The sequence below is a fragment of the Kogia breviceps genome, chromosome 12 (assembly GCF_026419965.1).
Source record: "Kogia breviceps isolate mKogBre1 chromosome 12, mKogBre1 haplotype 1, whole genome shotgun sequence".
In the NCBI taxonomy this organism is placed as follows: domain Eukaryota; kingdom Metazoa; phylum Chordata; class Mammalia; order Artiodactyla; family Physeteridae; genus Kogia; species Kogia breviceps.
In genome coordinates, this window is record NC_081321.1 from 36795543 (window position 1) to 36939721 (window position 144179).

The 144179-nt window shown below is 41.6% G+C and overlaps 2 protein-coding genes and 2 long non-coding RNA genes across 6 annotated transcripts; 2 read left to right on the forward strand and 2 right to left on the reverse strand.

Annotated features, from left to right (window-relative positions):
* Positions 1-2125: 2125 nt before the first annotated feature.
* SLC38A1 (solute carrier family 38 member 1) lies at positions 2126-71337 on the reverse strand. Of its 3 annotated transcripts, XM_067009145.1 has the most exons (18): positions 70665-70990; positions 70335-70586; positions 57929-58043; positions 53358-53563; positions 45221-45296; positions 44820-44935; positions 23071-23144; positions 21302-21394; positions 20914-20995; positions 19844-19926; positions 18401-18459; positions 18163-18279; positions 16837-16916; positions 13642-13742; positions 10687-10805; positions 10024-10165; positions 9824-9921; positions 6817-8045 (listed from the first exon to the last, which is right to left on the reverse strand). In XM_067009145.1, the coding sequence occupies exons 4-18, from the start codon at positions 53477-53479 to the stop codon at positions 7944-7946; spliced, it is 1464 nt and encodes a 487-aa protein (XP_066865246.1). In that variant the 5' UTR covers positions 53480-53563; positions 57929-58043; positions 70335-70586; positions 70665-70990; the 3' UTR covers positions 6817-7943. The 3 variants fall into 3 exon arrangements, with proteins under 3 accessions (XP_058938074.1, XP_066865247.1, XP_066865246.1); XM_059082091.2 differs by having other exon boundaries at positions 2126-8045; positions 70335-71337; XM_067009146.1 differs by lacking the exon at positions 57929-58043 and having other exon boundaries at positions 6767-8045; positions 70335-71184.
* LOC136792263 (uncharacterized) lies at positions 71084-87944 on the forward strand. The gene is made up of 3 exons (XR_010835794.1): positions 71084-71108; positions 76959-77009; positions 87877-87944. It is a non-coding gene; the product is annotated as an uncharacterized lncRNA (long non-coding RNA).
* A 16032-nt stretch (positions 87945-103976) lies between these two features.
* On the reverse strand, positions 103977-118399 carry SLC38A2 (solute carrier family 38 member 2). The gene is made up of 16 exons (XM_059082089.2): positions 117994-118399; positions 116672-116869; positions 116303-116384; positions 116039-116154; positions 113041-113114; positions 112846-112938; positions 112633-112714; positions 111121-111203; positions 110442-110500; positions 110186-110350; positions 109699-109778; positions 109483-109583; positions 108778-108902; positions 108280-108424; positions 108078-108175; positions 103977-106986 (listed from the first exon to the last, which is right to left on the reverse strand). Exons 2-16 carry the CDS (start codon positions 116785-116787, stop codon positions 106888-106890), a joined length of 1518 nt encoding a protein of 505 aa, XP_058938072.1. The 5' UTR covers positions 116788-116869; positions 117994-118399; the 3' UTR covers positions 103977-106887.
* Positions 118400-118517: 118 nt separating this feature from the next.
* On the forward strand, positions 118518-119273 carry LOC136792264 (uncharacterized). The gene is made up of 2 exons (XR_010835795.1): positions 118518-118785; positions 119093-119273. It is a non-coding gene; the product is annotated as an uncharacterized lncRNA (long non-coding RNA).
* Positions 119274-144179: the final 24906 nt, after the last annotated feature.

Genomic DNA, 144179 nt, shown 5'->3' on the forward strand with positions numbered 1-144179 from the left:
GGTGGTGCAGTGGTTAAGAACCTGCCTGCCAATGCAGGGGATACGGGTTCGAGCCCTGGTCCGGGAAGATTCCACATGCTGCGGAGCAACTAAGCCCATGCGCCACAACTACTGAGCCTGCGCTCTACAGCCCACGAGCCACAACTACTGAAGCCCGTGCGCCTAGAGCCCGTGCTCTGCAACAAGAGAAGCCACCGCAATGAGAGCCCGCACACCGCAATGAAGAGTAGCCCCAACTCACCGCAACTAGAGAAAGCCCGCGCGCAGCAACTAAGACCCAATGCAGCCAAAAAATAAAATAAATTTAAAACAAAACAAAAAATAATGAACTAGATAAAATATTTTGATATACTTTGTATGAGTCATATTTCTACATTTGTTTAAAAAAAAAAAAAAAAAAAGACATATTTGGGCTTCCCTGGTGGCGCAGTGGTTGAGAATCCGCCTGCCGATGCAGGGGACACGGGTTCGTGCCCCGGTCCGGGAAGATCCCACATGCCGCGGAGCGGCTGGGCCCGTGAGCCATGGCCGCTGAGCCTGCGCGTCCGGAGCCTGTGCTCCGCAATGGGAGAGGCCACAGTAGTGATAGGCCTGAGTACGGCAAAAAAAAAAAAAAGACATATTTACCTGTGTGTTTTATGTTTTAAAGTCTTTAATACATATGAGTTGTTTTTAGATATAAGGGGCAATACAAGGATATAGCTTTATTATCTTCAAAAGGCTAGTCATTTTTTCACCACTTATTGAGTAACCCATATTTTCCCCATTAATTTGAAAGGCCACTTTTCTCATGTTATTTGTGTTCTCTATTCTGATCTATTTATTTCAGTATAAATCTGCTTTAAGTGTTATTGCTTTACAATACATTTTGATAATTTGGCAGGTTATGATGATGTTGCAGTAACCCTGCCAAAGAACAGAGTGTCCTGCCAATTTGGATTAGTCTAAAATTTAAACTAATGAAAGATAAAACATTGGCATAGCAAAACTTGGCTTTGTTATTTGGGCCTCATCAACCCCTTCCAGACTGGGCTAACCAGACAGAACCGAGTTATAAATCTAGAAGGTAAGCGAGCAGGTTTTCTGAGTTGCAAAGTAATCAGTAAGTCCATAGTTTATTCCATTTTGGAGGGGCTAGAATAACGCATACCCAGACAATTATGTGTAAAACAGGGCAGAAGAGAACAGTATTAGCAGACACTCATGGAACTGTAGTGGAAGAAGTCAGAACCATCAAAACCACAGCAGGACCAGACCTTCTGATTTATAGCAAAACCTGCTCATATCCTCAAGCCTTTTGCACGCATGCACTTTTACAACTGCTTGGCTTGGAAAGTGATAAGGACTCACACCCTTTGTCCCTGGGGGGTTGATTAATTAAGAAACAGAAACAGCAGGCACACAAGGATAAAAGTATCAGCCTTATTGCTAATGAAGTCAGATTGGAGTCCACAGCTTGGACTCCTGGGCCCCAAATTTCCACCATGAGATCCACACGGGCGCCGAGGTGGCCCTGCAGAATGGTATGTCTCCTGGGCAGCCCAGGGAGAGTTGAGAGCAGCCTCACAGCCAGTCATACCATGAAGGCCCAGGTCGTGCATGCACTAACCCTGTCCACAGAGGCATCAGACGATGGCCATCTTGCCATCTTGGTCTGATAAAACTTTCCTAAGATCATGGGGAGGAGACAATGATGGACATGGAAATGAGGCTGCAGGAGCTTTCCCCTCAATAGTTCCTGGAGAAATGGAAGTGTCGATAGGATTTCCTATTTTATGGGTGGTTGCAGTGCGGGTAGAGGGAGACTAGAGTCCCTCCCACAAGATGGCACAGAAATTGACATTCATAAACATGAACCTGAGTTTAAGAAGAAAATATTATGTTCAGCCTACTCTGATTGCGAAGGATGGAAAAGATGTAATGTGCTTCAGATCAGATAGATTTCTATCGGAAGTAATTTTTAAAGTTTGGGCACCTGAATATAATCTTCCATGAACTCTCGGTGTCCCAGAACACTGACAAACGTGGCAGATCTGTCTCCAACAATCCCAAATGGTGTGTAAGTACCTAAATACCTCCCTTTTTAGCACTGCACCCCAGAAGAATGAAGACAAAAATTCATAAATACTTTTATTCCACATTTTTAATGTTTAAAAACTATGTTAACAGAGCAGTTATAGAACAGAACTTCTTACATGTCTTTATTTACACCACATCCTGGGGCAGGGGGGAAGCTATGTGTCTGATCAACCATGAATGGCAAAGTTTTGTGACTTGTGACTCAAATCATCCATCTGCAATTCATTTACAAGGTTTTTACATTAATAAAACAGTGGTATGCTACACGCACTGGACTTAGATGAAGTCTAAAATACACTGCACTCTAGTGAGCGGATGACACACCAACGATCAAGATTCAAGTGTTTTGGGAAAAAATGACTTAACACAGTCTATGTTGGCGTTGACACTGAAAAGAAAAGGCAAACATGCAAGATTTGCAAAAGCTTGATAAAATAATGGGTTTTTTTTTCTTTCTTTCATATTTGTGCTCATAGTTAATATTCAGGTCTTTCCCCCCTTTCAGAGATCCCAAATTTTGGGAAATGCAGCAATTCAATTTTGAAAAAAAAAAAAACCCAAAAAACCGTTCTCCTCCCCAACTTCTGTTTTCATGAATGCTGTGTAGTGGTATCAGTGTTAACGGTGAAACAGCATTATGAAAAAACAACTCATTACTTTGGGTATATCTATTTCTATATGGCAATAATTTGGGTCTAAAATGTTCCTTATTTGTATCTCAGAGGACTAGCTTTGAAATAATTGATCTTAATACCAGTATAAGAAATCAACGAAACTATTTCTCAGACATTTCTCTCTCTAAACAATTAAGTAAGATTTGTAGGTTCCAAGTTTACATTGAGAGAACTATGTTACCTGGGAGAGAATGTAAATTTTTCTAATTCCCAAACAAAACCACTAATATCTATGAAAACATTCTTGATATGCAGATACTATTGACTCCTATTTCAATGTGGATCAACAACTGCAAAAATATACAGCCTCCTACTTATTTACAATATATTTACATACAAATGAAGTATTTCTTACAATAAGCCTCAACTGCATAGATTCTTCCTTTTAAAAGCACAAATTCAAGCCTGTATGCACATGGGCCCAGTTTCACAGTCCTTCCTCCAAGAAAATCCTAAAGAAGATCTGAGCCTTGGGAATTTTACATGTTTTTCAAGAACTTTCCCTTTAAGATTTAGTGGTACTTTTCAGTTGTCAGCCACCCCACCCCCAATTTGTACCTGAAAGCCTTAGATAACTATAAATAATTCACCGTGTGTATTTTAGAGGAAGTGTATTCTGCTGCTAAAAGATTCTCAGATCTGCCATCTCTAAGGAAACATTCATTAACATCGATAAATGATGCAGTCTCAATCGCCTTTATTTTGAAAGGGGCTAGAAGTTTACTGTGAACTGGAACGGAGGAATTACATTCTTAAAGTTTACACCCTTTCTAAGCCTCATGCCACTTACACTGAAAAACAGAGGGGAACTGATTGATGGCTTTTGCACTAAGGCATACAATCATGTATCTGATCATTTCACTGACCTCCGCCCCACTCCCACCCCAACAAAACGTGCTGTCCAGCACTCTGATCCACTGAAACCGAGCTGAGCACTAATCTTTTCGGTGCAGTTTGTAGCCCCTCATCATGCAGTGCAGCACTTTCAGCAGAGAATTCACTTTAAAGGGAGGACAGGATTGATCGCCATACACCGAACCCAAACACTCTGGAGAACTTACTCCTGACATGAATTCAGTATTTCCTCTGAGGTTGCATTTACAAACCGTATATCATTTACTTCCTTTCAAAAAAGAAAAAAAAAACCCCAAACCCCAAACCCCTCGCTTTTATTTCTTCACAGCTGCCATAACTGTAATCTTATGGTGTGTCAGCCCACGCGAGCCCCACTTTCAATGATGCATCTGTACCAGCATTTCCAGTGGGAAAGGGGCTGAGACGAGGCCCCTTCCTCCCCTCCCTCAGTCCTGCTTCTCACTTCTTGTCCCCGTGAGTCCTAGGAACCACCCTCAGAGAATTATGGGCAGGACTAATGAAGAGGAAAAGGAGAGACAAACTGGCTCACCGGCAGGGCTTTTTAAAACACGGTTTGCTGGGCCTCCACCCTGAGAGTTTCCGATTTTACTGGGTCTGGGGTGGGGCCTGAGAATGTGCATTCCAGTGAGTTCCCAGGTGATACTGATGCTTCCGGTCCGGGGAATCCCCACTTTGAGAACCACTGGCTTGAAGGCTTGACTCCAACTCCAGAAAGAAGCCAATTGTGGGGTAACTGTCTGAGGTGTCCTCTGAAATACCGTGACACCTTACCACAGCCCTTTGTCCACCCCAAGCACCACGGCCATGACCCATGGGTGCCCTTCACAACAGGGTCTGCAAATGTACAAAAGGAAAAGTGGATAGAGAGCCTTTTTTACCCCCATTTGATTACTGGGCAGTTAAACCATGGTTTACTGGCACTAAACCCATTAGAAGTGCTGTGTGCTGGCTTCCATGACTGGCATGTGGGAGAAGCTATGCAGTGGCATCCTTTTTGGTAGTGGGAGGGAAGGAGACGAACTCCAGGAGCAAGAGGTCCTACAAATAGAAGCAGGCAGGCCAGGCCTGAGACTCCAGAGAAAAGAAAGGGTGGCGGCAGAGAGCGTCCCTGGCGGTTTACGGCCCACAGGAGGACCCTTCATCCTTCGTAACCCTCTTCCTACCACGAGGTCTCTGGTGGCCCTGAACTTGGTCCCCCTCCTTTGCCGGAGACCTAGCTTCGGGCCACTCTGGGCAGCTCTAATTGGTGGTGTGTGACTGGAGTGGGTAATCCAGACTCCACTAACAACGAGTGAGGGATTCTTGGCAACTCTGAACAAATACCCCCTAGAAACAATATTATATTTAGTGCGTAAGTTCTTCAGCAATCTTGTTATATTATCCTATTTCAGCTAAACTATGGGCTAAGATCATTGTCTCTAGCTGGTCTGGGGGTGCCTAACCATGATGTATAACCTGGTTTCTAAAGGAAAATGCATTCATGCTTAACAAGACTAGACTTCTTTCCCGTATATACTTTGCAACCCCACTTCCAGTAAGTAACATGAAGGAAGCTAGGGATTTACAGTGTGCTGTGTAACTAGAGAACAGTTCATAATCCAAAGTATGAAGCTGGCACTGTTCACTAATGCTGAGGTTCTATCTACCAAAGGAAAACGTGCTGCTCCCAAAGGCTAAGGTATAATATTCGTTCGTCTACTCATTTAGCAGAAAAACTTCTACAGCACTTGACTGTGTTATTTAAATTCTACCTAACATCTGTGGTACATGTATTTTTGGCTACCGGTTCACTGTTCTGAATAAGAAGAATAAGAGCAGTACACTTTACAGCTAATCCCACACAAATGACGTAATTAGTCAGTGATATTTGACAAATTACAGTAGGGTCTATTATAGTCAGTCAACAATAAACTTAGATAAACATTACAAAGGAGATTTAAAAAACCTGTAGTATCACAGACATTCACAACAATGTGCCTCCTCTAAATAAGTATATTTTAAATAATAATAAAAATTCCTCGTCCTGACACATAAAATCCAGAGATCCAAAAATACCACTACGCATCCCAGGAGCTAATGATCATCTTCTAAATGGACTCTGTGGGCATAAAATGAATTGTTTATAAATTAATGAAGAAAATAGAAAGCAGCATAATATAGCTTGAAGGCTAAATTTGTAGTTTTTTTAATGGAGGGTCATCCACTATCTGGCTATTTCATTATTTGGTGCCCTGGACAGCTCAAAGGGCCAGCCAACTTGCTTTGTGGAGTTTCTCCCCTGCTCATCTAACGTGGAAGACACTGCTGAGGACAGAGATGGCTGTGGATTTCACTAGGTTAGGAATTCATATATAGGTAGGTACTCATATGGAAACACCTGAACTCTGACCTAATGTGCATGTAATTCTGGAGCATTATGGTAAAAGCTATGATGATCCCACTAAGAAATGCAGGCAATAACTTCTCCTTTTCCCGCAAGAGGATCACGAGAAAGTGCTCTGATGCCTGAGCCCTCTATGGGACATTAGTCTGTAAAGGGAAGGGGACATTTCCATGTTACTCCCGGTAAGTGTGGAGAGGCCTCTGGGGGTCTCAGTGGGGGGTGGGGGGGGGACAGAGCCCAGAGCTAAGTGCCTGGAAACTCTGCCAAGAGTGTGGTTAGAGGCCACTTATCTCTGGATAAGAATCTGTGCTTGGTGAACTTACGTGTCTTCGGAATTCAACCAGGATGCAGATAAAACACAAGCCCTGTTTCAGGTGACCAACTCACAGGGTACACACACTTCTCACTGTGTGATACGGACAATCCAATCATAGGTGATGGCCCAGCTCAGGCGGAAGGCGGTGCTGGGTTTCTATACTGTCTCCCATGCCTTTCCAAGCTACTTTGTCCCAAACTCTCTTTTCAGCCTCTCTGTAGTTTCCTTCACTTGCTTAGGAGAGGGCTGGGCTAAGAGTGTGAGGCAACTCTGTCCTGTGTGGTTCATGTCAGGTGGGCAGTAACGGCCACCCTTGACTAGGGGCGAGAAGAGAGGTAGCACAGACGCCAAAGTCTCCATCTGGGGGAAGGAAGGTACACAGTGATTTCATCACGTGTTCTTCTCAAAGACCACCTCTGAGGGTTCGTTTTCTTTTTTCAAGACTGGATGGATGGTTAATGGAGAAGAAATAGGAATGAGGCTTATTTAAGGTACAAAAATCTTATATTTGTAATAACCTAAATTTATAGATATAAAACAAGTCTTTTAAAGACCCCCCTAAGGTACCAAATATAAAACAGGAATGACTTATCCTGGATCATCCTTGGTTAGATACACATGATTCTCTGTGCAAAAAGCTGGTGGACATGAGTAAAAGCTGCTGCGTCTGTAATTTAAGAAAATGTTTTTCCCCCTTCAACAATACCGACGTAGGGCTGAAGGCTATCTGCATCCGAGGAATACTTCCTTAGGCATTTTGTAGGACTCTCGCTTCTCAATTTGTTCCAAAGGTATCATGAGTGTTCCCCAATAGAAGTTGACTCAGATTAGAGTAACTCTGACAGAAATTGTCAAGGGGGAAACAAAACGTCATTTGCTAGATTACCCAGATGTGTAGATTAGTATGTTTACCAAGATAAGAATCATTCCCATCCCCTTCCCAGCTGAGAACAGTCTCCAGAGAATATCTCTGCACAGAGTGGGATGCAGTGCCAGCGAGGCCATGGGCTGCTGAAGCTCGGCTGTCAGGTGATCAGAGCTGCCTCAAATATTGGGCATCCTCTGATCCAGCAAGGGTGCGCGCGTGCCCTGTGACTCTCATATGATTACCCCTATGTGCTATGTTAACCAAAATAGGCAAATTATTTACGAAACCATTTTTTTTTTTCTGTAAAGCAAAATAAATATATACAATTCAAGATTCTTTTCTTTTCTAAAAAGGTACAGAGATTATAAGCTGAACATCAGTAGGAAAATTATGTCAGAATCTGGATGTGTAATAAATAAACATGATGGATGGTCATGTCTTCCAAGTTCTAAGAGACGATGAAACCACAAAAAACCGAGTTAGGAGAGTGAAAAATAACTGACTGTGGAAAGTACTGGAAAATATGATTGCGTGAAATTTGGAACAAAAGAAATCCATAATCCTTAAAATTGATCCCCAATCTTGGAGGGACATGAACCATGATAGAAACGGGTCTCTGTTTTGTTACCGAAGTGTTATTCCATTGTGTATCTTGTAAATTTCTGTTTGCTTCTGTAAACTTGCAAAGGACTGTGAGGAGGGCTTGCTGATGAGTGGTAACTTGACTGTTTCCTTTTCCATCTGGTCTCAGTGGCCTTCATCGCCACTTGATGAGCAGGCCCAGTCGTAGATAACCAAGGGAATGCTGACCAGGGAAAACACCACCCCCAGACCCAAGAAAAGGGCAGCCTGGAGTGACAGAAAGGCAACGGTTATTTTCAGGGAAGCAAACATTTCCCACACATACCTGGGAAAAAACAGATATGCTCTCCCTCTCTTTTTGAGTCCCTCTGCATTTGGAGTTTGTTACAACTATTGCTGAACTGTGAGAATCTTTCTAAAACTCTGTGCATCTGATTCTCCAAGGGTGGGAAACTAAGAAAAACCAGCTATCAGAACCATCCTCTGCATTCTGTTCTTTGATTTCACAGTCACCTCAGAGTGAATCTTTTCTACAGCTGACGGTATCTTCACAGCTTCTTTCAGACTAAGACGACAACCGAAAAAAAGAGTGGGCTTGGGAAACATACAGGTCATTTCATTACTCTTTACCCACCAACCTAGGCTATCGCTGGCAGGCAAACATTTCTGTTTGAAAAAGTGTTTAAAGGATATCAAAAAGCAAAGTAGATTTGATCGAGTGAAAATAGGAAATGGGTGTCCAAAAAGAAGTTATTTCAAGGGCTGATGAAGGCCACAGGGGCAGGTTACTAACTCTAGAATCTGGAGGAACTTGAGATTATAAACTGCTTGGCAATGAGAGCTGAAATTCAGGGAGAAGGATGGAGCATCATAAGAGCCAGGGGGGCTGGACTAGAGTCTGGATGGGGAGACAGAGGTAAGGGAAGGGGAGAAGGTGAAGGGTGGAACCGGGAGGGCTGCACACAGGCTCACCATCACCGGTCTGGTGTAACTCCCACTGGGTCCCCACATGGACTGGATCCCTTGTCTAATGCTATTTGGTAGATCCTCCTAGCAGTTTTAAAACGGGAGCGGGGGTGGGGGGAGAGGCCCAGAGAATTCACGGGCAATGGGTCTCCATCATTGTCAGATTTAATCTGAGTTTACTTTAGTGCTGTGCCAGAGTGACTGCTCCTTCCTCTCTGTCCTCATGAAGTCCCCCACTGGTCAGATCTAGAAGGATTGGGGATTTATGGCTTTAGGAATAATCCTGTTGGGGAAGCAGATGCTCTACCAGCATCAACGCTGCTTCTCCTAAATGCACAGCGATGATCCCACATGCCTATGTCTCTCATCCGGGTCTGTTGACTCAGGTAACGTGTGGATTGGAGTGCTTACACTATCTGGGAGGGCGGCTGAGAAGCCTTCTCCGAAGCCAAACATAATGGTGCTCCAGAAGGTACTCATGTAGCAGCCACTTCACCCCTGCTTCCCTCACTGTCTCCAAGTGCACCACCTTCAAGATGCCCTTGAACTTCACCAGACCTGGAAACAAGAATCCCAATATAGAAAGGTAGTTTCTGAATCCAGGTCTGTTGCTCCAAAGCATTTCTGTCAAATCATAAAAAGACTCTTTACACTAACTCAGCCATTTAAATTAAGGCACTGCAGGTTCCCTGGGCTGTAGCATGGAGTTACAGGACTAGGAATTGTACTGAAGCAGCAGACTGCATAGAATCTTTGAGCCCCTTTCCACTTCAGGTCTTGCTAAAGACAAGGCATTACCCTACAGAGACACAGGATGATAAACGTCTAATCTTTCAGTTGGCCCTGCCCTCGCAGAGCAAGAGCTAAGGCACAATAAGAGCAAAACCTGAAAATATTTTGAGGGAATGGAGAAGATTCTGATATGATATTTTAAATTTGCCACATGGGCAAACACTAGGACTGCTGCCTACTTTTGAGATCACTAAAAGTAGCATTAGTTGGTGGAGATGGACTATTTATTTGATATATTTCAGTGCAAAGCTAATCAGAAAAATGAGAGTGGCTGACGTGAGACATACCCAAATTCGTTGAGTTCCTTTATCTCCATCTTGGCTTGTGATTTTTAAATAAAGAGATGAAGGAAGAATGAAAATAAGCATATTAGCAGACGTAACTCCTGAAAAATAAGAAAAAACAAAGTTTGAGGTTGTTATTGTGAAACTTCAGGTTTCTAAACAGCTATTGTAAATAGAATAAGCAGAAAGTCAGAAAGCCATACCTACGACTCCAAAAATATCCTTCATGGAGGGTATGAAGATCACCAACAAGTTGATAATAACCAGGAGTATGAAGGTCACCAAGACATGACGACACAAGTTAAACTTTGTTTTCTTAGCCAGTTCAAATAAAGAAGAACGAACCTGCAGGAGAAGAAAACAAAGAATTCCGTAATGCCCACAGCATGCTGCCTTTCACATTTCTCAGCAGTGACTGAAAGATTGGTGCACAGGCATTTGGGACATGTTTTGTCACACCTAGTGGGTTTATAGAAAGCTTTAACAGTTGGGGAAGCAGGGGGGCTTGACTTAAGATGGAAAGTCTTTTTCTTTACGAACAGGTAGTTTTCTTTTGCAGGGGGATCATTTCTGTTTTATCTATGACTGAGTGTTCTCTTCTGGTTCTTCTATATTCCCCTGTCATGGATGACTGGGATTCAAACAGTCTATCTACATTTCTCTGTAAAGAAGAGGGACAGATAAATTAGAACGAAGATTCATTCCATCAGAAGGTTACCCTAACTCACTGATCCCACTTTTTTTCCAAAGGGCCTTGGGATCCTTCCTTGATGCAGTTTCAATGATGCAGGAGAGTTCCCTGCAGCAGGCTTGCTCTGCAAGGAGACCTCAGCTTTTCTCAAGTTGCACCGAGGCCTTTTACTCACCGTGAAAAATAACACCGGCACCGTGAGGATGACAGCGACAATGACAGCCAGCCTCACGGTCAGGATGAGGATGTCATCTTTACTCTGATACTTGTGGAGGAGGTCCGAACGCACATTTTCTAAAACGAGGGAAAAGTAAGAGGGTGTTCAAACAAGACAAAATCACATCACGGAATGACGGGTTTTCTGAGCCACCAAGAATTTGTAAACTAAAGGGCAAGGAAAGCAATGTTCTGGGTATCGAAGTGTCTATTCAACAATTAATAAAGCTGAAAAGAAAAATCCCCTGTGTGAGCTGGGTACCACCTGTCCACACGTACCTGTAGCAAAAAGGAATGTACAGTAATCACTAGAAGAAGTTACACCAAGTGGGGAGCTTAATTTACACTACACTAAACCTAAGAGTAAGTTGGGGGTAGAAATACCATATGGTTGAAGCACAAAGCCCTTCTTCATCTAGATTCTCCCCGACTCGGTGCCACTCAACAAACAACACGGAACAGCCTCACTCTCGCTAAGTGGACTGCAGGCCCCCCGGGGCCACTTTCAAACTCTCCTCTTATAACGCAGTGTCCAAGCGGCAGAGGTACCCATGGAAATTCACCATGGTGAAGTTCATCATTCTTCTCTTCCAGGTATGTTTTCCTCATAAAAAAAGTACTTAGCGGGCTTCCCTGGTGGCGCAGTGGTTGAGAATCTGCCTGCTGATGCAGGAGACACAGGTTCGTGCCCCAGTCCGGGAAGATCCCACATGCCGCGGAGCGGCTGGGCCCGTGAGCCATGGCCGCTGAGCCTGCGCGTCCGGAGCCTGTGCTCCGCAACGGGAGAGGCCACAGCAGTGAGAGGCCCGCATACCGCAAAAAAAAAAAAAAGTACTTAGCTTATACACCACTTTGAACTTTTTCTCAACTCTGAACTTCAGAAAGTGTCATTTCAAAGACAACCAAAGCTAGAATGGCAGCCACCGAGAGCAAGAATGCTCACTCGTGTCTTTTTTATATGACTTTTGAGCAGTTAGTGGTGATTTGGGTGTGCTCGTGAGAAGAGGTGAGCTCAAGGTCCTTCTACTCTTCTACTCTGCCATCTTCTTTTTTTTTTTTTTGGTGGTATGCGGGCTTCTCCCTTTGCGGAGCACAGGCTCCGGACGCGCAGGCTCAGCAGCCATGGCTCACGGGCCCAGCCGCTCCGCGGCACGTGGGATCTTCCCGGACTGGGGCACGAACCGGTGTCCCCTGCATCCGCAGGCGGATTCCCAACCACTGCGCCACCAGGGAAGCCCTACTCTGCCATCTTCTTATCTCCAACTCGAAAATGCTCACTCCTTTGACAAAAGATAGTTTCCCTCCCTTCTCTAGGTTCGGGGTGTGGAATTCCAGTTCTAGTCTGGGCCAGAGATTGGTCTCAATTTTAGAAAAAGGGCCCTCGGTTATAATAAAAATCTCCTTAGTTCTAACTTCCTTGTTTCAAAATTCATAACCATCTAAAAATAGCTGAGTTTTTTTCTTTGACCTAAGAGTATGAAAGGGTTTGGTATTCTATTCTATGTGGGGAAAAAAATGGATTTGCCAAGAAAAATCATAGCTTGAACAAGGTTGCAGTGAGACCATTCAACTAACATTAGGCGCTCTCTCTCTCCCACCCTTTACCCACCCTTATCCCTGAAACTCTGCAGGAAACTTAAGAACACCATCTTTTTGCAGAAATTAAATGTGGTATTTATGGACTCATTAGACAATGCTATTCTCCATTGCTTGTGAAAATGTTAATAAGGGAATTCCCTGGCGGTCCAGTGGTTAGGACTTGGTGCTTCCACTACTGAGGGCCTGGGTTCAATCCCTGGTTGGGGAACTAAGATCCCACAAACCATGCCGCGCAGCCAAAAAAAAAAAAGGTAATAATACAACTGTAGAATCAGGGTAGCCTTCCTCTCCAGGATGAACTGATCATCTCTAAATGTGTTTAAATTTTGAGACATTTGTGTTTATGAAAAAATGCCCCCAAGAAATATTATTTATTAGTGAATGTGAAATTTATGTATTTAAATTTAAATTAGGTCCCAAATTATAATGATAATGAAAGATGTTAAATAAAGCTGCAGGATGATTGGAATAGAAGAGGATGAAGAAGTAGTAAAAGAAGGTAAACTATTCATACAGGGTCAATAAAAGTTACAAATGAAACCTTGTTCTTTTTCAGATTTCATTTCTTTTAACTTTCTATGTCACTGCTTCAAATCGTTGCAAGGCTCCACCTGCCGCTGAACAATCAGGTGCTTTATTTTGTTTTTTATTTTTTAGTTTTTTGGTGGTACGCGGGCCTCTCACTGTTGTGGCCTCTCCCGTTGCGGAGCACAGGCTCCGGATGCGCAGGCTCAGCGGCCATGGCTCACGGGCCCAGCCGCTCCGCGGCATGTGGGATCTTCCCGAACCAGGGCACGAACCGGTGTCCCCTGCATCGGCAGGCGGACTCTCAACCACTGCGTCACCAGGGAAGCCCAGGTGCTTTATTTTTAATTAATGCAGAGTGTCATGAGTGTAGCACTCTGCTCTTTCTCACTTTCAAAATCTGTCTCTGGCTCTCTTTTCTATTAATGGAATCTGACCCAGTTCTCACCAGCAATTAGGAAAGCCTTCGCTGGTTATAGTTTTAAACTTTCCTCAGTAAAGGTGGCGTGCTTATAAAATGCAGTGGCGTGCTTATAAAATGCAATTTCTTTTAAGGACAGTATTAAGAGAAAAAATTACAGCATATTGTTTCAGTAATTATTCTATTGTGCAGTCTGCATGAATATGTAAAGGAATCACTGCCATTTGCTTTAAGTAGAAGAAAAGATCAGCAAAGTCAACGGACAGATTTGTTGCCTTTTGGGCTATCATATTAAAAGTTATTTTGATATTGATTTTTACTAATTTACTTACTAATACCTATATTTATGTACTGACAAAAGGTACTTACCATAGAATGTCAAGTAGCCAAAAATGGCAGTCAAGAAATACATAACAAACATGGCGAAAAAGGAGATATTGGAAACCATCTGCATCTTTTTCTGTGATCGACTAAAAATAAAGATAAAGGAATTTGAAAAATTAAAAACCACATTACTGAATGTAAGCACCAGTGTTAACACTGAAGAATGGAACTTAACTTTCTATCAGGTTGTGGCTGACCTGACCAGCTGAAATTACCCCCAGCAAATATGCCAGTTTATAATAACTTCTTTTACACCAAATGGATATTGTGAGAGAGAGAGCCATGTAATGAACAATCCCTTGAATGCTCTTCCCCATTCTTTTGAAAGAATATCAAGTTCTCATCTGAAGAGCAAAGAGTATTTTTTAACATTTGTTTGATACTATCTCTACACTCAGCATGCACAGGAAAAGGCAGAATAAATTCCAAAGCTGTTCTCTCAGCTCCAGAGATCCGGGCAGAGCTACAACTTGACCTCGGTGTTCAGTTGCTAAAGCTGCTATTGAAGTTCCGGTTTTCCCACTGAAGAGCCCCAGGGAAGCCTGTTTGTCTCCAGAGCAATGAGTGCCTAAGGGTTCACAGCTGGGATAATGAAGGGCTCTCTCTTTCTCTCTTCGGTCAAGTTTACTCGGGGAGTTTGCATGAACCTCTAAGTTTCTTTAACTGCCCAAACAATTAATCTACAAGACTTGTACTCAACAGTCGACCACCAACAGTCACAACATTTGATTGTGTCATAAAAGGGAGTATGGAAAATGAGAAAAATTGAGAAGTACCCACGTGAGGAAATTACAAACTAAAAGCTTAACTATTAAATTTAAAAGACGCCAAAGACGTATTTAAACACCCTAAATATAAGGTCATAAAGTAAGCCTGAAGAACACATAGACAGGTAGATGTAAATACTGATATTTCAAAGTTTACTCATATATCAATTAAATATGAAAGAGGAAGAATAATGAGTGAATTCAATGCTAAATAACATCATCTTTATTTTTGTTTCAAAATGGAAACAGATAGCTATATTGTATATCTTTCTGAGTTTAAAACTGTACCATGATGCCTACTTCAAGAAACAAGAAAAATCTCAAATAAATGATCTAACCTGACACCTAGAGGAACTAGAAAAAGAAGAACAAAGTCCAAAGGAAGGAAACAAAGATCAGAGTGGAAATAAAAGAAATAAACTAAAAAGACAATAGAAAAGATCAATGAAACTAAGAGCCGATTCTTTGAAAAGATAAACAAAAATGACAAGCCTTTAGCTAGACTCACTAAGAAAATAAGACAGAAGGCCCTGATAAATAAAATCAGAAACAAAAGAGGATAAATAACAATGGATACCACTGAAATACAAAGGATTACAAGAGAATATTATGAAAGCTATACGCCAACAAATTGGGCAACCCAGAAGAAATGGACAAATGCTTAGATTCATACAACCTTCCAAGGTTTAATCATAAAGAAATAGAAAATCTGAATAGACTGATCACTAGTACAGAGATTGAAACAGTAATCAAAAACCTCCCAAAAAACAAAAGTCTCCAGGACCAGAGGGCTTCACTGGTGAATTCTACCAAACATTCAAAGAAGATTTAATACCTATCCTTCTCAAACTCTTCCAAAATTTTGAAGAGGAGGGAATGCCTCCTAACATTTTATGAGGTCAACATCCCCATGATACCAAAACCAGACAAAGACAACACACAAAAAATTGCTGGCCAATATCTCTGATGAACATAGATGCAAAACATCCTCAACAAAATACTAGCAAACTGAACACAACATTACATCAAAAGGATCATACACTGTGATCGAGTGGAATTTATTCCAGAGATGCAAGGATAGTTCAACATTCACAAATCAATCAATGCGATATACCACATTAACAAAATACCCACTTACAATAAAAACTCAATGAAGTGGGTACAGAAGGAACATACCTCAACATAATAAAGGCCATATATGACAAACCCACAGCTAACATCATTCTCAATGATGAAAAACTGGAAGTTATCCCTCTAAAATGAGGAAGAGGACAAGTATGCCCACTCTCACCACTCTTATTCAACCTAGTATCGAAAGTCCTAGCCAGAGCAATTAGGGAAGAAAACAAAATAAAAGGCATCCAAATTGGAAAACTGTCCCTATTTGCAGGTGACACTATTTTATATATTGAAAACCCTGAAGACACTACCAAAAAACTATTAGAAATAATAAACAAGTACAGTAAAGTTGCAGGGTACAAAATCAACATACAAAAATCTGCCATGTTTCTGTATGCTAACAATGAGCTAGCAGAAAGAGAAATTAAGAAAACAATCCATTTACAGTTGCAACAAAAATAATAAAATATCTAGGAATAAATCTAACCAAGGAGGTAGGTACAGAGAATAGAGTAGTGGTTACCAGAGGGGAAGGGGTTGGGGGAGGACAAAATGGGTAAAGGGGATCAACCGTATGGTAATGGATGGAAACTAAATTTTTGGTGGTGAGCAGGATGTAATGTATATAGAAGGAGAAATACTAGGTTGTACACATGAAACCTATATAAGTTATAAACCAGTTACCTCAAAAAAAGGCACTATGCCATGATGACTATTTTTATGTGGAAAGTCTGATAACAATAGAGAGAACCCATGAGGGAATTTATAAGCAGGGCTTTCGTTTTCTCTAGAACAGCAATCAAAAACAAATCCATATAACCATTGTAATAGTTTGAAATGAACAACAATATTCTTTTTGTCCAGTCTGTGGTCTTAACATTAATTTCTTCCTACCTGATTTACCAGCCTTTCCAAGTAAACCAAAAGGCAAATCAAATGCAGTGTATTTAGTGGTTCACAGATGGGTCTGAAGATTATCATCCACTTGCAAAATAATCATAAGTAACATAAAGCAACACAAATACTTGAACTCTCTTGAGTAATATAGAATTTGAAAAACCAAATTAACAAAAAACAGCCCACAGAGTAAGCCACTTTATACATTTATGGCCAAAATATACTGCAGGTTTGTGATTTTTCTTGGTCAAGAATGGCAGAAAGTAAATGTTGAAGCTGGGTGATGAGTCAGCGGGGGTTCATCATATGAGTCCATTTATTTTAAATACAGTACTTGCCTATTAACGAGGGGCCCTAAAATGATTCAGTTTGCAAAAAAATTAAACAAATCTCTTACTCTTTAAGCTCGCTGTAAATTGGCAGGACAGACGGGTGGCAGACAAATGCAAATGCAATTGTTGGTAAAGCGTACACGGTCTATTTGAAAGAAAAAATATAAATGTTACGGAAAGGCATTTTTACCATAAAAATTGTACAGCTCCAGTATTTCTGAGCTGTCTTTTCATCTGACAGCCCTTCAGAATCCCTGTATTATTTGGTTATAAGGAGAGCTTTGGTATCGAAATAGGAGCAGCTTCTCTAAGAGAGCTTATCTAGCTTGAGACATTAGGCACTTGGCGGAGAGGGGTTCTAGAGCTGGGCTCACCCACAGTGTATTTTACAACCTCCAGGCACTGTGTCACCCCGTATTTATGTGGCGCTAGCCGGTTACGTAGCACTTTCCTACGTTATTTCACTGAATCCCCACAGCAACCCTGAGACAGACCAGTGCTGTTCTCCTGACTCCCTCCAAGACAGGCTAGGCAACATGCCCAGAACTTCCACCTCCATTTTACTGCTCTTTGCACTATATAGAGCACATCAATCAGACTTAAATATGGCATCTAAAAAGAAAGTTACTTTCTAAAAAGAAAATCACTTCACTGCTTTGGCTGTATCCTTGAGAGTTAAAAGACAGCGAGAGAGAGAATGAGCTAAATTAGTTTTCTTAGATAAGGTTTTTTAAAACTCCCAAATTCTATATAGTAACTTCTTATGCAAAAAGAAGTTGGCAGAGAAGGAAGGAAAAGTAACGTTTCTCATGCACTAATTTTGCCCAAGCACTGTACCAGGCACATTCTAACAAAACCCTGTAAGATACAGAATAGAATAGTCATTTTACAAATGGGGTTGACAATTTGCCTGAGGATTCAAATCCAAGCCTGACTGGTTCCATAGTCCATCATTTCCCAATATGTCATATGAACGTTCCTTAAGTGCCAATTTGTGGTGGTGTCTGTATTTCAACTGTACATGCTGGGGAAGTCTGCGGTGTTCCTTTCTGTCACCACAAGATAAGAAGCAGTGGGCTAAGGATGTTAGTTATTAATCTGTTTTTAAAGATCTACAAGGAATAACAGAGCTGAGACAATTATCCAGAAAGAGGTTTTCACAGGAAATACTTAAGGCTGTCCTACGCATAAACTGGGTAAAAGGGAGAATGAAATATACAATTTGTATATTTCTCCAAGGTCCCTAAATGGATTGTGGCAGTCGGAAGCAGTGATACCCTGTTCTTTTGAGAACAAACACATCAAAGACAGTTTAATCAAAAGAAGTCTGAGAAAGACAAATGCCCTTAGTAAAAACGCTCGTTTTGATATTTAAAGGATAAGAAACTTACCTTTGAATTGAAGGTAACATATTTTGGCGTACACATGTCAGCATTTGTTGAATTAGCACTTATTGTTGAATTTAGCTCTGGAACAATGCAGGGAATTTGAAATTTCTTGTATATAACCTAGTATTAAAAAATAAAGGAGAAACAAGCAGACTTTATCAAATAAAGCCAAATAATGCATAATTATTACATAGCATCATACTACGGCAAAACCAAGCCAACCATTTCAATCGGCACTTACCACAATTAGGAAAAAAACCATACAGCTCAAGGAAAATCCACTAGTATAGCCAAGATAGCCTAAAAAAAAAAAGTGTAAAGAATTATTATTATTTCATCCATCACCTTTCAATGCATTATTTCAAGCATAGTTTGGGGTTCCAATAATATTCATACATGCTAATATTAATACAAGATTATTTGATAGTGCTACCTTACTTGGCAAAAAATGATGACTTTAAATTAAAACATTATAGCATTATGTGTTTTGATTCCAGTTCTTCCTGACACACTAGATAGAGAACACAGATTCCCAGAATCCAGGGGATAGGACCTTCCCAAATTTGGCCATAGGTGTCTGTTGCTGTACTCGGATGGATTCCTATGGCCAAATCCCATTTACTCCTTGATCCATTCAATAATTCTTGATTATGTACATCCTGTGTAAACACTGAATATACGCAGAGGAGAGGAAGTGGTTTCTAGGGAGAAACTGAACACCTGAGGATCTCCACCTTGCTCCCCTTGGAATGCCTGGGAGATCTCCAAGCACCATAAACTCCAGAAAGGCAGAGTTAAGTGGTCTCTGGGGGCTGCACTATTCTCACCCCTGGGGGAGAAGAGCCCTTCTCCACTTGCACTGAAAAGAGCTACATGTATATACACAGAAAAGCTGAAACACAGACTCAGAAACCAGATCATTAAGTGGCCGTAAAAAAAAATCTACTTATAGGTCTCACAGAACAGCTACAGAGGCTTGGCATTTTTCATACAAAACAAAAAATTATGGTTAGCAGTCATTTTGGGAAGAACGTTAAATGTCTGCCTTGAATGATCCCAGAATTAAAGGAAAAGCATTTCAGAGGCTTTGGACTGGACAGCAGTCTGGCTGCATTATTCCACACACGAAGTGTCCCTAACATCAGGGACCCTGGTCTCCAAAGACACACACACACAAATGTCAAAACCAAATGGATATGACTTAGGGATTATCTAACACTTTTGACTTTTTGCTTCTCTCCCTTCAATGAAGCAAATAATTGAGACTGGTTAGACTCTGATAATTGAAGAATGATTCATAATCCTTTGGGGTAAAAATATAAGCAACTTTCTGTCTTGATATCAGATGTGAAATTCTGCTCATCTAAATAATCAGAGAATGTAAGACCTAGTATGAGGAGAATTCCATTTTCTGGACTTTGTGCTTTTGGACAGAGCACTGTCTGTTGCTGGTCCCAGGACCTCCCTTCTTCCCTCCACGGCTTAGTAGAGGGATTGCTTAGGAAGTCACATACCAACCAGTGTTTTTATGCCATATTAAAGTCAAGTCTGATTAATAACTTGTAATTTATCACTCATTTAATCTTTACCCTTCAAGTGAAAGCAGAGGGCAAAGTTGTTCGTTTTTATTAGGTTTCTGATTCGTCTGGGTATTGTAGAGATCATGAGAAAAGCAAGCTCTTACCTAAGTTCTTCAAGAGACACAGAGGGAGAATTATGCCAAAGGTAACTACCACCACGAGAAGGCGGCCATCCACGTACCAGGCTCTGAAAGGCATGTAAGCAGTTAGGTCACATGCTCTTAGAAAGTGACTTTTCTTTCCTCACACATAAAATTTCACAATATTTAAACTTTGTTAACTATTATGAATGTTTACCATTAACTTTTATCATTATTCAGGTTTTATCCAACCACACTGACCCAACCACTAGTCACTTAACTATCATCTCTCTCCCCATGCAGCAGAAGAAGAGATATTGCTTCACCCCTCGCTGCCACTGGCTAAGAATGCCGTTCCTCTCAATTATTTACATCAGCTTCAAAGCTGAATGCACACATTACGTTCTGTCAGATTACAACTTCTCTTATCAATTATTTAAAGAGAAAGTTCCTTTCTGTTTTGCTTGGCTTATATCATCGAAAAACAAGTCACCGCAGGTAGCCATTGCTTTCTCCCTAATCCCTTGTATTTGACCTTGAATCCTGATGAAAGAACACTAGGAACTCTGGTTTCTACGATTCTCCCTTGAAAGAAAACAGAGAAACTAAGACTGACAAGAACTGTTAAACAAGAGGTAGTCAAAACACACAGGATGTACTAAACGCAGCTGCAACATTTTCCAAGGTTAGCTCCGTCTTTCATGAGGTTGGCTCACGTCAGTCCTGGTCCCCAAATGCTCTGTCCCTTCTTTAAGGAAGGGACTCCGGGTCTTAATTTTGCTTGTTCCACTTCTGTGTCAAAAATACTCCGTATCTGTTCTATTTCATAGAAACTGGATGTAGATTTCAGGCTCTTGGGAAATTGCAGCACCTAGCGTTTACAGCATGACCGATGAATCTACGTTTTAAATGCTCAGATTCAAATGGCTCTCTGCCTGCTTCCTTCATTTATCTACTCCCAGAAACAACAAACCAAGAAAAACAGCCTAGGGAAAACTTTGTTTCTGCAGTCTTCATAAAACAAAAACATCGGTTAGCCCACATTTCAATTAAAAGCATTTTAGTTATCTCACAAACAGCGGTCTACAACTTACGAAAATGTCTCTTCCTTTCCCATTAGAAACTTTATGGCAGAGGGTAGTTCATTTTTTACTATGAAGAGGTAGCTCAGCATTGCTAGAGGAAAATGAGAACATTTTTAGAAAGAGGATACTGAGGCTCACGTTGCAAGCTGTATAAAAGGTCACCAGCCTCTTGCTAGACTAACCTTCAATAAGACACAAAGACAGCTGTAGACACTGTCCCAGTATCCTTGGTTGTTAAGTGACTACTGTCTCTGCTGGACTTTCCAAGCGCCATTTTAGCAATGAGAATGATACTGCTTGAATTATGTTAAAATTCACGTGGCCACCCAACCACCAGGATTAGAAAGAAATAATAATGTTCACAACCTTAATGTATAGAAAAACACGATCTTTTTACCTCCAGTGTTCTGTAGGGAGGTGGCTCCAAAGATGACAAGTTTCCCTGTGGTGCCAAAGACCTGTTCTCCCAGCTTTTCATAAACCATGCAGCCTGTTTAAAAACCACAATTGAGAACAGAAGAAATGACAGTTCCCTACGTTAAAAATAGCCAAGATTTCATCATTCTATTGACGATTCCCCAAGTTATTGTGTCTTTATCAAAAATCACACAAATAGCCTTCTTGGCTTTGCAAGGGTTAAGGCATTCTCATTACAAAACAACCCCTTGACATTTTTAAATGTCAGACATGACCACCATTTTTTCTTTTCCAGGTTGGCTACAAAAGCACTGCAAATAAACGATGAGGTCATAAGCCTTATTTTTTTTAATGTCTCAAAAGTCTCCCTACTTTACTGGGGGGAGAAGTTCCCACTCTGCTCTTTTTCTCAGGTCTGGTGTGTATCATTAAAATAAAAATTTGCTTTAAAAATAAAAATCCTGATGCTTGGGAAGAAAAGTTCCTTTTGAATGAATTACCTGATTAGGTTAACAAGGAATTATCTTAGTACTATTCCAACAATGCCTCATGGGTCCTAAATATAGTAACAAGCTTAGAAACATGTAATAACCACGACATCAGAATTCTGACCTTTGATAAAATTTAGTTCAGAGATTTGCAACTCACAAATGAGGGAAGCAGATAACTCTGTGAAGAGAATAATTTGGCCACAGCAAAATTCTAAAGTGTTCAACCGGCTCATCTCAAGAAATACTAAAATGTTAACCCATTCATTTAAGAAAATGGGTTTATATTTCTTTGTAACAGCTCAGCTCACGTTTTTCAAAAGGTTCACAGGATGCAATATGGGTCAAACTGTAATTAAACTTTTGTTTTTTCTCTCATAAGACTGGTGTTTAAACTAGGCAATGGTTAGATCTGCAGTTTATTCGAAAATGTTCCAGTTAAATGGAGTCATCTACATACAGTAATAGTCGGCCAACGTGGTTTTAGCTAAAGTAAAAGTCAAAGTATTACAAACATAATCCAGTGTCCCAGGAACAGAAAATAAACACTTCAGGTATTACACTGCCCAGAGAACCTGAAGTCTTTTCACAGCACACTCACTCCCACATTGCATTGGGAATCACATTTTCTCCTTGGAATATTCATGAAAGGGAATGAATGCTCTGTTTACTTTTGAAACCTTGGAGGCTATAATATAAAAACATGGGATCCTTGGTCTGAGTTTATAAAGACCTAAGGAAAAAGCCAAGGCCTTTAAAATAAAGTCATCTTAAACTAGAAAAGCAGGTATAATTGAGGGTTCTCTTTAAATGGTAATGTTTGGCTTCCCTGGTGGCGCAGTGGTTGAGAGTCCGCCTGCTGATGCAGGGGACACGGGTTCGTGCCCTGGTCTGGGAAGATCCCACATGCCCCGTAGTGGCTGGGCCCGTGAGCCATGGCCACTGAGCCTGCACGTCCGGAGCCTGTGCTCCGCAACGGGAGAGGCCACAACGGTGAGAGGCCCGTGTACCGCAAAAAGAAAAAAAAAGAAAAAAAAAAAGGCAATGTTATTTGCTCATTGTTCACAACAAGTTAACTTATATGTTGCTCTATCTACTTCTCTAGGTAAATTCCTCTATAGGTCTTCCAGTGACGACAGGTCAAAGTACTGTTTTTCTTTAATAATCAAGTTGCTGAACAGGGAGAGTATCATTTGTTCACAATATCACCATGAGAATCAATTACTCTGGCTTTACAAAATTAGACCTGCTATCAGCTTACCTGTTTCCTTTGAACAGATCAACAGAAGGTTGATTGAATATATAGACAGCAGTGTTACTGAAGTCAAAAGTACCCTAAAGCAAAGAAAATAAGTCTTGTGATAACTATAAAGAACACAGAGTCTGACCTTACATCGCATTAGGTTGGCCAAAGAGTTCGTTCAGGTTTTGCATAACACGTTCCTGAAAAACCCGAAAAAACTTTTTGGCCAAACCAACAGAAAGGCCAAGGCTGATTTATATGTTATATGGTTAACACTATTCATTGACAGGGTCCAGATACTGTCACCTATTAGTCACACCTTCCTTAACATCCTAAATAAAAACGTTCTACCAAGTAAAGAACTGCTCGTTAGAATGTACTCCAAGAATTCAAAGGCTTTGTAATCCTAAGCATAAACAGAAGTAGCTTTCTGGGATCATTTCAGTTGAGGTGACTTTAAAACAACACTGTGAAAGGAAGCTTTTGTGGTCTATGGTGCACTTGCTGTGACACCCCCATGAGGAGCTGTGAGAAAGGGGGGTGAGGGTGGGAGTGGGGTGAGTGGGGATGTTGAGGGAAAGGCTTGCAGTGACCCTTAGGTCCAGGACCACGTGACTGTAGGAACCTTGCTGTTGTCTCCCATTCCTCGCCTATAACAGAAGGCCAAACGGTGTCTAGGTTCTTTCCACCTAATTACTCTATGGCTATCTTTGAATCTATACATTAGGCCACTGAGATAGTTCACTTTTTTTTGCACCCGGTTCCTCTTAAAATAATAATAAGTTTCCCTCTCTTAACGGATGGGAAAAGTTTGACAATCAAGCGGAATGAAAAGACTTTGTTGAACGACGAACTCATGTTTTTGTTTTAGTACATCTGGCTCATTATCAAACCTTTCTCAAGAAAAAGCACCGTTAGAATGATGTGGGAGATGGCACAGATTATTTCTGAATCATTTGGTTAAAACAGACCTGAGAATTGCAAATAAAGCTTATTTATTTAAAGAACTAAATTCCAGTCCCCCGGATGAGACCACTCACTTCCTGATGTAGGGAAGTATGTCCCAGGAACAATGCATTACTGCAATCGATTCCATGTTTGAGTAATTAAGGCAATTATTTTTCTAGCAAGTACTGCTGAGCGGTGCTTGGCGCCTTGTGCAATTCTCTCCCCGTGGGCCTCTTCCCAGCCCTGCCCCCACTCCGCACACCTGCTGAACCACTGCTCAGATGTCACCTCCTCAGGTACCTTCCCTTGCCCCAGGCAGAAACACTGCTTCTTAGCTTTCTCTTGTCTCACGGCATTTTGTTTCTCCTCTGTTTCAACCATGGGGAAATAAACGGGGGGGAGTACAGACAGCCAAGGGCAGAGCAGACAGACTGCCAGAGACTGGCCAGAAACCATAAAAGAGTGACGGGGCTCGGCAGAGGTAAAACAAACACTGGGAGAAAGAATGGAAAATCTAACACTTCAGGTGAAGGTCCGACTGACCGGCTAATAAAGGGGAATTTGGGTTAAGATATGAATGTAACGAAGTACATTCGGACATATATTGACTCAGATCCCTGAGTAAGAGGGTGAATAAGAGGGTAAGTCCCTTATTACCTATTCTGGTTAAGGGACACGAAAAACTGAGAGCAAGCATTTATTAAGCAATCCAGCAGTTCTGAGATCTGTAATGGAACATGATTTGCTATGCTCTGCCAGAGTGTAAGAGACAGGACACATCTGTGGTATGATTTTTCCTTCATCTTCTAAGATAATAGTTATGTTAAGGAAGCAAGCCTTGAGTTTCACTCAGAGGTCACTCATGTTGATACTGAACCCTAAGTGGCAACTTCCACATGCGCCTGTGACAGGCCACAGGGGATTTCTGTGGCACAGAAGATCGTGGGCTACCAACTGGGGATAGAATGGAAGCAATTTGAGGATTAGCCATGGGCTCTTCTGAAGTGACCCTGTCCTCTGTTGAACTGCCTCTCCTGGGACTGACCTGGGGAGGAGAGGACATATTACCACCGGGCCCCAGGCTAATGAGTAAAGAGTATGACCTTTCGAAATATGTACGTTGTAGGAGGGATAATTACTAAAATCTACCTAATGGGTAACCAAAGGCCCTCAGCCAGGGAGAACTGGGTCCTCAGTAGCAAAAGAAACATTCTACGGAAACATCTGTTCCCCCAGCTAGTAGCCCTGGGACCACATGTTCTTGCACAGAGCAGCTCTGAGCTCTTCTTTTGGGTGGACTTCTCTGTAGATGATGCTCAGCTGGCCTGTGGCCCTTGGCAAAAGAGAAAGGATTTCTTCATAAACGCGTATCACCTCTTTTTCTTTTCCAAGTGGGAGAAAAGTGTTGATCAGGGAAGATTTTAGCAGGGAGCTCACCTATCTTCTTCCCCAAACTTAACAACAGCAGAATGAGATCCTGCCACAGTTATGACAACAAGCCCCTTGCTTTCATGTCTGAGACATCACACTGCAAACCCCGGCCAAACGACCCATAGTAAGTCCGACAGCCAATCCCTGAAGACCCTTTTCTCCATCCCTCCCAACATATAGACCTTCCCTTCCAAGACTGAAAACGAATATAAAGCAAAAACCATTTTCTATCAGGTCACTAAAAGGCAACTTCTGTATGTAAAATTCTATGACTGCTTTAGCCTATAACAGAATCTAGCATTCATGGAATTAAAATTTAGAAAAGTATATCTCCCTATTTAGATTCTTAGAAAGAAGCAATAAAATATCAAACTGGTTATCACAGATCCTAGAATAGTTTAAGAGGATCCAGTCAGAGGTGACATCTAAAAGAAAGAGCAGGGAGAATGACTCATGAGACTAAGGACATATTTGAACATTTCTTCTATTTTGAGCATGACTGTGCCCCTATTTACCCAAGTAAATATTTATACATATAGTTTGGTTTCCTGGAGGAGAAACATAAGCTGGTGTTCCTGTGCTAAGAGGAACAGAAGTGATTCATTTTCTTCATTTCACCTGGGTATCGTGTAGGCTTTCACACAGCTAACCACTGACCACAAGTTTTCTTATGGTTGGGGCAAAAGCTGCTCGCTGAAAAAGGCATGTTTCAATGGGAACGAAACTGCAACAACAGGCAACTGAGTTGTCAAGGTATTAATAGTTCAGACTGATGTTCAGCCTTGAAGAGAAGGGGACCTAGAACATATGACTGAACACGGGCCCTGGGGAAGCAGTGGCGGGAGAGTTAGTCTTGCGAAGAACGTGTTCAGGGATTCTGAGAACCCTCATGTGTCAGCGACACTTTGAAAAACGTGGTGCGGGGACATTCCAGGAGATTTTGTGTCCCCTAAGAGGCTGGTTAGGAAACAGAATTCTAGACTCCTGGACTGGGGAGAGACCTTCAGAGACTAACCCTGCCCAGCTTTTCAGGCAGGATGGGAAACCTCTATGCTCTGTGCCAACACACAGGCAGCCAGGTCTGCAAAGTCTGCTGTCAGGGGACACATATGCAACCCACCCTGCTTCTGGAAAGTGCTGTGCACTGGAACTGAGGCTGAGCTGAAACTTCTGCTGCTATGTTTATCTTGGGTCCTTATTTTACCCCCTGTACCTACTTGAATCTACTTGCAATCTAATCCCTCTTCCACCTAGAGGTCCATCTGGCCAGGCTCATTTTAAGATGGTGCTCTTTTTTTTTTTTTTTTGCGGCACGCGGGCCTCTCCCCGTTGCGGCCTCTCCCATTGCGGAGCACAGGCTCCGGACGCACAGGCTCAGCGGCCATGGCTCATGGGCCCAGCCGCTCCGCGGCACGTGGGATCCTCCCGGACCGGGGCACGAACCCGTGTCCCCTGCATCGGCAGGCGGACTCTCAACCACTGCGCCACCTGGGAAGCCCTGAGATGGAGCTCTTTGACTTGAACTTCTCTAGTACTCTCAGCTGTTCATCCTGTGATGGAGTGTTCAGCTGTTTACAGCTCAGTCGTGGTCCAGTTTGTCACCCATCCTTTTTAACGGCTGTGTGCCAAGAAAAGCACGATGCTCTCACATTAGTTTTGATCCAGACAGTGCAAAGCACAGTCAGATTATTGAATTGGGCATCCTGCTTTTTAAAAAATTTTTATTCTTTTTATTAGTAATGTTGAGCATCTTTTCATGTGCCTCTTGGCCATCTGTATATTTTTTGGCTTTAATTTTTTTATACAGCAGGTTAGTTATTAGTTATTCATTTTCTATTTTATACATATGAGTGTATATATGTCAATCCCAATCTCCCAATTCATTCCACCCCACCCCCCTACCCCTGCTTTCCCCACTTGGTGTCCATATGTTTGTCTCTTCATCTGTGTCTCTATTTCTGCCCTGCAAACTGGTTCATCTGTACCATTTTTCTAGATTCCACATATATGCGTTAAAATACGATATTTATTTTTCTCTTTATGACTTATTTCACTCTGTATGACAGCCTCTATGTCCATTCACGTCTCTACAAATGACCCAGTTTCGTCCCTTTTTATGGCTGAGTAATATTCCATTGTAGATATGTGTCATATCTTCTTTATCCATTTGTCTGTTGATGGGCATTTAGGTTGCTTCCGTGAGCTGGCTACTGTAAATAGTGCTGCAGTGAACATTGGGGTGCATGTGTCTTTCTGAATTATGGTTTTCTCTGGGTATATGCCCAGCAGTCATCCTGCTTCTTTTAAGGCAAACTATTTTGGTTTTCATTTTTATGGAAGCAAGTCACACTTTTTCATTCTTGTTGAGCTTCTGGGGGAACTGCTGTTAGCCCAGTCTTCCTGGTTCCATCCTGTGCACTTCTTTTTTTTTTTTTTTAAGACAAGTATAAGGCTCTGCACTTATTTTCATTACCTTTTATCTTTCCAGTCTTGTGATATTTTTAAAATTGTTCATCCTTTTTCCTTATGTATCAGCCACCTCATCCAGCTTCCTATCCTGAGTCTGCCTTCATCCAAGTCACTGGTTCTTTCTGAACGGAACAAGACCATCTGGAAAATGGCCCACTGTCTGCCCAACTGCTCCAGCCAGACACGTGGAGGTCATCCCTGACTTCTCATCTACTCACTCATCGCTCATCTCTAATTCACTGGCAAGTGTCCTATCATTTCTGCCTCCAAAATATATCCCAAATCCACAGGCTTCTTTTCTTTCCATCTCCACAGCCACTACTCTAATCCAAGCCACTGTGATCTTTAATTTCTGGGCAACTGTGATAACCTGTTTCCCTTTGCTTGACCCCTCTGATCCACCCTCCATCCAGCAGCCAGAGGTATCTTTTTGTTCTATTGCTTTATTATGTTTTTTCACCACTAGACTGTAGCACAGGCCACAATGGTTTAATTCACAGTCATGGCCTGTCCTACTTACCTGTTTCCTTCCAATACCAAACACAGCACACAGCAGACTCTTAGCTAAATATAAGTAATTTACAAAGATTAGAATCTCATTTGTAAGCCACGTGAGACTGCCAAATAGCTTGCTAAAATCAAGGTACCCTCTGCTTAAGCCAGTTTGGTGACCTACCAGGTCACTCTTTCTTTTTTTTTTCCGGAAAAGAATTTATTTTTATTGAAGTTTAAAATGTTATTTAATTTATTTATTTATACAGCAGGCTCCTATTATACTAGTTCATTCTTATCTCAGAAGATGAAGTTAGGTTAGCGCAACTATTTAGGAAAACCTTATTTGCCCCCAGCGAGCAGTATTTTCTGCAGTAATTGCATGTAAATAAGCTATTTAATAATCTGCTCTAGAATAATACTTGGGATATACTTTCTACTACTTTTGAAAGCTGGGATGAAACTTGCCCATTTCCAGTCCTCTGGCAATACTCCATGATTTTTTTTTTAATTCATATGCTTTTTTAAAAAAAATTATTTATTTACTTTTGGCTGTGTTTGGGTCTTCATTGCTGCGCGCGGGCTTCCTCTAGTTGCAGTGAGTGGAAGCCACTCTTCGTTGCAGTGTGCGGGCTTCTCACTGCAGTGGCTTCTCCTATTGTGGAGCATGTGCTCTAGGCGCACGACCTTCAGTAGTTGTGGCTCACGGGCTCTAGAGCGCAGGCTCGGTCGTTGTGGCCCAGGGGCTTACTTGCTCCGCGGCATGTGGGATCTTCCCGGACCAGGGCTCGAAACCGTGTCCCCTGCATTAGCAGGCAGATTGTTAACCACTGTGCCACCAGGGAAGTCCCTCCATGATTTCTTAAATATTCCTAGATATTTTTACTCTATTTGCTGCAAGAAAATTTTGACTCACACATTAAAACAATGAACATCTAAACATCTATCTTAAAAACATTTATCTGTCATTGTTTTGAATCATATTGATAGGACTATGATTCTTGTTCTTCTACAATTTACCCAAAGATTATATGGCTAATGTTATAAAAATTTCATTTTTTAGAGTATTTTATGCTAACGAAATGGAAAGCTGTGACAATAAATGGAACCAACACACTTAAGGCGATTGAAATGTTCTACGCCATGGTTGTGGTGGTGATTCCACAACTCTATGTGGGTATACTCATCAAATCCTATCCTTTAAATTGGGAAATTTTATAAATTATATCTCAAAAAAAAAAAGAAAAGGAAAAAGGAAAAAAACCCAACCTCACAGCACTTTAAGGGAGATGAGACTATCTTTTAACAGCCCAGCTATATAACTAGAAATCATAAGACATCCTTCAACCGAGCGTCAGAGTCCTTGAAAGAGGTGAAGATGAAGCAGCCGTCACCGCTGCGGAGCCAGAAATAGCTCAGATGGGGGTGTTCAAGGCTGCCATGTAGGTGAGGGCTTTCAGCTCTTCCAGGACCCACTCCTCTCAAAAAAGAGAGAACCCTTACCAACCCTCCCAGCATGACTCTTCCTGTCCTCTCCTTTGCCAGAGTTTAAAGCAGCTATTCTCAAATTTCAATGTGTATATACGTATCTCCTTAGGATCTTGTTAAAATGAAGATTCTCGGGCTTCCCTCGTGGCGCAGTGGTTGAGAGTCCGCCTGCCGATGCCGGGGACACGGGTTCGCGCCCCGGTCTGGGAAGATCCCACATGCCGCGGAGCGGCTGGGCCCGTGAGCCATGGCCGCTGAGCCTGCGCGTCCGGAACCTGTGCTCCGCAACGGGAGAGGCCCGCGTACCACACAAAAAAAAAAAGATTCTCTTTCCGTAGGTCTGGGATGGGACCTGAGGTTCTGGATTCCTCCCAAGCTCGCAGGTAGTGTTGGTGCTGCTGGTCCTGGAGTAGGCGGGATGTGAAGCTGCCAGCTCTGGTCCCCTGGCATATCCATCTCAGCGTTTGTTTGTCACAACCTCCGAACCAGCACCCCACTGCCCGCCACGCCGCCTGCAGGTATTCAGCGTGAATACCTGCGACATGGATCCCACCGCTGTCCAGGTGAGACTGCACTGAAGGAAGCATTTACAGCTGAACCATTACCATTCCTGTGAGTCCCTGACCAGCTCTCAGTGTGACAGCGAGTCCTGTCTGCTTCCTTTGGTCGACTTCCTAAGGGTAGTAGAGCACTACTTACCTCACCAGGATATATATTTTTAAAGTATTTTCAACTCCACACTCTTCCCCACACCGCCATGTCTTTCCTTCCAAAAGGGACCCAAGGCTCACCACACTATATAAACTTTCCTCTTCTAAACCTGGTTGAAAGTATAAAAGTTTTTTTTTTTAATAATGTCCAGAGATGCTTGTTTTATTTCTTACCAGCTGATTGCATTTCAGGCTGGTGACATCAAGTAACAGTTTAATTACCAACTAATTTTGTACCTCTGAACTACAAATCAACAATACAACTCAGCAAGGAGCAATGGGGTCAACGTCTAACTGGGAGGGGCTGGGTTTTTCCAAATAAATGGTCTTGGTTGACAGGGTGCTGTGAGTGGAGCCACAAGGGCAAGGCCTGAGATTGTTTGGGAGACCCTGACACCTGGCTGAGATAGGCTGAAATCCTGTGAATCCCTAGGCCAAAGCCTCCATCCCAAATCCTAAGAGCACAGCTATAATCTTTTTGTGGTCAGTTCAGCCCAAACAAGGAGCTGAGCTGGGCCTAGCAAAGTGGATCTGGGGCCTACTTTTAGCTGATCGGTCCTCCACCTGCACTCCCAACCTTAGGGCACAGCTCTTCCTGCAGGTTCTTAGGAAAAAGCTAGGCTTCTGGTAATTTCTTGTCTCTTTTTAGTTCTGCTTTGAGAAGAAAATGGAACATCGGTAACCAAGGGTGAGCACAGGCATCTCAGCAGAGCTCCAGCGGCCCTGGAGCCCACAGCAGGGGTGAGTCAGGTCTACGCTGGTGAGTGGTGCTCCTCTAGGAACACAGGGCCACTGCATCCTCCTGGGAGAAGGTCCAAGGGGAAGAATTCATTATAACATTCCAAGCTAGTAGTAGGAGCTGTTCATCTGAGAAGGCAGAAACTGGGAGAGGGTCAAGATCAAAGAAGAGGGCTTCCCTGGTAGCACAGTGGTTAAGAATCTGCCTGCCGATGCAGGAGGCACGGGTTCGAGCCCTGGTCCGGGAAGATCCCACATGCCGCGGAGCAACTAAGCCCGTGAGCAACAACTACTGAGCCTGCGCTCTAGAGCCTGTGTGCCACAACTACTGAGCCCACGTGCCAAGAGCCGGTGTTCCGAATCAAGAGAAGCCACCGCAATGAGAAGCCTGCGCACCGCAAGGAAGAGTAGCCCGCGCTCACCGCAACTAGAGAAAAGCCCGTGCACGGCAACAAAGACCCAACTCAGCCATAAATAAATAAATAATTTCTTAAAAAAAAAAAGATCAAAGAAGAAAGAGCTAGAAGGGAGGGATGAGCAACTCTTTCTCCTCACATGGGAGGCACTCCATCCAAGTAAGCAATTACTACGTGAATCGTTATTGTAGTTCCTCTTCTTTTTCTCACCAAAAAATTACACAGGTTTCCTTTGAGTTCTGGAGATCCCCTGCCCAAGAACCGACTGACAAGCTGGCGTTTTTCTCTGAGGCCATGACAGACCAAGTCATTTAGGAAAGGCTGGTCTCGGCAGCATCTCTATGCTGAGGCTTCACGTGGCCGCGGCTCCCACCGCGCTCAGCCTGCGCTCACGGGTGTCTCTGAGCCGTAGGGCTCTGCAGATGCGTGCTGGCACCCGAGGCAGGGCCAGAGCACCCATGCTCCGCCACTTGGTGCCCACAAAATCCTTGAATGGAAAAGTATCCTAACGTTCTAATGTTAATCATGCAAGTACCTTTGTTTCTATATTCTTTGATATCCTCAGTGCCTGGGAGAGCGTCCGGCACATAAAATGTACCAATAAGTATCTGATGAATAAGTGAATTATTTGATTAAAAAATATAAAACTTTTACCATCCTCATGGTTAGAGGAGCCCACATAAAAACGACCTTGCTGGAGGCAAAGTGGTCTTTGTTGCTAGTCCTGCTTTTATCTAACATCATCTCCCACCAAACCACAGCCCCTCACTCCTAAACTCACAGACATAGATGCTCATCATCTGCAAGAAAATGTAAAACCCCAGGACAAGGGAATTGGACAAATGGTAGGAAACATTCTGTTTTCTGGCCAATCATCTTTCTCCAGTCCTTCCCTGGGGTGCGGGTCTCTCCCAGGCTCTCGTCTACCTCCTCCCTTTCTTCCACATTTCCAGGCTGTCTCTGCCCTCCTGCGCTTTCCTCCCCACTTTCTCATTCACTTCTTATCTCCACTCACTCTCCTGCTTTTCCATTCCACCCCTATTCTTCCTATGAGAAATATCTCTGTGAAGTGAATAAAGATTTAAAAACACTGCTGAAGAGAGTGCCAGTGGGGGATGAAGGAAGGGCTGGAGAGCTCACGGAGGATGAAGTTGAAGTGTCACCCATCTGTATGATGAGAGAGCTCAGATTCAGGGCTTTTCCGGGCTAGTGTGACAGAGCACCAGTAGAGGAAGGGAATTTCAGGTGTGGGGTAGACCTGAAGGGGTTTAAGTGAAGGACCGTGGCATCTAAGCTGGACAGGGAAGGAAGCACAGAGGTCCTCAACGACATTTAAGGCCAGGCACAGTGGGAGTATCCAAGGGGGAGCCCTTGGAGGGAAGTAGAGGAGGCTGCAGTCAGAAGCAGGGTGTTTGGAGGGTACGTGCAGGGAGGTGGTGCAGCCTTGTTCCTGTGCGGTGCCAGAGGGAGAGGCTTACGTGGAGAGGAAAGGGCACACAGAGAAAGTTTATTTAACAAGAGCTTAGATGGAAGAAGACATGCCTGAAAATTAGGAGAGGGGGACAAGCTGTTCTGAGACTCTAATTCATGGGGAAACTATAAATATTTTGACAAATCCAAAATTATATTTTACATACAAATGTACTCCTAGAGCTTTCATTTACTTCAGTGAGAATTCAGTATAATTAATAAAACACTTTATTGATCACCACTAATAATAAATTTAAGCGTATTCACCATGTTAGGCCCACACTAAGCACTTTTTACAACATTTTACTTATGAGTAGTACTATTACTACCTACCTTACAGATAAGGAAACTGAAGTTCAGAGAGGTTGAGTATTTTGTCCAAGGTCACAAAGTGAGCATCAGAGCCCTCAAACCGTGGTAGTCGGACTCGAGTCCTTACCCACCATGCTCTATTGTCTGCCAAAGTCAAATGTCCACGGAAGAATGCCGGTGTAAAAAGCAAGACCCAAGCAGAAGACAAAAAACTTAGAGTAAAATATATCAAAATGTTAACAGAGCTTGTTTTAACAGTAAGACTTTGGGTGATTTCTTTATACTTTATTTTATGCATTTTCAAAACGGTCTTTAATGATTATCTTACTTTTACAATAGCACTATTAAAATGAAAAATAAAGGAACCTTTCAAGTGAAAAGTATTATTATTCCAAACCCTTTTTGGGGTGTGTGCATTTAAGCCCCAAGCTCATTAATATAGTCCCTATTTCATTTAAGGAGCTCGAGAAATGCTTACAGAAAGGAGCAGAAACGTCTAATTATTCAGACCCAAAGTGGACTTCTTAGTCACTACACCCTAATTAAATTTCAACATTCTGAGGCTCAGATGACCAGCACACTAGGATCTAGTAGCATGTGATTATTTGTAATATTTACAAATTGAACTAGAGAATGAAAGGGATGGTTTTTAAATGCTGGGCAGGGAACAGGTGAGGATCAATTATTTGTACAATTCCATTTCTTTCCGTGTAGGCAAATCGAACTTCTGTGCTGCAACGTTTCTCTTAAACTAGCCTCACTATTGATTAGATATTTTGTTTTGTCTGAGGAAAGGAATATGCATCGCTGATGACCAAACCAAATAATATCTAATATAATTCTAAAGAGAAAGAAGTGTTTAAAAGAGATTTGCGGAGAGAAATAGAATTTATCAGTTTAGTTGATGCTTTGAGACGTTAAGAAAGTTGGGAGGAGGGCTGAGTTTAAATGAGGAAGTTGTACCAGCAAGAAAGAAAGCCAGATGCCACCACCACTTCCTGTTTTTGCCTACAGTCTTTGGTAGAAGGCTGTGGGTTTTGTGGGCACTCCATTTATAACTCTAGACATGGCTTCCTTCCTCTTCTTCCACTCCACAAGGATCACTGGTTTCCCTTCTCCTCAAACCTAGATCCTTACCTTTCAAAATGATGCCCCCTTTATCACACTCTAAAGATGTGACTCCTGAGTGACAAGAATTCCATATAACCATTAGGTAAAGGAACATGCTGTACTTGGTGGGCATTCTGGACTTCCATTCCAGTAGGAATGATGGACTACGGGCTCCATCCACACTTTCAAACTCTGTTTCCATGGTAACAACGCACATTTAAGGAGAAGAGATGGGAGAGTTAAGAGGAATATACCTTCGTTGCCCTCCCTTCCCCCATCCTACCCCCAACTGGTGTCATCCTGGGCAAGTTACTCAGCCTCTGTGAATCTTAGCTTCTTTATCTGTAAAATGGGGATGATAAATAGGGTTGTTATAAAGATTCCATAAAACAGTGTATACTTTATAACTACCTTCTTTCTTTAACCCTTTAAAAAAGTAAAAGCCATACAAACAGAGGCTGCAGGTAGCTTTGGGGCTACAGCTTTGGTTTTGGGGCTACAGTCTGCCAACCGTGAAACAGATGTAGATCATTAATACCATGTGTCTGATGAAAGGTGAAGCGTGTGGCCATAGAACAAAACAAAACTAATTGGCCCACATCAGGGCAGTTTTCTAATCTACTAAACCAACTACCACTCTATGAGTAAGAAAAGTTCAAGCTACTCTTGAAAATCCAAATTTCTGGACTATTTGGATCTACTGTGCAGATACACATCTGTCCTACTGTAACCCAGAAGAGTAAATGTTAAAGGCATTCTACACATCATGGCCGTGGACAGTACTGTTAAAACCTTAGTTTAGTTAAGTTGCCTCTTGCAGACTAAGAAAAACACGGGGCTCCAAAATGGGGGCCACGCTGCTGTCCCTGGGTAGTACCGGGGCACCCGATGCAACACAGCACAGGCAGGACTGAGTGAGCTCAGTGTACACTCTCTCACACATTCGTACACACACACACACACACACACACACACACACACACACACACACCCTCCTACGTCTCTGGGGCCAAGAGAATCGATTTCTTGGAACCCCCTTATCAGACACATATCAGATGACTCATCAACTAAGCCCAACTGCTCAACTTTTTAAAACAGTGGGTGGGACCCATCGCCTACACTTGCCAACTCTGTTTACAAAATAGGCACTCATTTTTAGCACAACACCCCTTCCCCCTTTCCTCTCTGCCCATTTCTGGAAAGTTCTTCATCCAGTGTATTTCAATAGAGTTCAATGACACTGCCGCTGTCCTTTCTACATGTATTTCTAATGTTGGCAAGCCTGAATTGTCATTGCTCCCCTTCCAGTATTATTATTCCCAAACAAGAGACTCTGATGCCAATGATTTTTGCTGCCAGCTGAAGGACAACAATTTTCTCTTCAAATCATTTCTAAGGAACGGAGACTATAACTCAAAGAATTTTGAAAACAAGTAAGTGACTGACGTAAGACGTAAGATGAGTGTGCCTCTACCCAGGGACCTCCTCGGATCATCAGAAGAGCAGCGTTTCCTATGGACTTCCTCTTCATTGCCCTGTTTTGATATCACAAAATCCAATTTGGTCTTTCCTTAGGAGGCAAAGAATTGCCTGTTTAGGAGCCCACAGAGAAGACAACTTAACATTTACCAGGAATGACTTGATAGATATCACACAAACCATCTTTGTTACAGCTAAAAGCAAAATTATCACCTTGGTGGGTGTGATTCAAACTTTTGGGAATATATGGAAAGTAACGGAGCAATGACAGTTCAAGAACATGCAGAGTATTTGCAAAGGTACACTGCAATCTCACTCCAATTTGGTAGAATTGGCTGAAAATGATTTAGAAACTCCAGAGAGCTATGCTGAGGCAGTTATCTGAGACTGCAAACCTCTTGAAAGAACAAGAAGCCTATTTTTGTGACACAATAGTAACGATCAAATAACTATAATATCTGAACAGGACTTAGGGCAATGTGTTGACGGGTCTGTTGTTCTAATTCCATTTCTGCCTAGTCTTATACAGGCTGAATTGTAAAACACCGAATTTAAAAAGAGAAGGCACCTGGTAGTCTGATCTTTGTTTATAGAGTCCTCATTTTATAGATTTATCTTTACCAGCATGGCTATTTACTGATTTGCTTGTAAACACTGTGATTATAGACAATACAATGTTGCATATTTTTGGTGGTAGGATAATGATAAGTGATAATGGTCCACAAAGATAAATACTGAGAAAGAGAGAAGAATTCACCTACAATTGGAACAAACAATCCACCACAAAGTGAAGGTAATTGCTGTAAACTGACAATGACAATTACTGCCCTTTTTGCAAACAGCAATTTAGCAACAAACGCCCTCTTAGCAATGCAGTGCTAACCTCATACAGTATTCCTTAACAGTCTCTAACTATTTTGAATTTTCAAATGAAGGAGGCATTCCCGGGAAAGTAACCAATGGGTGGTGAGTCCCTTCCTAAACTTCTATAATTTTCATTACATCTCCAGAGCCTACTTTAAATCTGAGGGTGAACTAAACCTCAGAGTTGATGTTTTCCCTCTGATAAGTTTGCAAAATTATGAGAGCCATTGTTTTCCCTAAAGCCTTGTAGGACTATGTAAGACTATGCTAATTTTTACATATTCTTTCATTTCAGGAAACTTTATTGAGAATCAGCTATAGGCAAGCACTGTTCTAGATCCTGTCGTGGGGAGAGAGACAAGCAAGACATTAATCCTGCCCTTGTAGGGCTCAGTGTTTGACAGGGAACAAAATATGTACGCCTAAATAATGGAAGTAATACTTGCTATTAGAAAGATAAAGGCTACACCGAAAAGAGAAGGAAGGGAGATCCTTCCTTCCACCTGGGAGGCTCAGAGAAACACTTCTGGAGATGGCATCGGACCTGGATCTTACGGGACCATCAGGATTCAGAAGCACAGGGACGGCATGGGAGGGGGGTGGCAGAAAGGCCGAGGTGATGGGCATGGTGCCGGCGGCCCCTACAGAAGAGGGGGAGGCTGGTGTAGCTGATACAGAGGCAGTCTGCAGGGAGGTGTGGTGAAAATGCAGTTTGGAGCAGGTGGCACTGTACTGATTGCTCATTCTAGCTCTTGTGGTCTAAATAGCGACACCGAATATTTTTTTTCTCAAGTTTTCTGCAGGAAAGAGAAAGAGAAAAATCTTATCGCAGTGGTTTGAAGTTCTCTAAAAAACAGTTTTCTCAACTAGTTTCTTCCCCTAAAGCACATGGTAAAAAGATACTTTAAAGAGTATAAACTTTCCACTCCCACTCCATCCCCAGACCCCGTGTCACCCTCCAGAAGTAGCCACTGTCAACAGTTTTCTTGTTTACCCTCCCGAACAGTCTGTGTAATATATGCACATATTACGCAAGCTACCCCCATCCTCACTTCTACCCAATATTCAGTTTGTTTTTAGTTTTTCAATACCAGTACATATAAGTCTATTTTACTCCTTTAAATAGTAGTCTAATATTCTATTTTATGGAACTACTATGGTTATTTAACCAGTTCCCTCATAACGAACTTGGTGTTATTTGACTTTGCTATTTCTTGGTTTTCAATTCTTAATTACAAAAAGTTTAGTTAAATCCCCGGAAGGGGGCTTCCCTGGTGGCACAGTGGTTAAGAATCCACCTGCCAATGCAGGGGACACGGGTTCGAGCCCTGGTCTGGGAGGATCCTACATGCCATGGAGTAACGAAGCCCATGCGCCACAACTACTGAGCCTGGGCTCTAGAGCCCACGAGCCACAACTACTGAAGCCCGTGCGCCTAGAGCCCGTGCTCCGCAACAAGAGAAGCCACCGCAGTGAGAAGTCCGTGCACCACAACGAAGACCCAATGCGGCCAAAAATAAATAATAAAATAAAATAAATAACTTAAAAAAAAAAAAAAAAAAAGCCCTGGAAGGAATTAAGTTCAAGGGCAGTGGAAAATCTTAAATAGCACATGAGGCAAAGTCAGGCACAGATATGACAAATATGAAGCAGTTCAAAAAGTTTACTGGTTTTACAATATACTTGAGGCATGTATCGTACTTGCTGCAACCAGGAACTTGACCACCCTGATACACAATTTTGTACACTTGGTATTGCTGAACTATTTTTATTACAATAAAGGTGACAGTTCTTGGTGGAACAGTAGTAAAATAGTTCAGGAACACTGACTGATTTTACAAGGTGATTTTAAAGAGCTAAAGGATTAACTTGCAAGTATCCACTGGTAAGAATAAAATTTGTCTCAAGAAGTACATTAATAATATGTTTGGCTTCTGAAGGCATCACTAAAAGACTGTATAGTGTTTTAGATCACTCAGGTTCTAGACTCAAGAAATCCTGGATGGAACATGGAACCCTGGCTCCCCTATTTTCTAAGTTGTTATTAAGCCTCAGTTACTTCATCTGTAAAATGGGGCTAACATTTACTTCATAGTGTTGTTGGTGGGGATTAGATGAGATAACATGGTATATGTAGTTACCGTTCAATAAATGTTAACTATTATTTGGTAACTACCTAATTAATACTTTAACAAACAGTACATAGTGTTACTAGGTACCAGGCACTGCTGGTACTCTCTCCATCTCCATCTCTCTCTCTCTCTCTCTCTGTCTCTCTCTCCGTCTCTCCCTCTCTCTCTCTCTCTCTCTCTCTCACACACACACACACACACACACACACACACACGCTCACTCATTAGTTTCTTATAGCAGCCTTACACGGTTGTACTAACTAATAAATGTCTTCTTGCATGCTACTTTTCAAAGTGTGCTTTTAGATACATTATCTTTTTTATTTTCACTACCACTACCCCAGTGAGAAAGAAAATGGAAGACACCAAAAAAAATGCAGGAATTATAATCAACCAAAATAAAATCTAAACTACTGTTTCATTCAGATTGTAATGTTGTTTCACAATTATCATTTCAAACAGATTGTTTACAAACTCAGTGTTTATGATAAACTATGACATCTCTTTGAGCTCCCAGCAATGTCATGAATTACATTCTCATTTTTCATGGTTTTAAACTTAAGGGTTACATGATTAAAATAATAATAAACAATGATACATACTAAGAAGTTATGGGAAAACATAAAGCATTTATTACTTTATCAGATTCCATACACTGTAATGAACCTCTCATTGACCTAGCACAGTGAGGAGATCACATGCTCTTCAGAGATTGATTCTCTATAAAATGTATGCGTTTAATAGAAATCTTTAGAAAATGTAACTTTCCTATTTGGGGAGATGGTAATGTGAAATAACAAACAAAACAAAAGCCATCATTCTTCTGTGCTAATATTTACTTTAAATTCCTACTTTTGCTATGATGGAGTTATGGGGAAGCTGTGGAGAAACAGGAACAATAGAAGAGGAGGATGCAGTGGAAAGAGATTTCTTCAGCACCCTTTGCCTTTCCCTTGGATCCCACTCAGGAAAACTCAGTTCAATAGGTGCATTTTACCCTTACCTGTGCCTCAGCACATCCCCGAACTGCTTCCTCAGGGAACAGCCCCATTTTACTTCCAACAGAGAACATATACCTTCAGAACAATTGTACACTGAGATTCACCACTAGCATACTTTCAGTTCCTCAGATGCAATTATAAGGCCTCAGGATTTAGGATAACACAAAACCTCACGGCATGCTTATAATAGGGCTGAATTCATTGAATCGAACTGAATCAGACGTGTGTTAGACAGGAATGACAGCCATTATAGTCAGGTCCAAAGAATGAGCCCCAAACTCATCCAGCAAAAAGAAATCACCCCAGCAAGTTTCCAGATGACTCCAATGCAGAGCCCAGCACCCAGCCTCAGTGAGACACAGAGGAGCCTTCCCAGCTGCTTTTCTAAAGAAGCCTGGACAGCCTTGGACTCTTTCTCTGCGTTGGCCAATATGAGTCTGGAACAGGGCCCTGTACCAGATGAATTAGCTTCATCCTGCCAACTGCTTCTTGGCTTGAGCAGTTGTAGGAACAGCTGGTCTTATAACACAGAGTGAGCCCTTGTTCTGAGGTAGGAGAGCTCTGCATTCTGTGAAAAGCTTGTAAGTTTGGGTCTCTATACAACTACCTTCATGAGCTTTAACCTGAAGGTTTGGTGTGTTGTGCTTGCTAGTCATGCATCTTGCAAAGAACCAAACAACCTATGAGAGTTTTACCCAGAGGAAATCTTCCTGCAACTATAAAAATCACCTTTATCCAATTCTTTGTCTCAATCAGAAACTGAAGAGTCATGGGATAAGAGATCACTTATCCCTGAACCAGTATAACTAAAAATCAACCAAATTCCAGGAAAGGTAGGTCGAATACAAGAATTTACTCCTGCTCCCCTGGCCCTAATAATCCAGTAAAGCGATTTCTTAAGGCATAAAACTGCTAGGATAGTAAGAACAGGAGAGAAGAGACAACAGTAACAAAAATTCAGAAGCTGTAAGGTGGACAGAGCTGAATCTTAATTGGCAGTGGAGAAGGCCAAGACCAATCCAATTTACACCACAGAATTCCCAAAAGGCCCTGGTGGCATTACTGGAAGTAGGGAACAATGGACAGGATGAACTAAAATAAAGAGGATCTGTTGAACTTCTTTCAAGAAATAGCTAGATTCCTCAGACCAGGCATCTACTCTGTAAAGCAGGGTGACCGCTCCTCTCCCATCTTGGCAAAAGATACATAAATATACAGAAAATATATTCTCTGAAAAGTCTAAAATGTAAGTCTCCGAGTGAGGGACTCAGCACAACTTGGGAGGGAGGGGTTCTGTAATGAAAACTAGGATTGGGTGGACACATGCGCAGAGATATTCACCCAAGCTCTTTCCCCAACTTGGTCCCCATAAAGATGGCAGCAGTGCCCAGACCCTACAGGCAGGTGACTGGAAGATCTTCTCTGGGTGATCTGAACAGCCAAGAAGAAACTGACATGGCTGGTTCCCCAAGGAAAGGGCTACTGACAGCACCTCTAGTGAAGCTATTTCCAACAAACCCCACTCATGTGTACCAGGCTCCAATTAGCCTTGCTCCAGTCCACCCCCTGCAATTCTTGAATACAGCAGACAGAGAAGGACAACCTGACATCTAAGGAAAGATTCTAAAATGAAAGAGTCCAAAACAAACAGAAAAATCAACTTGCATCACAGGGATACAATCAGCAGAACTCAGATTATGGGAAACACTATAGGACAAATGGTCCAGTTTCTTCAACAAATTAATTGCGCAGAAAAGAACAGAAGAAAATGGGGGAACCTATAGAGTGAAAGAGACTTAAACCACGTAACAACCAATTGTAGTATATGGACCTTATTTGAGTGCTGATTTAAACAATCCAATTGCTTTTTAAAAGTAAGGTAAGCAGAGTAATTTAAATATTGTTTGGGTATTTGATGATATAAGGAACTGTGGTTAATTTTGGGGGTATGGCATATTATGGTTATGTTTTTACAGTCCTTATATATTAGAGAAATACACTGAAATATTTATGGATGAAACGATGTGATGGCTGAGATATGCTTCAAGACAATCTGGGTGAGGGGCTGACTAAACAAGCATGCTCATGAGATGAAGGGAATGCAGGGATCTTTTAGACTCTCTACTTGATGTTTGAAATTTTCCATACCAGAGAAAAAAAACCATCATTAGAATCCTCAGAGAAAACAATGAAATTGTAAAACAGAAACAAAATAATATAAAAAGGGAACGTTCAAAGAAAGTTTAAAAGCCCCTGTAAATAAAAAAATAATAAGAGAAATAAAACATTCAGTAAAGAGTTGGAAAAAAATGATGGCATATTCCAGAGAGTACAGTGTAAAACTTTAGAAATGAAAATAAAGAAAAGAATAAAAAGTTAGAGGGCTAGTCCAGAAGGTCCAAAATCTTGGTAACAGTTCCAGAAAGAGAGAAAAGAGAAAGAGAAGGAAGGAATTCAGCAACACAACAGTGTAAGAAAATGTCCCAGAACTGAAAACCATGAATTTCTAAAAGAAAAGATGTACTAGCTGCCTGACACAATGGATGAAAAAAGGCACACAGCAAGAAGACACAGCATTGTGAAACATCGGGAACGAAGATTTGGCAAGTGTCCAGAAAAGACAAAATAAAAACAAAAGCCGTAGCTACATATAAAAGATGAGGAATCACAAGCATTTGGGACTTCACAACAGAAAAAACTAGAAAGCAGTGAAGCAAGGCCTTCAAAATTCTGAAGGAAAATGATTGCCAACAGAGTTCTATATCCAGCCAAACTACCAATCAATGACGAAGGTAAAATAAAAATATTTTCCAGACATGAAGGCCTCAAAAATTTTATTTCTATTTACCCCTTCTCAACAGCAAAAGCAAGGAAGTAAATCCAGAAAGAGGAAGAAAATGAAATACAGGGACCAAGGGATCTAGCAGAGAAGAGAGGTGGAGGGGATTCACAGGATGGTGACAAAGAGAGATTCCAGAATAAAAGTTTACTCTCCTTGCCTCAGTTCCCTTAAACGGGAACTGAGAACTGACAGTAGTTAGTACCTGCCTCACAGACTTGTCAGGATTCAGCATAAACACTCTGAGCAGTTTCTGGCATAGAGTAAGAGCCACAAGAGTTGTTCTCGTTATCATCATCGAAGAAATGACTCTTTATCCTATGTTAACATATAACTACTTGATATATTACAATAATTAAAAAGAAGAAACCAGTGTAAAACACAGGTCCAAACCAAACATATTTCCAGCTTCGGAATGACTGAAAATGGTCACAGACCATAGGGTTTTGGAGGTTAACAGGGTTCTGAGATTTTTCTAGCGCAATTTCCTTGTTTCAAAGGGTAGGGAATTGAAGCTTAGAGTAGCTAAGTAACTTGCTGGACTACACAACCATTCAGAAGAGGAGTTAAGATTAGCAGTCAGGTGTTTCATGTCAATGCACTGAAAATCACACGTGTAGCTACTCAAACTCCATCTACGGTATCGTCACAGGGTCAGCATGTCACACATACCAAAAAGTATCCCCACAGAAATATTTTATCCAACTCCTGTCATCTTACCCTAAAACCTGCCACTTGGCTCATGATATACATAAACAGAAAGACCACCTAGAAAGATCCAGCCGGGGCAATAAAGCAAGGAGGCTACAGTTGGGTTTACTGGTTAGGTTGGCAAGAGGAAGGTAATGTATTAGATTCACTGTCCTACACAGAGTTGTTTTGATTCTAGGAAGGATACCTCTAGTGGCTTTACACACAAAAGTATGAATATTAATCCCTAGCGCTGTGGACCAATACGGTGCAGCCTGGATGGGCATTTCTGAAGCCTGAGTAGTGGAACGGGTAGCAATGCACTTCCATCACAGTCTTCTAAGTCTTTCTAAAGGAATAAACACAATTTGCAGGATTAGTAGACATTTTGGTCACTGCTTCCAAGGAAACGATGGATCTGGCAATGAGGACTACTGGGCAAGCCCAATGAAGAGCGTGAGTGTCGTCAGGGGTGAAAGCACCCTGATACTGATACTCCTTTGAGGTCTGAGAGAGAAATCAGGCTGGGTGGGAATTTTCCTGGTATAAATTGGATGATCTGTCTTCATCTCATTCCAACTGAAATTGAGCCCTCTGTACATTTGCAGAAAGTCTCAACAGTTTGAGATGAACTTATTTCAAAAGAAAACTGCCCATTTTCTTTTCACTGACTCTCAGGGGGAAAGTACAGAATAATTTCTCATCTTTAAAACACTGAAAACTTCTATGCATCCTGAATATTTCTTACAAACAAATTTGCAGTTACCTTTGGATACAGTACGTGTTGCACAGCTATCCAATACCAAAGCGGTGACTGGATGGATTAAACACCTCAATATTTTCACCATTTATTGATAGCTGAGATTTGAAGTGACAAGTCGAGAGTCCAAAAATACAAAAAGTGCTATTTTCAAATCTTTTATCCTTTTTGCAAGTGCTTCTTTTGGTATGTTTGATTAATAAAAAGATTTTCTCCTTTCACTTTCTTATAAACATGAGGTGCTTCTTGGAAAGTCATTCAAACAATATAAAAGGATGCACTGTAACTTAGCCAAGGTAGTAAAACATACAAAGAGATAAGAACTATTTCGAAATGTTTCCAGTGTCTTCTGTGTATGAACAGAAACATACAGAAAATACAGCTTTTAAATGAAAAGTACGGCAGTGTCAACACTCACAGAAAAAGTAGGATTCCGGTATTTGCCAGGGCGAAGGAGAGTCCCAAAATCCCGCTACCTATAATGGCGTTGCTTAGGTTAAAAACAGACATGCCCACGGAGGCTGTTCCTGGAATCTGAACAGAGACAGTCACACTAAGCAAAAGAGTCCTCAGGACAGATCGTCACACCAAAGCCTTTAGAGAAAGCACTATCAGGAACCAACAGGGAAATGAAATTCAAGGAATCCTTTCTTAGTGGTCTAGATATTTTTTTAAAATGGGTTTCAGGAGAAAATACATAGGCTCCGAGGAATAACCTGGTAAATAGTATGTTTTTGGTACTATGCTGGATGAATTAAAAATCTGTCACAATTTATGTAATTTTAAAAAATAAGCAAACTTTATGCTAAGGACACTTACATACTCATCACATTTCTTTTTTTCCAAATGGCTGTTCGTGAGACTCCTTCTACTTTCACGATCAGAAATAAACTTGCTGTAAAGAGACGTATTATGATTTAATTTCATGATAATGACTTGAAACTTAACATCATGACTAAATGATTTATTACTTACCAAAACATCACGCACAAAAAGTTATCAACCAGTTACTTAAGAGTTTATAGTCCTATTCAACCACTCTCCCTACCTCATTTTTGTTTCGGTTTGGGTTTTTTTTGCCAGTGTTAGTTGTCCACATTCCTGTTTTACCAAATAAACTAAACGTGCTCCAAGGGCAGACACTTTGCCTCATTCCTTTTTAAATCCCTCACTCTACTTGGCACAAAACAATGCGAACAGCAGGTGCTCATCTTGAGAGGCAATGAAAGACAACCGTAAGTCAAAAAGAGCTACAGATTTTGAATCATTTTAATACTAATAAATTAAAACACTATACGCAATGCAAGTTAACTTTGACATAGGTTGTTCTCTAATGGAAAATTAGATGATGTCAAGCATACTATAAAGCTGGCATTTGAAAGAACAGTGGAGGCAGGATTCCTTCTGAGCTCACATTCCTGGAGCACAAAGTTATTACATAGGAATTCCCTCCCCCCCGGGGAAAAAAGGAAAACAACTCTTTTCCCATCACACATTCTTTCAGCACCTGCTTATATGCAAGTCACTAGACCAGGCAATGAGGGAGATATGGGGGTGTGTAATAAGTGATGCAGCAGTAGCCCACAGGAAATTCTGGTGGAGGAAGCAGGGCATATGGTCCATGTTTAGGGGCAGAGCTAGTAGGGCTTAAAGCAAGCATGGGATTCAGAACGTGAGTTCAAATTCTCACTTGCTCTGAGGGCCTGAGTATGCTACCCCAGTTTACTGATCTGTGAAATGGGAACGACACTATTATATCATCTCCTAGTATTACTGGGAGAATTAAATGAGAGCACATGGGAAACATGAGTACAGCTCCAGGCACACAGTAAGAGCAACACATGGGAAAGATGCAGACAGGGTGGGTGGAGTAAAGTATCTACAAATATACAGAAGGAAGAATTGAGAATGCTCTAAGAACCAGCAAATACATTCGGGATTAATATAAGAACTTTAAGTGCTATTGTCAAAGAAAAGTCTATTCATAAGCAAACTGCTACATGTATTAGTTAAGACATGTTAGGGGTGCTTTTTGGCTCTCCTTCTGGAAATTTTATTATCTGGTCTAAGTAAGAAATAATCAGTGTGTTTTCCACTAATAAATATAAAGCCACTTGAATTGGACTATCTTAAAGAGGCATATATCTTTAAACTATACATTATATTTTCATATGCTTTTTTTAATGAGGCTATATTTCACCATAAACCATGTTTTAATGAAAGATATATATCATTAATGTTGGTTTTATGTGTCTACCGTTTTCATCTTTAATCCATATTCTTCGGGTTTGCATTATTTCGCCAGGAGAAACCAAAGGCAGGCAACATTGATACTATGAACTTCCCCTGAGGCCACCACCTGGTATGAGGAGCACAGCCTGCCGTTTATTTCCTTCAGCATCTGCCTTTGCCTAGGACCTGTCCAGTGACTGTCAGAGATGAAAAGGAAGTGAAGAAAACCTTGGTCTCCTGAAACCCAGGAGCTGACATTCCAGCTGAGGAGAGACCAGACCAGCTAACACCAGAATATGAACATCAGGCCATGCAAAATGGAGATGAGATAAGGAAGCCAGAGAAGGAAAAACCATTATTGGGTGGGATTAGCCAGAGGAAACTAAAAGGCCGAGGCCTGAGAAACTGCATTGCAGGGTCTTAGCAAGAGAATGACATAATGAAAGCTGTGTCTTTGGAGACCCATCTGGCAGTTCTCTAGCCTTGGCTCTTCTTTTGCCCTTAACATTTTAAATCTTTCCAAAGAACTGAGGTTTACAGATCTGGCTGGAGAGGGACCGGGAGAGCAGCCTTCCTTTTCACCCAGGTGGCCCAAGGAAATCAGGGTGCTGGACTTTCCAAACTGAAATTGACTCATATTTAGTGTGGCTGTTGAATAAAAGACTGTATACAATCAGGCTAATTTTATCAATCAGCTCAAGTCTACCAAATCATTATCCAGAAGGTCCCCTGTTTGCTTTCCTTGCAGAGAGGCTTGCTTTTCAAAGAGAATCTCCATTATTTTTAAATTAAGGGGAAAGCCCGAACATTTTCAAATAAACTAAACCAAACACCAGTAAACCTCCTATTATGGCAGATCTAAGTTCCTGGCCTGTCAATGCTCCCCGGACTTGTGAGAAGAACCGGATCAAGGCACCTGGATGCAGGGGCATTCAACAGGGTCAAACACTGCAACGGAAGGGGAGGAAGAAGAGGCCCCTGCATGCTTGCCAGCTCTCTGCTGCAGCACTTCTGCAGGATGAGAATAATGCAAGGGACCTGCAGAGCTGTTGTGATGAGTAACCATGAAAAAGCACATTAAAACACATTGTGCTTTGAGTGCTTCCCGATTCTGCCTCTGTCTACTTTCTACAGCAAGACTTAATAGGTTTTCCCAAAAATCTTCACTGGTGCTCCCACTGGAAAAGTTTCAAGTCCAAACTGCTCGCCCTGCAAATTCCAGGTACTGCTGAATCTGATTTTGCTTCACTGTTCAATCTTGGCTCCCCTGCTCTTCCAAATGGTCTTCCCAAGAGGCGGTGAGGATCAAGATAAGACCAGGGCATTCTGGGAATAGAGACTGAAAAACAAGTACCGCTAGGAATCCACTCTCCCCTCAAGAGACACCCCATCCTCCTCTCTGCCAATGCCTTCCTGCCCGTTCACAACCCTCATCCTCCATGAGTCTGCTGATGTTCTGGTTTGAACGCAGTTTTCTGACTCTGACCTATTTACGATTTTTCTGTAGCATAGACTGCGGCACTAAGCTCATCTTGCATCCAGAGTGGTGGTGTCATGTTCTCACTCCCTTAGCTCCTCCTTCTATGTACCTGCCCATGCGTTAGCAACTCAGAGGAACCCTCCATAAACCAAAGGTGCCTCTTCCATTGAGGCACTAGGGAGTAGCTTAGGCTGCAGGGGAAATCTCGCTCAGTAAGAACGGAGTACTCAGAGAAAGCCTCTGTATTCTCTTTACGGTATTTCAACTTTTTCTTCTGTCTTTCGATCTTTGCTCTGTATTTCTGCAAACTTTTTTAAAAAACAAAATAAAACCAACCTTTTCTTTTTGTAATGGAAAAATCCATTTATAATAACCAGGTCAAGCAGCTTATTACAAGCTTCTGTTATCTCACCATTTAAAAAATGCAATTTCATGTTAAAAAGCACTGACCTCTGGCAAAGACCTCTTTACTGACATAAAAATGAGCCATTGGAGAAGGTGCCTTTGACATGCGGTCTTGGGAATGATAAAAGTATTATTAAAAAAGCATTTTCAGTGGGTCGTACTGTACCCATAAAGCAGAATCTGATCAACTCTTAGGTAGCCAATTGTTCTGTGAACAAAACAAAACAAAAATCTACAGTGGCTGTCATGCTGACCTTCAACAGACAAAGCCTTAAAAAGGATGTAGGCATTATACTGAGGTAGTGTGAAGGGAGACAAGCAATATAGAGCAGTTATTTAAAGCCAAAAATAAATCAACAACAACAATCCAGCTAAGATAATCTTCCTATTTTAATCTCTACCAATCAGGTTCTTACTAGATTATAGTGTTTCATTGGAGGATTTATAACACAAAAGAGATGAGTGGTTGAACTTAAATGACCTTTCCTAGCTCTTTCCCTGAAAGTCTAACAGTCTATAAAAAAGGAAAAGAGAAAAGGAGGAAAGAAGCATGGAAAACATGAAAGAATTAAAGAAATAGTAGGCATTTAAAGAGAAGACTGAGAGGTGAGAAAAGCCTTATCTGGTGGATAAACTCTACCCAAAACAGGAGAAAACAGATTTTCGTTGTAGCAGCAGCACTTAAAGCCAGGGAAGAATTTTCTGAAATGAAGACTGAATATGGGAAGAAGTGATGGTATCTTCTTCCCTAAGGTATAGAAAAGACATTAGAAGAAGAGAAGGGGTAACTTTTCAAGGGTCCTCCCAATGATACAAATGTAGTTCATGAACTCTGGAAGACATACAGGGACCAAGGAAAAAAAAGGCTGATGTAAGGTGTAGTGACAAGAGTTCCTCATTAAGAAATATCTTAATGAAAGACTCTCAAATTTTGTTAGAAGCTTCCTGGGTCATAACAACAATAACTATTCATGGAGGTTAGCACAACAGTAGATAAATATTAAAATATGTGAATATTTGCCTGGCTACAGCTAGGATAATCTATTAATATTTCAACGACTTTAAGATAACAACCAACAATCATCCCAAACCTTAAACAGTATTATTAGTCCTTGGGTGGAGAAGAAAGAAGTGCTTGCCAAAGAAAGAGGGTTGCACTTTTACTGTTAGAGACCTTCCTCGTACCAAAAGACTTACTCTTGCCAGACACCGTGTCAAGTGCTTTACATGAGTTTTCTCATCTCTTTTCACAGTAATTGCATGTGGTCAGTACTATTTTTAGCTCCATTTTGGAGAAATTAAGTAACTTGACCAAAGTTACATTATAACTAAACAGTTGAGCCATGATTTGAACCTAAGCGGGCTGATGGTATAGCCTGAGTCCTTAACCTACAAACAGCATTGCATTTAATATTCCCCAACAATCCCAGGAGGTCAGGTATTATTTTTATCCCTGTGTTACAGGGATGGAACTAAGGCTTAAAGTACAAGATCACACAAGACCTATGGATGGAGCCAGGATTCAATATAAGTTGAAATCCAAACCATGCACTTAACTGCTCTCTCTGTCTGTCTCTGTCTCTCTCTTTCATTTAACAAATACTTTGTAATGTCTGCCCTGCTCCAGGCACTATTACCATATCATTACAAGGTACAAGAGATATAAAAGTGATTAAGATGGGTCCTTCTCTCAATCAAGAAGCTCACATCTAGAGGAATGTCTAGAGCTCATTACTCAAAATGTGGTCCATGGACCAGCTGTAAGGGCATCACCTGGAAGCTTGTGAGAAAATAGAATCTCAGGCCCAGTACCAGAGCTACTGAATCAGAATCTGCATGTTAACAAGGTTTCCAGGTGTTTCACATGCACATTAAAATGTCAGCAGTACTGGTCCAGTGGACATTTCAAAAGGCTTTGCTTTGTAAAGCAATTATACTCCAATAAAGATGTTAAAAAAAAAAAGAAAAAAAAGGCTTTGCTGTTCCAGGTATAGGTTTCTATGACTACAACCCACAAATTAGGGCATGAAATAAAACAACTGAACTGGAATAAGAGCAGGTGTCCTAATGCCCAAATGGCTCTACTCTATTTTTAACTAAACTTAATAAAATGATTCTTAAGGTATCCTAGTAGGGAGTTTCCAGGCAAAGCTATCAGTTACACGCCAGCTAATGAGAAGTCAACATTTGTTTTCAACATTTTCTCTAGCTTCCTAAAAAAAGGCACTGTTACCTAGAAGTTCACTGATTTGGGAGTTGTTTCTCCTAGATTCATATGATTGGGTCTACCTTCCTCCCACCAATGTGAAAATGCTAACAGAAGAGTCAGAAGTATTAGGTGTAGCTTTGCAGAAATCACAGGTGAGGGTGGGTTGGGGGGGGTGTCTTTTTAAATTTTTATTTACCTTTTTGGCTTCATGCTGTAATACGTTGTTTTAAATTTTCATTGTTCTAGAGCCAGCAACGAAGCAAAATTCATAAACCATGTCAATGAAAGAGGGGAGATAAAATAAAGCAATAAATGCATCACACCACACTTGCGACAGTGGAACCAAATTCCAAAAAACCAGAGGCTGTACAGCCCACGTCTTAGTCATGGTCTCTGGGGAAGTGAGCTCCCCTGGCAGGCACCCCAAGGGGCGAGACGGGGTGCCTCCTCCTACCACAAGAGGTTATCACCTCCCAAACAATAATTTTTCTTAGTAAAACTTTTAAATATCAAGTTCAGATCCTAAGCTGAATATTATAAAAGACTCTCATTTTAAGGTCCTCAAGGTTTACACTGCTTTGGGAATGAAGCTTTGTTATAAACCTAAAATGTGCTAATTGTGAAATAGCTGGAACCCCATCCACCACCGTTAACTGCAGGTCAGCAGTGACCACAGAACACCCCAGGGGCCCAGAGCAGAAAATAGCACTGGTAGAGTTTAGCAGAGTTTAATTGATAGTAGAGACTATCTTTTTCATTCACGGCTGAGCATTTTAATCAGAGGCAGCAGGACAGAGAGGAAAGACAGGGATTTCAGACAGACCTGTGTGTGCCCTTGAGCAAGTTATCTTATTTCTCTGAGCCTCCATTTCCTTACGGTACACTGAATTTTTAAATTTTCCTTATTTGCAAAAGAATACATTGAATGATGTTATAAGGATAAGTGGTAAAATATGTAATCACACCTGGCACTCAAGAAATGGTAGTTATTCTTAATAATTACACAGAAAAAGTGAAAGAAGCAAACCTGAGTTCAAAAATAAGAAATATCACATGGTGAATGATACTTGGATGGCAATGAGGAAGTATTTGGGTTGGAGACTTAACCTCTGAGAACATGTAAGTAACAGAACACTCCTGAGTGTCTGTAAATGATGGCAGCCAAGTCAATTACACATTGTACCAGAATGCAGAGCAGATTATCAGAAATGATTTCTGTGAAGATGCCTGGTTAGCTGACATAATGTTTTCATCTTCCTCCCAATTTCCTTTTGACCCCGCTCCCGCAAGTGTAGCATGGCTGGTGTTCTAGTAAGTAGTCCCCGTATATTCCACTCTCTCCTCCCAGCCTTTTAGGAGGCCTCAGGTTTCAAACACACCTCACCACTAACTCCCAAGCTGGAGAGCTTCCTGCTAAGGGATCCATATAAGCTGGCTGTAAAATCAGAAGGTCAGAATTCACAGCAACATGGATGGACCTAGAGAGATCATCACACTACGTGAAGTAAGTCAGAAAGAGAAAGATAAATTCCATACAATATCACTTATATGTGGAATCTAAAATATGACACAAATGAACTTATCTACGACACAGAAAGAGACACAGACACAAAGAACAGACTTGTGGTTGCCAGTGGGAAGGGGGTGTGGGAGGGATGGATTGGGAGTTTGGGGTTAGCAGATGCAAACTATTATATATAGAATGGATAAACAACAAGGTCCTACTGTAGAGCACAGGGAACTATATTCAATATCCTGTGATAAACCATAATGGAAAAGAATATATGTATAACTGAATCACTTTGCTGTACACCAGAAAATAACACGACAATGTAAGTCAACTATATTTTAATAAAATATATTTTTAAAAATAATTAAAAAAATAAAATCAGAAGGTCAGAGAATGCCCCAAATCATTAAAAAAAAAAAAAAGATATTTGGTCCTACTCCTGTAACTTAAGAAACACAGGACCCAAGGGTTGGAAGGACTTGCTGAGGTCACAGCTAAGGGTGAGAGCTGCCAGGCCAGCATTCTTCCTACCTGCCCCCTACCTCCCCTCACTCACTGTATCTCTTCTTTTCTTTCTCTTTCATGTACTATTTCTCTGTTTCATGTACTGTTTCATCTACTATTTCTCATAGAGCCATTTGGCTCTGTGTTATTATTACTTAAAATCCATGTTACAAACGATGCTTGTAGTGACGTATTTGTCTTTTTAACATGGGAACATTGGCAAATGTGACTTTGACCATTCCTTGATTCACATGTGGGCAAGGCCAGATGACTGTAGTACACATTCAGATATGGCACGCAGTGAAATTCCAACACTTGGTCTGATTCATAAACACAGAGCTTTTGAAAAGTTAGGGCTGGTTGGGGTCCAATGTATTTATACATTTTTATTAGACTCAATTGAAAGATTTGAAAGGATGAATAAATTACTTTCCTATTTGCTTCATCTGCTATTGCAGACGATGCCCAACAGATGTCACATATGAAATTCAAATTACATCTTCAAATGGAGCATAACTTTAGTAATGAATAATTCAAGAGAATAACTGAAAACCAGAATGATATTTTAGAGACATTTCTTTCATTGGAGAGAAACTGTTCGTGGAAAAATACTCACCTATTTATCTGACCATTTTCTACCTCGGTGAAATCATTGGAATCATTGCTAATGTTATCATCTTCGGGCACTGTCATGTTTTGCAATTCAGTTAATTCGAGTCCACTTTTGAAATGCATCATGTTTAGAAAGTACCTGTCGTCCAAATCCTCCCTTGTTGAGTGTATTTACAAATGGATAGCAGCAAAAATATAAGGTTCACACCCCTAAAATACAACACAAGGATAAATAATTAAACATATGAATATCACCACTGATTACACATAAGCTATTACACACAAATGATTTGCTGATAACATCACTTTTACATTTTGCTATTCAAAGCATTAAAGCAATCTTGGTACATCAAGTTATAGAGGCTGTAAATTTTCTGTCTTTCATAAATCTTCCTCCGTTTTTAACTATAAAATGAGTCATGTCCCATAATCTTTATGCTCACGTTCATAGGAATACCATGTGATCTGTAGGCAAGAGAGATGCCCTTTTATGAAGCAGTGTGTTTAAAAGGAAAGCAAATAGGTTATCTTAATGCGTCAGACCCCAGGGCACACATATAGCTGGGTACAGACTGAACAGACACAAAAGCACCTCTGATTTAGCAATCCCAGTTTAATAAAAATGCAAATCCTCAATCAATGGCAGGATCAACTACCCAACCTGGAGGTCAAGCAGCAAAGGACAAATCTGTGTTTTGAAATTTAGCAAACAGTTTAGCCATCAACTGCAAGAGATTAAATCAGTCTCTTCAATGAAATCACTCCATGTCAGGGAATTAGGGAATTAAAAACTCATACTCAGGGGATTTAGGTTAATCCACCTGAAACTGTATTTCCTCACAGAAATGAAAGACTTGCCGTGTTCACATTGTGTCCCACATGGCTGACTGTGATTTAAATTTCTGAGTGGTCACCAATAATATATAAGGGGGTGAAGAGTTTCAGACACACAGCGTCACAAATCAAAAAGCAGGTGGCAACAGAGGTACAGTACTGTGATTTATTATAAAGAATACATATTTGCTCTTCGTTCCTATGTCTGGCTCACAGCTTCCCAAACCCTTAGGATTTCCTAAGTGTTGACAGTGATAAATGTCTTTTGGTATATTAATGAGGTGACTTTGGGAAAGCACCTACGGATGGGGGCTGGTTGCCAGTGGAGCCAAACATGTGATTAGAGGGTTGGAATTTTCAGTCCCACCCCGTGATTTCCGGGGAGAGGAGACAGGCCAGAGCTTGAATCAATCACTGGTGGCCAATGAGTTCATCAATCATGCCTATGTAATGAAGTCTCCATAGAAAGCAAAAAAAGGAGGAGGTTCAAATAATATCCATACTAGGGACCCAGAAATCCACCACGTTCTGGGCACCAAGCTCCACAAGGACTGAAGCTCCTGTGTTGAGGACCTCGCCCTGTGCATCTCTACCTCTGCCTGTTGATTTGTATCCTCTAATATCTTTTGGAATAAATTGGTAACCTAGTGAGTAAACGGGTTTTCCTGAGTTCTGTGAGCTGTTCTGGCACATTAATGGAACCCAAGGAGGGGGTCATGGAAACCTCTGATTTATGGCCAGTCAGGAGCACAGGCAATAACCTGGGTTTGTGACTGGTGTCTGAAGTGAAGAGCAGCCTTGTGGCATGGAGCCCTTGACCCGTAGAATCTCATTCTATCTACCGGTGGACAGTGTCAGAATTGAGTTGACAATTGTTGGTGTGGGGAAGCCTACACACACACACACACACACACACACACACACACACATTGGAGATGGGTCCAGGAACCCTTTTAAGAGGTGAATGCAACTTCAAAAGCAAGGCCTGTAAAGGTACAGGAGCCTCACTAAGATAATCTCAGTGAGGCGAAGGGGATCATGGAATGAAGCAGAATGTCAGCAAGATTTTTTTCTTTAATCTCCAATGGATGATCCACCTTGGATGATGTTTTGATATTCTGTCTGATCCTGAATTCCATAAGATAATTGTAACCTAGTTAAGAGTCAAAGCTCCAATGTGCCCATCTAAGCATCCTAGTATATCTGAAGAACCATTTTGCTAACTGATAATATTTTCAGGACCCCTAGAAAGTACCTTAGAATGATAACTTCTTTAAAATTTCCTTCCTCTCAACCTAGGGCCAAGATGGGAATAAAGACACAGACCTACTAGAGAATGGACTTGAGGACACAGGGAGGGGTAAGGGTAAGCTAGGACAAAGTGAGAGAGTGGCATGGACATATATACACTACCAGATGTAAAATAGATAGCTAGTGGGAAGCAGCCGCATAGCACAGGGAGATCAGCTCGGTGCTTTGTGACCACCTAGAGGGGTGGGATAGGGAGGGTGGGAGGGAGATGCAAGAGGGAGGAGATATGGGGATATATGTATATGTTTATGTATAGCTGATTCACTTTGTTACAAAGCAGAAACTAACACACGATTGTAAAGCAATTACACTCCAATAAAGATGTTAAAAAAAAAGAATTTCCTTCTTCTCTTCCCCACAGCTAGGCCCCACCTTACTCCTTTCCATTCACACTGTCTCTCCAGTCTAGAATGAATCTTCCTTGGTTCCAGGATCCTTTACAGCTTCCACAAGATAAATACTGTCTAATACCTCAGATTCCAGGAGCCTCACCCTTCCTGCAGGTCAGGGCCTCTCCTGGAAAGCAGGAAGCAAGGATGGGAGATTGGAGCTCCCTGAACTCCTGGTCTAAGGCTAACCTGGCAGCTCAGGGCTGATTCTTCCAGCTAGGGTGGTAGTGCTGGAGCCTGGGGTATGACTAATTGCTTTTAGTGTCTTCACACAGCAGCAGCATTTACAGCCTGTCTTTACTTTGCAAAAGTTGAAGTGCATTAGAAAGGTTAACCCCCCTTGTCACCCCTCGGCCCCCTCTGAAGAAAGCTGCACAAATGGACTGGGCCGGGTAACCCCTAGGAGTCTTGCCACACTGGCTCTTGCCTGTATGACTCCCTCAGAGGCTACTAAAGTGATACCGTAGGGCTGCTAGAAAGTTCACTCAATGGGGACTTCCCTGGTGGTCCAGTGGTAAAGAATATGCCTTACAATGCAGGGGACCGGGGTTCGATCCTTGGTCAGGGAACTAAGATCCCACATGCCACTGGGCAACTAAGCCTGTGCGCTACAACTACTGAGTTCGTGCACCTCAACTAAATGTGTGTCGCAAACTACAGAGCCCACGTGCTCTAGAACCCGCGCCCCACAACTAAAGAGAAAGCCTGCATGCCACAACTAGAGGGAAGCCCGCGCACCACAACGAAGAGTCTCGCATGCCTCAACAAAGATCCCGCGTGCTGCAACTAAGATCTGACACAGCCAAATAAATAAATTAAATAAATAAATAAATCTTTTTAAAAAGGAAAAAAAAAATTCACTCAGTGGATGGCGTTTCCAATCTGGGTTAAGGAGTCCTTTTTTCTCTAAAAACTTGTAGGAAACAGAGCACTAGACAAAAAATTTCTGAGGAGAGGAATAGTTGACTAACAACAGGTCTGGAGTCTACTGTTTGAATGTAAACTTTCATATCAATACCTTTGTGTGAATACAAATATATACTACACACACACACACACACACACACACACACACACACACACGTGCAATGGACAAAAAAGGAAAAGAATAAAAAGAATAGAGTAAGTTCTGGCCACTAAAATTATGTCAGTATTAGGCAAATGCCAGTACTAAGTTAATCACATAGGATACATTTTTGCCTTTGGCTTAAAGAGAAATTTATTTTTTTCACAGTTCCAGAAGTCCAAGATTAAGGTAATGGCAAGTTTTATTTCTTCTGAGGCCTCTCTCCTTGGCTTACAGATAGCTGTTTTCTTGCTCTGTCCTCATATGGTCTTTCGTCTCTCTGTGTGTTCTCTGTATTGTAACCTCCTTTTTTTTTTTTTTTTTTTTAAATTTAGGATAAATTTTTGTTGTTGTGAAATAACCTATCTGAAATCTAACTTATTCTTGAAAATAAAAACTGGAAAAATGGGGAAAATTTAAAAAGTTAGTGACATCTGTCACTAAGGTTGAGGCCACACTTAGGAAATACTATCCATTCAATTTATTATATATTTATTGAGTGCTAGGTGATGAAAGGATTTTAAAAGTCTGAAAAGGATCTGAGGCAGCTTCACAGACAAATCACATTTGAACTGGCTCTTGAAAAAGAAAACAAAAATTTTCTGATTCTAAAGCTAATATATGCCCACTGTAGAATCTTCAGAGTGAACATTGTACAAGAAACCCCACCACCCAAAATGCGCCACTGTTAGAGCTTCATGTGCTTTCTCCGTTCTTTTCTTCTTTTTTTCTTTTCCTTTCTTTCTTCCTCTCTAGCTCTCTGTCCTCTCTCTTTTTTATTTCACATTGGAATTTTAGACTGTTTTAGTCTATTGTTTTTCACGTAATATTACATAGTATGCATTTTGAAGAACAGAAGTGTTTTTTAAAAGTATATTAGTTCCTTATTAATAAATAATACAGGCCTTTGTAGAAAAATTAGAAAATACAAGCTTGCAAATGAAAGAAAGAACAAATAAAAAGAAAAAAGGTCACCTGTTATCTCAGCAAGCAGAGATGGTCACTGTATATATATTGGAGTATAACCTTCAAGGATTTTTCTACGCACATAGATATAGTGCCTGGTACACAGCAGGCACTCGATAAATATCTGTTAAATAAAAAGAATGAGTACAAATTTTTAAAAAATATGTATACATTTACAAAAATGGAAATCATACCATAGAGTTTTTAAAACATATTTTTTCATTTAACAAGATATGGTCTCCTATCTTGAGTTATGTCCATAAACACAGGTCTACACCATTACTGCAAATGCTCCTTAACTGCTTGATTGTGCCATAAATTGACATCCAACCTACTACTGCTAGACAGTCACACTGCCTGGTGGACAGGAGACTGACAGGTGGAGATGGGCCCTGAGCTGAGACTTTTCAATGAAGGAGAACACGGCCAATGACAAAGACACAGGAAGTGCAGGTTGAGTTTAAGAAACAAAAGAATTATAGTTTCACTGAAAGACTGAAGCAATTATCAGACTGTTAATTAAAAGACCAAATGGGGTCATCATGTGAAGATCTTGACGTTAACCCAACCACAATTACTATCTCCCAACATTTATAATAGGTTACAAATGATGGTTTACTCAGCACATAATATTCTGATCCTTTACTGCAATCTTGTGAGGTATTCTTAAGAAGCATTATTATCTTGCCATGCTTATTGGTATGTTTTACTAATAGTACCAATGTAAAATACAGAAACTTCTCTACCCTTCATGGTGATATGCATCAAAGGAGAGGATATATAGAGAAACCTGGTTTGGTCCTACATTGCTTACAACCTACTGAAACAAGCAAGACCTTCCCATATAAAGTGACAGTATATCATAAAACATTTGCATGATAGAGACCAAACTGTACAGCAGAACAAAGAATAAGTCCAGAAAGATTTCAGAGATATACATACATACATATGTACATACAGGAAGGAAGGAGGGAAGGAAAGAAGGAAGTAAAGAAGGAAAGAAGGGGGAGGGAGGGAGGGAGTTGGGTGGGGAGAGGGAGGAAGGAAATTGGAGCCTGGAGAAATCAGGTAAGGTTTTACAAAGAGTTAGGACTTGAACTATGTCTAAAAATAGGTAGGATTTGGACTGGGGTAGGGAAGGCATTCCTTGCACTGGAAACAGCACAGGCAAAGACATGGAGGCCAAATGTGCACAGAACACCCACTCAGATGAATCTAACTACAGCAGAGGGAGCAAGGTACATGTTCTTGAGTAATAAGAGGTTATATTGGTTTAGCAAAAGCTGATTAAAAAATTGTAGAGAGAAAACCAAAACAAAGAATATACTATAACTCAAACATTGTCCAAAATTACTTTGGGGGATAAATAAACAAAAATACAATTTCAATCGCTAAGACACTGTGTGATGGATTGGCCCACTCAATATTTGTTCCCACTTCTTTCTAGTCCAGTTCTGCATCTAGAGGATAGAGAGTTGGAAACTACATTTCCCACATTCCTTTGCAGCTAGGGGTCTAGAGAAGATTTAGATTCCACCAATCAGAGAGCAAAGTGGCGGGGCCCAGGCACCCATTTTGCTGATACAATTCTAGCAGGTGCCACAGACAGCACTGGAGCCAACAACTGTAGCTATGAATTCCTGATCATCAGATTTGGCCTAAGTGACGTGCTCCTGGAGCATATGTTCAAACAATGAGAAACCGGCTTCCTGGCTTCCTGATGGAGGCACAAGAGCTGCCCCTAAAGCCAGCTGAGTGGTGGTGTTCTGGTGATTCTTCCTAGAGACCCAGCCTAAAGCCTGGTCTGCCATCTTTCCTAACAATTTTACAGGCCTTAATTCCCCATATTCAATCGCTTTTGTTTAACATACATAGAAGGATCTCTGTTAATATGCAGCTAAACCCTGACTGATATTCTTAATTTTATTTTTTCCTCCCTCTAAAATTTTTTTTATGAAAATTTTAAACATATATGAAAGTGGACAGAATAGAATAATGAACGTCCATGTAGCAACTTCAACAAGGATCATTTCAGGCCAGTCTTGTTGAAGTTTTACCCCCACCATCACACAGAATTATTTAACAAAAGATCCCAGATATCCTATCATTTGTACCTATTTCAGCAGATATCTCTAAAAGGTCAGATCTATTTTTAAAACAATATCACCGTATCATAATCACACCTAAAATGTAACAAGAATTCCTTTATGACATTAAATATCCAGTCACACACACTTAATTTCAAAATTGTTATGAATCACTATTATTTTTTTAATTCTGAAGAATAAGATCACACCTCTCCCAGCTCAGCTCCTGAAAATCAATTATGACAGCTAGGTCAGTGGTTTTGAGAGTGTGTTAGGCATAAGGCCAATGAAGGTCCTGGTCTTCCTGCCATCTTTTCCCAAAACCAACTGAGCCTATTTACACACTTGAGGTCCTTGGCTCACGGGGCTCTTCACTGTATTTCAAAGGGCCTCAAACAGGCTAAACAGGTTAACTAAAATGTCAAGGTCCTTGCCTTAACTTGATGTGATAATCCTAGATTCTGACTGGTAATGTTATATATCTTTGAGTAAAAAAAGCGGGAAGTGAATTAATATTTTCAAGTTGTAGTCAAAACTCACTAAACCGTATACTTAAGATCCAGATGCTGCATTCCATATCAGTTATACTTAACTAAAATAAAAGCTTAAAATTGATAGTCTTTGAAAACCTGGGGTCCTCGGGAGGTGGGGAACGGCCTTCAGTAGTGAAAGGCTGGGACCCAGTAAGCACTCTCAGAAGAAAAGGTGTTTTCTCTCTTCTTACTCAAAACTCATGACTTATCCAGTGTTCATGTCTCAGCTCTGCTAGGGCTTGGCCTCCCACTTTCTCTCTGCCGGCTTCCCCGACTTCTGTCAATCACGCTCAGCTTCATATCTGGAAAGTAACCTTGAACTATCACCCCTCCCTCCTGTCTTTACTGCCAACAGTCTGAACAACTTGCCCCTGTCCACATCACTCCCCTGAACCCAGGATCCACTGGCAAATCCAGCTTCACCTTTCAGGAGCTGTGTTGACCCTGGGCAAGTAGGTTAACTTCTCTTTACCTCAGTGTCCTCATCTGTAAAATGGAGATAAAGTAGAACCCACCTTACAGCGTCCTTATAAAGATTCCATGATTGGGTCCATGCTCGGCCCGATTCTGGTAAGCGAAGGTGACTGTCACTGCTACTGTTGCTACCTCTTCCTAATCAAGGCAAGTGGCCTTTTCTCAGTCCTCATCCCTTCGCTTCCCTGCACAGGAGGGTCACTGTTTCCTGACCTCCACCAGCTTGCTCCTCACCGCATCTTCCTACACGCTGCTTCCTGCCTCCTTAGCCAACTCCTGTCCTCCTCCCACCCTCAGTGTGGGCAGCCCTTCTCCCTCCACTCTTCCCCCTGCACACTCCAAACTCTTTCCTTTGTAAGTTTCAAGCCTGAGGTGTCGGGCTTCACCCCTCAAGGGCGTCTTTCATATTTCCCCCCCACCCCAGACCTTTTCATTTTACAAAACTAGAAATCCTCTGCCTTTTGAAATAGGATCTTCCTCATAAATACTACTTGCTAATGATCATGTCACTTAACATGGCATGTATTTCTTCCATCTGTAAACTGAGAAGGCTGCGGGGGAGAGGCAATCTCTCAGGTTCCCTCCCGCTCAGAAAAATTTCCACAAATTCTTTTCAGACCCCAGCTGCCCGCTGGACCTCTCTCCACGTGGATGTTTGCCATGACCTCCAACTCCACGTGCCTCACTGAACACATCACCCGACCTCACACATCAGCTTTTCTATTTCTGTTCACGATAACGTTCGTTCCCCTCCTCACTCAGACTTGGAACCCGGATATCTAATCAGTCCCCAGGTCCCATCAACATTCTTTCATACCGTCCCTTCCTTCCTCTCATTCCTTCCGGCTCCCCAGTCCTGGCCTGGCCAGTCGCTTGCCCCACGTGCTGCCTACGGAGCCCTACCCACTTCAGGAAGACGCAGGTTCTTCCTGAAAATCCACGTCTTGCACATTCCTCTTCCCCCCTTGCCAATCATAACTGTTCCTAATAGCGGAATCCCTGGAACCTCAAATTCAAGGCCCAGATTGCTCTTACCTCTCTCTTTAAATTTCTCTCCCACGATGTTCCTTCTCAACCTTCCATTCCTGTGATGGATCTACTGATAAGCAGTTTCCTGCTTTGCTTCCACCATTTGGTCCTAACATATTTCCCACAAACCCCTTTCCCATCAAGCTCATGCTCACGTAAGTACAACATTTCTTTCGAAGCCCATCTTGCTGGCTTGCATGCTTTTTTTTTTTTTTTTTTTAAATTTCAAGCCAAACTTCTCTGTGAGGTCTTCCTCCAATGACCAGCTCGTGATTGATTATTTACCTGTGATGAATTCTTACAGAGCTTTTGTATAGATTACTCATTGGCTTGGAGCAAGAGTTCTTATATATTTTCATGATCTCCTTATGGAGTTATCCAGTTCCCTAATTATTATACATTTTCAACTTCTTGAGGACAGGGACCACAGCCCTCTTAGCTCCCTAGCACACGGTGATAAGTAAATATGTAAACAATAATGGTGATGACTAAATTGAAAAAGCAAGCTATGATCATCTGTCTATAGACAATACAGCAGCAATCCTCACAAGCACAATTTCACAGGGAAACATAACAAAAATGGGAAGTTAAAGGAAGCAACACATACAGCCCCACAGCACAGTTTTCATTAAGTCTGCCACTTAATTTCTTTTACATATGATCCGGGCATGTGAGAATTACGTGAAAGTGCATTTAAAACTGTAAAGTTGGGCTTCCCTGGTAGCGCAGTGTTTGCGAGTCCGCCTGCCGATGCAGGGGACGCGGGTTCGTGCCCCGGTCCGGGAAGATCCCACATGCCGCGGAGCGGCTGGGCCTGTGAGCCATGGCCGCTGAGCCTGCGCGTCCGGAGCCTGTGCTCCGCAACGGGAGAGGCCACAACAGTGAGAGGCCCGCGCAACGCAAAAAACAAAAACAAAAACAAACCTGTTAAGTACGATATGAATGGAAGGTATTTATCATGAACATCCTGGCCACTATGCCTGGAATGTTTGAGAACTCTTGGCATGATTTCTACAAGTTCAGAGAAAGGCTTGTATTAAAGCAGTGGTTCTCAACTGGGGACCATTTTGGCGCCCATTTGACCATGCCTGGAGACATTTTTCGTTGTCACAAGTGAGAGGGTGTCGCAGGCTTCTAGTGGAGACATATGCTGCTAAACACCATACAATGCACAGGGTGGCTGCCCACAACAAAGCCTTATCTGGCCCCAAATGCCAAGAGTGCCGAGGGTGAGAAGCCCCATGATAAAGGAAGCTCACCAGAGGATAAGGACTGACCATTTCTGCCTGGGGCAGAGATGAGCTGCTCACTTCCTTGGACAGACTGCCCCCTGCATCCTATCTTGTTCACAGTATCCCAGCACCTGCTCCTACCACTCTACAATGCTGTTCAGGTTCCCAGATGACCTTTTATTTTCTTAATTTTTATTTTTTTATTTAACTATTTCATTTTATTGGAAAATATTTGACTAGGTAATACATGTACATAGTACAACATTCATAAAGTACAAAAGAGTCTACAGTGAAAAAAGCCTCCTTCACTCCTTATCCCCCAAGAAGTTCCCTCCCATGTTTTCTTCTGTAACTTTTACAGTTTTATTTTTTACATTAAAATCTTTGACTCACCCAGATGATTTTTTAAATGTCTGTTATCAACGTGCCCAGTCTATGATGTTGGGGAGTTAACCTACCCATATTCAGATGTTTTGAAGCTATTCTGATTTCTCAAAGTCAGAAAATATTAATAAACTCTGGAAGTTAATGAAGTTAATCTGTAACTCTGGCTATAGGAGGATGGACTGTGTATTACATTACAAAAACTAAAGTTTAATTTAATTAAAACAATGAGTGTCTTTGAGCAGTGTGAATACCACAAAAGTAAAAATCTTTCTCATCAACTGAAAATTAATGGATTTAAATAATTACATACGGAGTTTAAAAACAGCTTGGCATATTATAGCTTTTGAGAAATTCATTTTCTTTGCACATGTATGTTTTTGCTATAGTAATATCTCTGATCAAGGATTACTATTGAACTAAAAACAATGAACAGGAGTCTATTTTTTTTAAGCCCTAGCTGTTATGACAGCTAACTCCCAACAAAATACTCTAGGAAAAACAGAAATAATGACAATTTGAAAGCATCACAAAGTGCTTTCAAACTGCATGTAAGGAGGTTCATTTATAAATATAAACATTAAAAAATATGCCTTTATTTGAAAAGAGAAAATATAACAAAACACACTATAACTAAATGCCAAATGATGTTACAGTCCTTGAACAAGTTTTTTCTTCTCTTTGGACCTTTGTCTTAGACAGAATCTGAAGTTCAGATTAACTGATGCACTCTCAAAGATCTCTCCCAGTTCTAAAATCCTCTGTATTTATGATTCTGTAGACTGATTCTTAATGAATCACTTTCATTTCAGAGATAAGAAGATGGGCTTGCGGACAAGTCTTTTGAATAGGTGACTTAGACTAGGAGTACTAGTTCTGACTACACATAGGAATCACCTCGGGAGCTTTAGAAAAATAACAGTGATAATCTGCCCCCCTTACATACACCAGTTTCTGATTCAATTGGTCTAGGATGGAATCTCAGCATGGATATTTTAAATGCTCTGTAGGGGATTCTAATGTGCTGCCAACATTAAGATCTACAGATTACATTGGGTTGGCCAAAAAGTTCACTCAGGTTTTTCCGTAAGACGGTGTGGAAAAACCCGAACAAACTTTTTGGCCAACCCAATACTAAGGGTTTAAAAACAAATGCAGCAGGAGCCCAAGTTGGTAAGCTGAATGAGCAGAGCGGATGGGGCACAAGAAACTGGAGAACATGTGTCTCATCTATTTCAGTAAAAGTAAGACAGATCTTTTGATTTCTTTTCAAGAAATGCCAGAAATCCAGGTTTTAAGTGAAATTCTGATACTGTACTTAACTGTTGACAACTAATTCCAAACAGTTTTCAGAGAACATGGAGGTCCCACAAAATATACCCACAGGTTTCATTTGGTTCTAGAGCCACCAGTTTGCAACATAAACAAAACCAGTTCAATAAAGCAAGCCCAGCTTTTCCTCTGTTGCTTTGTACTGCTGCTCTCCCACTCAGAGCCTCCTCCTCCCAGACCTTGGGCCATAACCTCTCCCTTTCCTTTTCCTTTCCATTGTCTCTTTCTTTTCCAATCATCTTCGTCATTCCTAAGAGATGGAAACTGAGACCTACACATTAAATCTTTATTTGGCCCTGGCTGCATCACTGGATGGGCTTCTACGCCTGGGAAAATTCAGGTTATAAATTGTAACCTGAGGCCGTCACTCCAAGATGTCAACAACTGGTGAGCTTTGTCAAGTCAGGGGAAAAGCCAGTCAAGCTCATAATTTCACATGACCAAGACTTTATCAAACAATATATGCAAGTCTTCATTTAATTTCTGCTTTTGTTTTGCTTGCTTTTAAATCTAAACCACTGCGTATGAGAATTATCCCTGGTGTTGTTTTTTTTGTTTCTTTTTAAAATTCCTATGTCTGGGCTCTGCCGCAGGATGACTAAATCTGAATCTCTGGAAATGGAGTCTGGGCACTGGTAGCTTTTAAAAGACTCTAGGTGAGTCTGATGTGAAGCTCACGTTGAGAATCGTTCATTTCTACCCATCTCCTAAAACTGCAGATTAGCAGTGTGTTTAACTCCAGATGACTATCATCTTGAGTTCTTTTAACTTGTTCAGGGATGTTCTCACCTCTGTTCTCATTGTACCTTCACAACTCTGTGAGTTTGGCAGCTTGGACACTATCATTAGCATTGGGCAGATGAGAAAATGATGCATTAAAAATGTTAGCTGAGTTGCCCCAGTGGACCCAGCTAGTTATTGGCAAAGACACACTGTAGCTTCACCTGAGGCAGAGTTCCTTGATTGCAACATGGCTGCTTGCAAAGTTTCCCCAAACCATGGTGCTTCCCTATCACTGAATTCCTTCATGCTTAGTAGTAACCCTAACACACAGGAGGTGAGTAGAAAAACCAATGAATAAAATGCGATCAACTTCCAGAAATAAGTGTAACAATGGTTTTTTTTCCTTATCATACTTAACCCTTTCCTTATTTTATTTATTTTTTATTATTTATTTATTTATTTTTAACATCTTTATTGGAGTATAATTGCTTTACAGCGTTGTGCTAGTTTTTGCTGTATAACAAAATGAATCAGCTATATGCATACATATATCCTCATATCCCTTCTCTCTTGCGTCTCCCTCCCACCCTCCCTATCCCAACCCTCTAGGTGGTCGCAAAGCACCGAACTGATCTCCCTATACCATGCAGCTGCTTCCCACTAGCTATCTGTTTTACATTTGGTAGTGTATATATGTCCATGCCACTCTCTCACTTCATCCCAGCTTACCCTTCCCCCTCCCTGTGTCCTCAAGTCCACTCTCTGTCTGTGTCTTTATTCCTGTCCCGCCCCTAGGTTCATCAGAACCTTTTTTTTTTTTTTAAGATTCCATATATATGTGTTAGCATATGGTATTTAATTTTCTCTTTCTGACTTCACTCTGTATGACAGACTCTAGGTCCATCCGCCTCACTGTTTTTAAAAGACTCGATTTAGGGTAAGTGTTCTAAGGTGTCCTTCTCTGAAATCTATGATGCTATTTGGAATGTGCTTCCTTCCACGAACCTGCACACCACTTTTCATAGATGCACATTCTCCCAGGGACTGAGAACATTCAGGTAGTTTCCATTAAGGTATTATTTTCAGAGTATTTTCAAATGATTAAATATTCATTGAATATTAGAGGTAAGGGGAACTTTCCTGATCAGCTTCCCCCATCTCCTCTGATAGATGAGAAACCTGAAGTCCCTTTTAATTCAATATATATGGACCACTAACACTGTGCCAAGCACTGCACATCCATTGTCCTCATTAAACCTTCTGAATAACTCATCATACCACTACCACCACGTTTAAAAAATGGGGGAAAAAAATGAGGCTCAGAAATGCTAAAACAAAAAAAAAAACAACAAAAAAAAAACACTTGCTCAAGGTCCCCAGGCTGGTAGGTTGAGACCTGGCACTGATTCAAAGTGTATGTCCTTACCCTCCACCTTCCATCACCTGGACTGATGACGGTGCAAAGAGTGAAAGATAAATCTTCACGAAAAGGTGAGGTGGTCAGTGGATACATTTGATGAGGTAGAAAAGTGGCATTTGGGCTAAGCCTTCACAAATATATAGCATTTCAGTAGGCATTCCAGTTTGGAATCAACATCAATAATGAGGCAGAAAAGTGAAAGGAAGGGTATAGGGTGAACCGAGTGAAAGGTGAGGATTGTGGAGGGTCTCGAGTGTCCAGCTAAGGAATTTAGACTTTAATTGTAGGCAACTAGGGCTTCCCTGGTGGCGCAGTGGTTCGGAGTCTGCCTGCTGATGCAGGGGACGTGGGTTCGTGCCCCGGTCCAGGAGGATCCTGCGTGCCGCGGAGCGGCTGGGCCCGTGAGCCATGGCTGCTGGGCCTGTGTGTCCGGAGCCTGTGCTCCGCAGCGGGAGAGGCCGCAGCAATGAAAGGCCTGCGTACTACACACACACACACACACACACACACACACACAAATTGTAGGCAACTGGAACCCACTGAAGGTTTTCAGAAGCAAGATGAGTTTTAAAAATATAGATCACATGGAAGTGTCGCGATTGAATTAGGGGAGCAGAGCTTGGTACAGAGGAGATCAACTAGAAGCCCATCACACCTCCTTTGCCGGCTACTTCACTCTTTCCCACACACTGTGCTTGTATCTGGTCCCCTGAGCGCTGGTTTCTTTGGGGCACCTCCATGTCCATTTCACCGTTCTTGTATCCCAGCCGACCGCTGCAATTGCCCTGTCTAGGTCAGATAACAGAGACCTGAACCCAGGCAGTGGGAATGGAGATGAAAAAACAGATTTGTGGAGCATTTGCAGCACCTGGTAACTGCTCAGAAGCGGAGAGAAGGTAAGAGAGAAGGAGAAGCAGAGTAGAAAAAGACTCTGACGTTTCAACTTAACAGGGGAACAAATAATGAGATACAGAAAGAAAGGGATGGTCAACAGTAGCACAAAGTGCCGAACAAGATGTTTTGGCCAAGGTCTCAATCCAACAGCCATTTATTAAGCAGCTACTCTGTGCTGGGCATTAGGGGAACAATAATGAATTAGACTGGTCTTTGCCCTCAAGTATCACCCAGAGGGAGGAAAAGACAGCCTAGCAACAACCAGGTTCCTGGCCTCTTAGTCTCAGGACAAATGTCCCCTCTCACACAGGCCCTCCTAGAGGGTCATCTATCTCAAGCACCCTCCCCCATCACATGATCCTGTTTTATTTCTTCATTGCTGGAACAAATCTCCAAAATTCATTTATAGGTACATTTACTGTGTTTCCCCCAGGAAAATGGACGCCTCACAGAAGCAGGAACTTTATCTTGCTAGTTGCTAACTGCCACATAAACCCTCAGTAGGAAAAACTCATTGAATATGTTGGAGGGGAAAAAAAAGTGAATAAACGTCATCAAGGTTAAGACCTCGAGCCAAACTAGGTGAGTTTCTCGATGCCTAAGGCGACATACTGAGAACTGAATTAACTCTGAAAAGTAAAGCCATGTTGAGATTGGGGTCCAAACCGAAATCCAGGGGGCCCACCATGGATCAGAGCCCTGACTTGGCTGTTTTGCATAGATTTCAGGTATACCCACCCAGCGAGAGATATTTAACAATGAGGCCAGCCAGCCGCCTGGCTCAGGTTTTATTTCAGTTGTCCTTCTGACGTCAGAAGAAGCACGAGTTGCTGCACAGTTTCTTCTATCAAGGTGACAAATTACAGCCTTGTTGGGCCCAGCAGTCTGCAAACCATAGATTTATTCTCTCCTCCCCCTTATATTAAAATTTTTTAAACCAACGGCAGAGATGTCAGATTCCCTTCCAAATGCAAATAAATCCTGTTTCCTAGCTCTCGGGTCTTTTTTCACTCATGAAATACATCACCAGGGATTCGTATGCGAAAGTATGTGATCCTGGTGGCAGTTAGGTTTTCACCGTAGAACCAGTGCAATAAAAACCGGGTCCGCGCCGCAGAGTGAGACACAAAGGACTCTCAAAATTGTAGCACCACCTTCTTAAGCCGAAGACAGCCTGTGAAAGGCACCCGAAACTCCGTGACGCGCTTACCGCGAAATTCCTTTTGCCGCCATATGCACTTGTACCTTCTCTGACTACAGTTCACCCCAAACCCAGGGACAGGCGATTCCGCAGGGAAGCGGCGCCCAGGCAGCCCTGTAACTGGGAGGTCCCAGTGGGTGCTGAGGAGCCCGATGCTCCGGGAGGCGGATTACGGGGGGGGGGGGGACGCGCACCAGGGCGAAAGAGCACTTTCCTCCGGGCACAGCCGCGGCGAGGTTAAAGGCCTTTTGTGGCAACGTTTAGGGAAGCCAGCGAGATGCAGGGATGGAGGGAGGAGATGGGAGTGCAGGCGAGGACCGTCCGCGCCCGCGCCCCGCGCAATCGGTGGCCTTTTGTTCGCCAGCTCCAGCGGATCCCAGCTCTCAGAGCGGCACTTCTCTCTTTCTCTCCTTCTTCATTTGGGAAAGAACATCTTTGGGGCGGGAAAGGGCAGTGAGTCACTGCCAGCATCCTTTAGCAATCACCCCCCCCCTTCACCCCACGGCCCGCATCCTCCCACTCGTATTCATATTGAGAGCGGGGCAGAGCTCGAGAAGGGCCGGCAAGCGTGCTCCCGTTTGCTCGGGCTCCGCGCCTCCGCTCCCCGGCCCGCGGCCAGTCCCCGAGACCCAGCCGGCCGCACACACAGTCCCGAGGACATCACATGCCCTCCTCGGGGCCCTGCGGACACAGGAAATTCCCCGCAACTGCGAGGCATTCAAACACTCCTCGGGTATGCAGTCGCGCCCTCACCTCGGCTGGGCTCTCCAGACGCTCGTGGTCCCTAACCCCCGTATGATTGAACCAGATCTGGTGCCACAATCTGCCACTAAGAAAACAGACTCCAAAAGTAAGCCAGAACCCATGCAAAAGTGAAATAAGGGGCTCCGGCACCTCCTTACACACCGTCGTGGGTGGTCAGGAGAACCGGGGATCTGGACTTTTCCTAAAAGCAAAATCCGAACGCATCCGGCACAGCCGCGCACTCCTTCCTTTCACGCCGCATGGATGACTTCTGCGTTACCGCCTCCTCTCACATCTAAAACATCCCTTTCCTCCCCGCCACCGCTCCCTCAGCTCTCCCCGGGAACGCGAAATCACCTTACCTCGGGCAATAAAGGAAAAGTGGCAAAAGGAGACGTCAAGGTATCCGCCCTTCTGGGATTTTCCCCCGGCCGTGCGATGTCCTTTGTGTCAAGGTCTGGCTGCCTCAGCGGAGGAAAGGTGGCCTCCTTCAGTGAGGTCTGGGCGGGGAGGCTCAGCGTGGCGTGGCGGATTTCCGAGGAAGGTGAAGGGCGTCGACCTTCAGGCGGAGCGGCGTGGCTGCCCCAGCCCGCGCTCTCCTGTCTCTCCTCCTCCTTTCGGGGCCGATTGCATCAGAATCTCCCCCCACCACCAACCCCCACCCACACGGTGCTCGCCAGCCTCGCACTTACATCCACATGCTCGGCCGCCGAGGGTCTCGAATCGCAGTCATTCTCCTATTGGGGGGCGCGTCGCCCCTGTGCATCCGTGGCTCGTGACGGTTTAGCTGGGAAAGTCAGGCTATTCCTCCGCGTCCAGCGTGCCGTCGCCTCCCCTCCTGCACGCCCGCTCCTTAACCGAAGCTGCGTGTCACTCAGCGGTGCCCGTCACATGGTGCCTCTGCCGGCGGCCGCCAAGGATGCAGCGACCGCGGCCGGCGGATACCGAGCATCCGGGAAGAAGGGAGGAGTGAGGGAGGGGTTGCGGGCGTGCGTGTGCGGGGCGCGCCGGCAGCAGTGACACCGGAGCAGAGGCTGCGCACAGCCTGGACACCTGCCCCACGCCCCCCTGGGGCCTGGCAGCGAGCCCAGAGCCCAGCTGCGGCGGCGGCTGGAGAGCTCTCGGGGATGGAGGAGGTGGGGGCGGCTTGGAGGGCGCGGAAGGATAAGAGGAGGGCTGCGCCCTGCGAAACTGGGGGGGCGCTTTGGGGGTCAGCGCCAGGGCCGGGCCGGGGCGCGGGAGCGAGGGGAGCTGCATTGTGGGAAGGGCGCCGCGTGAGGATGGCCGTGGGAGTGGCTGGTCGGCGCGCAGCCCCGTGAGCCGCTAGCGGCGCGGGAGCCGCGCGTATCGAGGGAGCGGCGTGTCGGCTCCCCCGGGAAGGCGCCGAAATGGCTGGGGTCGGCGGGGAGGAAGCCGAAGCGGCCGGGGCAGCGGGGAACGCGGCACCTCTGGAAACCCTTTGTCCGCAGCTCGCAGTGGGAGGCACCTCCTCTCTTCCGGATTCAGCACCCGCAGACCTCGCCAGCCCTCCCCGAGATCTGTTCTGGGGGGCTCTGTTTGGGAGATTGGGTGGTTTTGCTGAACTGAGGGCGCACTCTGGCCCGGCGGGGAGACCCTACGTGATTCCGCTCCAGGCTTGGCGCGTCGGGGTTCAGGGAGCCCGACGTTCCAAGTCGGGGGCCAGCGGGGAGCGAGGTCGCAGGATGGAGGGGCCTGGGACAGCTGGGCCCGTTTCTCTTTCTTTTGCTCACTCTTTGTTCCAGGCACAGCCCCTTTGAACTGACTGGGCACTTCCTTGGAGGGGAGTGTGTTTCTTTAAAATGGCGACAGGAAATCCCACCTGCGCGTCAGCCAATTAGACTGTCAGCACGGCGCGAATTTGCGAGGTGGGAACTCGAGCCTTTTATTGACGGGAACGGTTCCGTCTCCGTGTTCCATCAAAACAGGAAGGGGAAGGGGAATCATTTTTCAAAAAAATTAATCTACCTGGAGCATTTCAGGCGGGCAGACCGAGTAGCCTCTGTCACCGAGTGGCTATGGCTTTTTAGTCACCGCTGGAAACACGAGAATACAACCAAACTCCTCGTAACTGACTAAAATCCTCGTTCCGTCCAGTGGCAGAAAACGGTCTTCGTTAGTTCAACAATGGCTATCTGAGAATTCTACTCTGAAGGTCAGCTCTTGAATAAACCTGAGAAACTGAAAGGCAGTGCAAACAGACGGGAAGGTAATAGGCAGCCTCGTTCAGACAGACCTGCCATCAAATTCTGCCTCAAACACTGCGCCCCTCGCCTGCTTAACTTTTGTCTTTAGTCATGTTTCCCGATTTGTAAAAAAGAGTGTTAGTAGGACCCATGTCATAGTAATATTCTACAGGTCACCAGAAAGTTGGTTCTTCTCCCCCTTCCTGCCTAGAAGCAGCTAATTTAGGTTGAAATTACTAATTATAAGTAGTGTGCACCTTGCCTGGCAGAGATAATTCTTATGAATAAGGTAGGAAATCTGAACAGGCAAAGTAGGTAGATTGTGAGCATAGCTCCATAAGCCAGTTGAAATGTTTACCTTTTTTATCATCATGTGTATTCACCGGTGTTTGGAGAGCATCTGATCGCAAGCTTATCTTTTGATTACAATTTTAACTTATTTGCTAGTTTCTGTACACCAAAGACTGCAGTTAAGTAGCTTTTAAAAAATTGGATTCAATAGTGATAAGTTGGGCTTCACTCCTTGCCAACTACTGTGCTAAGCACTTTACATATAATATTATTACATGTAATCCTTTCAACTACTCAATTCGGTAATATCCTGTTTGTATAACCAAGAAAGCAGGTTTGAAGAGGCTAAGTTAGCCACGTTCACTTAAGACAGTAAGTGGTGAAAGGGGACATGAGGGAAGAGCATTCAGGCCTGAATTCAAAGTCCACGCTCAGGCTTAACCGTGATGCTACGACCGTTTGCAAGTAGACACTCTTGGGCCATGAGTGTGCAAAGATCTTCACCCCCTCATCTGGATTTTAGTTGACAACCTGGAACTGAAGTGTAGACATCAACATGGAGGCTGAAGTGAAGAAGCTGCTGTAGGGAGGACTGGGGGGAAGGAGAGTGTGGGTGGTGTTCAGGACGAGTGCCTGGTCACCGCAGTGTGGCTTTTCCTCCAAAACTGCTGGTAGGTGAATCTTCCTTTCAGCGGTCCTTTCAGTAGCCCAGCACTTAAACCCAATTGCTGTGGTCTCAAATGGGGGAAAGGGGTGTCGCGATGATGATGACTCTGATATTCACTGTGTGCTTCCCGAGAAACGAGCAACAGGACGACACCTTACAGATGGTCTCTCGTTTAATCCTCACATCATTCCTAAGAGGTTGCAGACCATCCTAACCCCTGATTGAGAGGTTAAGAAATTCATTCCAAGTCCACCCAGCTCTAATTGGCATAGCAAGTCTTACATCCAGAGCTGACGCCAAAGCCAGTTTTCTATGCCTGGCTCTAAAATGTACCCCGATGCTGGAACAGCCGCCTTTGGAGGACCAAGAGGTAGGACAAGTCCCAGGCCCCTCTGCCTTCACATGGGGACCACTTCCCTATTGCCAGAGAGCTCAGGAGTCAGTTTGCTCTGTAATAGGTTTCTGAGCCCAAAGAGCACTGTCATTCGTATCTAATGTTACCGTGGACCTTTGCAATTGAGTAGGTTTCCCCAAAAGATATTCAGGTAGTCAGGACACATTAATGGGTTATACTGTGGACTGCCCTATGGAACTGAGAAAAGAAAACTTCTGTATCTGAAAGGGAGGTGGGAGCAGGAAGCTCTAGTGTGAAAGGAGAACTGAATCACCTCGGGTCACCTGGGAGTTTTCTAGTAGCTCCACAGGCTCTTTCTGGATGGTTCTAGGAAGGAGGGGCAGCTTTGTGAAGAAAGATCAATCACTTCCCAAAGCAAATTCAGCCTGAACTTGAGCCACATCTGCTCTCATCCCAGCTATACCCTGTACTCACCCGGTTGTACCTCTTCTCCATCTGGGTTGCCCAATAGGACAGCTGTGCGCTTACAGAGAAAAGGTGCTTTTCTCCATGGGTTTTCATAGCTGTCCAAATATATCTGGTCTGATACCAGTAGACTTCTTGTGCATGAATTTTGAAATAGGATCAAAACTACCTTCTGAATATGTATAGCTTTTTTCCTTTTTAATTGGTTATAGGACAGTCTGAATTTTGACAATGATGAAAAATAGAAATGTCAGTTGGTATGGTTATTGCAGAATAAGTGTCCTGAGCATTTCCTATTTGTAACAGAAGTAGTACAGCCATCCGAAAAAAACTTTGCCTCATTAGAAACTAAGTTATTTATTTTGAAATCAGTCTTTTATTCCTATTTATAGGGTCTGCCCTAAAACAACAGATGGTCTTTAAAATTATTAGTGTTTCTTTTGACTGAGGCAATCACATTTCTTTGCCTGATTAACCCTTTTTACCAACTTTGATGTTCCTTGGATCTCATCCACAGATGACAATAAGAGTTAGTTAAAGCAGCCACAGCAAAAAGTAAATTTGCAACTAAAAGAGTCCCCGGTTGTCTGGCGTATCCTTCTGCAGATACATGGTGCCATGTTTCCTACCCCCTTGGTAGCACTGTGACAGGGCCTGCTGTCACCTCTTCCAGCATTTCGATGGACATTCTACCTCATCAGATTTGTAACTGGCTCTGGCAGGAGGTCAACAACTCCCACTGATTCTAAACTGAATTTAAATTAAAATCCCAGAGCAGGCTTCTTAAAAAATGTCTATTGTTTCTGATTTCACCCCAGGTCAGCTTTGTAGGGTCACAGTTAGGGAAGCAGGGACTAGGGTTTGTTAGATATTGTGACTGTATGGCAATACAGTTTCATTCATTTAAGCTCAACTAAAGAACCAGGGCCAATGATCAGTCCCAGAAGTTTAATGTCTAATTTACCCGACATGGATGCATTATTATGCAGGTCAACTTGAGTGGATCTCCCTAGCATGTTACCAAGTGAGGTAATGAGACCCATCTAATGATCGAATGACTCTGTGTCTCCAGAGTATGCACCACAATGCTTGGCACATAATAAGTGCACAATAAATGGTATCTGTTACTATTCTGCACACTTTGCAGAAATAAGCACAAGACAATGAATATTCAAAGCCCAAGTTTTTAGGCACAAAGTATTCTCTAATGCTCACTCCATACTGAAACAGCTGTCAAGCCCACACCTCTACTCCCATTCTTCCCACTATGGGACTAAGGAGACAAGGTATTTATTAGAGAATAGTTACTCCTTCAGGTTAACTCCAAACCTTACTGTTAAAGTGAGAAAGCGCAGGTTAGGCTCTACATAAGAATGTATTAGGGGCTTCCCTGGTGGCGCAGTGGTTGAGAGTCCCCCTGCCAATGCAGGGGACACGGATTCGTGTCCCGGTCCGGGAAGATCCCACATGCGGCGGAGTGGCTGGTCCCGTGAGCCATGGCCACTGAGCCTGTGTGTCCGGAGCCTGTGCTCCGCAACGGGAGAGGCCACAACAGTGAGAGGCCCACGTACGGAGAAAAAAAAAAAAAAAGAATGTATTAATTAAAAAGTAGAAGTGTTCCCAAATCGAGTATCACATCTATACTTTTTAATGGTGCCAGTGTAAGTTAGCACAACTTTATGTGAGGTAGCAATTTAGTGATTAAGAATGTGGGCTCTGAAGCCAAGTTTCTGAGTTCTAATTCTGGCCTGACAGCCTACTAGGTCTGTGGCCTTTGGCGAGTTGCTTAACTTCTCTGTGCCTCAGTTTCCTCATCTTTAAAATGGAAATAAACAGTAACACCTACCTTATACAGTTATATGAAATATGTTTGTTAATATGTGTAAACACTTAAAATAAGTCACATCTTAGGTATTTGATAAATAATAATACTAATTACGGGAAAATAATTTGACAATAAATAGGAGGAAGTTAGATCCCATTGGTGTCACTTCTGGGAGTCTGCATCCTAAAAATAATGCACAGAGATGTTCACAAATAGCACAGAAGTTAAGGGCACAACACAGGCTTTGGAACCAGGCAGGTAAAGGTAAAAGGCATGTTTGAAAGTATTCATTCAAAGCAAGGATAACATAAATTCATAAATGACAGATCAAAATTAAATACTCAGATGTTTAGGCTAGGGGAGACCTATAAACCCTCTGTAAACCCTTAGAGATACTTTGGGAAACAGAATACAGGGCTGACTGTTCCTTAGTCCTGACCCGATGTGGTTATTTTTAGTTTCTTATTAGTTTGGGTGTCTGAAGGCAATATAGCTGGAGAAAGGATCTTCATCCAAGAGTGAGAGAAATCAAAGTGATAGCAGGAAAGTGATGAAAGGCATCAAGGGAAGTGGGGCCATAGATGAGAAAATGAGAAAGTGAATGCCAAGATCAGAAGGCAGGAAAATCTGAAACAAGCCACAGATGCATAGCATGAGCTAGTTCAGGCCAGGACGAGGGCAGGGTCATCTCAGGAAGTTGGAGGGGGGCTATTTGATGCTAAAATCTTGCTGGGCAGAAATATGATTTTTGTCTTCTCTGCTGAAAAGATAGCTTTGGGGAGGAAGGGTTGGTTTTTGTCTTTGTTTTTTCTATTCCTTCTGGGAAGCAATAAAAGGGGAAGAACTCTTCATTACTTGAGTAGAGTCACACGCTTTACTGAAATGTTTCTTTTCGAAGTAATTGTTCTTAAAATAGGAAAAACCCAGTTAATTTTCAGCCTGATTGATTTTGAAGGACTATTTATTCTGTTGTATTTTAGACATCCTACGCTATTTCATAATCACAATGGGGTAGTTTTAAGAAGAGATTTATTGATATGTTTAGAGTTAACTATACACACACACACACATATATGTACTTCTAAGATAAAATACTCAAAGTTTTTGATTCAGATGTAACATGTGCAAAACTGAACTCATCCTTTCTTCCCCCAACCCAAACTCTTCTCTCCCCCATAGAACCCATCTTGGGAAACCATACCATCGTGGTCACAACTGCTCAGGAGAAAGGTAGGGGAGTGTCTCCTTCACCCTTCACATCCAATTGATGCATTCTTTGAACAAACATTTACTAAGTGCCAGGCATTCTGCTAGTCTTTCATGGAGCTTGGAAAGACCAACATTCCACAAATGATCTCGCCAGTGAATGTATGATTTATAGATGGAGAGAAGTGCTGTGAGGAAAAGGACTCAGTATGACTCTCTAGGGTAACAGAGGCACATGCACTGGGCTGGGTATCAGAGGATGCTTCCCAGAATACATGGGGCTTCCTTGGATTCTATCCTCTTTATGCTGAGGGTTTTAATAGGGAGGGAGTGATGGACATGATCCAGTGAGCATTTTCAAAGGAATAATCACCAGTCCTATCACTCTACCTTCTAAATACTCCTAGCATTTGTTCTTTTCCTAACTCCTTACAACCATAACTAGTATGAGCCTCTAGTAGCACACTTCTGGGAAAAGGTCTCTTCAAAAGGCATTGATAACATACCTCATCCTTAAAAACATCTTGATTTTACTTCTGCAACATAATATGTACTTGTATATACTTGTCAGTAATATACCTGTATTACTGTCCTGTTTATTATGTACATTAAAAACATTCACAAAACTTAAAATTAAATAGCAGGATTTTACATTTATTTGTAAATATTTTTATTACTAAAATATAGTTTTAATTATTATTAAAATATTAACATTTTAGTGAGATAAGTTTAATTCAATATACTTTATTTTTAAAATCTTAGTTTAACACTGTCATACAGCAATTCACGAGTCTGGTTCCAAATTTGGTTAATTTTGACTCTTGAATTTAATGGCTGTCATAACTGGAAAAGGGACCTCACAGAGATATGGGGACCCAATGGAGGCAGTGTACTGATGGCTGTACTTATCAAATCAAGCTGTTCAGTTCTTAATCCTATCCACTAATTGACAAAGATTTATTTTTTCACTGTTACTCTACAAAGGTACACTTAGATGGAGGTCATCATTCATGGTTATGGAAGTGAGCCATGGGCTCTACTTGATAATTCTGAATTTGTTTTGATGGACTGCTTATCACATTTGATTAGATGGTCATTGCTTTACCTTGCAATGTGGCTGACCAAAGAGCTCTCTTTAGGAGTGAAAGTGTCAGCTCTACGTTTTCTTATTTCCTTATGCTTGTATTTTTATTATTATTATTTTTTTCTGTGGTACGTGGGCCTCTCACTGTTGTGGCCTCTCCCGTTGCGGAGCACAGGCTCCGGACGCACAGGCTCAGCGGCCATGGCTCACGGGCCCAGCCGCTCCGCGGCCTGTGGGATCTTCCCGGACCGGGGCACGAACCTGCGTCCCCTACATCGGCAGGCGGACTCTCAACCACTGCACCACCAGGGAAGGCCCTTTATTATTTTTCATCTGAAGTTTCTTTAGAGGAATCTTTTAAATCTACTTTGTCCACTTTTGGAGGACACGTTAAAGTAGATAAAACAGAAAATATAATTTGTAAATTAACTCAACCAAGCATACAGAAATGCAATACATTGCAATATACTGAAAGGGGACGAATTAACTAAGGCACCACTGTCACCTTCTGTGCTCCTTCCTCAAGATACCTGGGATGCTGCAATTGACAGGGGCCATCTAATGTGTGGGCTGAGGGAGAGCCATCATTGGTCTGTTCATCTACATAGGAGATACAATATTTTCTCTCTGCAGCCCACTTTGTTACCCTGCCTTAGCCTTCCACAAGAGCCTCCTAGCTGGTCTCCCTCCAGCCACTCTTGGCCACATAATCTCTCCACAATAGTTTAGAAGTCACTTGCCTGAGTTGGCAGTTTCTGAAACCCATTGAAATAATTTATTCAGAAACTATCTTCCCCACAGGTCTGCAAGCTTCATAAAGGAAGATGGCATGTTTTTAACTGTTTCCAAGCACTTCAGACATAATAGAAGCTTAAGAAATATTTGTCCAATTAATGAATGTATGAATGAATAAATATAATATCTTTACAGTTAAGTAGCTCTAATTCTTTTCTATTGAATTTAAATCTCAGGTCCTTAAAATGACAAGGAATATTAAAATATATATAAAAAATATTTATCAAATGTACATTTAAATAAGTTTTTAAAGTCTGAGAGCCTATATATACAAATCAAATGAATAGCCATTTTTGGAATCTTGTGATGAATAAATTACCATTTTAAAACATCAAGGGTGGGCTTCCCTGGTGGCGCAGTGGTTGAGAATCCTCCTGCTGATGCAGGGGACACGGGTTTGTGCCCCGGTCCGGGAAGATCCCACATGCTGCAGAGCGGCTGGGCCCATGAGCCATGGCCGCTGAGCCTGCGCTCCGCAATGGGAGAGGCCACAACAGTGAGAGGGCCGCGTACCAGAAAAAAAAAAAAAAAAATCAAGGGTAAGTGTCTATTGAATGACACTTTTAAAAGGAAAAAAGGAACATCATCCTGTGTTTAAAAAGTAATGTATTAACCTATAATGGAAAAGAATCTGAAAAGGAATATATATGTGGGTGTGTGTCTATATATATATATAAAATCCCTGAATCACTTTGCTGTACACCTGAAACATTCTAAATCAACTATACCTAAAGAAGAAATAAAAATTTTAAAAATTACAAAAAACTTTTAAGTAATGTATTTAGTTTAACAGGGTTCTAGTTTATGGGAATGATCTGGAAAATTCAGAGCTCCAACCACCTAAAAATGATCATTCCATAATAGCAAGTGTGGTTTTTACTTCCAGACTTACATGGATAAGTGCCAGCATTCTCTAAGTCACATTTGCTGTATGAAATTAACATTTGTAAATGGAGTCTAATTAAATTTTGTGATTTAAAAAAACAGTTATAAGTTAATTGTCCTGTTGTTCCTCCTTGTTCTTCTTACAACAGTTAGTATTTAGACATCATCCTATAGTTAAGATACAAAGCACTTAGCAATATCAATTTAATAATGAATTCAATAGTTCTTTCTCTAGATTCAATATTGTAACTTTGATCATAAAAGAAATGCACTGATCTTTCCTTTTCAATTTTGAAAAGGAACAGAATGAAAGAAAATTGTCTTATTGCTTGGTATTTGTTCATTCGTTCATTCATTCATTTGTTCAACAAATGTGTTTGAAGTTAGTTCCTTTGGCAGTGTTCTTTATCTGATTTTCTGTTCTCCTTTGGAAACTCACTCCTGCATTTATTTTTCTACTACAGTATTTTCATCCTCTGCTCTACTGACTGTACAGTATTCAAACCTCTCCCATCATTAAAAATAAAGAAAGAGAGGATGGAGGAGAAGTGGGGTGGCAGTGGGCGGAGGGAGGAAATTTCCTTTGATTTTACATTTCTCTCTGGCTATAGCTCTCATCTTTCTTCTATTTAAGGGCCAAGATTCGAACAGTTAACAATATGTTTCCAATTCTTTACCTCAAATTCACTTTTTAAACACACACACACACACACACAATTGTAAAATTTATTCTCACTGTGGAAAAGTTGGAAAATGCAGTCAAATGTAAAGAAGAAAACTCAAATCATTCATAAGCTTACAGACTCTAGATAACCACTATTGACATTTACTTCATTTTGTATACATGCATACAATTATTACAATCAGAATCATGTCCAGTTTTGTATTTTGGTGACATTAAATTTTGATCATTTTACTTCAAAAAACATAAAATTTTAAGACTACAAAGTATTCCATCATACGGTTTCGCAATCATTCTCATTGATTTCAGATTTTTATTTTTTTATATAAGTGTATAAAACTTTTCCCTCATCTCTGATTATTTCCATAGATAAATTTCTAGAAGTGGAATTCCAGGGTTAAAATGTATCTATGTTTTAAAATACTTGCTACAAATTTAAAATCACTTTCTAGAAAGAAAGTATGCATTAAAACATTAATAGTATGTGAAACTGCTCATGGCATTGAATCTTCAGCATTCTTGGGTATTATAATTTTACTCACTTTTATTAATTTATTAAGAGAACAAGAGTTTCTGGGTTTAATTTGCATTTCTTTTCTTACCAGTTTTATTGAACTTTTAAAATGTGCTTATTAGACCTTTTATTTCTTCTCTGAATTGTGTATCATGTGCTTTACTCATTTTCTCCTAATATTTTAGTGTTTTTAAATCCATTTTTTAAGCTTTTTATATTTTAAAAGTCATAATTGTAGCTACAGTTTTTCCTTTGTCTGCCTTTTATTTTTTTTTTATGTTCAGATGTCAAAATTTTTATGTCAATGAACTGTTGAGATGTTTTTTCTTAGACCCACAAATTCATTTCTTATACAGAGAAAAGATAATATACACCAGAACTTGGCTTTAGTTCTTATGACTTAGATATTTTTCCACCCATTTGATTCTTTAATCCATCTAGGGAGAGTTAAGAATCTAAACTGATTTGTTCCAAATCACTAACCAATTATTCCACTACCCGTTGTGAAAATGCCTTCTCTTCTTTCCTCAGTTGTGTTGCCTCTTTTATCAGATGCTATTATTTATTACTGTTTATTATTCCAGATGAATTTAGGATTATTAATAAGTCAATAAAAGAAAACAATTAGACGTTTGTCTCACCTATAATTCAATTTAAACACACACATAAATATATTTACAATGAAAACCTAAAATACCCAAGGATTCTCTTAACACAAAATTTATAGGCTATCTTTCTATATTTTTCAAAGTATAAAATTTTGCTAATATATAAATAAAGATCTGAATACAATGAGAAATATACCACACTCCTGAACAGCCTGAAGATAGCAATTTTTCCTAAATTAATTTATAGAAAAGGAAATTTGCCAACCAAATCTTATTTTTTAAAATAAAAATATGAATTGTCCACCAGAGGGCAGACAGCAGAAGCAAGAAGAACTACAATCCTGCAGCCTGTGGAACAAAAACCACATTCACAAAAATATAGACAAGATGAAAAGGGAGAGGGCTATGTACCAGATGAAGGAACAAGATAAAACCCCAGAAAAACAACTAAATGAAGTGGAGATAGGCAACCTTCCAGAAAAAGAATTCAGAATAATGATAGTGAAGATGATCCAGGACCTCAGAAAAAGAATGGAGGAAAAGATCGAGAAGATGCAAGAAATGTTTAACAAAGACCTAGAAGAATTAAAGAACAAACACCTAGAAGAATTAAAGAACAAAGAAACAGAGGTGAACAATACAATAACTGAAAATACACTAGAAGGAATCAATAGCAGAATAACTGAGGCAGAAGAACGGATAAATGACTTGGAAGACAGAATGGTGGAATTCACTACCATGGAACAGAATGAAGAAAAAAGAATAAAAATAAATGAAGACAGCCTAAGAGACCTCTGGGGCAACATTAAATGCAACAACATTCACATTATAGGGCTCCCAGAAGAAGAGAGAGAGAAAGGATCCGAGAAAATATTTGAAGAGATTATAGTCAAAAAATTCCCTAACATGGGAAGGGAAATAGTGACTCAAGTCCAGGAAGCGCAGAGAGTCTCAGGCAGGATAAACCCAAGGAGAAACACACCAAGACACACAGAAATCAAACTGGCAAAAATTAAAGACAAAGAAAAATTATTGAAAGCAGCAAGGGAAAAAAGACAAATAATATACAAGGGAACTCCCATAAGGTTAACAGCTGATTTCTCAGCAGAAACTCCACAAGCCAGAAGGGAGTGGCATGACATATTTAAAGTGATGAAAGGGAAGAACCTACAACCAAGATTACTCTACCCGGCAAGGATCTCGTTCAGATTCGATGGAGAAATCAAAAGCTTTACAGACAAGCAAAAGCTAAGAGAATTCATCATCACCAAATCAGCTCTACAACAAATGCTAAAGGAACTTCTCTAAGTGGGAAACACAAGAGAAGAAAAGGACCTACAAAAACAAACCCATAACAATAAAGAAAATGGTCATAGGAACATACATATCGATAATTACCTTAAACGTGAATGGATTAAATGCTCCAACCAAAAAACACAGGCTCACTGAATGGATACAAAAACAAGACCCATATATATGCTGTCTACAAGAGACCCACTTCAGACCTAGGGACATATACAGACTGCAAGTGAGGGGATGGAAAAAGATATTCCATGCAAATGGAAATCAAAAGAAAGCTGGAGTAGCAATACTCATATCAGATAAAATCGACTTTAAAATAAAGAATGTTAAAAGAGACAAGGAGGGGCACTACATAATGATCAAGGGATCAATCCAAGGAGAAGATATAACAATTCTAAATATATATGCACCCAACATGGGAGCACCTCAATACATAAGGCAACTGCTAACAGCTATAAAAGAGGAAATCAACAGTAACGCAATAATAGTGGGGGACTTTAACACCTCCCTTACACCAATGGACAGATCATCCAAACAGAAAATTAATAATGAAACACAAGCTTTCAATGACACAATAGACCAGGTAGATTTAATGGATATTTATAGGACATTCCATCCAAAAACAGCAGGTTACACTTTCTTCTCAAGTGCACATGGAACATTCTCCAGGATAGATCACATCTTGGGTCACAAACCAAGCCTCAGTAAATTTAAGAAAATTGAAACCATAGCAAGCATCTTTTCTGGCCACAATGCAATGAGCAAAAACAAAAAACAAAAAAAAAGACTTGCTGGTTACAGAAAGATAAACATCCCAAATGTTCATTCAGAGGGGGCTAGTGAAAGCAATTATGTCTGCACAGTGGAACACTCAGCAGCCTTAAGAAAAAAAAAAAAAAAAAATCCGCCTGCCAATGCAGGGGACATGGGTTCGAGCCCTGGTCCACGATGATCTCACATGCCGTGGAACAACTAAGCTAGTGAGCCACAACTGCTGAAGCCCGTGCGTCTAGAGACCGTGCTCTGCAACAAGAGAAATCACTGCAATGAGAAGCCCACGCACCGCAATGAAGAGTAGCCCCCACTCCCCGAAGCTAGAGAAAGCCCACATGCACCAACGAAGACCCAACGCAGCCAAATAAATATGTAAATAAATAAATAAATTTATTTTAAAAAATATGAATTGTCCTAACCATGCACAGCCAAGACACCATTTTTAGGTAAATTACATTTCTTTGTCATGTAAGCATAAATAAGAACTTTTCATGTACTCGGTTTCTAGCCATCCACAATATATTGGTTGACATTCTTATTCTATAGGTAAACATGGTAGACGCAACTTGTGTTTGTTACATGGAATAAAATAGCATCTTGGTCTAAGTCACCAAGAATGTTTGAAAATCAACCAGTTAGACATCTGTCATAGGTTGGGTTCCCTGGGAAACAGTGTGAGACTGAGGTTAACGAGCATAAGGTTTATTAGGGATGCTCTTGGGATCCACGCTTGAGGAAGGGAAGGAAAGGAAGCAAGATTAGGGAAGAGAGAGGAGTTGGGCTATGACAGAGTCTCAGTGAAAGCCTCAGCCAACCCCACAGGGAGCTCAAGGCTGTGGTGGCCCTTCAGAATTGTCTTGAGTTAGGGTGAGGGCCCAGATATTTTTACCTCCATATTGACCAGTCACGGGATGCAGGCTGCCTTGGGAAAGGAGTGTGACCTCGGGCGAATCAGCTTTCTTTCACGGAGATACTTCCGCAAGAGGGCAGATAAGTGAGGGCTTCTGACAGCAGCAGTCCTAAAGGGGGAGAGGGACAGTGTCCTACGGTGTCCTCTGTAGCATAAACTTAAAGTAGTCCTCATCATTTCCACATCGTGTATCAATTATCAACTTCTATTCAATAAGATTTGTAACAGTAGAAAACAATTCTTGAGAGAATTATTTTTTAAAACACACAGCCTAGTGTACTCCATGTCATAAACAGATAAGAAATAGAAAAGAAGGACTTCTCTGGCGGTCCAGTGGTTAAGACTTCACCTTCCAATGCAGGGGGTGCGGGTTCAATCAATCCCTGGTCAGGGAGCTAAGATCCCACATGCCTCGTGGCCAAAAAACCAAAACATAAAACAGAAGCAATATTGTAACAAATTCAACAAAGACTTAAAAATGGTCCACATCAAAAAAGAAAAAAAATCTTAAAATGAAAAAAAAGAAAGGATTCTAAGGTCCTCTTGTCTGACTCTTGGGCATGAAAAACTATAATGGAAGCGTTTGGATTTTGCTTTCCATTCCCTTTGCTTTTCATTGCCTCCTTTAGTGAAGCAGCAAAGTAAAAAGAAGCCAGGGAGAAATAGTAAGGGATCAAGGTTCACATGTATTCTTGAACAGGGAATGTTGATAGTGATCTATCCATATTAAGAAAGATAGCTCATTCTTCTGACCTTTACGGAGTGGGGTTGGGGGATGAGGGGACAGGTAGAGATGGAGGGGAGAATAGGAGGGTTGCAGAGGTGCCGACCGAGGATGATTGCAGGCGAAGGAGGAGAAGGAAAAATGACCAAACCCCTACCTGTGCCCACCTCTAAGTCACATGCTTGTGTGTTGTCGGTTTCGCCTTCACAACAACGTTTGAGGTAGACACTATTAGCCCCAGTTTTCAGAGGGAGGATGTGAAGGGCAGAGAGGGGGTATAACTTAGTCAAGCTTTTATAGACAGTAGCTGAGCTAGAATTCAAACTCCCATCTGTCTGCTCTCAGTGCCTGTGTTTCTTTCTGTTATATGCTGTAAATATGAGGGATAGAACAGGACTGAACAATTAGAAATCATCCTGCCATTCTAGCATCACTCAGATTTATCATCCATGTGGTTTAATGAACATTTATTGAGTGATTACCAGGCACTTTACTATTTGCTGGGATTAAAAAGAGATGAGTAACATACAGTATTAGTCATGAAGATCTACTGTGCTTATCAGCCCTGTTAATTACTAGCCTATTGGTTTTGCCATTTTGTTCCTATACCTGTGGCAAAGTAATAGAAATGGTCATCCAATTAATTTCTTGGATAGGTTGCCCGAGTTACCTAAATGCATGACAAGCTGACATTTGAAAGACATTAAAAACATAAAGTATGCCCTGAGGTGGATCTTTGGAGATGAAAGGAGAAGCTGCTGGCATGGACAGGGGACTCCTTTTTCTAATGGAGGCAAAGAAAAAGAATGTGATGTAAGGGGAATAAAAATGCGAGGTGAGGGGCTTCCCTGGTGGCGCAGTGGTTGAGCGTCCACCTGCCGATGTAGGGGACGTGGGTTCGTGTCCCGGTCTGAGAAGATCCCACCTGTCGCGGAACGGCTAGGCCCGTGAGCCATGGCCTCTGAGCCTGCGCGTCCGGAGCCTGTGCTCCACAATGGGAGAGGCCGCATCGGTGAGAGGCCCGCGTACCGCAAAAAAACAAAAACAAAAAAAGAAATGCAAGATCTCAGACCTGTGGGATCAGAACCTGCATTTTAACCAGATCCTCAGGCGATCCCTATAGCCCTCTGAACTCTGAGAAGCACTGTATTAACCCATCACAGCTGCCTGAAAATACTCTATGCTTCCTTGTCAGTGGCTGAAAAAAATCTTAAAATTGTGTTCCAAAATTGCACCAACATATACTGATCGTTTAACCTTGACTGCATGCATTGATTTTTCTCTTAAAGTTGTGTATAGTCAGGGACACTCAAGACGGGGGTGAGGTAAGTACTCTACCCCTCCAAGAAGTAGAGGGGTAGGGTACCTTACTGTACTTCTAGGAGAAGATGGAGATTTAAATCTTTGTCTTAGGATAAAAATGGTGATGAGGAAAGGAAGGGGCATGAGCCGGATCGAATCCAGTCCTCAGGACTGGAGCTGAAAGGGTGGACTTGGAGTGGCCATACTGGGTAGCAGTGAGAATGAGTTACCCAGCACTAACCTAATACCCATGGTTGGAAAGCAGAAGCAATGCAGGGACAGCTAAGAGACTATCTTGTGGACATTTAGCTAAGAAATAACATGTCTAAAAAAGATGTTGCCGTTTCTTAAAGAAGTTGTAAAAGGTGGACTGGTAATTTTCCAAGCCTCAGTTTTTCCATCTGTCAAATGGAGGGTAATTTCTAGTGTGCAGATTGTTGTAAGGAATAAAAACAAACCACGTAAAGAGCTTAGACCAGGGGCGGCACATAGGAAGCAGTGAACCGGCACAGAGGTAGCTAGAGTTATTCTATCATTACTGTTGAGAGACTGAAAGCAGAGAACATATCTAAGAAGCTCTTCTAGTAGTAATAATAATAGCAACAGTGATTAAGTGCTCACTGTGAGCTGGGCACTTTTCTAAAAGTGCTTTACAGGAAGTAGCACATATATGCCTCACCACAGTCCTCTGAGATAGGTACTGTTATCCCCATTGGTCAGATTGAAAACTGAAGGACAGAGGGGATCAGTGATTTGCATAAATTGCCACAAACAGAATTCAAATGTCCAGTGTGACTTCAAATCTGGCATTCTCCACCACCACGCTCTTCTACTACATGTGCTCCAGTGAAGATAAGGAAGAGAGGTATGGAGAGAGAAATAGAAAAGAAAGGCATGAGCAAAAACCCACCAGGGAGGAAGAGTGGCAGTGAGTGAGCAAACAGCCCTGAATGAATAGACAAGAGGCCAAAATAACTCTGAGCTGCTGAGCAGAGATGGGAGAAAAATGGCACCCATGCCAGAGATGGAGGTTTGTTTTGGTTTTGGCTTGCCATACTTGAAATGTTTAAGGTTTGATCAAAATCTCTGGGATCATTTTGAAGCTATAAATAATTATTTTTGAAAACTAAGATTGCTTTTGCTTTTTGAACAAAGAATACTCAGAACCAGCCATTCACCTGAAGCCTGTGTGTTCAGTGATTAGTTCTGTACATAGGTGAGCATTTCTCTCAAGTAGCACATATTTAAAGAGCATAAGTGGCTTTTTTTCACAACCCATTTAATTTACACTGGTTTTACCTTCCTGCACAGATGGCCTGCTTTTCCTCTTCCTGTGCTTAATTCTCACTGAAGCCAAAGAGTGTTACATGCCCATGAGGATTCAGTGGCGTTAAAGAATACAGGAAGAGGAGTCAGATGGTGCCAGTATTACAACAAACCTGCAAGGAATGGTTCCTAAAGTTATGATATTATGCACAAAGCTTAAAAAGATATTTTGCAGCATTGTTAATAAAATGGGAAGATGCAAGTAATGTTAACTGAAAATAAAGGAGGAAACTAAATAGTATATGCAGTATAATTCTCAAACAGTGAAAGTAAAATGTATATAAATGTATGTTTATATTTATCACATATTTTTAAAAGGCTGAGTAGTCATTTTATAATCAGAAAAATCCCATGTTTTTAAAAAAGAAAAGCAACATTTAGAGTCTCTGTTTTTCCTGTTAGGTGTTTAAATCTGAATGAAAGCTGCAGTTTCTGCTGAATGTTTTGCCTAGTGGGGGCGGTATTAGTCCCCAAGATTTCTGCAGTTGCCCTGTTTTTGGTCTGTTTGGGAGAGCCTTAAGTTCAGGGAAGAAGAGAGGAGCTCATCATCATCACCAGCTGTCGATTGTTTAGCGACACTAAATAGAATTGCTCTTCCTATTAAGTGGAAAAGTCAGCCCAGAGGGACAGGAAGAGAGGGTGGTGGGAAGGAAGAACCTTCAGAAGAGCCTTCCTCTTCAGCATTTTTCAGTGATGATTACGCCAGGGACTCCGCCAGCTGCAGCCTGCAGCTGTGTTTCCAGCTGTGCCTGGATAGGGCTGGAGGATGTGTATGTCAAGTGCCCTAGCGGCCCTTTTCGGGAGCATGCAGACTAGTCAGTACATCCAGTGGAGCTGTGGCTGCACTGAAACTCTAGGAAGGGGCTTTCTGGGCAACTTTCAGAAGGCTGAAGTTACCTTTCAGGTGTCAGAAAGATCAAGTGAGTCCATGTACATAAAAAACTGAAACTTACAAAGCACTATATTGATTCACTTGTTGAGATGATTTCTGTCCTTAAGCTCTAAAACTTTAAAGCTTAATCACGGTGACTTTCATAAATGCAGCAGACAAAATCTTTTTATTGCTTAGCATATTTTAAAATTCTGAAAACAACATTACAGTGACCATAAAGAATGCTTTAGGGGGCTTCCCTGGTGGCGCAGTGGTTGAGAGACCACCTGCTGATGCAGGGGACACGGGTTCGTGCCCCGGTCCGGGAGGATCCCACATGCCGTGGAGTGGCTGGGCCTGTGAGCCATGGCCGCTGAGCCTGCGCGTCCGGAGCCTGTGCTCCGCAACGGGAGAGACCACAACAGTGAGAGGCCCGCGTACCGGAGGAAAAAAAAAAAATTCAAAAAAAAAAAGGCTCTGAGAGAGAGCCTGAGGGATTATCCTATGAGCAATGTGTATATATTTTAGTGTATGGGGTTTATAAACTCTATTTTGACCACATACTGGTCCTTTTAGTTTCTTTCCCAACCCTTAGTTCTGTTCTATTCAAAGGAGTTTGTCTAATAGCTGAGTTCTAAACAGGTGAGGTCATTTGGTAAATGTTTTTAAAGGTTTATTTGCCCTCATCCAGGTTCATAACATATAAAGGCACTATAAAGGAGTGGATAAAAAAGTAGACTCTGGAATCAGAAAGACCTGGGTTTGAATCTGAGCTCCAGAAGCAACTGACTATGTGACCCTGGGGACTTTTGCAACCTCTCAGTTTACTCATCTGTGAAATGGAGATAATAAGGTACCATTGGAGTATTTTGTGATAACTAAACAAAATGCATATGAAATGATATGATGATGGTGCCTGGCACCAATAAGAGCCGATGCTTGTTATCATTATACTGAGAAGTCCCAGCAGGAGGTGAGAGCATTCACTCTCTCCCATTCTTCTTGGTGTTGAGATGACCATGTCAGCATAACACAGCCAGTTCACTTTGCAATTGGAATTACACACAGACCATTGCTTAACTGACTATCAGATGATATCAACAAAATGAGGATTTGTAATGGATTTTACAAAAGAAAGAATGATTTTTCAATTAAATTTAGAAAATAGGCAAGCAGGGGAAAAAACCTTATTTCCCTTGAGTTTACCCTATAATCACAAACTGGGCCTGAGTGAGCATATGGCTTCTTAGAACAAGGGTAAAATAAAGTCATTCAAGACCTAGTTGTGCAAGTTGGATTTTCCAAAAAGAACTGGAGATCAGATATTCAAAAGAGATACTCTTAAAAACAACATTGAAGGGCTTCCTTGTTGGTGCAGTGGTTAAGAATCTGCCTGCCAATATAGGGGACACAGGTTCGAGCCCTGGTCCGGGAAGATCCCACATGCCGCGGAGCAACTAAGCCCGTGTGCCACAACTACTGAGCCTGCACTCTAGAGCCCGTGAGCCACAGCTACTGAGCCTGTGTGCCCCAACTACTGAAGCCCACATGCCTAGAGCCCGTGCTCCGCAACAAGAGAAGACACCGCAATGAGAAGCCCGCGCACCGCAACGAAGAGTAGCCCCTGCTCGCCGCAACTAGAGAAAACCTGCGCACAGCAACGGAGACCCAGTGCAGCCAAAAATAAACAAATAAAAATAAATAAATAAATTTATTAAAACAACAACAACATTGATATTTACATTTGAAACGAATCTTTCTTAATTACTTTTTATTTATCTTTTGGAAGAAGCCTTTACACACACACACACACACACACACACACACACACAAACACACATTCATAGGTTTATGCATATGTGTGTGTGTGTATTCTTAGTTTGCCTACTTACATTTTTTTCACATAAAAAAAAGAAACATGCAATTGGAAGATAGCCATGGTGAATTTACCGCTTCATTTTGTATCACGAAAAGAGTGTTTTGGGGCCCTGGGTGACCCTCCCTTTTACTTCCCTCAGCTTCTGTCTGCCTCACTTAAGCTTAAAGAAAGAGACAGTGTAAATGAGTATACAGTATCTTTGTCTCAGAAGAAAGCACACAGTAGAAAAAAGCACATCAATAAACCGATACAAATGCATATTTAAAACATGATTGGGATTGAAGACATATGTCCAAAGACTTGTACACGAACATTGACAGCAGCATTATTCATAATAGCCCCATATTGACCCTAGCCTAAATGTCCATCCCCTGATGAAAAGATAACAAAATGTGTTATATCCATACAATAGAATGTATTTATATTTTTATATTTATATATATAAAAATATACAAATTTGTAGTTAGTATATTTAACTCTGTGAATATACTTAAAACCCACGGAGTTGTACCCTTTAAGAGGGTAAATTTTATCGTGTGAATTTAATAGTATGTGACTTATATTTCAATAAAGCTGTTTTTAAAAAAGGAAAAGAAGAGCCGACTAGGTTCTAATGGAACTGTTGTAATTTCTTTGTTATCACGTCTATAAATAATTTCACCACAGAAGTGTTATAGCATTTTCATAAAGAACCTGAAGGTTATTTACATAAAGCCAGCTTTTTCTGAAAACATCGTCACCTTAGAAATAGGAGTTTTCTGGGAGAAGCAGGGAACATTAACAGCAAATTGGCTCAAACCCTCTTGGAGGATTATGGAAATGTTTGCATTCTCTATTCACACTCACTAGTTGAAAATTCTGAGGCAATGTTTGTTTTCAGAACATTTAAAGCTTCCTGGAGAGGTTGAATAATTCTTAAGAGTAATGCCAAAACAGCATTATGCATTTGACATGAAGAATTAAAGAGAATGACTAATGAAGTTCTAGCAAAGCTCCTTCCAAATTCTACCTCTGTTCTCTACCAGTGTATATGAGTCATTTTCCACGCCCAATTCATTTAAACAATGAATTCTTCCAGAAGTTGAGAATCTAGCAAGCAATGACAAAGTCCACTCTAAAAACAAATTTGAGTTTTTGATTGTATTTCCATTTGATCCTCTCTAAGGATTAAAATGAACAGTGTCATCAATATGCTACAGGAAGAAGTTAGATTGAAATAATATTACAGGCTTTAAGTTATGCAATGTTTTTAATCTTATAAGTGTGGCAACTGATACGTGGGGCTAAGGATCATTCTTAATTATAGAAAAATTTCTACACAGAAAAAATCATGGGATTAGATTCAGAGCTTATTTGGATCATACATTTAATTATACTTATTGAGAAAAACAAATTCTAATCCATAAAACAGATTAGAAATAACAACACAAATCTCCTTAGCCTGCCAACCAGTCTTAATAACTGATTATTAAGTTATAATATCAGTTATTATCAGAAATTACCTGTAATATTCAGTGAACTAATTCACTGCTAGCTCTTCTAAGGACATAGGCTCCAGAATAAAACAAAAATAAATTAAAAGAGAGATAGAGACAGAGTCAATCCTTTGCAATCTCTTTAAAGTCAAATGAAATGATTCCTTCCTGGGTCCAAACAGCCTTAGGGCTATGGTGGAAGTGAAGGGCAAGAAGATCCTCATTTCCAGGGACAGCTACCCGTCCTTCCTGATTAGAGACATCTGAACCCAGAACTGCCCCCCAACAAGCCTTTCTGACATATTTTGAAACTTCAGAAGCCACTTCTGATGGCCCCACTCTTGATATGACCCAATGACTAAGTACCCACGACATCTGGTCATTGTGGACCCTGCAGGGACTATTGCACCCACTTCAGATACCTTGGGACTCACTACATTAGACCTCATTTTTCACCAGTGCGTGTCCCAAACCATTCTAACATCTGTAGTTCACTAAAGTGATGCACTACTCTTCTACATAGCAACCCTGTTTAGTTTTATTCTCACTCGTTCTACTTTGCTTGTCAAGGCATACTTTTTCTCTCCATAGACTCAATCTCTCCATTACTCCTTTTTCATGCCAATTTTGGGGAAAAAAAATTTCAAATCTCTCCAGTAACCCCCTGCCACCCACAGACTGAGGGAGCATATTAACCTGGGCCTACCAGAGTACATCAGTCTGTTGCCAGACATTCTACAGGCAGCTGGGCTAGCCTAAGAACCAAGCCTGATGACCTGGTGTTTGCATACAGGATACCACTTCTCCCACAATACATCCACTTCCACATCAATTATCTGTTTGTCCGCCATGATTTCTCTGAACTTCTCAGCATCACAATTTCTCCAGCACCTGGGTAGTGTCTGGAAGAAGAACTTCCAGTGATCCAAAGAACACAAAGCAAAAAAACAACTGACTGAGGCTGTCAAAATGGGAGACAGCATTAGGCTCTGCTCCCAACACATATATCCCCTGCATATATCCCAAATTGGAAGACCAAAGTATAGAAGTCATCAACTTCATCACCTTCCTAAGCCAACTACACAATTCTCTGTGTAAAGACTCTGACTCTAACCCCTCTCTTATGCATTTACCCCACGAAGACCTCTATTCCTATCATATGTGTAAAGACCAAGAGATGTCACTTCATTTTTGTCATTAAAAGGCAAATTATGATTGTTGAGGAGTTCATTGTGATTAAATATCCAGTAAACCGGTAGAAGGCCTGGGTTTCTGGCTGCTAGTGTTGTAGTATCTCTGACATGGAACTCAGTGCTAACATTCCACAATTTCCAGGGTAAAATCTAAAGCTCAGAATTCTTTTAAGCTGCATGTTTTACTGGAGAGGAAGAGCTGCCTGTGCAAGGGGTTAAGTATTTCTATAAGAACTGTGGGCCTAATCATAAGTCCTTGCTGTTATTGCAGTATACTGAGAATCCCTTTTTTTTTTTCTGAAATCATTCTAAAACAGGCCCTTCACACAGGGAACCTGAAGAATTTCATAGTGAATATTAAAACTTTTACTCTAACAATATCAAGAGATTTGTTTAGAATGTGACAGGCAGCTAAAACAATTATGCCCACTGTGTTCAATTAGGAGCAGAATTATTTCTCTACCTTGAAACACTTTACAAATACAAATGTCTATGCAAAGATGCTTTGTTCATGACTATGCTTTTTCTCTGTGAAAACTCAAATGTATGTTCGTATGTATGTGTGAGTGTATATATATACACATGTATAACATGTGAAAAAGAATAAAGGACCCTGACTCTAACCCCTCTCTGATGCATTTATCCCACCAAGACCTCTATTCCTATCATATCCCAGAGGCTGACTCAATAATCTGGTAAAAGAAACCCAAGTACATTATCAAATGGTTATCAGAAGAATGACAATAATCAAAAACACGGACAAAAAAAGCATTTTTGAGGATATGGAGAAATTAGAACTGTGCTAGTGGAAATGCAAATTGGTATAGGCACTTTGGAAAACAGTTCAGCAGTTCCTCAAAAGGTAAAAAATAGAATTATATATAACCTGACAATTTCACTCCTAGGTATATACTACAAAGGACTGAAAACATAGGGCCACAGAAAAACTTGTATACAAATGTTTACAGCAGCATTATTCACAATAGTAAAAAAGTGGGAACAACCCAAATGTCCATCAGCTGGTGAAAGGATGAACAAAATGTAGTATAATCTATACAATGGAATATTATTCAGTCATCAAAAGGAATGAAGTATCAAGGTAAACTACAAGTTGGATGGACTTTGAAAACATTATGCCAAGTGAAAGAAACCAGTCCCAAAAGACCATGTACTGTAGGATTCCATTTATATGAAATGTCTAGAATAGGCAAATTCGTAGAGACAGGAGCTATGTTAGTAGTTGCCCAGGGCTGGGGCTGCAGGGGAGGAAGGAATGAGAAGTGACTGATGATAGACTTGCAGTTTGTTGGCTCTTAATAAGCTCTACATTTCCCTCCCGTTGCCTTTTCAGACAAGTGGTGATAAAGGTTCCTGCTATTGCTTGTCCCAGATTCTTCATCTTCCCTTATTAATTCTTTTAATTCTGTCCACATCTGTTTCTTGTTGGGACAATGGCTGGTGTCCTACCCCATTCTCTGTGTATGTCCCTGATTTCTAACTCTGAGGCTTCTTGGTGCAATTCCCAATACCGACTTCCTTATTCTTTAGGGATAACCACATTGATGGATCGGGAGTGGAGAAAAGATTGCATATTTACAACTCTTCCCTTCTCTTTTATTCTACACATATTACTGAGAGATGTCAACTACCCAGGACACAGTGCAGGGCTTCCCTCTATCTAGGGAATTAGTGTCTTAGAGAGACAGAGATAGAAATGGGCTCAGTGGCAGCCTGGCTGTGCTCCAATGGACTTTTAAGAGATGGCCTGGGGCTTCCCTGGTGGCGCAGTGGTTGAGAGTCTGCCTGCCGATGCAGGGGACGCGGGTTCGTGCCCCGGTCCGGGAAGATCCCACATGCCGCGGAGCGGCTGAGCCCGTGAGCCATGGCCGCTGAGCCTGCGCGTCCGGAGCCTGTGCTCCGCAACGGGAGAGGCCACAACAGTGAAAGGCCTGCGTAACGCAAAAAAAGAAAAAAAAAAAAGAGTTGGTCTGGTACTCAAATTGCCCTAAAGTTTTAGGACTTTAGCTATTGTTATTTCTAAACCTAATTGCTTTTGTGAGTGCGGGCTTGTGTTATATAGACCAACTGGCTTCATTTTTCCAGGAAAGAAGTAACTCATCTTCAGAAAACTAAGACAGTTTAGGGTCAAGGCAGAGCCTGACAAGAACCTATATTTATTTGATTGTACAAAATACAGATCTTCCATTGTCAAAAGTTTACAATGAGTTGAATCCCTTGTCTTAGCCCAATCAACCCCAAACCACTAAAAACAAACCCTTTGTTAGGCAAAATCAAATTTATCGGCCCATTGCTATGAAGGAGATCACAAGTCCGAGAAACTGTGGTGCATCTCACCAACCAAAGTGAAAGATGGAACTAGGATAGAGAGAATTCAGGGCCAGGGTAGAGTCCGAGTTAAATTGAAATAAATCAGTGTTTTGATAGTCTCCAAGCAAAGTAAGGCAGTGTAAAGTGGTCAACTTCACACTCGGACTGCAAGGTAGACCCAGGGTCTTGCTTCCTTGGAAAAAAGAAAGCTAAGATAGATGTGGGACAGTGTGTGCAGAAACGCCTTATCCGAAACTCTGCATCTGGGCTGTAAATCCAGATGGCTTCTCTGCATCAGAGTAGCTTAGACCCCACGCCCAAGCAAGAGTAGGTTGTTCCTCTCTTACCGATGTCTTTTCAAACAACAATTTAAATCAAATTACTTACATTTCTGATAGTCTCCGATTTTAGAGGACAGTTTCTCAGTGAGGAAGAAAGTGGTAGTCACTTAAAGAAGGGGGTTGTTATGACACTTTACAGCTGCTGTGTGTCCTTGGGGGAAATATTGTTTCCCGTTAACTTTGCAGCTGGCTTTATCTGTGTCTTTTATTCCAATCTGATGAATGGTAGGACAGATTTTTACTGTCCAAGCTATTTTTACTTTCTCATTGCCTTGGTGAACCGCACTGAACATGTAGCATAAGCAAGAACTAAATTTTTGTAAGATTAAGCTGCTGAGATTCTGGGGGTTTGGTTTTGTGTTTTTTTTTTTTTTTTTTTTTTTTTTTTTTTACCAGAGCGTCACCTAGTCTAGCCTGGATATCATAGAGAGTTCTGTTTTAATTAAATTCTCATAAAATGAGGTACTGGCTTAGGGGCTGGTAGCAGGTGGCAGAAAACTATTATTGGAGGATGAATGGATGTATATCCATATTATGCAGTGGCAAAACATTTGATAAAATTGTCATCTGAGGTAATTTGGAAGGCACATCAAGTCCTTAATAATTTGTAGCCTTAGAAGAAGAGGTTGGAAAATAGAATGTTTATAGCCTGTGTTGGTTGTTAATGACTATGTTTGGCAAGGTATTATAAGAAATAGATGAGCTCAGAAAAACAATGGCCAGTTTGCGAGCAGGAAAGGGAGTAGAGAGTGTCTACAAATATGGGAATTTATAGGGTTGCAAAATGCAACCATTTCTGATCCACAAACAGTAAAATGTAGCATTGAGCAATGCTCTGATAACAAAGTCTGATTAAAATAGCCCTGGAGCAAGGATCAAATCAAGATACAACCATACGGTATATTGTTAAAATCTCTATGGGTTAAGGGCTTCCCAGGTGGCGCAGTGGTTGAGAGCCCGCCTGCCGATGCAGGGGACACGGGTTCGTGCCCTGTCTGGGAAGATCCCACATGCTGCGGAGCGGCTGGACCCGTGAACCATGGCCGCTGAGCCTGTGTTCCACAACGGGAGAGGCCACAGCAGTGAGAGGCCCGGGTACCGGAAAAAAAAAAAAAAAAAAAAATCTGTATGGGTTAAGGTGACACCTGCTATATCTTTTCAATTGGACAAGATAGGGTGAATGAATTAAGGTGTGTCTTTCCCACCAAAGATAGGCCCAAGGTAATTGCAATTGAGAGAGAAAGAGACAGAGAGATAGAGAGAGAGGCAATAAAGCAAAGAAAGACATGTAGAAAATTCAAGACGTATGAGTAAAGAGAAATGAAAACTTATGTCCTTTCAAAAACTTGTACATAAATATTGACGGCAGCATTATACATAATAGAAAGAATGTGGAAACAATTCAAATGTCTATTGCTTGATGGATAAATAAAATACAGTATATCCATACAGTGAAATACTATTCATCAGTTAAAGGAAATTAAGTGCAGATACATGCTACAATATGGATGAACCTTGGAAATATTATGCTAAGTAAAAGAAGCCAGGCACAAAGGACCATATATTATATGATCCAATTTATATGTAATGTCCAGAATAGGCAAATCCATAGAGACAGAGAGTATATTTTTGCCTCTTGCTGTCAGTAGAGTGAGCTGGGGTGGGAGAAGTTGGGGGAAATCGGGAGTGACTGTTAATGGGTGTGGGGTTTCTTTCTGAGATGATGAAAATGTTTTGTAATTACCGGCAAAGGTTGCATAACTCTGTGAAGATACTAAAAACCATTGAATCTTATACTTTAAATGGATGAATTGTATGATATATTAATTTTATCTCAAAATAAGCTCGAATTTAAAAAGGAAGTATATCTCACAAAGAACTGTGGGTATGGCTATTGGCATATGAAATTGACTGGAATCAGATGAGAATAGGACTACATTTTTTGAGAGAACTCAATTGCTAAAGGGACCACTAGCCTAGAGAAGAGAAATGGACTGCTCAGGATTTAAAACAACCCTTGGGCCTAACCCTCTCTGAGTAGAAAATGGGCTGGAAAAAATGCCTCACACCTAAGGAAGAGTTATTCACTAATTCCCACTTCTGATAAGGCTAAATAGGATATCATAAAAGGAAGAATCTTTTGTTTGTTTGTTTTTTTTTTTTTGGTGATATGCGGGCCTCTCACTGTTGCGGCCTCTCCCGTTGCAGAGCACAGGCTCCGGACGCGCAGGCTCAGCGGCCATGGCTCACGGGCCCAGCCGCTCCGCGGCATGTGGGATCTTCCCGGACCGGGGCACGAACCCGTGTCCCCTGCATCGCAGGCGGATTCTCAACCACTGCGCCACCAGGGAAGCCCAAAAGGAAGAATCTTAAGGAGGGTTCATTCAAGGACTATGAAGACAAGTGGATTGAAGAGTCTCTTGTCTGGGCAGAATTGGAGCCTAATTAAAAAACTTATTCTATCCCAGGGTAGGAAGCCCTCCTCAGGTTGGCCCAGCAGTATTTTAGAATTGCTACAGAACTGGACTTCCAGGAGTATTTAGTGCATTTATCCTGCCTCTGATCCTCAGTGCATAGTATATTGAGGGCTGATAACTTATCTTTTTGGTTCATAGGACTTGGAGCAAGAAGACTCACCTCCAGACCTAATGTAGACATAACAGGCATCAGCCCCAATGAAGAGACCACTGTACATTGCCCAGAAGTCCTGGACTTGAAGGTTGATGCCGTGAATGAGGCTTTTGGCTCATCTCCCTCAGGACCGCGTCTAGTGATTATGCTCAGCGCAGTACCTGGCATGTGCTAAGCACTACGTGACGGGAGTTATGCTAAATTTTATTACAAGGTAAGCCAACTGAGGCATGGACAGGTTAAGGAACTTGTTGGAGATCACACAGCTAGTAATAGCAAATCAGATCTTTAACCCAACTTTGCACAGCTACAAGGTCATGCTTTTCCGCCTAGACCAGGAGAGCTTTCCATGAACTGTGGCATAGTGACAACCAGTGTGGAGCAACTCCTGGCATCGTTGAATATTAACTCTTCTTTAATAAGTACCACAGTGAAATCTGTGCTGGCCTTGTAAGTATTATTGTTTGTGTGTAGTGTGTGTGTGTGTGTGTGTGTGTGTGTGAGAAGAAAGAGTCTTGTTTCACTAGCTTCTCCCCCACAAGCAAGAAAGAGCGTTCTCTTGCTTGCTTCATTGCCTCCAATGCAGGTGGTAAGTACTAAATATTTCTTTTTGGAACAGTTTATGAGAGAAGAACATTTTCAAATTTATGAGGCTCTCATGCATTTTGAGAAGAGATTTTCATATTTCACATATTTCCTTCTTTGGATCTTTCTATTTAGGGATCAGTTTAAAAATACAATCCCTCTATCTGGAGCAGAAGTGTTGTGAACCATGAGTTCCACATCTCTTGAGACTTTGAGTCACTTTAAAGGCAAAATACAGGGCTTCCCTGGTGGAGCAGTGATTGAGAGTCCGCCTGCCGATGCAGGGGACGCGGGTTCGTGCCCCGGTCCGGGAAGGTCCCATGTGCCGCGGAGCGGCTGGGCCCGTGAGCCATGGCCGCTGAGCTTGCACGTCCGGAGCCTGTGCTCCGCAACGGGAGAGGCCACAGCAGTGAGAGGCCCGAGTACTGCAAAAAAAAAAAAAAAAAAGGCAAAATACAAAGAAAATGAAAGGAAATTAAAAAGAAATATAACTTGGTTTTGGCTTGGAACACAACGTGATTCCATGATAGGTTACAGTAGATTGGAGACACTGGAAGAAAATGCATCATTTACCAAAACTTAAGGTGTGCCTTTCCCCTCAAGAAAAATAAACTGCTGCTTGCTAGACTTGTATCCTTAAAGTAGGCATCTTCAATATATTTGGGTTTTTTATTGCTTATTTAGACCAGATAACTCACTCTTAAAAACTATGTCGATGTGTGATTTTGCCACATTTTCAGTAAGCATGTCTATAACTTTGGAAGCTTAAAGTTATACACTTAGGACCTAGGAATAATTCCCCAAATCTTTGAGAAACAGATGGTTCAGAAGATTGGTTTATGATATCTTGTCCTTTTAAAATTAAAGACCTCCAGAACTAGATGTAACCAAAGGTCAACATTTTTTTTTTTTTTTTTTTTTTTTTGTGGTACGCGGGCCTCTCACTGTTGTGGCCTCTCCCGTTGAGGAGCACAGGCTCCGGATGCACAGGCTCCGCAGCCATGGCTCACGGGCCCAGCTGCTCCGCGGCATGTGGGATCTTCCCGGACTGGGACACGAACCCGTGTCCCCTGCATTGGCAGGTGGATTCTCAACCACTGCGCCACCAGGGAAGCCCCAACATTTTTTTTTAAGGTTTCTTACCCTACCTATTTAGAAAGACTACAATTTCGGCAAAACCTGAAGGCAATTCTTGGCAATGGCATCATTCTTGAGTAGGGGACAGGAAATGGATTATTTGATATCATGTCTCTTTTCCACTTTGATTTCTTCACCTGCTCCACCTTAGATATACCTGGAAGGACTTGAGGATCTCCTCAGGAACACATTCACAGTCAAGGAGACTTGAACCCTATGTGAACTTTGTGTCCATCTTGAGGCTCTTGAATTGGACTGAGATAAAGATGATTGAGTTGTAGACGGGAAGCCAAGGCCACCATCCTGGCAATAAGGAGAGAAAGAGGGGACTCAGCCGCTGAGCTTCAGTCTGGCAGGATTCTTGTTATCTTGGGGTCTCATACTCCTGAAAGAATTTAGAGTCACGTTTTTCGAACCCCGTTGCATAAAGCCCTAGGTTAAGGCTGCACCTTGTGGATTGTTATGGAGGGATGAAGCAGGTGCAAAGAGGTTGGGAGGCTGAGCACTTAGGCTCTAGACCTCACCTCTGACTGTTTCAACCAGCACAGCTTTGCTCTTATCTACTTTCCAGGTTGGGCTCTACGTCGCGTATTTTTAAAAATAATCAGATGAAAGAGTTAAACTTACCAGAGCTCCTTTCAGGGAAAGTACTGTACGTGGTTAGAAAGAATACTAAGGTAAGTCATTTAGGAAGGGAGGTAGTAGAAGTGAGGTCTTCAAAAGCAGACTGGAAGTAAAAAGATATGACCAGTAAACTGCCATCTCAGGAGGGTGGGTCCTGATGACTCCAAACTTTTGTTCATCTGAGATGAACTGGCAGATTTGAGGACAGAGTTGCACTACTCATGAGAATAGAAGACAGGCTGCGTATTGGTGTGGGAGGAAGGGCAGACAGAGAAAATCTCTAGTTCACAGCACAGCCAGGCTGACTTGGGGGAAAAAGATGTCAAATGGGATTTTCTGAAGTTGCACACGGTGGCATGTGCAGTGTAAGAAGTCCCTTTACTATCTAACCCTCCAACACCCCATACCCCAGGACAGTTGCTTTGGGGCTTTCATTATGAATAGGTTCTTCCTGGAGAAGGCAAGAGATGCTGATGAGGTTTGAGAACTGATGATGTAGAGAAAAAAGACACCATAAGTGTTTCATGTGGTGATTCACCAGAAGGGATCGATAGCAGGTAATAGTCATTGCTAAGGTTTATTACAGCGAAGGACACAGAACAAAAGCAACAGGAAAAAGATATGCAACAGGGGAGTCCAGAGAGGTTTGTCACGGGCTTCCAAGACCTTCCTTGTCCTAGGCCACACAAGAATGCTCTTTTTCCAGCACTGAACTACAGGGACGTGTGCGGAATGTCTGTCCAGGGAAGCCCCCATGTGCCTCAAGGTCCATGGCTTTTATAGGCCAGGGGCAGGAGGGCGGTGCTCGTGGCCACATAGGCCTATTCTGCTCTGCAACCCGATTTGGCAACCAAGACTCAGAACCCCAGTGATGAAATCAGGTGCACATCAGCAATCTTGGTGTTTGTAAAGCAACCTGAAAAGCCAGTAGAGGATGATACGTTGCTTCAAGAGTATATAACAAAATCGTCAGTCACTCACATAAAGAACATTCTGAGGGCAGCATTCCCAGGAGCTGGCCCGCGGTCACTCATGATTCCCTCGAAGACATAAGTAGTAAGCAATCAGGCTTGCTGTGTTAATGTTTTCCTCACGCTGCGTGGGGGCACAACCAAGTCTGGCTGGGATTTGGAAAAGGATGTCACAGCCACAGACTCACTTATATGTGGTAGAGGTTAAAGATGGCTTCTGGCACCTGGAGGTAGATCATAGGCTAGGCAAGAAAGCCTTCTGGTTGGAGGCCTCTTGTTACAGACGACTGAACCTTACCTTTGAAGTCTAAGTGTTTAATTTCATGGTACTAGCTGTATTTCTTTTGCAAGCATTTAGTAAATTTTTGCTGAACTTTTGAGCCTCACCAAAACTATGCTGTGAAGGGCAAATTTATTCATTCAACAATTATATTGGAAAAAGGAAATCCAAAGAAACAGTTTATCAGTATCTCTGGGCTGTTTTATTAGACCAGCCATCCCAGTTTGCCTGGAACTGAGGTGTTTCCCAGGATACAGGACTCTTCCTGTGAGAACTATTTTCCCAAACTTAGGGGTGGGTCCCACAGCTGTGGTGTGCTGTATCACCTGCCCACCTGATTAGAGAGCAGGACCCATCATTAGCCAATGTTTATCGTGAGAGGCTGGCTGAAGAAAGTGCTCAGAATCTAACTGTAGAGCTCCATAGTGAAGTCTCCACACCTGTCATTGAGGTCTCTAGAATAAATCTAGCCTGTTTATCTAACTTCTAATTTTCTGAGATACCCCAGTCTCCTTCTAAGAAGCTCTCTCCCCCAGCCACCATTTTTGCTTAAGCTAATTTAAGTGGATCTTCTTTACTTTGTTACCAGAAACTTAACTAAGCCAATTCTCTAGGTAAGAGCACTTCCAAGTTGAGAATCAGCCCTGGTTCTTCGGACATGTTCCTTGGCCATTCCTCTCAGGCTTACTGGAAATATCTGGCTCTCTGGTTGTAGAACTGAATTTTTATCCCAAGGGACCCATCCGCCAAATATGTATTTTAAATTTCAGATCAATAACTTGGCATCCTGGGTTCACTTCAGTATTTTTTTTTTAAATGGCTTAACTGAGAACTGTATGGATTCTGTTCAAACCCGAGTCTGACACATTACCCCATCCTCTTTCCCATGGGCACCTGAGTTGCACACAGGTGTTCAATTAAAGCTTCTCAGATGAAAGACTAAAAACTCTACTAGTCTTTTGTTCTTGAGATTTGTTGCAAACTGCTGTACTTTCTAGTCACAAGTAATTCTTTCCCTTTTGAACATTGTTAGTAAATGGATATAAATTTCTTGCATTAAGGTTCCCTTGCCTTTGGAACCACTCCCCAGCACACCTGTATTGAGGTACCTTCCTCTGTTTCAGCTTTGGATATTTCAGCTATCTCTCGGGTAACCCTCAGCTGGTCTGATTCCTCTCCAGCCACAGCAGTTCCTCTCCTTTCCTGGGACTGCTCCACAAAGGCTGAACCCACCTTATTTCCCAGGCCTGTTTCAGCACCCCTTACTTTAATTGTGCATCAGAAATCACCTGAGTAGCTTTCTGGGAGAAAAGCTTCTCTCCAAACCTATGGACTCATAAGACACATGCTCCAGAAATCTTTTTTTTTTTTTTTTTTTTTTTGGCTGAGCCCAGCAGCATGCGGGATTTTATTTCCACAACCAGGGATCAAACCCTTGTTCCCTGCAATGGAAGCATGGAGTCTTAACCACTGGACGGCCAGGGAAGTCCCCAGAAAGCTGCACTTCAAAAAAGCTCCCCAGATGTGATTCTGATGCACTACTTAGAGCAGGCCCAAGCCTGGGTCTTCCAGATGCTAAGCATTTTTTTCATTCCTCCTCACACTTGGTAATCATCATTGGGAACTTAAAAACAAATTAAACTTTTTTCTGACCACTCTTTCTTCATTATAATCACTAACATTATGTGGAATCCTACTCAGTGCTAGGTTGCTGTGCTTACAGAATACACCAGACACGACTTATCATTACTTTAAATAAAACACTGCTACTCAGGATTAAGCATGTATTTATTTTAGTTCAGTTAAAACAAACATAGGATGTTTCATTGAAACGGTGTAGCAATCTTTGCCAACAAGTCATACTGGAATTGTTGGCCTCTAACAGTACAGTGGGGATATTTACATTATATACAGAAAGCTTAACACACCCAGGTTCTCAAAGGTCTTCCATCACACTAGATCATATTTGATTTTATTATACTAGATCATTTTGATAACTACTGCATTTTGAAAATTTAGACCTTATTTAAAATTTAAATAAGAGATCTGAACTTGCACCAAGTTTTCATGAAAAAAATGTGATGTTCAGCCAGTCTGTTTATTGCAAATACAATTTAAACAGTATTTTAAATTTTTAGTGTTTACACAATTTGTTTATTGAAATCTCTGTACAGGTACTTTTGGGACACTTATAGATACATAATGTGAATTCATCAAAATGCAGTTAAGAAACTTATAGGAATATATACATTTGAACCCAAGACCCAAACCTGACATTATATACAACCTATTTACAAATACATATGGACAGACAATGTATATACATAAGATTATCATAAATATTGAAAAATAGGTTAGCTTTAATGGATTAATGCTGTTCTATAAATAACATTACAGTTATAACTGAAACATCCACGGAAGACAGTAATGCAAAATGAGGTGACACGACAGTGGTTTTAATACTGAAGACTGCTCATTACTGGGAATTCACTGTTTAGGAACCTCCAGGTAGACAAGATAGCTCCAAGAAAATCACGCAATGGAATTTACCCTTGGCAGTTGATTTTGAACCTCAAACAGCCAGGAGATTGGAGGAGCCTCCCACATCGATTTGCTGTGAGAAGAGTTTTTTTTTTTCATTTCTTCCTGGTTGCCATGGTATTTTCTCCCATAAGAAAGGATGTAAACTGTAGAGAACAACTCTTTACTTGGTACTCCCTGGCCAAGTCTTAAGATACACAACGAGCAATTCTTTCCAGGAATCCAACCAGAAGTGCCAATTCTTGGTCTGAGCTAGAGGTGAGGTTCTGGAGTCGAATGGAGTGCCAAAAGCCCAACTGAATGAAAGCAGTGCTGTAGAATCTGTCTTCTCACTGCCTTTCGAGATGGTCCCCACGTTAATTTTTGTAGAAACAAACAAAAATGGACCATTGGTTTCACCCAATATAGCACTACAAGACGTCTTCCAGTTCCACAACGGTCTTTGATTACAGACACATCTTGTCTGTAATTTAGTCACATATAATACAAGGATGCATAACAAAAATCATGTCTGCCACATTTCTGGCCCTTGCCTAAAGCTAGAAATGTTTAGTTCAAGAGAACAACCTTATAGCCAGGTGACCAATTAATGATTCCATTATTTGCTTCCCTCAACCACTAATGGAATTATGTATGTTAGACTTTAGACATTATGCCTGATGAGCAAAGTACCACATTATGTAATAATATATTCACCATACACCATGACGTACAATAAATGTGCTCTTAAAGCCAAATAATTTTTTCACTTCTAACTGGGATTAAAATAGGAAGGGTGATCATGCAGTCGGACCAATAGGTACACTCAGGTTGCACTGTGTTCCCTAGCTAACCATTTGTTGGATGTAAACAAGTAATTCTATGTTGTACAAGAATGAGATGACAATCCAGTGCACATGAGTTTTTTAAAGAGCTTACTGCATGAGAAACCCAGTGGCCTATACGAAGAGAACTTACATTATACCAAATATTGGTGTAACCTATGGATTAGACCTCTACTACAGACAAAACATGAACACAACTAAGCCATACACTGTCAAGTAACTCACACTTCCAGGAGCAGAGGAGCATTTCGAAAAGTTGTACTCTCTGGGTGGAACAGTTTTGGCCTACAGCCATCAAATGCCCATTTTCCACTGCTGGAAGCAATGCCAAAAAAGGGCTGGCCCAGAAAAAACCCGGAGCTGTTAACACAACTCTGGAGGCAGATGCAACTGAATAAACCCTGTTTTACACAATTGCACTATTTGGTACCTCAAAAGTAGTTACTTTATTTCCCACAGAAATATCTGCATTATCTCCCATTCTGACAGATTGAAGCCATAAATATTTCAGTCTAAATGAACCAAATTATTTGGGGACAGAGAAGAAAGGTGATGATGAGAGTTCATCTGATTTGGTGTAGCCACAATTAACCAATTATCCTTTCATGGTGAAGTCTGAATGGGAAAAAAACCTGTGCTCCTATTCATGGTACAATTTTTCGTTTTCTCTAAAAATTATTTTGGGTAAAAAAAGTATTTGGCTTAGTATGCCTACAAAAAGGCAAATCATTTCATAATACTAGTATTTGTCTTTAAATAACAATGAATTTTTTTTAAACAGAATTCATTGACAACTGCTTTTGGATAAAGTTCAAAAAAAGCAATTTTTAAAGAGTAAAATAGCGCTTCTGAGGTCTTTAAATATTTTTGGTACAAAAAAATAATAGTATTTTTCCCAATGGTTATTTCAATACTTTGCTGTAAATCAAGAAGAATTGTTTCTCACATCGAATGGTTCCATTAGGCACATTCAAGTAAAATCATAAAATATCCAAGTTAAACAATGACACAGCCAAACATGTGGCTTGATTAAAGTTAAGAGTTCGTCCATTCTCTGGAATGGAATAAAATTGTCACTTCCCTTAACCCGAGACTCGTGGTTTTGTTGTTAATATCCATTTCTATCTTACAGAATAGTTTCTTTAAAAACAAAACAAAACAAACAAAGAGTTCACTTATTCTGCACTCAGAAGAACCAGCGAGGAATCTGCACCTCAAAAGGAAGTGAAACTGAAAACATTAGGTGAAATTTCATAGTAGTTGAGAGTTGACTCAACACTGGCATCAAATGGACTGTCGAGTGTTAGTGGTGCTGGTTAATGGCCACCTCCGGGGGCATTGTGGACCCAATCCAACACAATCAAGGCCATGCTTCCGGTCATCACCACTACGCCACTTAACAGGAAGAACAGAGCCTGCAATGAGCACACAGAGAAAACTGATCAGCAAGCAACAAGACATATGCTAAATATTCCTCTTTCTACTTAAAAAAACGGGCTTATAATTACTAAAAGCATGTCCATAATACTTCACAGGGCTACAGTTTTACCTTGCTAAAGATAGTTAAACTGTCTTAAGTGAGTGATCAAGGGGTCAACTATAGAGTACTAAGTAACTGTATCTTTGAAACCTTCCCAAATTTTCCCTTTTCATTCCTTTGTATCAAATGAAAGGGTAAACAATTTTCTTTGCTAAATAAATAATTTCATATAATAGAACTGGACTAGGATTTTTACATTTTTTAGAAGGAAAAAAATTTAACTTACAAAATCAAATCCAAGTCATCTTAAAAATGCGGCCTGAGTCGAAGCTGGAGGTTTTTCTAAGAGACATGAGTAGGTCTAACCCTAATCCTACCCCCTTCAGTTACTGTACTATATATTTTACGTGAAATAAGATGATAGTTGTTGGTTCATAAACAATTCTTGTATTTCAGTCAGACTACAATAGTAGTGGCAAATAAGTACTGAAATGCAGTCTTTTTCCTAAATATCCCCACCAGGATCATTTGTGGTTAACATACCATACCCTTTGTAAAATCAGTCGTTATTATACTTTAAAGTGTAATAGTAGCCACCTCCCTAACCCCCAAGCTTCGCTTTGAAAATGGTTAGTCTCATTTGACTAAATACCCCATTATTTCTTTTATACGCTACAGGCCCATTTAAGTGCTGGTCACATAGTAGGCAGTCCAACAAATATTGGTTAAACAACACTGAAAGTTGAGTCCGTATCTTTACTTTACACTCTTTATCTCTATTCCTATTTCTAAAACATCTAATAACTTTCTTGCAATTAACTTAAACATACGTATTAGATGGCAAACCATCTCTCATCTCCCCTCCTCTCCCAATCTTCCATCTGTGAAGTACAGTTAGAGATATATTTACTAGAAACTTAAAATGAAACTACAATAAATGACATTTAGGAGACTAAAATTAAAATCATTTGAGGAACTTCTGGCATTAGATTATTATTATTTCTCCAGTCATAATCTCTCACTCACCCCAATCTTTTGTACAGACTTCATAGGTTCTTTCTTCACTAACTTGATATAAAAGGCAGATGGAAGAATAAAAATTAACATAGCAGCTGCAGATGCACCTGTAAAAGAGCATTTACCATTTCTTAAGAATCACTTGTTATTCATTTTTTAAACATTAAAATCCCTGATATTTCAAGCAACTTTGATACTTCCTAAAACTTACCAATGAAACCAAAGATATCCCTAATAGTTGGTACAAAGATGACAAGTAAATTGGTAAATGCCAAGATAGACATTGTAATGATACTATGACGCCACCAACTGAAATCTTTGGTTGCACACAGCAAGTGAGTTACGGAACTCCGGATCTGCAAAAATAAGTGGATAAATAAAAACTGCAGATTTAATTAATGAAAAAAAACAAACCCCAAACAACAGGATACATATCTCAACTAGCAGCTATTTAAATACTAAAATTGTACCCCTCCTCAATTGCTGTTTTCTAAATATCTGAACAGTAGAAAGATCATTGTGTCTTCAATTATGGAAAAAACGTCCCAGGATATGTTTTAAAGATGTACGAAACATTAAAAAAAAAAAAAAACCTTCAAAAACTCGTATCAACTCGATACTGCTGTAGCAGTGTTTCCCTTCTCCCAAAACACAGAAATCACACAAATCTTCATGTTTAACAATTCATTCCTACTGAAAGGTTACTTACTGGGAAAATAACTACAGGTACTGTCAGAGTGACAGCCACCAACACAGCCAAACGGACGACGAGAAGCAGAATATCAGCTCCCATGACGGAAGAGTAGGTATGAAGCAATTCTGACTCAACGTGTTCTATAGAGAAAGATCAAGAAAAAAAAAAGCTTCAAGTGTGCTGTCCTCTCTGGAGATTAGGTAGAAAAATCTAACTTAATGGCAAAATCTACACCAAAGTTATTAGCTACTCACAAAACAACTATAAACTAAGAGGTTAATAAGATTAATTTGGAATTAGGGTTAATGCAATTAAAATAACATTGAAAAAAAGTTTCTAAATACCAAGGAGAGATTTAGCCACATGACCCCCATTAAAAACAACAGGAGCTAAATAACTAAATCCCATGGTTTGGCTTACAGTGTGTGTGTGTGCTGTATTAATCTGAACGGGGTGGGAGAGGAGTCAGGCTGAACCTAAATGCAAGCACATCACGTAAAAAATGCCATTGAATGGCTAATGGTAAACTTGGGAACCTGGATTCTAGAAATTACTGACTCAATATACGCTACAGGAAATTCTAAGCTCTAAATTCAATCGTTCACCACAAATATGAAATATACCAAAACAGACCGAGTTTTTAAAGTGACAGAAGTATACATACAAAAGCGTCAATTTCATTTCATTAACTATCCTTTTAGTAAACTAGACATTATTTACCATAAAACGTCAGGTATCCAAAGAGGGCAGCAAGCAGGTACATGAGAAACATAGCAAAAAATGATATCTTGGACACATTCATCATTCTTCTACGGCTGCGGCTATGCAAATTCAAAGGAAAATACAGATACATATGTTAGCAGCAGTTATAGCAGTAATCAATATTTTTCTAGTTTTTCCAATAAATTTATATAAAAGTAGGTAAAAAGCACTCACCCTTTAAGCTCTTCATAAATGGGAAGAATAGCAGGATGACAGACAAATGAAAAGGTCAGAATTGGCACAGCATAGACAGTCTGCAAAAAACGCAAAAACTTTCTTAATATCCTGATATAACAAACTCATGTTATCACAGTTCTGCAGTTTGTATTTATATTTATTAATCTTAGAATCAAAGCCTAAAATGATGTTTTCTGGCATAATTAGCTCCCACTCTTCTAATCTGTTCACTAAGTGTGATCGATATCCTCCATTTCCGAATGTATCAGTTATGAACATCAGATGATCATTTCATCTCTCAATCTATTTTAAGCTATAAACCAACACTTTCTTCTCAGTCCTCAATAATGAGCTAATCATGCTTCCTAAAGGCAGCTACTACCTGATCTTCCTTTACCTTGGGAGTGTTTTAAAATTTCCAGTGGGTATTTTCCCTGTTTTCTTCCCTCAAATCTTCCTCTGAGAACACAAAGATTATAGTTACCTGTGAGTTGAAGATAAAATAATGTGGTTGGCAAGAGTCTTCAGTCATATTAAAAGCCCCATCAGGTGCAAAAGCTGTTGGCTGTGCTAAGGTGCTGTTTACTGTTTCATTAATTAGAAAAGCAACTTCTGCAGGACAAGAAATCTGAAATTTCTTGCAAATCACCTGAAAATACATTATTTTGCATTTGTTAGACTGAGTAATATGACAGGGCTTAGAAAAAGAATCTCTAGCTTTAAAGAAAAATTATACCTACCACAATCAGAAAGAACATCATACACAACAAGGAAAGGCCACTGGTGTACCCCAAATATCCTATAAGGAGAAAAAAAAATGGTATTCGTTTACTAAAACAGGTTTAGGGCAACTATAACTCAATTCTACTTGCAAGACTTCAGTGTGGACACATCAAATTTCTAATTCTTATATAAGAAGATGCAGAATAACTTAAAACTACTTGTTAATAACTAAGTCAACAACTACTATCCTTTTTTATTTTTATAAAGCACAAGATGTTGTAAATGTCAACAGAATATTTGGGCCCTTTGGTAACCATCCTGCTATAATTTTTCAAAGACCTACGAGTTCTGAATGCTGAAATTCACAAAGGTAGGTTTTTGGGGCTCTTTAGTTCTCATTAATTTCTATTAAGAGGAAGCCAAGGGCTTCCCTGGTGGCGCAGTGATTGAGAGTCCGCCTGCCGATGCAGGGGACGCGGGTTCGTGCCCCGGTCTGGGAAGATCCCACATGCCGCAGAGCGGCTGGGCCCGTGAGCCATGGCCGCTGAGCCTGCGCGTCCGGAGCCTGTGCTCCGCTATGTGAGAGGCCACAACAGTGAGAGGCCCGCGTACCGCAAAAAAAAACAACAAAAAAAAGAGGAAGCCAACTAGCTGGTGAGGCTCATTTCAATTATCTTTAGAGATGGGTTTGCTCACCTAAATTCCTCAGCAGGGACAAGGGAAGAATGAGCACCAGTGAGACCAACAGAACCAAATAGTCGCCATTCAGATACCACAATCTGAATTAAAGAAAAGAAAAACAAGGTCACAACCAGCCACAAATATACTTAGAATAACATACATTTCTTTTCACAAGACTTGTTTTATACTTTAAAAAAAGACAGGTTTGGAAAGAGTATTGCTTATTCAAAAAGCCCACATAGACAGAATAGATTTCTAACTGTGAGCGCTCAATGAATATTCACTCAGGTTAGAGATGGGATCTCAAACAGTGTAACTTTTGTCCCACTGTTTGCTCTGGGAAGGCTGCCAGCTGATTCATAACATAAAATGCTTCTTAAAGGCTTGATACTAATGTAGGGAACAAAGTGGCATTGTTAAGCCAGTAATCTTATCTTTAAGCATTTCTAGAAAACTTTATGCCAACTTCATCATAGCTTTAGCTCACTTTTTTTGATGCTGAAAACAAGGAAATTTTAAAACAAGTTTCTTTCAGACATTTGTTAGCAAATGTACTTACTAATAAACATTTCAACAAGGAATTTCTCACACTTCGATAAAATACATAAGCAAAAACAAAACCACAAAACCCAGTCCCCTAAAACAAGAACTTATTCCAGGTTGCCAAGAGTATGTTGTGACACCTTGACCCACCTTGACCCACCTTGACTCCAATAGTAAAAAGATCCCTTCTGCACTCAGAGAAAATGTTAAGCATCTCTCCTAAGAGTTCTAGCAATGCCTTTTTCTTTTTAGGTAATCAACTACACCATTTAAAATCACTTATTTTCAAATTCTAATTGCCCTACTCTGCTCACTTTAGCAATAAAGCCCCCCACCCCCCACACAGAAAACTAATATTTAAAGATCAGCTTACTAAACTAAATTTCAAATGCCACAGAGATAACCACACCTCTCTATTTTGAGATAAAGAGCTGCATGTAAGCTGTGAAGTACATTATCCCTCCTCATGTGTACTTTAGATAAAAACCTGTTAGTCCACTTGGATGAATAACTTTGCTAGAAGGATAAGGTTTGTATAGCATGGCCATACATTTTCTGGCATTCTGCATTTTAAATACACGAAATTTCAAATTTACAAGAATCAGACAGGAATTGATTTTTAATGTAATTCAAAATGTTAGTCCTAACTTAGGTTTGGGGTATGAATTATTCAACTATAATTTCTGGGGACAGTAAATACAAAGAGAAAAGGTAAGTAGTTCCAGAAAACCTGTTTTCACACGCAGGTTAGAAATTTGTTATTCAGTTATAGGACTACTATAACTTGTCCTATAACTACTATCTTTGGCCTTTCATTCTCAAAGGTTCAAATCAGTTTCTGGCAGGACTTCTTGGTCAGTTTCAAAAGGAGCATTTACAAAAAATAATTTACTGATAATCATTTTGTATCCAACTTTGATAAAAATGTATCTAACCATTTTAGACTGTAATTGTTTCTTAGGAGTAACCTTACTTAGCACCTACCCAGTTGTATCTTCAATGTTCATTAATGCCTGGATCACCAAAGGTAACTCATATTTCACTATGAAGAGGTAGCTTGACATAGCTGGAGGAAAACAAAATTATACCATTACAAGTGCAAAATGTGGCATGTGACACCAAAAGTAACGTGTCACCACTCTCCGCTACATAAAGAGCAAAAAAGGTCTACCCAAATCGTCCTTTAAAAATTCTTACCTCCAATGTTCTGCATTGTAATGGATCCAGAGGCTGCAAGCTTTCCAACCATTCCAAATGCCTTATGTCCCAGTTGTTCATATAATAAAGACCCTATAATTTAAGGAACACAGACGCATGAAGAAAGTATTTTATAAGAGGAAGAAAAGCATGACAGGCTTAACTGTTTTAGAAATATCAAGAATGCTACCATACCTCCTTCATTGGCAGTCTTCAAAAGGAGATGAACAGAATACAGGGAAAATATTGACACAAATGTCAACAGGATTCTGATGAGAGAAGGAAAAGGCACAGGGTTATAAATAAGCACGTCTATATTTAAAAACAATTCTTTTTGGTTTTATTTACACATTAAACATGGAACTTGTCCTAATATTTTATGTACTAGACAGAATGCCCCCAAGGACAGGTGTTCACTCTCCCGGTTAGAGTGTCAACAAGTTCTCTTACCTGGCACTAAACATGACTGCATCATGTCTCAGGTAATAACTCTACAGTACTGGTTAAGAACAGGGTTCACCCACTGAACCAAAGGTGATGGGAGACACTAGAAAACCTAACTTCAGTGGTAGAGTTACAAGACTTATATTTTGTTTCTGGCACCATGATAATTAGCTGTGTACTTGCCACTTCTCTGCATTGTATAGTTCCTTTTATCTATAAAATGGTTTTAACACCTGCCAGTGACTTGTGAAATCCAAATGAGACAGATTCAGGAAAGGTCTTGAGACCACTTGGACCACATAGATAAGCAAAGGAATGGGACTATAAAGGAACTGGAGGGAAAGATACTGACATGTTAAGTGTTAGGCACAGCTTGACAAACAAATGGGCACAAATCAGAGAAGTAACTACTGGGACCATATACTACATTGCACACCATGGTATGGAAGACAGGCCCAGCATTGTCAGTTAAACAATGCCTGTGCTAGAACAAGCAGGCTATCCGCCCAACTGGGCTGTCTCCTCCCTCAGTCCTTTCGCTTGGATGGAACAGGAGGGAAAAAAAATAGAATAGAGAGGAACTAAAGGTTCTCTACTTAAGTCACTACGTTTTCCTTTAGGGCACACGTCCTCTCTCATTCCAGCTTTACTTTCTTCCCCCCAGGCAAGCCAAGAAGAATATACATTTCTTTTTATTAAAAGGAACAACAACAACAACAAATCAAAATCAGGGAAACTCAAAGAAAACTCTGCAAACAAGAAGACAGTCACATTTTCCAAATTCTTTACTGGCAAACTGAATACAGTACCATACAAGGTCTGGCCAAGAAACTGATGTCTGTTAGTTAAACATAGGTGGTAGCATTAAGCTGCCATTCTAATGCCCAAAGTTTCATGGGGTCTAATCTGCGGTGGAAATGACACAATCAGCCTCATCTCTAACTGGACAAAGCATGGCTTAATCAAAGACAATGTTCAAAGTGTGCTGACAAATTCAGTCCTTTCTTTTACACAGAAAGGACAATGAGGAATGAATAGACTTCATAACCCTTGAGGTCACTTTCAAACCTCAAGTTGGGTCTACTTTATAGGGTAAGCTACAAGAGTTGTTTAACCAGATGATGGCAGCCATGTGGCTTTTGAACCATTTACGTCTGTACCTCCAAATATATGTTGTAAAATACTGATGGATTTAAAAACTCACTTTAGCACTCTTGATATTATTTAACCATTTATTAAATGGTTAATCATCAGACATACAAACCCTATTAGAGTATAATTAATTTCAAAAGTACAAGGGTAACATATCAGAATTTTGCTTTCTCTTATGAAACAAAGGTGCCATATTATCTCACGTAAATTCTGCACCATAACCACACTGGGAGCATTTAAAAACTGACTCCAGTTTTTATATTAAGTGTTAGGAAGGGTTTCAAATGTTTAACAATGATGCCATTCAAGTACCCCACTAAAAACTTTGAAACTCTAGGGTCCTTTCTACAAAAATTCCTGGTTCTTGGTCTTGTATCTCAAAAAGCCTCATGCTAATGAAGCAAGCTGAGTGAATCCTAGCTTCCAAAGCTCAAAACCATGCTTAACTTCAGTGTGGAATTTCACCACAAAGCAGAGCTTTGCGAAGGTCTACTTTTCTTTTCATTAACATTCTATTCTGCTAGAAAAAAATAACGAGTAGAAGGTACCAGTCAGTTAACTAAAACATATCTGTAGCAGAGACAGTTCCATGCTACGTGTATATGTGATTTCTTTGCCTGATAGTAAATCACACTATCTTCCACTGAAAGTTCCTTAGCCAGGAGCCCACAGAAGCCCAATCTTAGTTGTTATGATACAAACATCACTGAAAACGCATACTAAACTTCTCATGTATTTTTCTTTTATGCTTTTTTTTTCTGGGAATAAGGTCCATACTTCTACATTCTCCAAAGGTCAGTGACCGCCCCACGCCGGCAAATGGTTAAAAACTGCTGTTCTAAAGTCTTACACAGCTCCAAAATTCTATTCTAGGCATTTACACTGGAAAGCACAGGAGTAATTAATTCTAACTGGACAACTAGGGGGAAAAAAAAGGCAATTCAAAGCAGGTACTTATTAAAATATTCATCTTTTGCTGTGGCAATCACACAGACCTGGAAGAGATAAATATTAAAAAGAAAACAAAAAATAAATTAAAAAATCACATATGGGTTGCTTTTCAGTGTCCAGAAAATTGACTCACTTTTCTTAAAACAAACATGTTCTAAGTTAGACAAATACCACCACACCTTATATATTTAAAAAAAAAAAAAAGTTGTTTTTCTTACGTACAAAAGGAGCCACAGGTCCTTGGGGAGACTGTCAATTTACCAAACTGACTTGAAGGCTACCATGCTTTTTAATATTTCTTGTTTCAGAGTTTGCCAGAATAAAAATTCTACCCTGGATTTATCAACAGTTCTTTTAAAATATTCAATCCCTATTCAACTGTAACTATCCCCTTTGACTTAAAGACTTTTTGGTTTAATTATCGGTTTTAAGAGTTGTCCTAATTTTTCCTACCTAATTGGCTTTTTTGATATCATGCAGTTACGTAGCAGAATAAAGAGATTTTCAAATTTCTCATATATTAAATTTTAAGCAAATGATTTTTAAGTCAACTACTTCAACTGTAAATTCAGTCTCTGGAGCCAAAATATATGTTGTATCATATTTACTGCCCTGCATGGCAGACTCACTACTTACACATACTTACATAAAAAGAGCAATTCCAGTATTAGCCATGGCATAAGAAAGCCCAAGGATTCCACTGCCCACAATCGCATTGCTCAGATTAAATACTGACATTCCAAAGGAAGTAGTACCTGGATGCTACATAGAGGGAAAACGATAATCAAACATATAACAATAATTAAATGGAGAAAACCAGCTTTGGGCAAGTTAGATTTGAAATCTAAAAGTAAAACTATTCTTTTACTCCATAAAGCCACAGAAACATAAATTATTATTTTTAACTTACAAAGTCTGTTTCATACTTCTTCTTCCCCAAATTCGATTCAAGTAAAAAGTTCTGGTTTTCAGGATCTACATCTGCATAATGGCTGCAAAAAAAAAAAAAAAAAAAATCCTAAACTGGATTGAAATATACAAAGGAATGCTTCAACACAAAACGGTCCCCGCGTTTAGCTGTCACACATCTTTACTTAAATGCATATTAAGTAGTAGACGACTTTCACACGACACCATGTCATTGCAACAATCGGATAATCTTCCAGAGATTACACGCTCTCTCCAAACGCTACAGTAATTTAAAGCAACAGAAGATGAGTTCCAGGTAAAGACCCTCCGATGCACACAAGCCGTTTTTAAAAAAGCGCACTACTTCTACCTTTTCAAAGCAGCTTGTTTGGTGGGGTAGGAGTAGTTGAAGTCACTGTTGGAACTGTAGCTGCTGCTGTCCTCATCTGGGGAAATACTGAACCTTCCCATTTCGGCTTTCTTCATGCTGAGCGGCAGACGGAATCAGGCGCAGCGAGTAACGCTGGGCTCCTTTTGTCCTTGGAGATGCACGGGCCCGCGCGGCTGCCTGTGAAGGTAGAGGCGGCGCGTCAGGACTGCAGAGCCCGCCCTGGTCACGTGACGCCGCCGGGCGGTGCTGCGAGGCTGATTCATCCCCGGCCAGGCGAGTGGAAAAGTACCAGCCGAGCGCGAAGGGCGGGGGCGCGCGCCGAGGGGCGGAAAAGTACAGCGGAGCCGCGGAGAACAAAGATGGTCCCCCTGCAGCGCTGCGCCTGCGGAGGCCCACGCCCCCCCCGGACCCCGATGACCCTCTCCAACGGAATTTAGTGTTTGGCCCTCCCCATTCTCTCAAGTTTCACGGGAGGGGTGCGGGGGGTCTGTTTTGCTTTTCCCGCAGCCTCCTAGGTCGTGCACAGGCACGCAGGGCAAACATCCCACCCAGGCATTGGCTAGGTGTGCACTGCATGTAGCCCAGGCGCACAGCTCCCCCTTTCTAGCATTTACAATAGCAATGACGCCTAATTCGTCCTTTCACACCTGGAGCCCCCAGATGGCGAAATGCCTCTGCAGCAGACAGACTCGAAGGGGGCGGAAAGGGCGAACATGAGTCTTCTCCCGAGAAAGGGAGCACAGGGCACGCAGAGGCGTCGAGGATTTGTTTACACGCGCACGCCCGTGCCCTCGAGCACATCAGTCCACAGGCATTTGGCTCGCGAGCGCTTCGCCCGGCCGGCCCCTCCTCTGCCCGAAAAGGAAACTGATGCAATATCGATCGACGATTGTCAAACGTTCCCGCTTGTCTTCCCCAATCCTGGCCTCCGCTACACTAAAAGCCCGAACCCACTCCCGTCGCCCCCAAATTCCAAGACCCGTTTATGTAATTATTTTTATTAATTCAGTCACAAGACTTGTCGTAACGGAGCCCCGGGGCCCGGCTGGCTCCCCTCCCCCTAACGCGAGGATGCGGTTCCGCTCCTGACGCGCACGCGGCCTCCGCGCCCCTCCCTCGCCCGGAGGAGGGCCGCGACCCCGGTGCGGACCGGGATCGAAGGCTGGCTCGCACACCGAAAAAGCCCTCCCCAGGAGTAAACGACCACGGCAGCTGCCTTCCCGCCGCGGCCCCTCCCGGACGCCCCTCCCCCACTCCCGCCCGGGCCCCGAGCCCTTTGCAGACGGCCCCGCGCGCTTTACCTCGGTAGGCTCGACTCCTGTACCCCGGAAACAACACGCAAACGCTTTCGGTGAGTTTTTCTCAGTCAAACAAAAATCGAAAAAAAAAGAAAAACAAAACGTAAAATCCAACTAGAGGCAGGAAAATAATTTTAACTAAACTAGGAAATGGCAAGTTGCCGCCCCAATCGTCCGGCGTCCGCCCTCTGAAGGGAAAGGAGCAAGTGTGCGGGAACGCGTGGTCGGGCTGTTGGCTGTTCTGCAAGAAAACCGCTCCAGCACGGCAGCGTCGCACGGCTCTGGGGCCAGCGGCGCGAGCGGTGGGTTATAGCTGCCGCCTTGGAGGACGCGTCAGTGGGCGGAGCCCCAGCCGCCGGGTGCCTGCTCTTTGTGTATCAACACCACCTGGGCTCCGCCCCCCGCCCGACCAGGCCCGCAAGGCCCCACCCCGCCCCACTCGCGTCAGTCCCCCGCGGCTGACTCGCGCCGCCTAGCCCCGCCCGCTGGCGCCCCCCCACCTCCCCGGGCCAACCCCGCTCTGCTGTCTCCTGGTCAGCCTGGAAAAACGCCTCCCGTGCTTCCCCCGGTCTGTCCCTTTCAGCCCGGACTGGTGCCCAGGACATGCGGTTGTCTTTCAGGAACCTTCTCCTTCAAATATCCTTTCGTCCGAGTTTCCAGCAGGCTTTGCTTTCTCCTCGAGGCTTTTTGGGGACACATCCCGCCCACCCAATCCTTTCCTGAAGGTTATTTTTGTGATTTACATGGGGTTTTTCTCTAGCAAAGTTGGGCCAAGGCAGCACCGTTGTCTCCCTGGTAGGTTTCTGTTCTCGTTCTCCTCCTCCTAGACCTGCTTTCACTCTTCAAAACTAGCCTGATTAGGTCGGTTGGCAGCTCCGTTTCGGGAGATCCTTTCTATATGGACCCGGAAAACCCTATTAAGGATAAAGCTACGTCCTGTCCAGTAAGCCAGACTCCTTGAAAGGGGTCCCTGGTTGGGGACTTCGCTCTTCCGATGAAGTGTAGGAGTCCCACTTTCCCTTCGCAAACACACTGCAGTCATCCCACCACCCCACCCCAAATGGACAACTCTCCTCGCCTCTCTCTCTCCTTGTATTTACAGAGGCGCTGCCTTGGTTGGAATGCTGGTCCTCCCCTTCCAGTGTTGATGTGGTCTTGCTGAGCCAGGCAACTAGGGGGCCCCTTCGCTGTGGAATACTCGGTGCTGCCGGAAAGGCTGGAAACAAAGGCCTCTTAGGAGAGAGAATTGTTGGTTGAATGAATGAATAAACAAACGATCTGACTTACTGCTCCCTTCCTTTTGGGGACGTGGGAGAGATTGGGCAGGGTTGGGTGTGATCACAATTTTTGCTTTCAATGTTTTCCTGAGGAAATCTGTACAACTGTCTATTTCCGTGGCACGTGAGGCTGCGGGTGCCCTCGGCCTGCACCAGTGTTCATGATTGACGTGGGAGGACCCGATTTCCCCTTTACACTCCTTTCTCCCCCCACCCCTTCGACTGGTCAGACCAGTCTCACCTAAACGATACTCTTTCTTGCTTTAGTGCCCAGCTTCTCACCATCACTCAAGGCTTAGTCACTGAGCCTCAGGAAAGCCTTCCTCCTCACCCCTCTTATTGCAGGGACTGTTTTCTAACCCATGTGGCGAGGACTTTTTAAAACGTATGCTGTCTTGTACTCAAAATTATTCAAGTTTGTAGTCTTACCAGGGAGACTGTGAGCTCCCCAGGGCAAGTTTGGCACTTGATACACATTTGGGGCTGAAAAAACTTAACTTTCTTCCACGCACATTCCCTAATAACACCGATCAACTCTTGTCTGGAAAACAATCTTAGTAGTGGGTTAGAGAGGACTCGCTGGAAGTTTCTTTCTATAAGGTTTCCACTGATGAAAATCAAAAGATCTTAAATCAGTTCTTCATCCAGGTTAATCCCTTGCATAGTCAGAGGTGGTTATGGTTGGCAAATCCTACTCTCAGACTAGTTCTCTTGTCCGTTGGATTTTTTGGTGGTTTGTATTGCAGTGCATGCTTAAGGAAACCTGTAAAATTGAGGGGGTGTGTGCGTGTATGTTGGGGGGAGGGCTGTAATCTTGTTCTGACTTCTCTATGACAAGAACCTGAGCAGTAAATGACAAAAAAGAGGGGGAGGTATTGAAACATTGATTTTTCGTTTGCAAATTTGATTCATGTTTTCAAAGGCCACTTGAGACATATCTGGTTACTCAAGTGGCTTCCAAGTGAGGCCTGATGTGCTTGAGTTTTTGCCCTTATGCCCTGGGCTAGAATGCATGGGACACAGTACCCTGACCCAATTTCTAGGAAACTATACCGCCAAATTCTTGTTGGTCAGAAGTGCTATGGTTTTGCTCTATTCCTAAGCAAATGTTTTAGCAGAACAGTGTCTTTCAGACTGCAGAATGGGTCCCAGGAAAGGACAGTGATGAATTCAGTGGATTACTACAAGCTTTTTTTTTTTTTTTTAATTCAATAGAACAAAATAGAATTTAAAATATCAGTATGCCATATATAGTAATGCTGGTACTATTCTATAAAACTAATTTTGATTATGTACAAATATGTATATATTCTGAGTTATGAAGTAAAATCTATTTCTTACTGTGGGCTGGGATCAAAGAATTTTGAAAGCTACTAAGAGTAAACCTATCCTAAGACAGGAAAATAATCACAAATATTAGTTGTCAACTCTGGATTTTCAGGAATGCACTGCATTGTCAAGATAGGTCGGTAGAAGTTTTTAGGGAGGGTAGGTAGCTATCTTCTGTAGAATTATTTGACCATTATCACCTAATAAAATAGAGTGGGTCTGTTTCTGGGGGCTCTAGTGAGTTGTTTCCCAACCTGTTGTTGAACAAGATCATCTTCAGGATGGTCCTCAAAATTCTATTTATCCAGCATTTCAGTTTGCCTGAAGTGGGCTCACACATTATGTTTGCTTCTCTCTACTCTTCATGTCCAGCCAAGTAGTTTCATTCTCAGGTTGGCTTTCGTGGCTTCCTTTGATGTGGCACTAGCCTATATTTCCATCCTAATCCCCCACTATTCCTTGTGGTAGGCAGCTTCTGAGATGAAGCTCAATGAACCTCACCTGATATTCATACTCATTTGTAATCCCCTTTCCTTGAATATGGGTTGGACCTAGTGATGTACTTCTATTCAGCAAAAGTGACAGTACGTTACTTCTAAGATTAGGTTACAAAAAGTCTGGCTTCCGCCTTGTTATCTCTTGCTCTCTCCCTCATTTACTTTGAGGGAAACCAGCTGCCATCTTGTGAACTGTCCTACAGAGATGCCCACAGGGCAAGGAACTAACGTCTCTGGCAACAGCCCAGGGAGGCCTGCCAATAGGCACAAGAGTAAGCATTGAAGCTGATCATGCCCAGTTGAACCTTGAGATGACTGCAGTCCCAGCTAATACATTAGTGAGAGGACCCAGCTAAGCCCAGCCTGGATTCCTGACCCACAGAAATAAGTGATAATAAATGTTGGTTGTTTTACGCCACTAAGTTTTGCTGTAGTTTATTACTCGGCCATAGATTACTAATACATTCCCCTTCTTATACCCTGTGCTTTTGCCACTGTTCTCGAACCATTTCCCCTATCCCATTCAAACTTTACCCACTGCTTGGAATATTCTTCATACCTCCTCCTCTTCCCTGCTATCACCATGTATCTAAACTCTTATCTTTCCTTTGAGGCCCACCTTAAATGCCAGACCTTTCATTGATTTTTCTTTATTTGATGCTCCCATTTGAAACTGATCTCATTCTATTCAATACTCTGAACGTAGCGCTTTATAAGTATCTTTTTGTGGCACTTCATTTTGTGTTGTCTATGTACTAGATTTTCTGTTAGTTATCTTTTAGGGTAGAATCTGGCTAATCACACCTGACCTAGTCACTTGTAAAAAGAAGGTACTTTTTGAGTATTTGGATGAATTAAATACATTGAAGTACCTATTTAAGTACCTACCACTACCTGAATTATATTTATTTATCTGTTTACTGTTTGTCTCCCTTACTAGAATATAAGTTCCATGAAGGCAGAGGTTTACTCTGCTTTGATCACTGTTCGCTCCAGTACCGAGAACTGTACCTGGTAATACATTTTTGTTGAATGAATAAATGGAGGAGTAAACAGTAGAAAGCATATTATCTAATATGTCTAAACGGCATCTATCTCATTCCTTACTGGTCAAAGCAGAACTCTTGACTTCCCTAGCAAAACTGTTCCTCTCCTAATTCTTTACAATTTCGAAGTATAACACTACCATTCATGAGGGAGCCCTCCTTTTCCTCAAGTACCCAATCCATCAGCAAGTCTTGACGGTTCTGCCTCCAAATACATTCAGAATCTTGACATCTCCACTACTCTGGTCCTAGTCCAAGCGACCATCACCTGTCTCCTGGATCACTGCAAACGCCACAGCCTAACTCATCTCTGGGCTTCCATTCTTGGTGCTCATTGTCTCTTCTCCACCTGGCAGAAAGTAAGATCTTCTCAGAACATAAATGAAATCCCTTGCTTAAAAGGGTAACTTGTTAAAGCCCTCAGTGGCTTCTAATTGCAACCAGAATAAAGTCCATATTCCTCACTCACCATGGCCTTACCTGGTTGTGCCCTTGCCTACCTCCTCAGCCTTGTCTCCTGCCACTCTTTTCCTTTTTCTTTTTTTTTTTTTGTTGCATCATTCTATCTTCTTTTAAAATTAATTTTTATTGGAGTACAGTTGATTTATACTGTTCCTTTTCACTGTGTATTAGCTACAGTGATTTTCTTTCTGTCCCTGAAATACTCTAAGTTATTCCCTTTTCAGGGCACTGTACTTGCTGTTTCTTCTACCTGGAAGTCTCCTTGCCTCTACGTTTGGGTAGCATCACTTACGTCTGTTTAAATATCACTCCTGAAAAAAAAAAGGTCTTCCGGACTTCCCTGGTGGCGCAGTGGTTAAGAATCAGCCTGCCAACGCCGGGGACACGGGTTCGAGCCCTGGTTTGGGAAGATCCCACATGCCGTGGAGCAACTAAGCCCATGTGCCACAACTACTGAGCCTGTGCTCTAGAGCTTGCGCGCCACACCTAGTGAGCCCGTGTGCCACAACTACTGAGCCTGCGCTCTAGAGCCCGCAAGCCACAACTGCTGAAGCCCGTGTGCCTAGAGCCCGCGCTCCACAACAAGAGAAGCCACCGGAATGAGAAGCCTGCATACCGCAATGAAGAGTAGCCCCCTCTCGCCGCAACTAGAGAAAGCCCACATGCAGCAACCAAGACCCAATGCAGCCAAAAATAAATAAATAAATTTACTTAAAAATTTTAAAAAAGAGAAATTATTCTAGCTTATAAAAAAAGTCTTCCTTTACCATCCTAGCAAAAGTTGCCCCTTGCATGCAATCTCCATTTCCTCATTGTCATATTTTAGTTTTTGTATTTTTTCATGGTATAAGAACAGATCATTTCATTATTTGTTTATTTGCCTATGATTTCTTCCCCCTTCCTGCATTCTCCCTCTCAAACTCCTTTCTGGAGACAAGGATAAGTAAGGAGAAGTCTTTTGGTTTGCTCATCGTTGAATCATCAGTGCCTAGAACAGTGCCTCATACATTGAAGGAGATCAACAGTGTTGATTGAATTAGCACATTTAACTTTATCCATCAGTGCCTAGCACATAATAAATGTCTGTTGCAATGACTTGATAGTGGAAAAGGACAGATTTTTCCTTGAGGCCAGTCTTCTGTAAGCCACAAGCATGAGAACTGATTTCAAGAATTGCTTTCTAATGGCTTCATTTTACCTAATTAATATGACTTTTTGCAGTGTACACATTTTGACATTCTTGTCCAGACAGTGTTATTGAAAATTCAAGTATGGACACTGGCATTATGGAGGAATAGTGAACTCCCCCCCACCCACCCATTTCCCTTCAGCTCAGATGCCTCCCTTTATTCCAATGACTTCCATATTTTCTTAGCATTAATCTCTCCCAGGTTCCTCAATAAATTCCTTTCTCTACTCTTTTTTTTTCTGATCATATTTTATATTTTATTCTTGAGATTATGTTTAGTAGGGGCTCAACAAATGAAGGGCTATATTTTATCTTTGTTAGACAGCTCCTAAGCCCCAAGCAGTAGTATTAACTGAGCACCTGGGTGACTTCGGTGTGTTTTTCTGGTATTGAAGGATACTCTACTAGGTAGCAGTTGTTGTGTAAAAATTATTCCAAAACTCAGTGGCTGAAACTCTCAAAGTTTGTATGAATCAGAAATTCGAGGGCAGTTCAATTGTGTGTTTTAGCTTGGAGTCTCTTATGAGGTTGTAGCCATATGATTACTATTTCTGTAGTTATCTGATGGCCCGACTAAGGTTGGAAGATCTGTTTCTGAGGCCACTTACTCACATGCTGGCAAGTTGGTACTGACTGGCCAGTTGATTTTTCTCCAAGAAGGTTTTTCCACAAGGCTGACTGAGTGTCCTCATGACATGGTAGCTGGCTGATCCCAAAGCAAGTGATCCAAGAGAGATCAAGGCAATGGCTTTACAAACTAGACTTGGAAATCACATTGTTATATTTCCGGCATATTCTACCAGTCACAAAAGCAAGCCCCGGTCCAACGTACGAGGGGATTATACAAAGGTGTGACTCCCAGGAGGTGGGGATCATTGGGGCCTTCTGGAGGCTAGGTGCCACAGAGAGGTTGTCAGTAGCAGAAGAATTTTTATTGCAAGAAACACAATATGCAATTATAAGTGGCTTAAATAATGACACTTACTATCTCATATAATAGGAAGTCTACAGATAGGGCAGTCCTAGGGTTACTTCTTTTAGGCCTCTACTCCTAGGCCTTTTAATCTCCTCAAAGATTAAGAGCTCACCATCTTTACATTCTTTCATCTTCAGCGTGCTGGAGATATTACCTATCATGGTCATGCGGTTGGCTGCAGTGGTTTCAGGGCTCATGTGCAGACAGGGCCACATCCACTGAAAAAGAAAGAAGTGTCAATTCTGTGAGTCAGTTTTATTAAGAGAGATAGTATTTCCTGGAAGTACTGCTGTGGATGTCTCTGATCCTACTGGCATAGTCGCGCAGAAAAAACACTTTTTATTGTGAATCCATACGTTCACAAGCATTAGCGTTTTGTGAGTGCATACCTCACCACTCATTGAAAATTATGGTGTGCACAAACACAACCTTAAAAAAATTTAGCAATATTTAGATAGCTTTACAGACATTTTAGTATAAACATATTTATGTCAGGACTGTAGAACTTCCTAGAGTATCAGTACTCTGTTTATCTCATCTCCTCACCAAATAAAGGGGGAAGAAATGACTTGATTAAAGACCTTTTTTGTGGTTTTTACCCAATGGCCTTTTCCTGTGACCCTGGAATGGTCCATTTTGGTAGGTGTGGTATATACTAATGAATATGAATGAAAACAGTGTCAGAAAGATGATGGATTTTTTAAATTGACCATGATTCTTTCACTGGGTAAACTGACACCTGCTAATTAGCAGTAAGCGACTTCAAAATTTCAGACTCACAATTTTCCACAATAGAGCGATTTAAAAATACTTTTATTTTTACGCTTCTTAATTGTTAACAGTCTGTTTTCTTGTCCAGAGAAATATGACAGCGACTGAATGATGTGCTCTACTCAAAACATTCTTAGGCCACCATGGACTTATATTCCTGGCCTTCAGTCAGTTTCCGGATCTTTCTTTGCCCAGAGCTAAGATACTGAAATAAGGATTTATTAAAATTAACATACCTGCAATTCTGGTTCTTAGCTGGAAAGCATTTTAGTATCTGATTCCGGAACATTTATTCAGGTAACACTCCCACTGTTTTGGACGAAATCTTTGGCACCTGTGCCGATTAAGACGCCTGCGTCCACCTCCAACTACCCTCATCGTGGGACACCTGGTGACTACACCACTTCTCAACCCCCCTCCCCATTCAGTGACACCCATCCGAAAGGACATTCCAAGAGCCCACCAGTCGAGAAACTGTGAAATGTTTGCTTTCTTGAAGTGAACCACGCACATTAACACACCCCTTTTGAGTGAAATATCGTCATTGTGTACCCATTTGTCACCCCTGGGTGGATGAGGCCAACAAACTCCCCAAAGCTGCTGTCTCAGGAATACATTTTATTCGTGGCTGGAAAAACGAAGTGGGGAATGTTATGGGGTAGGGAAAACAACTTGTTTATTTTCCTGGTGGTAAGCGGGGGTAAGCAAACTATTTAGGGCCGAGTACACTCTGTGTTCGAACGACGAGGCAATGCAGGGCGTTAAATGAGTAGAAGGCAAGACGCCCACTGGAACCATCTCCTTCCTTTGTCTTCCACCCGCCCCCCTCCAAGAGGTATGGGGGGGACCCGTGTCACGCGGATCGGAGGTGGCGGGGCCGAGGGGGCTACGGCGCCCCAGAGGCGAAGGCGGAGGCGCCAGGACGCCGCTCCTCGCCTCTCAGGATGCCAGCCGGGTACACACAAGGTCGGCGGCAAGACCGCACGGCGGCTCGGAGCTCCAAGGAGGGTCGCTAAGGAAGTGAGGGCTGCCGGCCGGAGGGCCAGCGGCGCGGGCGGCGCCAGCCAAGGGAGCGGCAGCGGGCGGGGCGTGCGCAGCGCAGCTCCCGGGGAGAAAAGAACCTCCGCAGTGGCGGGCTAGGCTGCAGCCGGAAGGCCCGGGACCGGGAAGCGGGTGGGGGTGGGGGTGGGGCAGAGGGGAGAGAGGCGGGGCCTCGGGCGCGCAGCCCCAATAGGTCTCCGAAAATTTTCCACTAGGGCTCCGAGCGCCAGTGCCGCCGAGGCGCAGCCCGCCCCTGCGCACCCGGGGCCACGTGACGGTGACTCAGCAGGCGCCGTCTCCCGGACGTCGGGCTGGGTAGCGGAGGGGAGAAGAGAACCGGGGGGGTTGGGGGGAAGGCGGGGGGAGGAGAAGAGGGAAGTGATGGGGTAGGCCGGGGAGTCCAGGAGAGAGGAGACTAGTGGTGCGGAGACGCGGCCCTTTATCTCGGCCCCCCCCAATGCCCCCTTGGTCCAGCTCCGCCAGCTGGGAAGCTGCCAAGTGCACGCCAGCCAGGCTCGCACCGGGCGCGCCCAGCCCGTGCTTGCGACCTGGAAAACCTACACTGCTCTAAACATCAGGGCTCTTTTCGGGGTCCTTTGAGGAAAGCCGCAGGGGGGCCTCGAGGCCCTGCGGAGTTTTTACAGACTCGCCTGGCCGCGTGGAAGTGCCCTGCTGGGGAGATTGCAGTCTGGGAAGCGATCACGCCCTGTTGGCAGCTGTCGGTGCCTGTGTACGTGGCTCTTGCTGTGGGGAACTGTGGCTGTGAAAGCGTGCACCGGAGGGAGGGACGAAAGCGTGAGAGGCCTTGACCCATCCCTTGTGCCCGGGGAGTCCCAGAGACACTGGTATTTGTCAGATGAAACTCCCGGACCCACGAGGAAATCCTCGAGGCTTCGGTGAACGTGGGATTTGTTGTGCAGCAGGTTACAGATGGCTCCCCGTTAAGACTTTTGGAAATCGAAATCGGCGAAGATTTCCTCTGATCCTTCTATTGCGTTGAGTAGACATTACACAGACACCCCACCCCTATCTCTGCTTTTATAAGGAAACATTTGTTCCAGAAGTACTCCAATAGCTTCATCTCCAGGGTTTTTTTTTGTAAGTTCTTTCTAGTAATTGTGACCGTTTCCTTTTCCTCAAGTCGCTCCATCAAAGTCTTGGAAGCAAATTAAAAAGAAAAAAAAACTAGCCCGAATTAGGAAGTTAAGATCTTTGTTTATCGACTGCTTTGCCTGGGAAGACAGCGTTATGGGTTCGTTCTTTTCAGGTTTCCTCACAGCCTCTTCTGGGGGCTTTTTTCTCTCACTCCCAATTTGAGGCAAAAGTACAGACTGGGGACTTGCCGGATGTCGGTTTTTTTCCACACGGGTTTTAACTTTCCCACCAGAACTGTGTGCATTGTTTTCTCGTAGGTTTCTGCAATTAGAATTATTGTAATTAATGAGAATAGCTGATGTCCTTGTGGTACTTGGGGCGGGCACTATTTTCAGTTGTTTATAAATATGCGATTATTTAATTCATCCACTGTGTGAAGTAGCTGTTATTGTCCCATTATCCAGCTTAACTTCATTCCTTAGAGATACGGAAATTGAGGCACAGTCGAGTTGGATAACAAGTCCCCTACAGCTTGTTAAGTGAAAGAACTGTAATTTGAACCCAAACTGTCCGAGGTAAATCCCACGTTGTGGTTACAGTGCTATAGAAATTCCCTACTAACAAGCATAATTGCATTGAAATATTAAATTTACATTTTGTTGGGGATTTTTTTCCTTTTACTTATTTAGCCTTCCTGAAGTTTAATTTGGAGAAATGTCTAAATTTACTTTGGCTAGAAAATCACACATAATTTAAAAAAGAAACTCTTAAGAAGAAACCATGCATTCCAGGGCAGTATTACATTTTTCTTGCATGGAAGATTATTGAAATATTTGACCTGGGAACTTATTTTCCTTAGGAGAAATGTCTGCACATATACCTTGAGCGCTTAGGACATGGTGAGCCCTCCAGGAAAATAATGAAGCTGTTCAGTCATCAGTTTGAAAAATATATATGGATTGAAATGTACTCAAGTGAACACCCTTGAAATGGTCGATGACATAATGCCAAATGAAAAGGAAATTTCCACAAAGAAATGTAAATATTAGGTGGATTCAATAGGGAAGATACTCCAGGTGTTTTCTTTTTTTTCTTCCTGGAAACTTCTTTTCTGCTCTTGAAACCTTCCCTGAGCCTCCAAGACTGGGTTCGAAGCCTCTTCTGTGTGCTCCTGTGGCACCTAGAATCTATGCCTGCAGTGGTACCATTGTATTCTCATTGCTTGCTCACCTGACTCTACCTCCCAGGATATGCTTAAGTTTCCAGAAGGGCATTCTGTCTTTCTCAACAGTGTGTCACCAGAGCTCAGCACAGTTGTTTGTCCTAAAATAGGAGCTTAGCAAGCAATACTAGTTAAAAGGATGAGTTTACTGGTCAGTCTCGTCTTGTTAGGATGTACTGAGTTGGGATTTAAAAGAAATTGTGAGACCAGTGTACCCATTGGGAACATAGTCTCCAAACTCCTCCCACTTTCCTCTTTCTTACATTTCCCTGTTTTCTTTCTCTCTCTTTCTTCCTTCCTTCCTTTCTTTCCTTTTCTTTCTCTCTCTTTCTTCCTTTCATTCCTTCCTTTTCTTTCTCTTTCTCTCTCTCTCTCTCTTTTTCTTTTCTTTCTTTCTCCCTCCCCTCCCCTCCCCTCCCCTCCCCTTCCCTTTCCCACTAGATATAAACTCCCTGGTCAGGGATATATACTTTGAGTGTGGATATATATCCCATTGTCCAACTTGTTATTTTGCCCATAATAGTTTTTTGATGTTTATTAAATAAGAGCAAAAACAACCTCTGAAAAATTTTGTCATGTTAGCTTACTTTATTTCTGCACCCAATTAATAAATAACCACAGACTTAATCCTGACTTCACAATTTGGGGTCTTTAGAATAATAGAATCATAGAATTTTTTTTTACTGCTGAGGGGAAACTTGGTAACTCTCTAAGACAGCCACTAGCCACAAGAGGCTATTTAAATTTAAATTGATTAAAATAAAATTAAATTAAAAATTTAGTTACTCAGTAGCATTAGGTACATTTCAGGGGCTCAACAGCCACATGTGATGAGTGGCTCCTCTATTGGGCAGAGATTTTCATTATTGCAGAAAGTACTATTGGACAGAACTGATAGTTACAAAAAATAGGTAAAAGGGCATAGTTTTGTTAACTTAAATATATCACTATTACTAAAAAATATTTCAGATTGCATAGCAGTTCTTTTACATACAAAGAACAACACATTCCTGTTTCAGATGTGTGTTATTTCACATAAACATTTTTTTCTTAACAGTTGTGTTTAATGTACATTTAAACATATTCAGAAGAACGGATGGTTCAAAAGGATTCCTCTTTGTATTCCCCTAACATGACTATTCACCCCAGTTGATCCTTTGTGACTCTTAATTTTTTTCTGTTTAAAAATACTTTAATCGACTTGAGTCACTGCACAAGTTTGACATTCATTAGATTCGGCTGTGCGTTTTAAGCTCGCATGACTGAGAAACTAAAATACTCAGTAATGTTGGTAAAGGACAAATGCCAGATAGTTTTGGACTGACCAAATATATATTTAATGACATCACGTATGCCATACGGACACTTCTCAATTTACAAACACTCTATTCTGAAGCAGCCCAAATATAAAACATACGGGTGTACTTTCCTTAAACTCCTCCTTAGAACAGTATCGCCAAGGTAACCATTGTACAAAAAATTAGTCAATAAAATAAATAAATAAATCTTGGAATTTTTAGAGAATGGATAGCTTGAGTTGTGGAGGCAATAAAGACGCTGTGAAAAACCCTGGAGAATTAATAGAGGTTAATTCCACAGTAGAGCAGATTTGCTTGAGTGGTAAAACCCCCTGACAAAAATAGCCTAGCTCCACCTTTCTCCATCAGGCCCCGCCCCTCCTGGCCGAGTCTCTCTCTCCCTCCCCGAGCCTTTCACAGTTCTCCAATTTCATTTGTAATCCAGTTTCGGTTCTGTGAGTTCAAAGTTTTGTGGCCTCACTTCTCTGACCCTCAGTATTCAGAACTATAAAATAGGAATGATCACATGCTGATTGTCAAGAATTAAAGGAATATTTATGTGAAAATACTTTATAGATTAGAAAATTAATACAGAAACAAGGGACTGTGATTGTACACTTAATAAATCTCAACCCTGACCCCCACCCCAAGGTTAAAGGGTACTCAGAACGTGCTCATTATCGGCCTCTGATCGGAATCTGATCAGTTCATCAGAATGTTGAGGCCAGTTGATGGCTTGAAGGTTCTGGGAGTTGGGGGGTGGCGTTCTGGGAAGATGTGGAAGAAAGATTTAAGAAAGGAGATGGAAGGCTGTGAAAGGAAATAGTTCAAATTTGGCAAGAGTTTGCATAAATACCACCTTTTCCTTTAAGGAATGAATGTAATTGCCTGCATTTTCACAATTTTGCAAATTTCTGCCCTATACTATACATCTTTTGGAGTCAGGGTAGTTAAGAAGAGAGAAGGAAATGAGAGAGGCTGAAAGGTATAAATGGTGAGAACTCAAGACCTGTCTGGGTGAACACCCATATGGCCTGCAAGAGGAAGAGATGACAACCAAATAATTGTTCCTGGACTGTATAGAGGATCCTCTGGATTTTCATGCCTACTTGAATTCTCAGTAGGTTGTTTGGATTCTTTCTCTCTATCTCCCCGTGTGTGTGTGTCTGTGTGTGTGTGTGTATACACACATATGTATACATACATGCACACACATTTATATACACACATTTACACACACACACACATGCACAAATGTATTTGAGGTTCATTAAAAAACTTTGAATCTAGGATAGCTTCTGAATTGGGAGGGATTTTAGAAATTATCTGCCTAGTCTTATTTTATGGAGGGAAACAGCTGAGGCCAGGCAGGAAGATGACTTCCTGCTGGTTGAACGGCTGGTTAGCAGCAAGACTGGTGGCAGAACCCAGGTCTCCCGTGTCCTCATGCACTTCAGAGTGTCATGTCATGGGAATTAATAAATCGTATTATTCAGTCATTAGATAAATCTCTTTCTACCAGAAAACTTGTGAATTGACAACCTATGGTACATTCTATTGTACGTAGATCTAGATCTATGGTACATTCACAGGTTTCATCATTGCCATTGTGAAAAATTGCCCTTCTCCTCCCAAAATTGCCTCTCCCCAAATATCTTGGTCTGTTTGATATTTTTTTAGGACTCTTTATCACTTCTTGCTTATTGCCTTTTGTTTTACAAGTAGTGCTGAAAAGAACATGGGCTTGGTATTGGGAAGAAGGTAGGAATCTGTGAGAACCAGGGGTTCTGAGACATCTGAGAACACTGACTGACCAGCCCCTGTTATCTGCAGGACCTGCTTTTCTTGAGGATGAGCATATTTTGGTCCATAGGTTTCCAAGACAAGCACATTCCTGCCAACATGATTCCTGGACAAGCTGTTCTGGAATTTGAACTTGCTACTGAAAAGGGGTTAAGTCCAGGACACACACACTCGTTTCAGTGGGGTGCGAGCCATAGTTGGCTATGTTAGCACCTCATTATACAACAGTTCCAGATAAAGTGATTCCAGATGTGCTCTCAGCAAGTACCTAGCACTTATGTTTTTAACCCATCAGGCTAAAATCCACTTTCTCAATTTTGGAAAACCAGAAGTTAGTTAATTAATTAGTAATTTCTAGTTACTTTGTAAAGTTGATTCTAAATTGGCTTTAATTTGCATTATGCTTCAAGTTGGCTGATTATAACGGGATAAAACATCTATTTACATATACATGCATGTATTCATGCATATGTATATCTTTGATCACAATTAGAAGTTCATTTTTTTTGGCTATGCCATGCGGCATTCAGGATCTTAGTTCCCTGACCAGGGATGGAACCCACATCCCCTGCAGTGGAAGCACAGAGTCTTAACCACTGGACCACCAGGGAAGCCCAAAGTTCATTTTGAGTACTGGTTTATGATTACTAAGTTCCTTTGTCCTGGAAATTTCATTTAGAAAAGTTAAGAGAACATGTGTCTGAGAAGTAGTATTCTAGTTTCCTTCTTCAAGCTGCTTATGATCCTGAAATTTCATGAGAAGTCCAGGTTAGAGACACCCCTGCCCCCAACCCCCTATGTTTTTTAACGCAATTTGAAATTTTTCTCTTCATAAACTTTGTAACCTAAATTTACAAAGAATTGAAGAGAAAAGGTGCTGAATGCCTTCTGTGACAAGTCAGATGATTATTAAGAATATGGGATTTTTGTATCCCTTGGTCCTGGAAAGAGGGGATCTGAGGGCAAGCATTTCATCTTGCTTTAAAATATTTCAGATATTCTGCAGAAATTATGTTTTCTGTTGTATATGAAGCAAATCTTAGCTGGTCTTTGCTTACTTTAGTTGAGAACATTGCATCCTAATATACTCTTTTGATAAGGTATTTTAAATATATTTTTTTAAATTTAGGTATTATATCTGGCTACAAGGACCACAGCATTTATTTGCCAAAGACTTTAACCTAGAGCATTATTCATAGCATGGAAGGATTGGAAAATAGATTCTTCAGAGTTGACTGTTTTGTTGCAAATACAGTGGCAACTACAGTAAGGCAATTTAGGGAGCATGGACTCTGGGTCCAGATGGCCTACCTTGATTTCTGGTTCTGCTTTTTACTAGCTGTGGACTTCAGTTTTCACAAATGTAAAGTGTGAGTAATAACTGGTGAGGATTTAATGAGTTTGTACTCATAAAGAAAGCACTTAGAACCATGCCTAGTGCCTATTAAGCATTATGCTAGTGTTAGTTTAAACAAATAAAAAATCTTGAATTTTGTCTTTGCCATGTCAGAGATGCTAATATCAAATGGCAGTTTAAGCAGTATATCACTAGTTCAAGTTAAAAGAAGAATGATCCTTGGGATTTATCCCCTCTTGTGAAACATCTTCTAGGTGCTTCTATCCAACTGGGGCTAAAGTTGGAGAACAAGATGGTGAGGAAAGTATAGCAGAGTATGAATGCCATTGTTTAAAGCCCCAGGCAGGGGCCTTGCTACATACTGATTTGTTTATATTACTTCCCATTGGAGATAAAGACCCTCGGTGGTACCCTTCAGTGGGAGATGGGCTGTAGTCAATGTGTGGATTGTCAAGCAGTTGTAGTTTGATCATGTGAAAGGCTTACTCTGGAGGAAATGGAAAAGTCACAGTTTTCCCTAAGTCATTCAGGGACTCACTACTGAGTCAGCCAGGTAGGGTCCACTAGTCTTTATGACAGTTTTGTGACAGCTAGCCTTGCAGCCCTTCAGACTGACGGGCTTTTGATTTGAAGAAGGCTCCTCTTCTTCCTGGCTGATGCAGTCCCATCCCAGGGTGCAGGGCTTGAAAAGTGTAATACAGGCTGGATTTCAGCCCCCGCCCCTCCTCCACCCAGGATTTGGTGTGGTACCCAAACTGCCCACTGAATGTGGTAGCCTTGAAAGCAGGTGTTTGAGTGTTACCTCCTATGCTTCAGCTCAGGAGAAGTGCTGTTCATTTTGTTCAGTCTTAATCTACTTAAATAGTTGGAGTTGGGGAAGAGATGGTTGAGTGCTTTTTGTCATTGAATCCATTGGGCAGCTGCTAATTACTACTTAAGATAATCCACAAGCATCTTGCTGACAGTCCAAGACCGTTTTCTATCAGAGGTTTTATTAAGGCACTTAATTTAGGGTTAAGGTCCTCCCGAACCTTATACACATCTAAAAATGAGGAGAAAGGCACCAGAATATTAGATCCTTTTAGCCAGAAATCATATTTCTGAAATGTCATTGGTCTTTTTTTTTCAACATGCACTTACAGTTTAAGATGATGCATTTTATTCTATTTCCAGTGATTTACAAGCTGAAAGACTGAGTACTTGGAAAAGGCCCTGGCTAAAAACCAGTCAGTCTAGTGACATAAAATCATGTCAGGAGTGGCCTCACAAGATTTGTGGGTTTTGGCCTCTCTTGTTTCTCAGCCAGTATTTCTTTTCAGTATTATCCTCAGTTAAATTCCTCATTGGACGTGCAATAGATTAAAATCACATTAAAGTTTGGACTTCAACCAAACATAGCGGAAAGTCTTGACTCTTTGACATTACCTCCACAGATTCTTCTATTGAGAGTTTCAGTGGTTCTGAACTTTGGAATCGGGTAATATCTTTAGTATCCTGTCAAAGAGAGTGCCACCTGTAAAAAGGCACTTCACAGTTTTATTGTTCCAAATATATTTACTCTCATTCTTAGGGAAACTTGAAATAACTTCTATTGGTTCTATTCTTATCCCTTTTTCATTTAGAAATGTTTCATTTCCATTCCCATCTCTTACCCTATGTTTTTTTCCATTCTGAAATGAGTCGGAACTCTGCTTTTTCTCTCACTTGTAGTATAAACATAACTCAAGACAATTGTTTCTATTATCAAACTTCTATCTAATAATGAATAACATGCACTCAACACAGTAGAGTTTCAAAAGTACTTTTCAATGTATTATCACATTTAATCAACCTGAGCTTTGGAGATGGCTGTTATGATTTTCTCCATTTTTACAAACTGTACTATGCTACCCAAAGGATATAGGGAGAGAACCAGGCTCTTTACCTTTTATTGATTAAAAAAAGAGATTTGTCCCCATATTTTCCATTAACCAGTACTACAATTTAAAAACATTTTTTGCTTGCTTAATTATGTGTAGCATAGTTCATGTGGCAGGAAATATCTACCTTGGTATCGGGCCTGTGAATTTGTCCCAATTTATTTAGAGAATCTTTTGGAATGATTTTAAATTCTTGGGGTTTTCAACTCAGACTAGACAAAAGGACAATAAACAACTCTGGGGCAAAATTTATTGTAGTTAGTATATCTGTAGCCTTTCCAAGTAATCAGTCAGAGAACGTTGAATTTCTATTTTGTTTTGCATATCATATGCCCCAGCTAATCTGACATTTTCACTTTTTCTAACTATTTTCAGGGTGTGTTGACACTCAGGTTAATTCTCAGCTGCTTTTAAGGACTGCCAGTGCCTAGCATATTATAGGCATTTAATGCATTTTAAGTAAGTGATTGAGTTGTTTATCATATGGGCAAATGACAATTTGTAAATAAATATCCCTAAACGTAAATAGTCACATTAAGTTTACTGTTTTAGACTTGAAGGTTTTGACATGGTCTGAAGTGGTGTAGGAAGGAGCAAGGACTTTGGAAACTGAAAAGATCTGAGTTTGAATCTTCACTGCTAGTTATTACACTTTCCTTAGGCAATAACTTCTCTGATCTTCAGCCTCCTAACCTGCAAATTTGGGATTATATTACCTACTTTGCAAGATTGCTGTAAGGATCATCTGAAACAATATGTACGAACTATCTAGTGCTATGCTTGATGCATAAAATGTGCTCAAAGCTCATGGCCAGCATTTGATGAAGACAGAGATAGCTATTGTGGCTCTAGGTTATTGCAATTTAATAAAGGTATTTCTGAGTGCCACTAGGCTTTAAACATGTGATAGGAATGTGAAGATACACATAACATTCTCCTAGCTCTGCGAGATTCCTACATTTGCTATGGAGCCAGTGACAAGCCTGAAGTTTCCAAAGATGTACAGACTAATTTCAATCCTATCCCAGAAGTGTGATTAATGTTGAGGAGTCGGAGGGGCAAGCAGCTTGGAGGTGCCGGGGAGCAGTGTGGATGAGGTGGGACATTTCCCAGTCTCACCTCGCACACCGGCCAGTGAGCCAATGCTGGGACCTCCTCCTGTGTCATCATGAACTGTAGAAACTGCTGCCAGCTACTGACACTGGTCAGGAGGAGAAAGAATTATTGGCCACTGATTGCTGATGGTAGCATTATGCACAGTGGAGTGAGATGGCCAAGGCTCTTACCGATGAAAGACCCAATGTCTGTCAATATCCATAATCAACCAAAGTAACACAGCAATCATTTATTGATATGATTTGGGGATACGGCACTTTTCAAATTTGTATATATAACTTACTTACTAGTGGAGCTTCCACTTATTAGATTGTATATATCTATTTAACCTTTGTATGTAAAAATCAGCTGCGCAATCCATAGCATAAAATACTCATGATGACAGTAGCAGTTCAACAAATTATTCTAAATTTTACATACGAGAGCAAAGAGCCAAAAAATAGTTCAGGTAATTTTGAAGAAGAATAAAATTTTACTTTCAAAGAAGTGCAGAATTTTACTTTAATAGATATGAAAACTTATCATGAAGCTGTAGTAATCAAGGCAGAATAGTAATAGCAAAGGCTTAGATAGATACGCTGATGACACAGAATGGAAAGTTTAGAACCTGATCTACACAATTATGAAAACTTGATATATATGAGAGGTCGTTCTGGGGAAAAGTTTGATGGCTTAGTAATGGATTTTATTATAACAGGAAAAAAAGTAACATTAGATTGCTGTATCATACTATACATGAAAATCAATTATAGATTAAAGGCTTAAATATGAAAATCACATATTTAAACATGTAAAAGAAAATATTTTATGAACTTGGGATAGGTAGGGATTTCTTAAACAATATACAAGGAAAAATATGGATAAATAAACTTGACTATGTTAAAATTAGATACTTCGGTGATGAAAACACACAAACAAGTGAAAGACAAGTGTGCAAGTACGAAAGAGATTTAAACATATAAAAAATTCATGCCCAGAATATGTAAATAATCTCTATAGCTCGATAAGAAGACAACCCAATAGAAAAATCGGGAAATGACAAGACCAGGCAGTGCACAGAAAAGAAATCTCACACAGCCAGTAATCATAGTGATCAGGGCAATGCAATATGAAAACTGTCAGAAGGTGGGATTTTACATCCACCAGAGACCAAGTGTTTGTGAGGACGTAGAACAAAGAGCCATCTTATGCATTGCTCGTGGGAGAATTTCACTGGCACTACCACTTTAGAAAACAATTTGACAAAATCTAGTACAGCTGAAAATGAACCTAACATACTACCTGTACCTCCATTGCTGGGTTTAATCCCTAGAGAAAGTCTCACAGCACCTGCCACAGTCCTAGTATGAAGTAGGAGCTCAGTACACAGAACTCAAAGGAGGGAAGGAAGGGAGGGAGGGAGGAAGAAAGGAAGGAAGGAGGGAAATTTGTGTTATTGGCTTCTTTTTGGTTTGTGTTTGTTCTGTGTGTTGTGGGACGGGACAGCTTCTTCCTTGCCAGGGTGGTCCCCAACTGCCCTACAGGTCTGTCAACTCCAGTGCAAGTTTGAGGAGCTCAGAGGATTAGCCTCTATATCTCCGAGATTCTACTGCGAATGGAAATAATGATTTTCATAACTGATGAATTAAATACATTCTGTAAATATATTTTCTTATAGAATTCACAGTGGTATGAATACTAAACTCTAATTGCATACTTAAAATGAATCCATCTAATGTATAAAATGAGATGCACAAGTACATTATGGGTAACATAAAATACGAGTTATTACTGGATCCTTACAATTCTATTGGCAAAGAAAGATGAGACCTAATGCCCTGAAAAGATAAAATCTCTTTTTCAGGCATATGAAAAAATATTCTGTTGGTTTATGAAGAAATGTGTGTTCTTTTAAAATGGTAAATATTCATATGCACTAAGCCCATCCTTTTATACCATATATTCCTAAGAGCATAGAAAACATGGCAGCTCTTCCCATCGCTGGAAGAATGTGTGGTTACCCTGGCAACAGCATCTTAGTTCCTGCTTCGAAGTACCACCTGGTGATTTCAAGTCTAACAGCTGTACAGCATCTACATTTCCACTGAGGAAATGAAATGTGTCCATGCATCATCTCATGGCACATTTAAGAAGAAATGATCTTGCAAGTTTGGAGAAGGAGGGAAAGAAATAGCACTACATAGTGGCAGAACCAATGGACGTTTTAAAGGCCTAACTGCAGTCTTGGAAGCATGCCCGAAGCAGCCAAGACCGCCACATTAGGGCTGTAGGATAGCAAGGCAGAGTTTCCATCAAAGCCCTAACATTCACTTAGGCCCAGCAGCCCAAGAACATTTTTTCGCCCCTTACTCAGAATGTGTACGTTTCAGTGGAATTGGCACTCTCCATCCTAACAGGCATTTAAACAAAATAGCTGTGTGCCCATCACCGTGGCAGGCAGAGGATTATGAAATAAAGTGTTCCCAGTTTCATGATTTCTCAGTGCTCCTAATCTTACCCGAAGTATTGGAACCTTCCTGAGATTAGTCATATTAAAAAAGCCAAATCCTACAGTAATTAGTACTAGAATGAATTTCACCGTCTCTTCTGAATTAGGCAGTTGAGTGCCAGGGGGAAAGAATTGCATTACTAGGCTGCATGGGCACAGTCAGCTAGGGAATAGTTTCCTGCTCTCTCAAAAAACCCAAAGACTGTGAACAAATAGTTTACGATATATGTATTTAATTTTTTCCCTTTCCCTTTTTTCCATATTATTATAATTCTACACATAAGTTACGGAAAATTTAGGAATAGGAAAAAGTATATAGAAATGAGAAAAAAATCACTGAAGATCCTAACATTGTTAATATATTGGAAAATGTCTTTTATTCTTGTTTATGCATTTTTTTTTCCCACCTTCGTGCTGCATTTCAGAAGAGCTACTCAAGCTATCCATCTACACTACAGGTGATTTTCTGCAGGACCAATTAGAATCATTATTGCTTCAAAGGAAGACTTTCATTCTGATACGGCATTTTGAATTTCCTTGCATGTTTTCTTCTCATTCCAGGGCTTCATTCTCTTTTCTCCTTTAATCATAGCCTATTCATTCTTTTTTTTTTTTTTTTTTTTTTTTTTTTTTTTTTTTTTTTTGGCGGTACGCGGGCCTCTCATTGTTGTGGCCTCTCCCGTTGCGGAGCACAGGCTCCGGACGCGCAGGCTCAGCGGCCATGGCTCACGGGCCCAGCCGCTCCGCGGCATGTGGGATCTTCCCGGACCGGGGCACGAACCCGTGTCCCCTGCATCGGCAGGTGGACTCTCAACCACCGCGCCACCAGGGAAGCCCAGCCTATTCATTCTTGAATGTCCATCCTCTGATTTCACGGATATCGTGTTTTCATACACCTCTATTTAGGACACCAAACAGGACATCAACATTTTCCTTGGTATGGTAGAATCTTTTCAAAGGCATCAGGTTGCTTTTGTCCTGCCTCACCCTTGGACAGGGAGAGCTCCATCCAGCCCAATATAAGTAGGGTGTACAGAACATCCCTAGTTCTGTCCACTTGTATTCTGACAACTTTCCCTCTCTCACTAAATACCAAAGGCTGGCTATGTGCACAGCCTCTGTCTAGTTTCCAGGGCTTAGAATTCCTTCACTCAATCATTTTATAAATACCCAGATCTCTACTATGGGCAGAAAGTCTTGTAGGTGCTGGGGATAGGGCAGTGGGCAAAAACAGTTTATATAAAATAAGTAAACCTGTAATTGTATAATTTATACAATATATTTTACAAGGGCAATTGTAATATTAATCTTCTGGTAAGGGAATGAGGGTGTTAGGGAGGCAGTTATTTTACCTAGGGTGCCAGGGAGAGACCCTCAGGCTGATAAGCTAACGTTTGAACTGATGGAATTGAGGGAAGAAGTTCTGTGGTTATCTAGAAGAAGAGCATTTCCAGGACTCAAAAATGGCCTTTAAAGCCATTCCAAGGCTTCTGGCTTTTATTCCAGGTAGGTTGGAATACCGTTGTAGGATTCTGAACAGAATGAAGTTCCAGAAACTGAGTGAATCAAGAGTTTTCAGAAAGAGGGAGGGATTCAGCAAGTCAGGTATGGCTGACAGAGAGGGTGAGAGGAGGGCTGGGAGCTGACCTTAGCAACGTGGAAGTCATTGGTGATTTCGACAGGAACTATTTTGACGAAGTAATGAGGCTGAGAGCTGTTTGGAATGGATTCCAGAAGGAATGGGAGGAGCTGGACAGGAGGCACGCTCTATGGTCCTCTTTAGAGGAGTTTTACTCTCAAAAGGAAGAGAAATAGGGGGGTAGCTGGAGGAGGATGTCGGACCAGGAAAGTTTTTAAATTTTTTTAAGTGGAAGAAATTATAGCAGCACGTTTGTGTGCTGGGAGTGATCCAGTAGAGAATAACAGCTCAGTGATGCAAGAGCCACTGGACAGTTCGGAGCACTATCTTGGAGGAGGTGAGAGGGGCTGGGCTCCAGTGCACAAGCGCAGAGGCGGGAAGCGGTCAGTCATAGCTGCAGGAGGGAGGCAGGGCTGTGGGACAGAGGGCACTGTGCGGGTGGAGGCCCAGATGTCCGCTCAGTGTGGCTCGGCTGGACTCTGGCCGGCAGATGAGATATTTGACAGACTGCTGTTCTCTGTCCCCTGTTCACTAGTGCAGTCCAGGAAAGGCCACCTCTTTGCCCCTCCCTCACAGGCACACAAGTACAGGAGCTGTTCCCTGGCCTGGGCTCATCCTCACCACTTTGTTTTGGTACACGCTACACTTATGTCCATTTCGCAGTTTAAAAAGACTTGGGCTCACATAGGATCCAGCAATCCCACTCCTGGGCATATATCCGGACAAAACTATAATTTGAAAAGATTCATGTACCACTATGTTCATAGCAGCACTATTTACAATAGCCAAGACATGGAAGCAGCCCAAGTGCCCAACAACAAATGAATGGATAGAGAATATGTGGTACATATATACAATGGAATTTTACTCGGCTGTAAAAAAGAATGAAATAATGGCACTTGCAGCAACATGGATGGACCTAGAGATTATATACTAAACAAAGTGTTGACATATTCCATTGTGTATATGTACTGCATCTTCTTTATGAGGAAGGAGAAAAGACAAATACCATATGATATCACTTATATGTGGAATCTAAAATATGACACAAATGAACATATTTATGAAACAGAAACAGACTTAGAGACATAGAGAGCAGACGTGGTTGCCAAAGGGAAGTGAGGGTGGGGGAGGGTTGAATTGGGAGTTTGGGTTTAGCAGATGCAAACTATTATATATAGATTGGAAAAACAACAAGGTCCTACTGCATAGCACAGTAAACTATATTCAGTATCCTGTAATAAACCATAATGGAAAAGAATAAAATACAAAGACTAGGGCTGGGACCAGTTTAGTCACTGACATAAGGTCATATGCAAGTAAACGGTAGAGCAGAGAACCAACCCAGACATTTTGACTGTTTCTGGGTTCTTCCACACCATTATCAGCGTGGATGGAGGAGACAGGAAATGGAGGTTTTACTTCCAAAGACTCAGATTCCATGTCTTTCTCGTGCTCTTGTCTGCACTGGAGCCCACCCCAGGGGTGTTTGTGTGAGTGCACAGTCCATCCAGGCGCACGGGGTGTCTTTACTGGGTGGAGGGGAGCTCCAGGTGTGCTCAGGGGGATGGATGGCCTTGCTGTTCCATCCACTGAGTGGAGGCTCAAAGCACCCCGGAGCCTCCCCCTCTGTCCACAGCTTCTGAGGGACTGGGCTTGGACGGCACCTCCCTGCCTGTTCATTCTCCCACCACCTTTCAGTAAACACTCCACTTTTTCCTTTTGCTCTTTAGATCTGGGGAGAAGCAGGTTTTTATGCCCATTCAATTGCCCCTAATCAGAGAAGAGTAGACTTTTGAACTTGGAGGGAAACATTCCCCCCCCCAGGACCTCTGGTTTAATCCTCTCCTTATGGACCCTGCTTTAGTCAGCTGCTTTGTTGACATCTCAGGCACCTAACATCTACTTCTAGAACTTTCTACCTCAACTCAGGAAAACACACACATGCACACGTCTGTTTTGTTCCCTTCTGGAAGAAGCTCTAAGAGAAAAGGTGTGAGGGTTGAGCATGCAAACAACCCTTCTGCTCTTCCAAGGGCTGTCGTTGCAATTATTTTGTGGGTCCCTGGAGGGAGGGCTTCAGCTTGCCTCTGGCACTTACTCTATTTACGATGCATTCTCCTCAAAATCTGCTATTTTGTATTAGGTGAACTGCACATTACAAGCGGCAGGTGTTTTCTATTACACATATTAATACACACATGTGTTAATCTCCGTAAGTGATTGTGTCATGTCATGGCTAGTCTGTTCAAACTCCTAATTATAATGACGTGTAATTAAAAGGTTCAGAGCTATAGAGGAATGAAAAGGGAGTTTCAGGTACTGGAATAGGACACATGTAACTAAGGAGTGTATTTAGACAATACTTAGTCCTTAAAAATTAAAGTTTATGTTAAGAAGTATTTAGAAAAAATGATAAAGTTTAGAGTTTTTGTGTATATGTGTATATATGTATATGCCTATATAATTATACACATAAATAAAATATTTTCAGAGCCATACACTAATGCTCCTATGGCTCAGAAGCACACCCCCAGAAAATGTCTTGGAATGAAAGATGTTTAGTTCTCTCCCCTCACAGGAGGTTTTGCAGGGGTGCTCACTTTGATTTGTTGCCCTTTGCAACCTCTTGCCCCGAAGGTCCCCTTCTTTTGTGGAAAAGCTCAGGCACAGGTATGAGGAGAATCCATCATTTCGGGGGAATGAAATGATGGCTGTGCTAAGATTTCCATATATGTTGATCATTTTATGGGGGTGGGGCAGAGGATTAGGCAAAAGCTAGAATTAGTCATATGAATTATGTGCTTGTTTGGACACTCCTGACCCAATCAGTGCCAGCAAGTCCTGCAGACGGCTTCAACACCACCTCTCTGTTTCCGTCCCGCTCGTATAAAATTCCATGCCAAGGTACAAACCACAATCCTCCCTTTCTTAGGTTTTCATGCAAAAACTATTTTAGAAGAAATTTAAAGGTCAAACCTTTAAGAACGTTGAACAGAGGAGACTTCAGCTCCCTCGCTTCACAATACGGCTAAAGAAAAATTTTTGTAAAATTCTGATGAAAGTACTAATATTTTAGAGGTCTCTATTTTTCACTGAATTTAAGTTCCAGAGAGAAACAAAATCGCTATGTCAGAGGAACAGGATAAAAGAAGAAACAGTGAGGAAAGCATAGATATTAACAGCAGCACTTTCAGGCCTGGGAGAGGCCCCGAGGCCCCGTGTGCGAAGGACATCGCAATGCTGCTTTATGCAGTATGTCAGTAAACTCGGTCCCCAAGCCATTTAAAATATTCAGCATTGACCTAAGCCGGCACAGACAGAAAATGCCCGTACCGGCAGACATTGATGAATATACACATAGAACACATTGCAGGAAGAACTTGGTGGTTTTTTTCCCCCCAATATTTTATTTGGCACACATTTCAGATTAAATACCCATTCAGTATTCAGTGTCTGAGCAATAGAAAACACGTTTCAAAATCAGTCCTAGACAGCAGGAGAAACTCCCTGCAGGAGTTCTAGGAGGTGTGTTCTTCATTTAACAGCTGTTTATTGATAATGGAAGGCAGGAAGTTATATGACATGTCTCTAGCTTCAAAGAACTTACATTGTAGTAGAGATCTTGAGGGAAGGCTGGTGATCAGAGAATTTAAGAGAGCTT

What these genes read in the sequence shown, in the direction of transcription:
- SLC38A2 (XM_059082089.2), bottom strand. Translation starts at nt 116,787, where the DNA reads ATGAAGAAAGCCGAAATGGGAAGGTTCAGTATTTCCCCAGATGAGGAC. An exon ending in GTCCCTGCTGAGGAATTTAG is followed by an intron (nt 110,501 to 111,120) that starts GTGAGCAAACCC and finishes TTCTCCTTATAG; the next exon opens with GATATTTGGGGTACACCAGT. An exon ending in GGATATCTTTGGTTTCATTG is followed by an intron (nt 108,176 to 108,279) that starts GTAAGTTTTAGG and finishes GCTCTTTTACAG; the next exon opens with GTGCATCTGCAGCTGCTATG.
- SLC38A1 (XM_059082091.2), bottom strand. Translation starts at nt 53,479, where the DNA reads ATGATGCATTTCAAAAGTGGACTCGAATTAACTGAATTGCAAAACATG. An exon ending in CTCCCTACAGAACACTGGAG is followed by an intron (nt 20,996 to 21,301) that starts GTAAAAAGATCG and finishes ATTTTCCTCTAG; the next exon opens with CAATGCTGAGCTACCTCTTC. An exon ending in ATTTACAGCGAGCTTAAAGA is followed by an intron (nt 13,743 to 16,836) that starts GTAAGAGATTTG and finishes CTTTATTTTTAG; the next exon opens with TCGATCACAGAAAAAGATGC.